This window comes from Adiantum capillus-veneris, chromosome 28 (genome assembly GCF_014529385.1).
Source record: "Adiantum capillus-veneris isolate H3 chromosome 28, ASM1452938v2, whole genome shotgun sequence".
In the NCBI taxonomy this organism is placed as follows: domain Eukaryota; kingdom Viridiplantae; phylum Streptophyta; class Polypodiopsida; order Polypodiales; family Pteridaceae; genus Adiantum; species Adiantum capillus-veneris.
This window is the reverse complement of record NC_140958.1, coordinates 105,058,696-105,202,874: the sequence shown is the minus strand read 5'-3', so window position 1 is coordinate 105,202,874 and position 144,179 is coordinate 105,058,696. Positions and strand designations below refer to the sequence as shown.

The 144,179-nt window shown below is 42.8% G+C and overlaps 2 protein-coding genes across 3 annotated transcripts; one reads left to right on the top strand and one right to left on the bottom strand.

Annotated features, from left to right (window-relative positions):
• Nucleotides 1–51,223: 51,223 nt before the first annotated feature.
• On the top strand, nt 51,224–52,805 carry LOC147421018 (uncharacterized). The gene has a single exon (XM_086504178.1). It carries the CDS (start codon nt 51,354–51,356, stop codon nt 52,569–52,571), a length of 1,218 nt encoding a protein of 405 aa, XP_086360304.1. The 5' UTR covers nt 51,224–51,353; the 3' UTR covers nt 52,572–52,805.
• Nucleotides 52,806–59,976: 7,171 nt separating this feature from the next.
• Nucleotides 59,977–122,080, bottom strand: LOC147421017 (6-phosphogluconate dehydrogenase family protein). Of its 2 annotated transcripts, none has more exons than XM_086504980.1 (10): nt 121,872–122,080; nt 112,837–112,928; nt 112,005–112,119; nt 68,017–68,167; nt 67,613–67,704; nt 67,439–67,534; nt 66,443–66,585; nt 60,614–60,698; nt 60,442–60,521; nt 59,977–60,354 (listed from the first exon to the last, which is right to left on the bottom strand). In XM_086504980.1, exons 1-10 carry the CDS (start codon nt 121,929–121,931, stop codon nt 60,243–60,245), a joined length of 1,026 nt encoding a protein of 341 aa, XP_086361106.1. In that variant the 5' UTR covers nt 121,932–122,080; the 3' UTR covers nt 59,977–60,242. The 2 variants fall into 2 exon arrangements, with proteins under 2 accessions (XP_086361106.1, XP_086361107.1); XM_086504981.1 differs by having other exon boundaries at nt 112,837–112,925.
• Nucleotides 122,081–144,179: the final 22,099 nt, after the last annotated feature.

Sequence of the window (144,179 nt, the reverse complement as noted above, 5' to 3'; positions counted from 1 at the left end):
CATCTCAATGCATGCCAGCAACAAAACTGAGACTATGACATCTCGAACCTCAAATAGATGCATAGAATTTACCAAGCCATTGCGGACTCCCCTCGTAATCATTAATGATCTACAATGTATTTGGAAAGACTGCTCTCTAAGCAATATGCACCCATAATTTTCTAACTATCTCACTGAGATTCAACTCTATCTCAACTAAGGAATATAGCGCACGTGTCATATCCTATAGGATGCACCACTGGGCAGTGAGAAGCAAACAACTCCTGCATCTACAATATCAAATGCCAAATCATCGGCTAAGTGTACACAACCAAAGCTCCCACTAGAGAAGTTTTTGAACCACTCACAATATGGTGTGATGTGAAAAGCTGCATCCTCATCTAGGAACCAATGGGGAGAAGTGTCACATCTCAAAGACATGTAAGCATAAGGAAGGCTAAATGGAAACATTACATCACCATCACTGGCATATGAAGCCACCGATCTAGCATGTGTCAAAGCCTCATCTACATCATGCATACATCTTTTTCTATTGTCTCATATGTTTGAAAGAACAATGCCTAATGTGCGCCCTGTGATCACAATGCCAACATATCATTTATCAACTACGAGACTGCCATCTCTCACGAGTCATTACTGTCAACTCTGAACTATCACACATGTCTGCTATATGGATGCCAAGAAAACCAAATTATGGTGAGAAATCCTAAGAAAATCTAGCAAAGTCTCCCTTGTAAACTAAAAAATGAATCAAGTATCAACCATAAACCGTGCCAAACTGACAACAAAGTGGGAGATCACTGGACCGCTACACAATCATGAAAACAAAGATCAATCTCATCAATATTGATGCTTGCATATGCATAAAATGGCCAAATTTTTAGGCATAAACAATGTCACTAAAACCAAGTGAGCCACATCTGGGACAAACAGCTCAATCGAGCATAAAGCACATAACATATACGCAAGTAGATATTAAACACACTCAAAATGCATCCCAAAAGAAAACTACATGTAAAGACTTGTAAAACCTAACTGCCTATGATATGTAGCTACACAAGTATATGCAACTCTTACTCCTGCAAGAGTTGTTACAAGAACACTAGATCTGTGTCCAAACTGACAAAACCTATCAAAATGGGAGTCAGACTCGACCACAAAAACAACTAGAGAGTAAACTGGAGATACACACAAAACATGGCAAGAATCTGGGAAAAGTATGGTAGAGTTTTCCATTGAAAACTGAGTAGAAACTCAAAATCATCAAAAGCATGAACAAACACTCAATGTCTACAAAGACAGATCCATAAATGGTATACATAAACTACCAGAACACTGGGAATTGAGCTCACTCTAGACAGGTGGCTCTATGGACGAGTGTACATGTCCAAAAACACCTGTGGACTTGTGAATCTATCGTGACAACCTGTAAGCTATACCTAGCTCACACTATATCCGCATATACATACATAGAATAAAATTGCACAAAACTGTGTTGAAACTACTCTCTAGAATGACCCACACATTCATACATGAGCACTACATGTGCCGCATAGTCTGCACTAGAAAAGAATGCACAATCTGTGAACAAATGCATGAAATGTCGCACACAACCTCGTTGATTGAAAAACTTATCAACAAAAAATCAAACACATAGGACAACCTGCCACTTATGGTTGTAACGCCATCCAAAAGCCACGCTCGCTTGTGAAAAATCTGCTCCAAAAAGGAGACACTACCAAGCTGAGCTGCTCTACATGGGGACTAGAGGATAGCCGATGCCGCTCTCGCGCTATCTGTCCCTAGGTAAGTCAAAGTCAAGAAGCTAGGGAAAAATTATTGGAGAAAAACCACTCCAAAATGGGTGAGGGAGGAAAGTCAATGGAGAGGCTACACCACGGGAGAGCCATAAATGCCCTCTCTTGCTCTTGTTATGTTGAATCCAAGAAGAATGCTCGATGCCATCTTCGCTTGCTAGAAAAAATCGCTTGCTAGAAAAAAGAGCGTCAATGCCATAGCTCTCGATGGTTGAAGCCGAGATGAACATGAAAAGCCGAAAAGCCATAGAGAGTGTGGTCGCTGATGCCATAGCTCTCGATGGTTGAAGCCGAGATGAACATGAAAAGCCGAAAATCCATAGAGAGTGTGGTTTCCAAAGCCAGAACCAAGCTGAGAGGCAGTCCTCTCTCTCTCTCTCTCTCTCTCTCTCTCTCTCTCTCTCTCTCTCTCTCTCTCTCTCTCTCTCTCTCTCTCTCTACACCTACATGTTGAGGTCGTCGAAGCCGTAGCTATCAATACAGAGAAGATGCCATCCAAAAGAAGATCTCTCAAGGTTCGGGATGTACTAACTCTCCGATGCGGAGAGCCGAGCCGTGAAAAAACGATGTTGATGTGGCAACCCGACATATGGAAGAACTCTCGAAGCTATCCAGACACTTATGATGCCGAATGCACGCTGGAGGAGAGCCGATGCACTCTCTCTCCCTTCTCTCTCTCTTTCTCCTGTGTATGCACACATTGCCAAAATTTGAGCTGATATGTAATTCCGGGAATGGCTTGGAGGCCACTGACGTGAAGCTCCAAGATACCTCACATACAAGCTCATGTATGTGTGGGTGCGCATGTGCACACACATGTAGTACACATACCCCAAGATTGTGCGGTCAATTTTCATTAACATCGGTGTATGTGCGTGTGTGTGCATGTGTGTGTGTGTGTGTGCACCCACAACCACACTCTTGGGAAATAGAGATCTTTGTCACTGCTTTCCAAAAAACTCCAACGTTGTCTCTTTTTTTTTCAAGGCCTTGCTTTGCTTTGCCAAAACCAATTTTCCCAAATAAAGTAACGTTTTTTTATTTCTGTAGGTCTGGTTTTTTTCTCCCCTAAAAGCTTCAAGAATCCTTTACTTTTTTTTAATATAAGGCTTTTCTCTCCAAGCTCACAAGGTTGGCTACTCACTTTCTTGCAGAGTGATTTACACGGAGTCAATTTTTATGCAGTATAGCTAAGGTAGGAAACCTTAGCTCCTCCGTAGGCCATCGTGCATGCACGGGTCGATCCACATGCTCCCTACTCTGATATGATCCAAATCTCGCGCTCTTAGCTGTGGTGCCGTTGATCTGCCTATTGTTGTGAAGCAGTCGTCATGCTAAACCTATCACAAAACTAAAGCTCTGATACCAGTTGAAAGAGTGCAGTGGTGCACGGAATGCATGTGTGCATGGTGCAGTGTAAGAGAGGTAAGAGGAAGAGAAGAGTGCACCGTGTGTGGGTGGAGCAAGCCTCCAAGAAGTGGGGATCTCCTTATTCATCTGTACATACAAGAATAAGGGTAAGTATATGGGCAACGGGCGGGCAGACATTGGACGTTTGGCCCCGAGCCAAGGCACAACGCCTTTACCCCAACAGATCTTTATGCAAAGGAGACTTTGCCAAAAAATTTGTAGAATTTCGCGTAAATTCTTAGTCTCGCTCTCTTGTATTTGCTTTTGTTAGTCATGGCTGTAACTTCTGAGAAAGAAGAAGTTTGATGGCACACACTTCACAAATATGGAAGTAGCATATGCTTGATGTCTTGGTCAATAAGGGCCTTAAAATGCCATTGAAAGATTGTAAAAAATGTGTTTACACTGATGATCGGTGGGAGGAGCTTGATGCTCGTGCTATGGCAACCATTTTTCTATATCTTGGTGAGTCCATTTTCTTTACGATTATGGACAAGACTACTTCAAAGGAATTATGTGAGTCATTACGCTCAGCTTGGGATGGCAAGAGTGCCTGAAACAAAGTTTTTCTCATGAAAAAGCTCATGCGTTTGAATATGAAAGAAGGTAGGAGTGTCAATTCACATTTGAATGAGCTCAATGGCTTGTTTATGCAACTTACATAAAAGGGGCTTGATTTCAATGATGAAATGAAAGCCTTTTTCTTGATATGTTCTTTGCTTACGTCATGGGATACTTTTAACACTGGTAACTCTGCCTCTAAGGGCAATTTTGTTTTCAGTGATGTTACTAGTGCTTTGCTCACAAAAGAGATTCGACATTAGTCTCTTGGCACTAATGTGCATGGTGATGCGGATATGGCAAGTAAAAGAAGCTAGGAAAAAAATCAAAGAAAGAGAGGTCATAGTGAAAGTTGCAGTCGTTCTCAAGATTGCAAGTATGCACGTAGCAAAAGTTATGGACATGACACAAGGAACATTGAATGCTACCATTGTCACAAGAAAAGACACATGAAAAAGGATTGTCATTTGTTGTAAAAAGAGAACGATAAAACGAAATCGAGGAGGTCAATGTTGTTGAGTCTCCACATATTGATATTGTTCTTGATTGACCACAAATACCAAATGTACTAGTCTTTACTTCTGATTTGAGTCAAGAGGCATTGTTAGATCTTGACAAATGCTATGCATAGAATTGGATATTGACTCAGGTGCTAGTTTTGATGTTACTCCTCACAAGGAGTGGTTCTCTAGCTATGCTTTCAAACATGGTTCAATTAAGCTAGGTGCTTCTCATTAGCTTGAGATATGTGGCATTGGAGATGTGAAATTTCATATGTGCAATGGTATTGAGTTCATGCTGTGAGGTGTTAAACATGTGCCAAAGCTTTGGTTTTAGTAGGACAGCTTGATGATCTTGGGTACACTATAGTGTTTGGCGATGGCTCCTAGGTTATTATAAAAGGTAACTTGGTCATGCTCAACGGCCAAAATTCTTGCTCATTATATTCCTTGTTTATCTTCTGTGAAACAAAATTCTATCTATGTAGTCAAGCTGCCATCTCCTGAGTTGTGGCATAGCCGGCTTGGTCATATGAGTCAAAAAAGGAATAAAGCAATTGCAATGTTTTGACTATATCCATGTGTTAAACTATTTTGATTTTAGTTTGTGTTGAGCATTGCATATATGAAAAATAGACTAGGCTTACCACTTTGTCATTGGATAGAAAGTCAGGGAATCCTCTAGATTTGGCTCATAGCAATCTATGTGGGCCTATGCCACATAAGTCTCTAGGGCCCCAGGGTATTATATTTTTTGACTTTCATAGCTGACTCTACTCAAAAGGTGTGGGTCTACCTCTTGAAGAGGAAAGACGAAGTTTTTCTACTTTCCAAAAGCTCCTTGCAATGGTCATTAACCAGTCATGCAAGAAATTGAAGGCTTTGTGCAATGACAATGGGAGAGAATATGTCTCCACTAAGTTTAAGAACTTTTGTATAGCAAAAGAAGAATTTGATGACAGTTTACTACATCATACACACCTGCTTAGAATGGAGGTGCTAAGCGCATGAATAGGACTTTCCATAAGAGGTTTCCATGCTAGCCTAACTGACAGAGTTTTCAAAGGGCAAACAATCCTTGCCTTGCAAATGGGTGTATGAGAATAAGTACACGGTAGAAGATCCCGAGCTTAAGTACAAGGCTGGATTGGTTGCTAAGAGTCTTAAGAAAAAGAAAGGCATGGATTTCAATTTAAAAAAAATTACTGGGTGGTTACGATGACTCCATTGTGTCTTGTGCTTAGACTAGTCGCCACTGAGGACATGGAACTTGTCTAGATGGACGTGAAGATAGCTTTCCTTCACAGGGATCTTGATGAGGATGTCTACATGCAACAACCAGAGATTTTTGAATTCAAACATGAGAAGCTTATGAGGACAAAATTGGTGTGTAGATTATGTAAGGCATTATATGGCTTAAAAACATGGCTCAATGCACTCCTAAGGGTCTGCAAGGAGATAGGAAGATCATTACTTATATACTAGGAGGTTGAATGATGGGTCCCTTCTCATCCTAAGGGTCCGCAAGGAGATAGGAAGATCATTACTTATATACTAGGAGGTTGAATGATGGGTCCCTTCTCATCCTCATACTTTATGTTGATGATTTTCTCATTGTCGAAGTATAAAAATGTGATTTCCATCTTGAAGAAGCCGCGTAGCATGCAGTTTGCTATGAAGGACTTGAGAGATGCAAGACACTTTCTTGGTATGCATATCAAGAGGGATAGAAAATGTGAAATGTTGGAGTTATCCCAAGAAATGTATATCAACAAGTTCTTGCATCGTTTTAATATGTAGGGGGGGAAGGCAACACTGAGTACCCCAATGCAAGCATATGAAAATCTTAGCAAGAATGATGCTTCCAAGTCTAATGCTGAGAAAGAAAAAATGTATGTAGTTGGCAGTCTTATGTACGCCATGGTAGCCACAAGACGAGACATTGCTTTTGCAGTGGGAGTGGGTAGAGGATTTATGGCAAATCTTGGCAGAAAGCACTGGAAAGCAATGAAATAGATCTTGAAATATACAAAAGGTACAACATACAAGTAATTATGCTTTGGGAATAATGATGCATCTATTGTGGGTTACACAGATGCAGACTATGCGGGTTGTGCAGATAGTCTAAGATCCACGTCTGGCTATGCTTTTTTATTTGTTGGACCAGCCATGTCATGGAGATCATGTCTCCAAAATTTTACGTCATCTTCCACCATTGAGGTAGAGTAGGTGGCAGTTTTTGATGATAGTAACAAAGCTATATGGTTAGCTTTCCTAGTGGGAGATCTTGGCATTACTCAGACTCTAGTGTTGCATCATGATAGGCAGAGTGCGATTATATTAGCAAAGAAGTTGTGTTTCACTACAAGTCAAAACACATAGATGTTCATTAGCATGTGATATGTGACCTATTGGCTAATAAGTGCATTGATCTAGTCAAGGTTCATACGAATGACAACCCTGCAAATGCTCTCACAAAGAGTCCACCCTCTGAGCGGTTTCACATTGCATGGAGATGATGGGTGTAGGGTGAATCCACACGGTTTCTTTAGGGTTATAGAGATGTACACACATAGGCCACTTGGGCCACGTTGGCCTTCAAGTGGGAGATTGTTAGGATTTAGGCCGAATTGAGTGTTAGAGTTGAAGGTTATGACCAAATTATAAGAATTGCATAATCCTATTTTTTGGCCAAATTTTGCACTTCTATGATTTTATTGGTGGCTTTCTTGGTGTCCAAATGAAATTTTCAAAGCGGTATGTGTAACATAAATCTAATCTTCCTTGAGTTTTGGGGCAACTAATACCCTATATAGTATAGTATGCAATGATGGTTGATGTTTTTAATTGGAGAAGAATATGAGACTTTCTAGTGTAGCAAGTATAGCTTTCTCAATATTGCTAGTTTTTTAGGCCAAATTGTGTGTATTTTGTAGGTAGTATCAATATCTTTCAAATTTGGCTAGATATAATGTTGAACCCAATTTTTTCATGTTTGTTGTATTTAGAACTTCATCATTGGCCCCAACTCTCTCTCTCTCTCTCTCTCTCTCTCTCTCTCTCATTTTTGTGCATAGCTCATGTACAATTATCCTGACAGAACATTGATACCGGCTATGGAGCTGAATACAAAGACATTGGGGAAGCCTAAGAGCCGTTGTTTGCGCTTGCAGCCTTTGAGGTTGTGTGCAACCATTATTTCCCTTTGTTGTGTGACTTGCTTCTTTTAACTGTTTTCTTGGAACCTGTTTCTCAAATCATAGATAAAGCCTGGTTCCCATGGACTGCTCTAACCACCCTTTGATGCTGCTCTTGCAACTCTCTCCTCTCTTTTGATAGAGCAAATTGTCTCATTGCAGCTTTTTGATGTAAACATTGAGGCAAGAGGGCATTGGTCAAGCTGGGTGGCAGCATACAAGGGAGAAGCACAATCAAACTTATTGTTAGGATGGAGATAACGAAGACAAATGTGGATTCAACACACGATGTGCTCAAGGTCTACAAACATTGAGAAAATCCCAACTTCCACTATAGCCCATCCACACCCTAAAACCACTCTTCTTCAAAGGAAGGTTGCCAATTTTTCTATAGCTGGTCATCACTCTAGTGCTTCCTCCTCTGGCTCACCTTGGTAGTTTGATTCTAATCTCTTGATGCTCATGGAGTTCAATGGAAGTGATGATTGCCATCTATCTCTCTTGAACTTGGATTGGGCAAAAGCCCATCTCTCCCTCTTTTTTCTCTCTTGAATTTCAGCCTAAGGCAGTCATCATCATCTTTCCCTCTTCTGCCTCTAAAGGTCATCACCTTGCGTGTGTGGAAGGCAAAGAAGGAGCTAGAAAAGGTTGGGGGTAGCCATGGCCAAATCAGAGGTGTTGAGGGTGATGAAGGGGAGAACTAAGCGAGCTCTATGAAGAGGAGTTCAAAAGGGGTAGAGTGCTCTATAGGATATGACGAGGTGCTACTGCTTTACTACTTTTAACGGAGTATTCTTTGCTAGGATATTTTTCAACCATCAAGAGCAAGTCAATCACATGTTTCCAAGAGGCACATGCACCATGTGAAAGGGGAGTGGGAGTGTGGGGAAGATGATGGGAAGGGGAGAACTTGATGGGTGTAGGGGTGAAAGAAGCCCAAGAGTGGAGTCATGGCCAGGATGAAGAAGGTCAAGAGGTGCGGGCTAATTCCTCTTAGCAAGTGATCATGTAAGTGTCCCATAGTCATGAATGTCCATGGGCGGAGTGTGTAACGTGAAGCTTCTCAATTGTTGCATATCTGGTCCCCCTTCTCGCAATAGGAGTATATAGAGTGTCCTTTCCTTTGGGTAGTGATGTGCCCTTTGGCATCTCTCTCTCTCTCTCTCTCTCTCTCTCTCTCTCTCTCTCTCTCTCTCTCTCTCTCTCTCTCACACACACACACACACACACACACACACACACACACACACATTGATATTTTTTTATTTATTGATTGGAATTATAGTGTATCACTTAACCAAGTAGCTCATCCTCTTGTATTTCCATAATTTGTCAAGCCTTGAGATCGTCGTAGCCAGCCTAGACTTAGGCTACATATGATAGCCAATCACAGTAATGATCTACTACTTGTAATCTTCAACTTTATGTACTCCCACATGCTGGCGAAGATTTCTTCTCTTCATAGCCTATAGTCTCTAGACCACTTTGACGCCTAAAAACTTCATCTAAAGTTTATTTACTAATTGTGATTAGTCATCAAGCACGACAAGCACCTCAAGCACCTTAGTCATCAAGCACGACAAGTACCTCAAGCTTAGGTCGGTTCCCACCTCAAGCTCAGCCCTAGCTTGCCTTAGGTCAAAGGACTTTTAACACTAACCATTGGAGGTCTTTAATGAAGCTAAACCTAAGGTCTTGTAAGCTCCATTAGTTAACCTTGCTCTTTGACAGACCATCTCTCATTTGGACCCCTTTACCATTGGCCCCATGTTGAGATAGATCCATAAGCACATGTCTATATTCTAACCCTTGTTCCCGTTTATTATCCCACATTAAATGATCAGTTTAATATGAGAAAATCATCTGGGTTGGTTAGATATTAGTTTTTATGACATTACCTCTCTCTTGAAATCATAGTCGTTCTCGAATATGAGGTAAAAGAGATAAAGCCATAGTCATTAGTCAATTTGTCTTAGCGGGTAGAGGATCCCTTTTTACCCTAGGACATCATTCTAAGATGGATGACTAATCCATTTGGTGCTTGGGAGACATAGCTGCCACGAGCATGTCTGCTCTTTAGTCCATTTCATCCTCCCAAGTAGAGTGACAAATTCTACATGGTGTTTGAGAGACGTCGTCATCACAAACATGATTCTTAGTATGCATACTACTTAAATTTGTGCACAATAAAGAGAGAATTAGTCTTATAAGATAAAAACACTGATCATTTAAAAGAAACATATACATTTGCTTACTCTAATGTAGCATTGTAAGCGTTGACAAGGTTCATACTATCCTTAAGCTAGATTCCTTGCATCCGTCTAGCATCTTCAACGGGATAATTTTTGAACTTAATAAGATACCTTCAGATAATCTTACCATGTCGTAGTACCTTGTCTTCATGCCGGTCCTTTTCAAATTTCAAAGCCAATCAATGAGGTGGCTTATCAACTCAAGTTGCCTAACCATTGTGTCATACACAATGCTTTTCATGTGAGCCTACTTAAGCTCTACAAAGGAGAGCCTCCAAATGAACCAATTATTGAAGACCCTCCCGAAATCGAAGACCAAGAAGAGGTGCTACAACCCGAATCTATCCTTGTAAACTACCTCACATTCTCTAGCCATGCACGATCTCTGCACACCTCAATCTAGAGGTGCATGGAGATCAGACCACCAAGTAATACTGTGGTCTTGATTGGTCTATGCATATATTTGTGTGTGCATCCAAGTCTAAAGCCCCTCACCTTAAGTGGCTAACCCTAATCAGACCATAGTATCTTTTTGCTAGTTTAGCATAATACTTTTGATGGCTCGTAGGATTTTTGCCCGTCATTTGCCTCAATCGAGCCTTAGGAAACTTAAGTAAGACCCAATCATTTTCTTTGAACGTTAAGGCCCTTCTGTGCTTGTCAGCAGTAGCTTTTTGCCTTAGTTGGGAGATGAATATAGCCTCCTTAATCTTTTGAAAAGATGCTTGCAGGTCATGACTATACTCATCGGCAGCGAAGATCTTCCCATGTACTTTAAGTAGCAAGGGACTTTTAGGTCTTCCCTTTATGATTTCAAAAGGTGCTTTTCCCATAGAAGTATGGATAGTATTATTATACGCATACTCTACAAGAGGTAAGTACCATTGTGAGCGTTGATCTACTTCTGTAACATAGATCTTTAGTATATCGAGAATTGAAAGATTGGCTATCTCACTTTGGCCATCCGTTTGTGGGTGATAGACCGAAGAGAAATTCAATCTTGTACCTAGATTTTCAAAGAGACCTTTCTAGAAATTACTGGTCATTATAGGATCTCTATCTGACACGATGGATGTTGGCAATCCATGGTGTTTGAAAATCAGGGATATGAAGAGAGTTGCCATTTGGTGTGCCTTAATAGTCTTCTTGACAGGGATAAAGTGTGCTTGCTTGCTAAACCTGTCAACTATTGTCCATATTCTCGTAGTCCCATGGATAGACTTGGGTAATCCAAAGACAAAATCCATGGATATACTCTCCCATGGAGAATTAGGGATTGGCAATGGTTGGACTAATACAGGTTGCTTCCCTCTGTCATGTTGGTCTTTTGGCATACCACACATTTTGAAACGTACTCTTGTATGTCCACTTTCATGGTAGGCCAATAAAAGTACGTCTCTACTCCTCAAAGAGTAGGTTGAATGCCTCTATGTCCCGCATAGGGAGGAGCATGGGATTAATACATAACTTTCTCACGAAGGGAGTGGGTAACACATAGCCTATTTCCATGCATGGAGAAGATAACCATCTTGCAAGGTGAATGGTTTCTCTTTCTTCCCCAAATCAAGGGCTGACATTATGTCTTTAAAGTCAGGGTCAATAGCATACTCATCTATCATAGAATATAGATCACTGTGAGTTGCTATTGACACAACATTAACTTTTGGTCGTCGTGAAAGTGCATCAGCCACTTGATTATGCTTACCAGCAATGTGAGAAATGTGGAAATTAAATTGCGAAAGAAAATTTGCCCACCTCATTTGTTTGTTGAGAAGTTTTGCTTGCGTCATGAAGTACTTGAGACTTTGATGGTCTGTTCGCAAAATGAATGGAGTCCCAATAGATAGTGCTTCCATGTGTCTAGGGCATGTAGAACAGCTAAGAGCTCTTTCTCATAAATGCCTATGACCCGTTCATCTGTATTGAGTCTTCGGCTCTCATATGCTATGACATGCCCTTCTTGAAGCAAGACTGCTCCAAGGAAATTACCACAAGCATCACATTGGACATCAAATGGCTTTGAGAGATCCAGAAGCATAAGGACTGGTTGGGAGGTAAGCTTCTCTTTGAGCTTGTCAAAGCACTTTGCTCCTTAGCAGTCCATGAATACGTTTTTCTTTGTTAAGTCATGTAATGGTCCTGCTAGTTGAGAGAAATTTTCTATGAAGCGTCTATAGTATGCACACATACCAATAAATCTTCTTAGCTCATGTAGATTCCTTAGATTAGGCCATGCTTTTATTACCTCCAACTTTGGATCCATATGGATACCATCTTGAGAGATAATATGACCTAAATATTGAATCTCTTGAAGAAAAAATTTTCTTTTCTTTTGATTGAGAAAAAGCTTATTCTCACTTAATGCTTGAAAAATCACTTGGAGATGTTGCTTGTGTTCCTCCAAGGAATTGGAGTAGATGATGATATCATCAAAGAACAGTGGTAGGGTCTAAACATTTTCTCCATTAATCAATTGAATGTAGCTGGTGCATTAGTCAAGCCAAAAGGCATGACTAGATATTCATAAAGGCCAAACGTTGTATGAAACACGGTCTTTAATATATCCTCATTCACTATCCTTATTTGATGGTAGCCACTTTTAAGGTCAATCCTAGTGAAGTAGGTAGAGCCTTGTAGCTTATCAAACAAAACTTATACCCGAGGTACGGGAAATCTATTTTTGATATTGATATGGTTTAGTCCGCCATAGTCCACACACATGCGGTATGTACCATCTTTCTTTTGCACTAAAAGGACTAGAGAACAAAAGGGAGAGGAGCTAGGCCTCACCATCCCTTTGTCTACCAATTCTTGTACTTGCCTCATGATCTCCTCTCCTTGGACCGATTGTTGTTGTTGTTTTTGGAATGGCCTTGGGAAGAGTTTTGGGCATTAAGTTTTCCCTTTGTATCACTTTTGTCTTTATTTTCCATGGGCTTGACATTCTGTTTAGCCCCTTGTTGGAAATTGATGTGTGAAGCAACCATGGTATGGTGGATTACTTCGCTAATAGAACCTGGCCGTTGAGGGTTGACATACTAGGCCATCTCTTCAGGTAATCCCGCATAGAATGTTGCTTTTTCTCAGCAAAGTCTATCTTTTGAAAGACAGTAGCCTTGAGATGTAAATTTCAAAACTTGTCCACATATATGTGGATAGACTCATGAGAGAGAAGCCTCAAACTCCACCATTTGGTGAGCACTTTGTCCTTTGCATCGCTTGCAAGAAATTGCTTCATGATGGAAACTCGTAGAGTTTTCCATGTCTTTGGGGCTTCTCCATTGCCACGAAGGCTAGCCCACCATTGATGAGCTGATTTCTGGAAGTGCATAGCTACATGGTGTAGCTTGGAGGACTCCGTGGCCCTTGTCTCCAAAGGCCACATCAAATTGTTGGACGAAGGCCAATACTTTGTTGGTAGCACCAAAGGTGCCATCATAGGTGAGAAAAGAGATACTCTTTCCTCCCTCTTTGAACTTCTTTAGCTTTTGTGACCTTCGCCATGCAGGGTAAGATTTGTGATGTCCTCCCCTCTTGTATTCTCTAGGATAATAGCCATAGCTTTCATCGGTAGAGGAGGAAGGTGAAGAAGAAGGAAAAAAGGGTGACCTCTTTCTTGCCCTTTTCTTCCTTTGTTTCCTCTCTTCCCTTTTGGTGTGACGAGGAGAAGGACTATGGGTTAACCGTTTCCTCTTGGGAGGAGTTGGTGATTGTTTAGTCCGCCTTCTTCGTGAAGCCACATCTTTGGAGGAATTTAGGGATTCATTACTTTCTTGATCTTTGGATTCCTCCTCTCGTATGGGAGGGAGTCTTCTTTTGGGGGTCTCATCAAGAGGCCTCCTAAGCTCTCTCTCCTCTTGGAGAGGAAAGGAAATCCCATAAGCACGAGGTTTTTGAGTAACTTTGGCTTGCAAAGTAGGGTTGACCATAGCTTGTTGCAACCTAGTGACAAGATAATTGACAAACATGGGGGCATCATCATTAGCCCCTTCATGTGAAAAATCAAAGTTGTGAATGTTCATTCTACTCTCTTGGTTATTGTCACCCATGTTAATTAAAATTATGTGTTTACTTAGTGTATGCTTTGGCAATTCAAAACCTTAGTTGCTACTCCTCTTAGCCTTTGAAAATAGGCACTTAAGTATCTACACCCACGGCTCAAATTGGTTAATTATAGAGAGTAGTGGAGTGAGTCTAACATAGCGAAGTTGCCGAGGGATAGCTCCTTTCGGACTTCTTATGGCTCAATAATGGTAAAGCGATAGGAAAGTCTAAAAAGACTTTTTTAAGACCAAAGCTCCCTAAGTGTGCACCATATCCCACATAGTGGGCTCAACAAAACCGATAATAGATCCCAATCCCACTTACCCTAATGTAATTAACAAAATTAACCATTAATAGGCTACTCAAGGACCTCTCTTCTTAAGCAAGAAAAGAGAAACCAAATGTTGTGATACCAACGTAGTGGAAATGGCGTATGAACTTTGAGAGTAGTAGAATTAGGAAATTAGATGAAGCACCTTTGTGAGATTACTTTGTGAGCATAGCGGGTGAACTTAATTGATGGTAGAAACATAAACATGCTACTTAGTTAACTTGACATGAACAATACTTTTGCAATAGAGAGAGTTTAGAGAACATGACAACAGTTGAGGACCGGATTCATACGGAGTCGGTCCCCCCTCCAATAGCCATTTGTATTATAGTTTCTCCCATCAAGAGAGACATGGTACAATACAATCTTTGTGTTCTTTGTGACCTAGGTGATGCAATGAATATGGAAAGCTTCATGCATCACAAGCATAACATAAACTTTGTAGAAAGAATTAACTATCCCAAGCCTCAGTCCCAAGGCCTCAAATACCTTCGAAGGTGGAGAGATCTAGCGGGGAATGAGGGTAGGGAAGAGGAAGAAGAAACATTCCATAGGAGAAATACCCCTTAGAGAGAGAGAGAGAGAGAGAGAGAGAGAGAGCTTGAAAATATCTGGATAGTTCTTGGATGAAACTAGAAGCTCATTGGACCCCTCTTTATCACAACCAATAGCATTCAAGGACACCATGTGGCTAAGCATAGGGAGAGTCTGACATGTGTCCCATGTGCCCCTTGAGAAAACCGGTGCCCTTTGGGTGAGTGGGAGGTTAAGTCAAAGACTCCCCTAACTTTGGGACTTTCCCCCTCCTTTGTAAGGTCTCTTTTTGACTCGAACACCTTACCCCCCATGCATGGGAAGCTTCTCGAGCACCTTCCTCATTAAGTTTGTAGGGTCTCTTTTTTACTCAAGCACCTGACTCCCCATGCATGGAAAGCTTCTCAAGCACCTTCCTCAATAAGTATGACAAGCACCTCAAGTACCTTACTCATCAAGCATGACAAGCACCTCAAGCACCTTAGTCATCAAGCACGACAAGCACCTCAAGCACCTTAGTCATCAAGCACAAAAAGCACCTCAAGCTTAGGTCGGGTTCTTAGCTCAAGCTCAGCCCTAGCTTGCCTAAGGTCAAAGGACTTTTAACACTAACAATTGGAGGTCTTTAATGAAGCTAACCCTAAGGTCTTTTAAGCTCCATTAGTTAACCTTGCTCTTTGACAGACCATCTTTCATTTGGACCCCTTTACCATTGGCCCCGTGTTGAGATAGATCCGTAAGCACATGTCTATATTCTAACCCTTGTTCCCATTTATTATCCCACAGTAAATGATCAGTTTAATATGAGAAAATCATTTGGGTTGGTTAGATATTAGATTTTATGACACAAGATTAAAATGATGGTGAGGTTCAATAGAGATGTGTATGAAACAAGCCTATTTGAATAGCTTAAGCACATGATCTCTCTCTCTCTCTCTCTCTCTCTCTCTCTCTCTCTCTCTCTCTCTCTCTCTCTCTCTCTCTCTCTCTCTCTCTCTATCCAGATGCATGTGCATGTATGCAATATCTATGTATTCGCATTATATGGCCTTTCATGGGGTGGAGCTCACACTACGCTCATCTACACGAGCCTGTTTTTATATTTGTTTTTTTAGGGTGTATCCAGTTGAAAAGCCCATTCTAAAGGAGACAATTGTTACCATATACATGTGGTAGTGATGCGTGTGAACACACTAGGACCACCGGGGCATTTTTTCCCTCTTTAGGAGGTTTTTTTCCCCGTGCATTGTATATACGCCCATCACTCTAGGGCTATCTATCTTTCCATTGCACACTAAGTAACACACTCTCTATAGTGTGCCTTGAGCTTCCTTCATCTTCTCCAAGCTGTGTGTGTTTCTTTGCAACCCTAATTCCAACAATTGGTATCAGAGCAGGTCACGTCCTCCCGGGCTTAGTCGCCAGCTGCTCCAGCCCATGCCTGCTCACTTTCTCCAATTTCAGTGAGCTTTGGCAAGCGTTCGCAGGTCGACAAATATTTTGGGGAAGCATGTAGAGCTTGGTCTGCTCAGAATTTTGATTTGGGCTCATTTCGGCCTCCGTTTCCACTACAGGCAGTACTGCACAGGCTATTTTGTCATTTTGTGCAGAATTTCTGTCAATGCCGTTTTCTGCATAACAGGTGCCTTATAGTCTTCTATGGTTTGTGCTATATAGCACAGGTTGTTCCTGCTCCATTTCTCCTATTTTCGGGCAGTTTTCACATCAGGTGCAGCATTTACCATGGCTGACAACAACAACACAGATGTGTTCAAGATGTTTGCTGCTGAGGACAGGTTGGATGGGGACAACTACCCTATGTGGGCTTATATGATGCAACATGTTCTTGTGTCAAAGGGTGTCTGGAACATCGTGTAGGGCATTGATGTACATCCTGGTTCTGAGGATGTAGGCGATGTTGAGGATGTTGCAGGTCTTGCTGCAAGGATTGCAGCTGTTAGAGTTGTTTTGCCTACGGCAGAACAAACTCGTTGGGATGTTAAGGATGCGCAGGCTCATGCATTGATTGCGTTGTCTGTGAAGCGCACCATTATTCCTCACATCCGTTCAGCAAAATCTGCAAAACAGGCTTGGGATATTCTAGCAGGTCTTTATGCAAGCCGCAATGAGGCTAAAATTGCTTTGCTGCGTAAAGAGCTGGAGTCGAAGATTATGCATCAGGAAGATGATATGGACACTTTCCTTGCTAGTGTCAAGGATATCAATGAGCAGCTAATTTCTGCAGGTGAAGTCATTTCAGACAGTTCCCTTGTGCAGACTGTTCTTGATGCCTTACCAGATTCCTACCAGACTTTTGCTAGTACTTGGAGACTGATGACCCAAGGAAATCCTAAAGTTGTCAAGTTTGATGCATTATGCACATTTCTGTTGCAAGAGTCACTTTCTAGAAAAAACAGGACTAGGCAGCGTGCAGTTAAACAGGCTTTTATTGCTTCTCAAAGAAAGGGTGGTAACAGTAATGCAGCCACTTCTTATGGTTCTGCTGCGAGTGGCAAAAATTATGTTCCTAATGCTTCTGCTGGCAGTACTTCGTCTGGCAATTCTGGTGATAAGGGCAAAAAGAAGATGCGTTGCCATTATTGTAAAGCCAATGATCACTTGATCAAGTCGTGTCCTAAGTTGAAGGCCAAAGAGGCTAAGAAGAAAGAGGGTGGTTCCACTGCAAATGCTGGTTCCACTACAAATGCAGCCATTGTTGACTATTCTGTGAAAGGAGACTGTGTTGCTGATGTTGATGCAGAATGGGCTTTTAGCGCATAGTGCACTTACAATCCTGCTGTCCATGATGCATGCTTGTCAGTTGCTGCAGATTCACATGTGTGGTATTTTGACAGTGGTGCTACAAAGCACATTACCTCACATCGTGAATTGTTTACCTCTCTCGAGTCTGTCCCTCATGGGAATTCAGTCACTTGTGCCAACAACGCCTCTTATCCAGTTCAGGGAGTTGGAAAGATTGTGCTCACTACTACTAATGGCAGTTCCTTCACATTTGTTGATGCACTTTATGTACCTGGGATCAAGAAGAATCTCTTATCTGTATCCGCACTTGCTAGACTTGGACTTGTAGTGAAATTTGTGGATGACAGATGTACAGTTCATGATCTCAGTTTTGGTGATGAAATTGTTGCATCTGGGCTTTTGTGCCGTGGGTTGTATAAGCTCACTCTGTATGACAAGTGTGGATAAAATTTTGCAAATGCTGTTGCAGATTCAAGGGCTATTTCAGATGCAAAACTTTGGCATGCACGTTTTGGTCATCTGAATTTTGCCAGTTTGCTGCGTTTGCAGAAATCTGATACGGTTGCTTCTTTGCCGCCTCTTGAAGCACCTGTCAAACATGTTTGTGAAGGCTGTATTTTGGGTAAGATGCAACGTTCTAAATTTCCAAAGGATGGTTCAGTTCGGGCCACATGCAGGTTGCAGCTAGTGCATAGTGATGTTTGTGGGCCCATGCAAACTCCGTCCTTGGGCAATTACCTATAGTTCGTGACTTTCATTGATGATTACTCCAGGCATGCATGGGTATTTCCGCTTAAAGCGAAGTCCGAAGTTTTTATGTGCTTCAAACAATTTCTGGCTATGGTTGAAAATGTCTCGAAATGTACTATGGGCACCCTCCGTTCCGATCGAGGGGGGGAGTATATGTCTCATGAATTTAATGCATTTCTGGCTAGTCGTGGGATAAAACACCAATGTATAGTGCCTTATACACCTCAACAAAATGGTGTTGCTGAGAGGAAAAACAGGTCATTGACGGAAATGGCATGATGTATGGTCAAAAGTCAAGCTTTGCCGCATTCTTTTTGGCTTGAGGCCATCATATGTGCCACTTATGTACTTAACAGGTGTCCTATGAAAGCTTTGCAGTCTATTACTCCATATGAAGCATGGCATGATAGAAAGCCTTCTATTGAGCACATGCGTGTTTTTGGCTGTTTGGCATATGCTTTGGTGCCACAAGTACAGCGTAGAAAATTGGATGATAAGGCTGTCAAATGTATTTTTGTTGGTTATAGTGCTGAAAGCAAAGGTTATAGGTTGTATCATCCGCAAACAAAACGTATTCTGGTTTCTCGGGATGTAGTGTTTGTGGAAGATTCTATTCAGCCCTTGCTGTCATGTACTAGAGACAGTAATGTAAGCTCACAGGACATTTATGACACTTTTTTGCCTCTTTTCAGTGGTGGAAATACGAATGTAAGTTCCAATGAGGAAAATGTACAGCCTATGGGGGTTTCTGAAAACGTTTTAGATCAGCCTATTACTGATGCAGATGTACATGATGTACTTGATGAGGAAAGGGCTGAAAATGAGTAGGCTAGAGGTATGCCAAAATGGCTGGTGCACACTTTGCGTGACAGTAAATTGGATGCACCTTTGTCTATTCGTACTCGTTCAGGCTCTCGCCATGCATCTTATGCATCAGATTGTTATGCTTTGGCTGTGTCTAGCTTACATGATGTTGAGGAGCCTTTGTCTTTTGATGAAGCACAGAATTTAGAAAATTGGATGGCTTCCATGCAATCAGAATATGATGCACTTATAGAGAATGACACATGGACTTTATGTGATTAGCCTCCTGGAAAAAAGGCCATTGGTACAAAGTGGGTTTACAAGTTGAAACTCAAACCGGATGGTGAGATCGATCGCCATACGGCTCGACCTGTTGCAAAGGGTTATGCACACCAAAAAGGCATAGATTATGAAGAGACTTTTGCTCCCACTTGTCGTATGACTACTGTGCATTCGCAGCTCATTTTGGTTGGGATGTACATCAATCAGACATTGTTAGTGCTTTCTTGAATGGTGACATATTTGAGGAAGTTTATGTAACGCAGCCTCGCGGTTTTGTCATAAAAGGCCAAGAGGACAAAGTGTGCAAATGTAACAAGGCTTTGTATGGGTTGAAGCAATCTCCTCGTGCTTGGTATGAGAAAGCTGACACTCATTTGGTCAAACAAGGCTTTCGTAACAGTCCAATAGAAAGCACATTGTATGTAAAGCGTGAGGGTGATGTACTTCTCATTGTGGTTCTTTATGTTGATGATTTGCTGATCACTGGACCAAATGAGAGACATATTGCTGAATTTAAGGCTGATTTGAATGCTACTTTCAAGATGAAAGATTTGGGGCTGTTGCATCATTATTTGGGTATACAGTTTAAGCAGTGTGATGGTGGTATTGCCTTGTGTCAGAAAAGTTACATAGAGACATTGCTATGTAAGTTTGGACTTGAGGATTGCAAACCTATTGCCACTCCCATGGAAACAGGTTTGAAGTTGAATCTACATGATGCTGGTGATCCTGCTGATGTCACTCTTTACCAAACTGTTGTTGGCTGCCTCATTTATGTATGCAACACGAGGCCGGATATTCAGTTTGCAGTCTCATAGGTCAGCAGATTTATGCATAGCCCAGGGACTAAGCATTGGCAGGCTGTCAAGAGGATTTTCCGCTACCTTAGTGTCACTTTACATCTTGGGTTGTTTTATCCCAAGGGGGGATCATTGCCGCTAGACTTACATGCTTTTTTGGACTCAGATTGGGCTGGTTGTTTTGACACGCGAGTGTCCACAAGTGGTTTTTGTTTCATGCTTGGCAGTTCATGTATATCATGGTTGAGCAAGAAGCAACCTACTGTGGCCACTTCGAGTTGTGAGGCTGAGTACAGGGCAGTCTTCACAGCTACGTTTGAGTGTGTATGGCTCAGACGCCTTATGGCTGATTTGGGTGTTGGACAGGACACTGCCAACACTATCTACACTGACAGTCAGAGCGCATTGGCAGTTGCGAGGAACCCAGTTTTTCATGCTCGCACAAAGCACATTGAGGTGCATTACCACTATGTCAGGGAGAGGCTCTCAGTAGGAGAGATCAGCTTGGCTTATGTGCCAACACAGGACAACCTTGCAGATCTTTTCACAAAGGCATTGTCTCGTGAGAAGCTTGAAGCTTTCCGCAAAGCTTTGGGCTTACTCCCCTTTGTGGACTGATCCTGTCCTCAGGGCATGGCACTTCCCTTTACTCATGTGCCAGCTCTCGTTCACCGCATCACTCCAGGGGGGATTTGTTACCATATACATGTGGTAGTGATGTGTGTGAACACACTAGGACCGCCGGGGCATTTTTTCCCTCTTTAGGAGGTTTTTTCCCCCGTGCATTGTATATATGCCCATCACTCTAGGGCTATCTATCTTTCCATTGCACACTAAGAAACACACTCTCTATAGTGTGCCTTGAGCTTCCTTCGTCTTCTCCAAGCTGTGTTTGTTTCTCTGCAACCCTAATTCCAACAACAATGTACATAAATAAAGTCTTGGCTTGGAGCTTTTTTGTTGAAAAATTGCCTTCCACATGGGCTCACTGCCACCTGCATGTTCATCAATGATTACAATTCAAGAAATTTTTTGATTGGGGTGTTCTTGCCTCTTCCTCTAGTGTAGCTACGAGATTTCCCTTGATTAGAGAAAGAGCTAGGCGTCAAGAAAGATGTAAAAGAGTTGGGAGTAGCAAGGGAATTGGGTCGTTTCAGTGAAGGGGAGTCATTTTCATCGATACAAGGCTTGAGTAAGCTAGTGATAATCTTTACACCTTTGTAATTGGCATAAGTGGTTAGTGAAATCCCAGGTTCATCAGACTTTAGTTCTTTCACGATATCCAACATTAGCCCTCGAAAGATGTTGAAAGCAATTTGAGCAATTACTATCTGTTTAGCTTGGCCACCCAACCAAGAACAAATAAGGGACATATGAAAGTCCACTGGTTTTTCAAGGAAGAGTAGGTCAAGATGGTTGAGAATAAACCAAATGGCATGGTCAAACCACATAATGCTGGATTCGCATGAAGCTTTACGGTCAAGAAACTTGCAAGCACATTTGACATAGGGTCAAAAAACATTCCAAGTGGATTCTGTGTGGAAATATGGGTTACTTTTGGCAAACTCATGTTCCCCTTTGTTTGAATGTAGAGGCCTGTATTAGAAGGTCATTTGGAATGATCGATGAGGTTGAGGTTGAAGGGGGCTTTAATGAGTTCCCCTTTGTCAAGGAACTGTCCACCTTTGAAAATTTCGAGTTTGCAGTCTTCTACAGTAGAGGTAGGGAACCAACCATCCCAAGGCTCCATTATGTACCTACAGGATAGTTATTATTCCAATGTCCGGCCAAGTGGAAATTACCATATACTTACCTTCAGTATCAGTGCATAGAAAAGACCCCTTTTTCTATACTTAGTCAACCCAAAATGGTGAGCTTTACCATGCTTAAAGCCACAGTGGTCATAATGTCAAGCTTAAGTGATAGTTCACACTCAAAAATTTAGTACACACCAAGGGTATACCCCCCATCCCAAAATCCTTTTGATAAACAATATGCGCTATCAGTTTTCTTACCACTAGATTTTTCCAAACCAAGAAACCTAACCATATATATCTCCTACTCAAAGAAAACCAATGAACAAGTTAACGCATTGCATGAAAATTCTATTTTGTAAAGCAGTCATATTTAATATGCCAAAAGCCCCAAATTTTAAGGATTACCATCATTCAAACCATATGCAGCTTTTACTGAAAGAATCCAAAACCCAGTAGAGGGGTCAGAGCTTTATTAAAAACCATTCATCTCTATGCATTGTTATGTAAAGCAAACTCATTCAGTGGGCTATATCAGGCATCTTGTGTAGGTGATCAATATATCATAGCATGGTTATGTTTGAAATTTAAATAAGAAAGAAAATCGCGTTCAGTAGATAGTGATAAACCTGGGTTTGTTGAGCCACAAGCTCCATGTTGGTGCAATAGTGATTAACAAACAGTCCTCTTTCTTAAGAAAAAACACACACCCAAAGCTAAGTGAGGGGTAGAAATCACCCTCACCTCTTTAAATAGAGGAGGGGAGACCACCATTATTCCTGGCTTGCACAGAATCATCCCAAGTATTGAGTGTAGTATGTGCCTTCTGGGAATTGACACCATGCAACCGCCCCAGTAGTGGTCCGAGTGAGTGAAGCAAAATTAACCACAATGTCTCACAGCAGGGTAGGTGAGGTTCAGTAGAGAGACCCACATTTTTTACTTGCCAGCTACTACTACTTAAGTGGCAGTTATTAGCCTATAAGGGCTCTGTCCCATGGTAGATTTTAAACATAGTGTAAACAATTGGAGCTATCTACCCAAGGTGACATTATTAGGGTTTAGTAAAGTATTTTCCAATATGCTAAAAGCTCAAAAGCAAGTGGAAAAGTGTGTGTGTGTGTGTGTGTGTGTGTGTGTGTGTGTGTGTGTGTGCGCGCGCACGTGCGTGCGTGTGTGTGTACATGCCCTGTCCCAGGCACCATACAAAATGGGTCGCCACGCCAGTCACTTTGAGAGAGAAATTTTGTGATTTTGTTAATTATGTCACTTCTCTTGGAACCATTAAGGCAAAATTTGTGGATAAGTATCTTGATATCTTCCCATGCTAAGACGTAGTTAGAAGAGGAGTATACTATCAAGTACAGGTGGCTGATGCAGGTACTAAGAGCAGATTTATGTGGTCATTTACTGCTCTTTTTTATGAATTCAATAGGCGGGATATCTAATAGGTCTCTTTTCCAAGTAAACCATTAGTCATAGCCTCCCACACATGCGTTATGAAGTGTAATTGTAAAATTAAGGAATCGTACTCAAGTAGAAAAGAAGCCAGTTGATGTATTAAACCCTTGTCCATAGGTTGGTTCAATTTTTAGGCAGTTACGGTAAATATGATTAATTTCTTCTGAGAATGTTTTATTGTTGAGGCTTAATAAGTTATCTGTGTATCTATAAGTATGTTTGAATAGTGAAAGTTTATGATAGTTGCTTTTGTCACCCATGGTTTTGAGAAACCATTCATATTCAAAAAAGGCCAAGTATAAATTACGCATCAAAGGTGAGCAGGAAAAACCCATGGGAATGCCCAGGCTTTGGTTAAAGCACTGTCCTCCAAAGAAAATAGTGCAGTTTTATCAAGGACCCAACATATATTTTTAAATAGTTTTTCCTCATCGAAGTGTAAGGGATGAGAAGATTATGTTTTCTTAATCCACCTAGGTTTTTTGGAGAGACAAATGTAGAAGAAACCATTCTTTCTAGCATGTTTAAAGGCAAGCTTAGTCATCTGTAATAGAACATTTTTCAATTCTAATTATCCTTCCAGGGGTATGTTCTCATAGCATTGAGTAATATCGGCTATGAAGAGGTGAAAATTTTGTTTAGGGAGGTTAAGAGTAACTTCTGTGGAGTTTTTTACCATCCAAAAAGGGTTATAGTGTATTTGGAGAAAGTTAGAGCAGATTTTTTGTTTAGAGGCGCAAACAAATTCAAATTCTGAAAGTACCAAGTCAAGGCAAAGGGTGATATCCTTTGTAATGTTAGTAAAAATACCATTCGTGGCATTAGATATCCATCTAAATTTATGCTTGTGTAGTTTATATGTGGGAAAAAGTACTGGAAGTTTGGTATCTTGAAGAAAATAGCCCAATTTATCTAGATGTTTTGAATTCATATTAGTGACCTCATATAGAGAGATGTTAAGTGGTGTGAATTCTTTCCCTAAAACCCGAGAGTGAGCTGCTTTCCAATCCAAGCTCTTGCATAAAAGAGTGGGACAATTTGAACTTTTATCCAGCCCTACAATAAACCAGTCCTCTGAAAGCTTTTGAAATTCAACAACCAGTTGTGGTGTGATCCGTGTGCTTTCAGTAGACAACCATTTATATGGTAAGAGCGACATTTTTTGAAAAAAACATTGCTCAATCAATTTTGCTAAGTCCAGTAGGACTGTCTTCTCCAGTCGAAGAGTACTACCAAGGTCAGTTAAATAGCTAAGTAAAGCTGATAAAGCGAGATATGGGTTTTAGGAAAAATGGGTATGTGGTTAAGTCCTTTAGCAAGGATTTTTTGGATTGTGGTATTCTTAACAAGATAAAAGCTACATGCTTGCCAAAAGTATCAAAATCTTTACAAAAAGGAAGATATTTATCACAGGCACAATCAAAAACGTTGTTGTGTCGTAAAAAATCATTACTGTAGACTAAATTCTTAATAGACTGTTGATACTTCCAATCAATAAGTACATTATCAAGTATTTCATGGTTTCCAAAAAGTAAGTCAAAACACTCATAAAAAAGTGTCTTTGGGTGTACCTAATCCAGAAGTTCATTTTGAAAAAGACAATGTTCATAAATATACTCTTTGCAAGAAGTCTTTTTGGTAAGATGCATCCTTCCACAAGGGCCAATAGCAACCTACACAGTATAAGTGATCATAAGTCAAGAAGGTGCCGGATAGGAGTGTTTCTTCCTCTTCCCCTAGTAAAGCTACAAGAATTTCCTCTATTAAAATTAGAGGAAGAGCTAGGTGTCAAAAATGAAGTGAATGAGTTGGGGGTGCCTAAAGAGTTAGGTCTTTTAAGCGAGGGGGAGTCATCATCCTCAATACATGGCTCGAGTAAACTGGTGATAATCTTAACACCTTTATAGTTTGCATAAGTAGTCGAATATTTCCCAGGTTCATGAGAATTCAGCTCTTTAAGGATATCTAGCATAAGCCCACAAAAATATTGAAAGCAATCTGAGGAATTGCTAATTGTTTAGCTTGGACACCCAACCAAAAACAAATAAGGGATAGATGAAATTCCAACGGATTCTTGGGGAAGAGCCGATCCAGATGATTGAGGGTAAACCTGATAGCATGGTCAAACCATATAATGTTGGATTCGCAGGATGCTTTAGGGTCAAGAAATTTACACGCACATTTAACATATGGTCAAAAAAAATTCCAAATAGATTCCATGTAGAAGTCGTGATTATTTTTAGCAAACTCCATGTTCCCTTTTGTCCGAATGTATAGACCAATATTGGAAGAGCATTTGGAATGGTCAATAAGGTTAAGATTGAAGGGGGCTTTAATGAGTTCACCTTTGTCTAAGAACTTTCCTCCTTTCAAAATCCCGAGTCTACAATCCTCAATTGTGGAGGCAGGAAGATTTGACAGATAGGCCCAGGTTTCATTAAGAATTGGTGCCAGAAAGGCTTTATTAGGTAATACTCAGAGCTGATGGTCCACAACAAAAGATTCAATTTCAATTTGTCTAGATGGTAGGAAGGAAAAAACCTTGGACACTTTGGTACCATTTCCAAGAGATTCGAATCACTAAGGGAACAGAGATTGTTTTGGAATTCCTTGACAGTTTCAAGTGTTGCACTATCTCTGCATACCACCGGTTTGAGGGATAGTTGGAGCACAAGGGGTACTGACAAAAGGTGGATTGAGGCCACATAATGTTTTCAAAAAGTTTGATAATTCAGCCCCAGAAGAAGAAAATAGGGCCAGCTTTTGTTGATACTGTACAGAAAGTACAAGTAATTGGGCTATTAAATGGGAAATAGTATCAACCCCATCTTTGGAGTCCTTGTCCAAGGTAGCAAGAATCTTGACCCAATCATTGCAAGACAACATGTGTAAGATAGAGAACTTTTTATGTGAGGCAAGAGCCAAATCATATATTAGTTGAGAAGCATCCAAACTGCCAAAACATCGCAAGACAAGAGAGGTAGCCACAGAGAGGGGCTCGGAAGATAGTTCCAGGCCTTGTGAGAGGGCAAGGGTCTGCAATAGACAAAATTATTGGTAATACAGGGATTACTTATGGTAATATGTAACACAACATTTGGCCCATCGAGCCAAAAAAGTTCTAGTTCTAATAGCCAAGGCTTTTTTTTTAGAATGCTCATTTAGGTAAAACCTAATTTTTTCTAAGCTCCTTGAATGCTTCTTCGGGTCGTGGTTTACTCTCATGCGAGATGTCAATTTAAAATGTTTGTGATCTTGAAAAAAAATTTACAATTAGTCATGTAGGTTGGGCCTGCAATCCTTAAATCGGCAAAGTCAGAGACTATAATGGCCGTGAGCAGGTACCCCGAACATTAGCCTATGAAGGACCACCTAACACTAGCCAACCAAAAAAGGAATTATAGGCAATGGGTCCAACTTAGAACTAACACTCAAGCTAGTTTCCAAAGCCAGCGTCCTCATTTTTCCAAAAAGAATGGAAAAACCTTATGTATAGGACATGTGAGTAGCTATGTTTACTTGAATAATAAGACATAAATGAACTTTAACATTCAAAAGACAGTGGCTTTAGAGAAAAGGAAATGATTAGTACAAAAACAACTCAAAATTAGAATTATCTATGTACATGGCATATAAGAATGAGGTCTCATTCTAGTATACAATGATAATGACTCATTGAAGAAGTACTTCCCAATTAGTAGGAGCTAGTGTAGTCATGGATAGACATTTGCTTCAAGCCGAACAAATTCCAAGGAAGAATAGAGTCCTCACATGCATCCATTCAATCAACACAACATATACGTTAGTCTTGAATGCGTGTTACATGTGTCAACGAACTATATCAGTTGTTATCCATGTCCAACTTACAACTTTTTTTTGCTTTAAACAAACGTCCAAAGTGTAAATGTATTTCTATTTTGTTAAAAAATCTTTAAAGCTTGTAAAAAAGGGCCATAACCTCTTGGAATTATGGTATTTATTATATGTACAATTTCTATATAACCCAGTCTTTAATAGACCTTAAATAGATATTTACATATGTATCATTTTGATCAAAAGGCCACCACCTCTTTTGATCCAAGTGACTTAATACCACCATTAGTTCAAAGTTATTTTTTGCCTACTTGTTAACTGAGTCAACGTCAGTTAACAGAAGCTGCTAAAGACCGAAGACATACGAATGCACATCGAGGATGAATGCAAAGAAGCAGTAAAGATTGGAGTTACACATTTTTCACGTTTTCCCAAAATGGTCACGTATTGTAAATTCTCAAATTATTTCAAGCCATTGGAATATTTTAATGTGTTACGGGCTCAATGGGAGTTCCAAGTTTTAAAGAATAGGTCACTTACTATGCTTAGGTTGCAGATTTAGTAAGTGGTGAGCCCTAAAGGCCTTGGGCGCCCGGACATTGCATATTTTTACCCTAGGTATATAAGGCAGTGTGTAAAAGAAATTAAGGTTCTCAAATCATTTGTTGAGAGCACTCTTTAGTGAGAGCTCTTGAGGTATGTGGCTATGGAGTACTTGAGCTTCTCCTTGCTCATGAGACTTGATTAACACTAATCAATGATTCATTCTCTCTCCGATGCCTCTCTCTTACTTCTTATGATTGCCTATGATGCTTAGATTAACTAGATCTTAACTAATTAGTAGTTAATCCCTCTCTAATCTTGTGTGATTGCCCTCTTTTGCTTCTCTGTATATGTAGGTTTGATTGGAGCGTGGTGCTCGATAGATCTATGTGTGTGTGCTTGCGATTAGTTTGTTGCATGATAGAATTAGTGTTGTGTGCATCTTGCAATCGTAGTGTGTGTGATTGAGTTGATAAGAGGTGAAGAGAACTGGATATGGAGATTGCCCTTCATTGCGGCTTAGCTCCTCCATAGGCCGATAAGCTCACCTCGTGGAGTTAACCATTTGTATTGCCACGATTAGCTCACTAACCGTGTGAGTGTTTCCATGCCCTCGCCGGGTAGCTCATCCCTCCGGATTGATAATTTTGTTGGTCATTGGAGCTATTGCAACGATGGGACCCCCAACATTTGGCGCCGTTGCCGGGGACAATGGCCTGCGCTAATGTAATTGTGGCATAAACGAATGCGTTCCCTCACTAATTTCACTACTAATTTCACTTGTGTGTTTATGTTTTTGTGGATTTTGAACGTGTGTGCATGATGCATTGTGTTCATAATTCCCTAATGTGTGACCATATCTTGCCAATTGTGTGTTTACACACACTAACTTCTCACTAACCCTTTGCTAATTTGACTAATTATTGCTAACTTACTAGTGTGCTATGTAGGATTGGAGCAATCGACCATCCAATTGATCTTCAACGGAAAGGTAATTAAGGTGGTATTCTCAACCTCCCTAGAATCTAAAGATGTGTAGAATTGTGTAGATATCCCACCATGATGCAATGTAATGTGATGCAATTTAATGCTATGCTATGTTGATGCAATGCAATGTTGATGTTGTGGATTGAAAATTTTGCGATTTTTCGTTTTCACGCCGTCGTAATGCCGAAATTTTTAAGAATTGGCCGCGCATGAATTTGATAAGTTTCAATTGCTAGTTGATGAATGTGTGTTGCTAAGTTGGTGCTTAATCGAGTTAATTGCATGCTTGGATGGTCAATTTCAAGTGTGTGTGCACTAAAATCAAGTATGTGTGCATTCTAATTGAGTGTGTGTATGCTAATTTTAGGTGTGTGTGCACTAATTTTCCCATGTTTGAGCACTTAGAAATCAATGTCTGCGTTATGATTTGTGAATTGTGATGATTGATGTGTGTTGTGCTCATGCCTAACTATTGATTTGTGAAGTCACATTGCAAATCCGACAAATTTAACCCTTTTGTGTGCGCACCTAAAGATTGGTAAAAACTGCCAATTTTTTAGTGTGTGTGTGTCCCTAAAAAGTGTGTAATTTGCATGGTTAACGTTTTGCTATTTCCGAGGACCGGGTTGATATTTGTGTCGTAAATCGTATTTTTGGTAAAATCTACTATTTTCGGTGTGTTTTTGCATGTTGGAAATGATCGATTGTGAATGACAATGATTTTCTAGTATTCGAATAAAAAATTGGGATTTTTTTGGCAATTTTTGGGATTTTTTGGTGATTTTTTTGGAGTTTCGGTCAATTTTTGGCCTATTTTTGGCATTTTTGGAAATAAAAAATAAAAAAGGGAAAGTTGGGTTCGGCTCCCGCCGTGCCTTGTGGCGCATAAAATTCTCCGTCAGGTAAATCTTTCCGATCTCTTGGGACAGTTTCCTTCGATGTTAAAAAATAAAATTAAAAAAAATCTTCTTCTTTTTCCTCTACTGTCCGCTCTCGTTTCATTCCGCGTGAACACACCAATGTATTTTAACCGGCTGAAATCCTAAAAATCCCAGTTAGATTTTGAGCTTGCCTTGAAGAAAACCGAGAATTTTCACAAGTCTAGTGTGATTACCGGCAAAAGCTTCGAATTTTGACCTAAAAACCAGGAGAGCTTCGAGCTTGCCCTTATTTTCCCACATGAACCTTCCCTCTCTCTCTCTAATCTCATTCTCTCTCTAACTCTCTCACTTACTCTCTCTCTCTCTCTCTCTCTCTCTCTCTCTCTCCTTATTCTCTCTCTCCTCTCTCTCCCTTTTTCTCCCTTCAACTCTCTTAACTTTTCCCCACAACGTTTGCCATCGTTGCGTGCAGGCGCCCTGCATCCACTGCCCGGGTCCCCCGCGCATGCTCTGTCCCTCTCGCGTCTTCTCCACGCGACATCTGCCTACCGAGGATCTGCCTACCCTCCACAATCAGTGCTGCCATCTCCGCACGTGCGTGTTTCAGCGTTGTCAGCATCCCATCAACGCAGCGGCGGCAGTGGGTATTGGGTAGGTTAGCAAATAATAATAATTTAAAAAACATAAAATTTATTTATTAAAAAAAACAAAGAGATTAAAAATCTCTTAGAAAATTCAAAAGAAAAAAGAAAAATTCAAACATTCAAATTAAAAATCAAAATCAAAAGAAACATTAAAAAATTCACAAGAAAGTTTTAAAATTTTCACAAAAACATTAAAAAAAAAATCATACAAAATTAAAAAACTCATAAAAATTTCAAGAAAAGAGTAAAAAACTTTTTTTAACAAAAATTCACAATTAAAAAGAAAAGCATTAAAAATTCACTAAAACAAATAAAAATATCTTAGAAAAATCTATAAAAATGAAAAATTGACAGAAAAAATCATAGTAAAAGGTTAAAAACTTATCAAAATCCAAACATTCACAAATAAATCAAAAGTGACAAAAAAATCATTAAAAATTCACAAAAAATCCAAAATTGATCCGAAAAAATCCTTAAAAATTGTAAAATTTCACAAAAAATCCAAAATTGATCAAAAATCCCAAAATATTCATAAAATCTTCTTAAAAAATTAAAAAATTCACAAAAAAATTATCAATCAAACTTTCCAAAAAAAATCATTAAAGATACCAAAAAACTAAGAAAAGTAAAAAGAAAATCGCCAAAAGAGCTAGAAAAAATCTAAAAGACTCAGAAAAATCCAGGAAGTACCTGTAAAAACCAGAAAAAGCCAGCTAGAGCCAGAAAAAATCAAAAAAGCCAGGAAGAGCCAGCAAAAGCCCGAAAAAGGCAGAACTCGCCAAAAAAAAAAACATTATCGGAGAGTCACACCAAGCAAACTGAGCAAAGCAAGCAAAAATTGAGAACAGCGATCAGGAAAAATCGAGCAAACACCGCAAATCGAGCACATCACGCAAAGTTAAGTAAAAAAACAGCCGAAAAAAGCTGAAAACGAAACTCAAAGTCGTGGGCGGCAGACAAATTTCTAAATTTGTCAAAAATCAAGTTGAAAATCGATAAATCACGCTGGATTGCAGATTAATCTGTTAAAGGTTCAGGTTTTCATCGTTTCCAAAGGTTGTAATCAATTTTGAAACTATCAAGCTAGGGTTAATCAACTCTTGCGAGTCTGAAGAGCAGTCAACTGCAAAAGTGCTTTGACTAAAACAGTTTTATCAAGCTAGGCAGGAGAAATTCTGCTAATCAACACTAGCATCTTCTAGGGGACAGTTTTTGTAGATTGATCCAACATAGACTCAAATCGAGCCGATAGTTCAAGTACAGCAGTGGCAACATATGCACAACTGCAACAGACCAGATTTTACAGCTATATGGCTACAATGGGGATAAATTTTTGTACACAGATACAGAAGGTCATAGGTATATTATGAGTAGCAAAAGCAACACTGGAGCCAAGATCCTATTGATCAGAGTAAAGCCAAATTCACAAAACTCCCAGATGTTCACAAACTTCAGTGGAGCCATGTATTGTAAGCTTAAAGATGAAGTGCAGATAGAAGTACAAAAAATCAACCCAAGTGGTTATCCAGAAACCTGCACTAGTCCGCAAAGCATCCATTTGGTGCATATGCAATCAGGGTCATTATACATGGACTACAGTGGTCAGATCTATAGTCGAGAACCAGAATTGCAAGATCCAACAAATCAACCAATAGAAGCCAATATAATTGGAGAACCAAACAAAAGACGGTACAAAGGTCAAGCTGGAGCAATCGACAGCTTGATGCTCAGTGTTTTAAAAGAATATACCGACAATTTGGCAAGCACAGAAGCAGAAGCTTCTCAGCAAGAGCTTGACATGATCAAGCCAAATAAAATACTACCAATCGTGGCATATTGCTCAGATTGTGGACGAAAAGGTGGACACTTTTCTGAAGATTGTCCAAGAAATCCAGACAACAGGGACACATCAACCACCAAGAAAAGTACAGAGCAAATTGGAAATGCGAATCTCGATGTAAGTGCATCTAACTTGTCACTTTTAATGCAATCGGATGATTCTGCATTAACATTAGAAGCACCAATGAAAGCATTGCAAGTTCAAAATCAGCATAAAGATGCACAGGCACCTGAAAAGCTTAAAATTGATTCTTTGAACAACAAATTCTTGCACGAATTTAGTCAAGGTATCGAGATATCACCAAAGGTTGAAAAGACTGTTAAATTTGCAAATGATTTTGCATCCGCTGCCACAAGTGTGCAATCATTCACGAGTCTTAAGGGACACATCAAACAGAATGATGTTAGCATTGTATGGTACACATCATTCATATGCACACTATGTAGACCAAACAGGAAAACTGTACAAAAAAGATCAACCTGTGTTTGAATGACCCACATACGAGCTCATAGAAGTGCATCCAGTGAAGATCAGAAAGGATGGTTTATTTCAGAGGAAAGAATCTATTATAGCCCATCCTCTCTAGAGTTGAAGGATATTACCCAGGTGAACCCAGAAATTTGTTCAGATCCAAACTCTCCTCCATTTGAAATCAAGATTCGATGTTGTGACCAAACGAACATATACTTTGACCAAAACAATCGTAGATATAGACGGGAGTCTAGCATCTATGATGCATTGGATCCTAAAACCACAGAAGCTCATATCATAGGAGACCCATGGGATAGACAATATCAGGGCAAAGATAATGCTATCTACAGCTTAACTTGGGGAATCATTTTTCATGTTTCACAAAGATACATAGGAAACTATGTAGAAGGTTTGCAGATGCCAAATGTCAACAGTGCTGTCCAAAGTGTACCTTCACAGTCCCAAAAGGTGAACCTAAATCAGAGCCAAACAATTTTGAACTCTTACAATAAAGCAGGCTATAGTGATCACCCTAGGAAGGGGGGAGCTGTTAATCCATCAAGCTCAGCTCTAATACCAGGAAATGCTACACCAGTTAGAAGCCCTAGAGCTTCTAGCCAACAGACCCCTTCAAGGCAGAAACCATTGAAAGATCATATGGTTGTTGGAAGTTTCCAATTGACCAAGGTTCCCTCAGAATCTACAGACAAATGCTTATATGAATATTATCAGGAACAAAAGTTTCAGCTGATCTCCACAAGTCAGAGTTAAAAGCCGACAAATCCCATAGTGTTCAAACAGTTACATGTGATCAAGCTCACTATGCATATCAAGATGCACATGGTAACGAATACCAACAAGATCATGATCTTGTACAAACCCATACGGATGGCACGACTGAAGTCAAAGGCTATCTGAGGATGATGCAAAGCCTTAAGCTGCCAGAACAGGTGACACAAAAGTCAAAGTCAATAGAAGCTAAAGTCAAGAAAGCTACACAAAGGTCACCACCAAAATCTCCTCCAAAGAGACAAATTTTTCCAGAAAGTACAGTGGATCTTTTAAGGTCAAAGGTTACTCAAATGCAGGTAGACAATGCTCAACAATTGCAAAAAAGTACAATATTACATCCAATGGAGTCAACATCGATGGAAGCAGGTGGTCAAAGCAAAGAAAATGAAGATAAAACTAAACCAAAGGACACTACCACAGCAAAAGCAGTCAATTCAGACACAGATCTGGAGAAAATCAAGTGCAATATTGTTGGTGAAAACGAAGAAAAGCTATCAAGAGAAGTAAAAGCTAGATTTTCAGTTAGACAAGAACCTCATGTCTTTTTGCACTTGGAAAATATGTGGCCAACCACAGCTGGAAGATGCTCCTAAATTTGTGAGCATATCAAGAGACAAACGAGCAGAATGCTGGGGAATCATCTCCACTACCATTGAAGTGAGTTCACAGATCATCATAGCTCAATTTCATGTGATCATGGCAAGAGATATGCCAGAAGATATCATAATGGGAATGCCAATGGCCCAGATGATGTTAGAGATACAGAATGCAAACAAGATGCAGTCATCACATAAAACAAAGGATGAAGACCAAGACTGGTCACTCGCGGACAACGGCACAAAGTCCTCAAACATAGTTAAAATGGAGACTTATATCAAAGCAGATCTTATTGAAGATGAAACATCTCCATCGAACATAGCTTCAGAAGAGCTTAAAGCAAATCAGGCAATAGCAAGTGAAAATCAAACAAAACAAAGAGCAACCACAGAAGCTACTGAGCAGAGAATTCCATCTAAGCCAGAAGTTAAGAAGAACAAAGTTGCAGAAAACCAAGAAGCAATAGGAAGTCCAAAGATCAATCACTCATTGCGAGCTAAATCAGCTGATGTAAGTCAAAGTGCAAAACAGAGTCTCAAGCCACCCTCCATAGAGACACAGCTAGATCAAGATGAGACCATGGCAAAATCAAGACAAAGATCTTCAATAGAACCAAAAATTCCAAATTCAGAGTTGCAAGAGTCACAAGAATGAAAGACAAATCGTGCAGACAAAGGTAAAGCTAAAGTGGAACTTCCACCGACTAGCAAAGAAGTTGTGACAACATATGCCTCTACATCAAAGAACCCTCAGGGATCAGCTTCTTCAAGCGATTCAAGCTTTCAAAACTTCAAGCCAATTGCTGAACCAACTAAAACATCAAAGGGGACACCCAAAAAAGCAAAGATATATCAGCCAAAGTACTCAAGAAAGCAAAGGAAAGTCAAGCAAGTGTTTGTTCCGAGCAGTTTAGTCAAAGTCAATGATCCAGTTTGGGTTAAGGACGAGAAATCAACACAGAAAGACAAACACATGGGATGGATAGCATCACAATGGAGCTTAAAGTAACAAGAGTACTATGAAGGTAATAGACAGATTTGGGTACCAAAACCGTAGGTTAGAGCATATGAAGTGACTTCAAGTCCCTCCCAAGAAAGAAGGCCCACAAGGTATCAACCTCAACAATATCCTAGGATACCTAAGAAGCAAGTATGCAACAGAACAACATTGAAATATGCTAAAGTCTACCACAATTTTCAAGAGGATACAGAACAAAGACGGATCCCAAAGAATCCTCCTCTTGGACAAGGAGTCTACACAGGTTATACAAAGATTTGGCTACCAGTCAACCACAAGCCAACTACAGCTACACCAGACCTGCATGAAGATCTCAAGAAATCAACAAGACCTAGAGCAAAGCAAAGGCAACAACGAAGATACAAAGGTTATCCAAAAAATTTGGATTCCTAAATCTTCCAATGCTCCTAGTCAAAAGCCAAATACCGATAGCCAGTAGAGGCCTACAACAACATCAAAGACTCCTATCAACAGGCCTACTTGGAGAATCAAACAAATAATGGAGTCTTCACAATCAGAGAAGGACAACCCAACCAACGAGAATGCAGATTCAAAGATGATAAAATAGGTATGGCAAAGAAACCTTCAATGCCAGCTTGGTCCTTAGTAATCCTCTTTTTGAGGATTCAAGCTTACTTTTACCTGAAGAAATGTTTGTAGTAAGCTCAAGAATGTAAAAAGTCAAGTTGCCAGGGTGCAAAAAACACTCTTTGGCATAGTCAGAGTCGGGCTGCTGAGCCATAAAATGAGCAAAGCATTAGTCCCAAAGCTTCAAGTCGGATTAAACTATGTGCTAAGAGTCGTAGTTATTAGGCTTACGCTCAAGCTGGAAGAGTTGAGCATATCTAAGTCGTGTTGCTCATGCTGGATGAGATGAGCATAAGAGTCGAAGTCTATTAACATACAATTAGTGGAGTGTCGTAGAGTCCAACACTCACGCATAGTGCACAGTAAGATGAGAGCACATATCCTCCTCATCAAAAACCATTCTTAAAGGGGTGCCAGCTTGCAAAGCCATGTCGTATGCTTTTATAGCTGCACCATCTTTCTGAATATCCCCTCAAAATCTTTCTTGCACAGCATATTGTTTCCCATGTATTTCTGTGTATGCATAAATAGGATGTCCCATCATTGGACATATGCATTAGACACTCTTTTTTGCTTCCACCTATGCACCTTGAGTGGACTACAACAGGCAAACCAATGTTCCATCATGCTACCCTTTCATATTTGCTACCTTTTTAATTCCATATCTATCAACAAATAATCCCTTTAGTACTTTATTAATATTTCCCACGCTAATAAGTACTCCAATAATGCGCTTATCCCAAAGGCACTTTTTTCCCACTGGGTTTTTTCCCTTTGGTCATCCAGGTATTAGAACCTAATATAGAACCTCATCATTCTACCTCCCTTGTACATACTTTTCATAATCAGCCTCATCATTATGCTACAACGTACAAATGCAACATCATCTCTCACACCACTGAAGATGCTACAGCAAATTGAACCTCATCAACAAATCCAACGACAAATGAAGACAATTAGCCCATCAACATCCAATCAAAACCTTCCTTGGCCTCCACGGACACCTTTCAGCAGTGCCCGAGGACGGGCACTAAAATAGGAAAGGGGGAATGTTAACTGAGTCAACGTCAGTTAACAGAAGCTGCTAAAGACCGAAGACGTACGAATGCACATCGAGATGAATGCAAAGAAGCAGTAAAGATTGGAGTTACACATTTTTCACGTTTTCCCAAAATGGTCATGTATTGTAAATTCTCGAATTATTTCAAGCCATTGTAATATTTTAATGTGTTACGGGCTCAATGGGAGTTCCAAGTTGTAAAGAATAGGTCACTTATTGTGACTAAGTTGTAGATTTAGTAAGTGGTGAGCCCTAAAGGCCTTGGGCACCCGAACATTGCATATTTTTACCCTAGGTATGTAAGGCAGTGTGTAAAAGAAATTAAGGTTCTCAAGTCATTTGTTGAGAGCACTCTTTGGTGAGAGCTCTTGAGGTGTGTGGCTATGGAGTCTTTGAGCTTCTCCTTGCTCATGAGACTTGATTAACACTAATCAATGATTCATTCTCTCTCACTATGCCTCTCTCTTACTTCTTATGATTGCCTATGATGCTTAGATTAACTAGATCTTAACTAATTAGTGGTTAATCCCTCTCTAATCTTGTGTGATTGTCCTCTTTTGCTTGTGTGTGCATGTAGGTTTGATTGGAGTGTGGTGCTCGATAGATCTATGTGTGTGCTTGCGATTAGTGTGTTGCATGATAGGATTAGTGTTGTGTGTGTCTTGCAATCGTAGTTTGTGTGATTGGGTTGATTAGAGGTGAAGAGAAGTGGATATGGAGATTGCCCTTCATTGTGGCTTAGCTCCTCCATAGGCCGATAAGCTCACCTCGTAGAGTTAACCATTTGTGTTGCCACGATTAGCTCACTAACCATGTGAGTGTTTCCATGCCCTAGCCAGGTAGCTCATCCCTCCGGATTGATAATTTTGTTGGTCATTGGAGCTATTGCAACGATGGGACCCCCAACACTACTTCTCAATCATTTACCATCAAGATTTTACACAATTTTTTCATTCTCTTACTTAGTGTGGTAAAATTTAGCCAAACAAATCTCCTAAACTAATCAAGTAAATGCGATACATCTCTTACCACTTCCATCTTTAAAACCATTAGTCAAACATAGTAACTTTGTCCTTAGCTTTAAAAACCTTATCTTTAGAAAAATCCCTCAAAAAAGAAAACATCGTTCTACACCTCAAATAGTTGTCTGTTGCTTGGCTTAAGCAAAAAAGCACTCTGCTAGGCATACCAAATCCTCTAGGTTAAGTTAGAGGAACCAAGAAATTCTAACATTTGTACAAACAAGTGTAAATAATCCATGCCTTAAGTGAAAAAAACCATGAAACCCAAACTGTTCAGTCACGGCATCTCCATCATGGTATGCAATGTGACCCAGATTATAGAGCGCACTATATCATCAATGTGACACGGTAAGTGGTACTGGGATCTATTATCGATTTTTTTGAGCCCACTATGTGGGATATGGTGCACACCTTGAAGGCTTTGGTCTTAAGAATGGGGTCTTTTTAAAATTGCGGCTTTATAATTATTGAGCCATAAGAAGTCCAAAAGGAGCTAGCCCTCAGTAATGTTGGAATTAGGGTTGCAGAGAAACACACACAGCTTGGAGAAGACGAAGGAAGCTCAAGGCACACAATAGAGAGTGTGTTACTTAGTGTGCAATGGAAAGATAGATAGCCCTAGAGTGATGGGCATATATACAATGCACGGGGAAAAAAACCTCCTAAAGAGGGAAAAAATGCCCCGGGGGTCCTAGTGTGTTCACACACATCACTACCACATGTATATGGTAACAAATCCCCCCTGGAGTGATGTGGTGAACGAGAGCTGGCACATGAGTAAAGGGAAGTGCCATGCCCTGAGGACAGGATCGGTCCACAAAGGGGAGTAAGCCCAAAGCTTTGCGGAAAGCTTCAAGCTTCTCACGAGACAATGCCTTTGTGAAAAGATCTGCAAGGTTGTCCTATGTTGGCACATAAGCCAAGATGATCTCTCCTGATGAGAGCCTCTCCCTGACATAGTGGTAATGCACCTCAATGTGCTTTGTGCGAGCATGAAAAACTGGGTTCCTCGCAATTGCCAATGCACTCTGACTGTCAGTGTAGATAGTGTTGGCAGTGTCTTGTCCAACACCCAAATCATCCATAAGGCTTCTGAGCCATACACACTCAACCGTAGCTGTGTCTCATTGATATCCTTGACACTAGCAAGGAAAGTGTCCATATCATCTTCCTCATGCATAATCTTCGACTCCATCTCTTTACGTAGCAAAGCAATTTTAGCCTCATTGCGGCTTGCATAAAGACCTGCTAGAATATCCCAAGCCTGTTTTGCTGAACGGATGTGAGGAACAATGGTGCGCTTCACAGACAACGCAATCAATGAATGAGCCTGGGCATCCTTAACATCCCAACGAGCTTGTGCTGCCGTAGGCAAAACAACTCTAACAGCTACAATCCTTGCAGCAAGACCTGCAACATCCTCAACATCGCCTACATCCTCAAAACCAGGACGTACATCAATGCCCTGCACAATGTTCCAGACACCCTTTGGCACAAGAACATGTTGCATCATATAAGCCCACTTAGGGTAGTTGTCCCCATCCAACCTGTCCTCAGCAGCAAACATCTTGAACACATCTGTGTTGTTGTTGTCAGCCATGGTAAATGATGCACTTGATGTGAAAACTGCCCGAAAATAGGAGAAACGGAGCGGGAACAACCTGTGCTATATAGCACAAACCGTAGAAGACTATAAGGCACCTATTATGCAGAAAATGGCACTGATAGAAATTTTGCACAAAATGACGAAATAGCCTGTGCAGTACTGCCTGTAGTGGAAACGGAGGTCGAAATGAGCCCAAATCAAAATTTTGAGCAGACCAAGCTCTACAAGCTTTCCCAAAATATTTGTCGACCTGCGAACGCTTGCCAAAGCTCACTGAAATTGGAGAAAGTGAGCAGGCGTGGGTTGGAGCAACTGGCGACTAAGCCCGGGAGGACGTGACCTGCTCTGATACCAATTGTTGGAATTAGGGTTGCAGAGAAACACACACAGCTTGGAGAAGACGAAGGAAACTCAAGGCACACAATAGAGAGTGTGTTACTTAGTGTGCAATGGAAAGATAGATAGCCCTAGAGTGATGGGCGTTTATACAAGGCACGGGGGGAAAACCCTCCTAAAGAGGGAAAAAATGCCCCGACGGTCCTAGTGTGTTCACACACATCACTACCACATGTATATGGTAACAAGTAATTCTATAATATTAGACCCACTCCACTACTATTAACCAATTCACCATGGATTTAGATACTTAAGTGTTGATTTTCAAAGGCTGAGAGGAGTAGCAACTAAGGTTTTGAATTGCCAAAGAATACATTAAGCAAACACTTAAATTCTATTAACATGGCTGAAAAGAGAGTAGAATGAACATTGATAGCTTTGATTTTGCACTTGAAGGTGCTAATGATGATGCCCCCATGTTTGTTAATTATCTTGTTACTAGGTTGCAGCAAGCTATGGGAAACCCTGCTTTGCAAGCCGAAGTTACTCAACAGCTTCACGCTTATGGGATTTTCCTTCCTCTCCAAGAGGAGAAAGAACTTAGGAGGCCTCTTGAAGAGACCCCCAAAAGAAGACTTTCTCCCATACGAGAGGAGGAATCCAAAGAGCAAAAAATTAATGAATCTTTAAGTTCCTCTAAAGATGTGGCTACACAAAGATGGCGATCTAGACGGTCGCAAACTCCTCCCAAGAGGAAACGTTCAACCCATAGTCCTTCTCCTCATCACTCCAAAAGAGAAGAGACAAAACAAAGGAATAGAAGGGCAAGAAAGAGGTCACCCTCTCCTCCGTCTTCTTCACCTTCCTCCTCTTCCGATGAAAACTATGGCTATTCTCCTAGAGAATACAAGAGGGGAGGACATCGCAAATCTTACCCTGCATGGCAAAGGTCACAAAATATCAAGAAGTTCGGAGAGGGAGGAAAGATTATCTCTTTTCTCACCTATGATGTCACCTTTGGTGTTTCCAACAAAGTATTGGCCTTCATCCAGCAATTTGATGCAGCCTTTGGAGATGAGGGCTTCGCAGAGTCCTCCAAGCTACACCATGTAGCTATGCACTTCCAAAAATTGGCTCGTCAATGGTGGGCTAGCCTTCGTGGCAACATCGAAGCCCCAAAGACATGGAAAACTCTACAAGTTTCCATCATGAAACAATTCCTTGCAAGAGATGCAAAGGAAAAAGTGCTCACCAAATGGTGCAGTTTGAAGATTCTCTCTCATGAGTCTATCCACAAATATGTAGACAAGTTTTTGGATTTACATCTCAAGGCTATTGTCTTACAAAAGATAGACTTCACCGACCAAAAGAAACAATTATGTGGGGGATTACCTGAAGAGATGGCCGAGTACATAAACTCTCAACGGCCTAGTTCTATCACCGAAATAATCCACCATACTATGGTTACTTCGCGCATCAATTTCCAACAAGGGGCTAGACGGAATGTCAAGCCCATGGAAAACAAAGACAAAAATGATGCAAAGCAAAAAACCAATGCCCAAATTTCTTCCCAAGGAAATTCCAACAACAACAACAACAATCGGTCCAAGGAGAAGGGAATTTACAAAGGTAAAAATAAACTCTCTTGAAGAGCTTGAAAATTTTTGCAAGGACCATAAATGTTTTAAGTGTGGGGAGCAAGGACATGGCTATCGTTCTTGCCCCAAGAAAAATGCTCACAACAATGAGACTCCTAGAGCTTCCACCATCGAAGCTCCAAAAGAGGATGCTCATTGCAAAGGATCACCTCTCTCCTATGCTTGGGGGAAGGTAAGGGAGCATGATGCCTTCATCTTGTTTGACCCTGGCTCTACTCACAACTTCATATGAATGAATTTGGCCACCAAGTTTGGCATTCAAGCTTTCGAGATTGGAGATGATGTAACTATCGATACCGCTTTCAAGGGACAGCAAGCCTCCGTTACTCCCTTGGGAAGTTGAGGCTTCATGTCCAAAGCTATGTCGACAAAGAAGAATTCTTTATCTCTCCTCTCCAACATGAGGATGCTATCCTAGGGGCACCATGGTTCAACCGCATAGCTGCCAACATGAAGTTTCCTGAAAGGAGAATCTACTTCACCTACAGAGAAAAGAACATGTATATTGATGCTAGTGAGTCTGGTCGTACTATACCACTGTAAATCCTCCTGCTTTTGATAAATTAATGAAGAGCTCCATTTTTGTGTACATAATTTTTGTCAAAGAGTGCCTCAAAGGTCCTAATGTTTCATCAAATGTAAATGGTAGGAATCAACAAGAGTTAGACTTGTCTAATTTTCTAAAAGGATTCCAAGATGTATTCATCGATGATATCCCTATAGACTTACCTCCAAAACAAGGGGATGATGACCATCAAATTGAGCTCCTACCAGGAAGCTCACCAGCTAATAAGCCTCCTTATCGAGTTTCCCAAGCTCAACAAGAGGAGATCATGAGGCAACTGTAAGAATTGGTAGACAAAGGGATGGTGAGGCCTAGCTACTCTCCCTTTTGTTCTCCGGTCCTTTTAGTGCAAAAGAAAGATGGTACATACCACCGTGTGTGTGGACTATCGAGCACTAAACTATATCACTATAAAAAATTAATTTCCCATGCCTCGGGTAGAAGATCTGTTTGATAAGCTACAAGGATCTACCTACTTCAATAGGATTGACCTTAAAAGTGGCTATCATCAAATAAGGATAGTGGATGAAGATATCCTAAAGACCATGTTTCATACAATGTTTGGTCCTTATGAATATCTAATCATTGCCTTTTTGCTCGACTATGCATCAGCTACATTCAATCGTCTAATGGAGAAAATCTTTAAACCCTACCGCAAATTCACTAGAGTGTTCTTTGATGATATCATCATCTACTCCAAGTCCTTGGCAGATTACAAGAAACATCTCCAAGTGATTTTTCAAGCATTGAGGGAGAACAAGGCTTTTCTCAACCAAAACAAAAGCGAATTTTTCCTTCAAGAGATTCAATACTTAGGTCATATTATCTCTCAAGATGGTAATAGTATGGATCCATCGAAGTTAGAGGTAATAAAAGCATGGCCTAATCCAAGGAATCTACATGAGCAAAGAATCTTTATTGGTATGTGTGCATACTATAGATGCTTCATAGCAAAATTTTCTCAAATAGCAGGACCATTACATGACTTAACAAAGAAGAGCGTTAAGTATTCATGGACTGCTAAGGAGCAAAATGCTTTCGACAAGCTCAAAGAAAAGCTTACCTCTCAACCAGGCCTCATGCTTCCGGATCTCTCAAAGCTATTTGAGGTCAAATGTGATGATTGTGGTGATTGCCTTGGATTAGTCTTGCTTCAAGAAGGGCATGCCACAACATATGAGAGCCGAAGGCTCAATACGGATGAATGGGTCTTAGGCATTTATGAGAAAGAGTTTTTAGCGGTTCTACATGCCCTAGACACATGGAAGCACTATTTATTGGGGACTCCATTCATTTTACAAACCAACCACCAAAGTCTCAAGTACTTCATGACGCAAACTAAGCTTTCCGACAAACAAATGAGGTGGGAAAATTTTCTTTCACAATTTAATCTCCATATTGCTCACATTGCTAGTAAGCACAATCAAGTGGTCGATGCACTTTCACGACGACCAAAAGTTAATGCAGTGTCTATAGCAACCCACAAAGATCTATCTTCTATGATAGATGAGTATGCTATTGACCTTGATTTTAGAGAAATAATGTCAGTCCTTGCTTTGGGGAAGAAAGAGGAACCATTCACCTTGCAGGATGGTTATCTTCTCCATGGAAACAGGCTATGTGTTACCCACTCCCTTCGTGAGAAATTCATGTATGAATCCCATGCTCCTCCCTATGCGGGGCATAGAGGTATTTCACCTACTCTCCAAGGAGTAGAAACATACTTCTATTGGCCTACCACGAAAGTGGACATACAAGAGTATGTTTCAAAAGGTGTAGTATGCCAAAAGACCAAGTATGATAGACGGAAGCAATCTGGATTACTCCAACCATTGCCTATCCCAAATTCACTGTGGGAGAGTATATCCATGGATTTCATCTTTGGATTACCCAAGTCTATCCATGGAAATACGGGAATATGAACAATAGTCGATAGGTTTAGCAAGCAAGCTCACTTTATTCCTATCAAAAAGACTATTAAGGCACACCAAATGGCAAATCTCTTCATATCTCATATTTTTAAACACCATGGATTACCAACATCCATCATGTCAAATAGAGATCCTAGAATGACCAGTAATTTCTAGAAAGGTCTCTTTGAAAATCTAGGTACAAGATTGAATTTCTTTTCGGCCTATCACCCACAAACGGATGGCCAAAGTGAGATAGCCAATCTTACAGTTCTCAATCTACCAAAGAATTATGTTACCAAAGTAGATCTGCTCACAATGGGAAAAGTATTTACAACTTGTAGAGTATGCGTACAATAATATTGTCCATAATTCTACGGGAAAAGCACCTTTTGAAATCATTGAGGGAAGACCTAAAAGTCCCTTGCTACTTAAAGTACATGGGAAGATCTTCGTTGCCGATGAGTACAGCCGTGACGTGTAAGAATCCTTTCAAAAGATTAAGAAGGCTATATCCATCTCTCAACAAAGGCAAAAAGCTATTGCTAACAAGCACAGAAGGGCCTTAACGTTCAAAGAAAACAATTGGGTCTTACTTAAGTTTCCCAAGCCTCGAATAAGGCAAAAATCCTACGGGCCATCAAAAGTATTATGCTAAACTAGCAAAAAGATACTATGGTCCTTTTTAAATCTTGAAGCCAATCAATGAGATGGCTTATCAACTCAAGTTGCCCAGCCATTGGCTCATACACAATGCTTTTCATGTGACCTACTTAAGTCCTACAAAGGAGAGCCACCAAGTGAACCAATCATTGAAGACCCTCCCAAAATCGAAGACCAAGAAGAGATGCTACAACCCGAAGCTATTCTTTGGCATGAAGACAAAGTACTATGACATGGGAAGATTATCCAACGGTATCTTATTAAATTCAAAAATTATCCTTTTGAAGATGCTAGATGGATGCAAGGAAAACAACTTAAGGATAGTATGAACCTTGTCAATTCTTACAATGCTACATTAGAGTAAGCAAATGTACAAATTTCTTTTAATTGACCAATGTTTTTGTCTTATAAGACTAGTTCTCTTTTTATTGTGCGCAAATTTAAATAGTATGCATGCTTAGAATCATGTTTGTGATGACGACGTCTCTCAAACACCAAGTAGAATGTGTCACTCTACTTGTGAGAATGAAATGGACTAAAGAGCAGACATGCTTGCGGCAACTATGTCTCCCAATCATCAAATGGATTAGTCATCCATCTTGGAAAGATGTCATAGGGTAAAAAGGGATCCTCTACCCGCTAGAAAAATTGACTAATGACTAAGACTTTATCGCTTCTACCTCATAGTCGAGGACGACTATGATTTCAAGAGAGAGGTAATGTCATAAAACCAACCAAATGATTTTCTCATATTAAAATGATCATTTAATGTGGGAGAATAAATGAGAACAAGGGTTAGAATACAGACATGTGTTTACAGATCTATCTCAACACGAGGCCAATGGTAAAGGGGTCCAAATGAGAGATGGTATGTCAAAGAGCAAGGCTAAACAATGGAGCTTAAAAGACCTTAGGGTTAGCTTCATTGAAGACCTCCAAAGGTTAGTGTTAAAAAGTCCTTTGACCTTACGTAAGCTAGAGATGTGCTTGAGGTGGGAACCCGGCCCAACCTTGAGGTGCTTGTCGTGCTTGATTACTAAGGTGCTTGAGGTGCTTGTCGTGCTTGATTACTAAGGTGCTTGAGGTGCTTGTCGTGCTTGGTAGCTAAGATGCTTGAGGTGCTTGTCGTGCTTGCTGACTAAGATGCTTGAGGTGCTTGTCGTGCTTTCCAACTAGGGAGCTTGAGGTGCTTGTGGGAACACTACCCAAGCTTGAGGTGCTTTTTTATGCTTGTTGACTAAGGTGCTTGTGTTCCACAATGTCAAATCATCCCTACAAGAGAAGGGACGAGCCCTAAAGCTAAGGGGTGAGAGAGAACGAGCGTGCACACACACACACACACACACACACACACACACACAAGATAATCCAAACCTCAAGAGGCAGTAAGGACACATGTCAAGCCCCTACTCGTGTTGCCCTCATGGTGTGCCTAAAGCCTATTGGTTGGCCTCCCAAGGGGTCCAATGATAAATTAGTTAATTTAATTAATTGTTCTTGCATTTATCAAGCCCTCTCTCTCAAAGGGGAAAGGGGAAAGGGGAACACTTGTCCCAAGACTACCCTTGTTGCTTGCTATGCATCCTGCATGTGATTGGCCACGCTTGCAAGGGTCCAACGAGCTTCAAGCATGAGCTACAAGGGGGGTCGACCAAAGCAAAAAGGGGGCTAGCTTGGGGGGTATACTCTCCCACACACACTCACACACTCTCTCATTGTGTGAAGTGCAAAGTGCAAGAGTTCCATCTCCTTCTCTAAGCTAGTAGAGAATTTGAGAGCCTACATCAACACTCTTGACTATGGAATGCAAATCCAACCAAGAGCCATGCTTCAATGCTTAAGCTTGCCATCTTCTCCATCTTCATTACTATGCTACTATGTATGCTAGCAAGAAGAGTGATGATAAGCTAGGAACTACTTCTTTCTCCTATGGAATGTTTCTTCTTCCTCTTCCCTACCCTCATTGCCCGCTAGCTCTCTCCACCTTTGAAGGTGTTTGAGGCCTTGGGACTGAGGCTTGGGATACTTAATGCTTTTTGCAAAGTTTATGTTGTGCTTGTGATGCATGAAGCTTTCCATCTTCATTGCATCACCTAGGTCACAAGGAACACAAAGATTGTATTGTACCAAGTCTCTCTTGATGGGAGAATCTATAATACAAATTCCTAATGGAGGGGGGACCGGCCCCATATAAATATGGTCCTCAATTGTTGTCATGTTCTCTAAACTCTTTCTCTTGCAAAAGTATTGTTCATCCCACCCTAACTAAGTACTATGTTTATGTTGCTACCATCAATTAAGTTCACCCTCTATGCTCTCAAAGTAATCTCACAAAAGTGCTTTCTCTAATTTTCCTAATTCCGCTACTCTCAAAGTTCATATGCCATTTCCATTACACAGTAGAAAGGAAATGATGTATTTTTTAGTCGAAAAAAAACTCTCCCCCCCTCCCCCGACAAAGACCAAGAAAGATTTATGTACTTCAAATGATTATAATCACAATTATCTCTCTCTCTCTCTCTCTCTCTCTCTCTCTCTCTCTCTCCCAACAAAGACCAAGAAATCGTTATGTACTTCAAAAAATTATAATCATAATTCTCTCTCATTCTCTCTCTCTCTCTCTCTCTCTCTCTCCCCATCTGTGTGTGTGTGTACGCGTGCGCACGCGCGCATATGTAGTCTACTCTCTTCCTCTTGCAACAATAGGAAAAACTCACAATGAGAAGAGAGAGAGAGAGAGAGAGAGAGAGAGAGAGAGAGAGAGTAGCACCATTTTGTTGAGGTGTACAAGGCACTATATATTGGTGTTTTATCCCAGGACCAGCCAGAAATGCATCAAAGTTTTTTGACGTATACTCCCCCCCTTGATAAGTGGATACATTTTCAATCAATAGAAAAAAAAAAATTGAAGCACATAAAAAAGGAGAAGTGTGAAGGATAAGTGCAATGAGTATGATCTTTCCTACTTTCCTAACTAGATAAGAGCCATTGTTGGCACAAGTGACATGATTCCCATTGGGACAACATCAATAGAATTGAATAAGTCACAATGAGATGTATTGTTCTTTGTAGCACCACTATCAAAATACCACACATACTAGTGTACTATGGTTAACCAAGACGCCAAAAGATTTATGCATTAGTTTAAATCTTGAAGTATACGATAGAGATGTCCATCAAAACTTGTCATAAATTAAGTTACAGTGCACGATAGAGAGGTTTCTTAGATGTGGTTACTTGGGAGTAGTAACTTGAACGTAACATTTCCACTTGAGTACTAGGTCTTGATTTTATGAGTCGTCGAATGGATCTTCGAGGTCTCTTGGTATTGTTCCTCTCTCCTTCTTTCCATTTATCGCTAATTTCAAGACTCGTTAGATGAGATCTCTTGGTATTGTTCCTACAACTTTAAAACTTCTCTTCTCTCTTCTTCTCTTGGTTTATCTCTAATCCTTTTATATTTCTCAAATAACTCAAAAAGATAGATATTATAAGAAGTTTTACTTGGGCTATGGTCATGCGAGGCTAAGTTTTTTGCAAGTGCAGCTAACCAACCATAACAGAAGACAGATTTCATCGGCTTCATTGTGTAACTATGCCTAAAAAGGCAATTATGCTTTTCCACTACCGGTCAGCTCCAGTTTTCTCTCTCCTATCTGCGCCTTTCTTTTCCTCTCTCTACCTACTGCTCTCAGTGACGCTCTCTGCACATGTCAAAAATTGTCGAGGCCTAATTAGGCTCTTTACACACCACCCATCAGTGCTTGGCCCCTTCCCAATGTAAGGGCACTTAAAACAAAATTTGTCTAGGCAATAAGAACAGCCAGTGTTACACACCAAGATTTTGGGCAGTGACTTTGGAACAGCCAACATTTTTCAGTGCATCAGTGAAAAATAGAGGAGAACATTGCTACCATGAAACAAAGCATGATTGCAACAAGAGCAAGATGCCATGTACAAGGCTCGACCACAAGCACATAGCAAGGCATGACCAAGGCACCGTCTCAAGCGAGAAACAAGGCGCATGAATTCTTCACAGTCTCAAAGAAAATGAACTAAACAGCCAACGAACATAACTGAGTTTTTAAATTTTCAAACAACTAGCAAGCATGAAGTTGAATTCTCCAATAAACACCCAATAAGCATAAATAGGTTCCAATGGCACTTGCAAGCCTTAACTCAAACCATGATCTGAATCAACAATCTTATTATCATCAAAAAATTTCTCAACAACAATCATATTCTCTAACACAACAATCATATTATCATTGAAAGATAAGTACCAATATTGCATCTTGAGAAACCATGACCTACAATATCGATACATCGAACAACGACACATGCTAACAATAAGATCTACTCGCTCTCAAAACTGTTATCAACAGAGTCGTCATCTCCAAAAACTAATCTGGCATTTCTCCTCTCTCTCTCTCTCTCTCTCTCTCTCTCTCTCTCTCTCTCTCTCTCTCTCTCTCTTTTTGGAACATCACTTTTTGATAGATTGTCTCGTCTGCATCCTCTACTAGCATTTAGATCATCGATAGATGCACTACTTGTGTCTTATGCCCCCTCTATTGCTTGAGAGGATTTAGACTCACTCGAGCATGTAACTTCCGCAAGAGCTTCATTTAGCCTACTACGTACAACTGGATCCAAAGATGTGGCCTCAAGCAAAGCTTGTGCCCATCGCAAATCATGTTGTGCTTCGCAAACCCAAAGGTCATTGGAAAATGTATCTCCATGTATAATGCACATGTTGTGAAGGACCAAACATGTGCGCACCATCTTTGGGACATTCTGTACGCGCATATCACACAGTTTTAATAGAGTTCTGAAGTGAGCTTTCAACATTCCAAAAGCACGCTCCATTGGCCTTCTGAAGCTAGACTAAGTGTAATTCCAATACTACTGCTCAGGTGACAACCGTTCTTTGCTACCTTTGAATGACGGAAGCATCAAAAAGGTGCAGGATAGGCACAATCACCAAGTAGACAATAGCTTCCTTGGGATCCGAATTTGTATTTCTGACCTAGATGGGTGCGTTGAAATACATTCCAATCGTGCATCGAGCCTACCCACCCGATGTCATAATTCCAAATAACTCAATCTGCGACAACTGTCATCTGTAGAATGATGGAGTGGAAACCTTTCCTGTTGAAGTGATCCTCGTGGTTGTAGACAATGATGGACACATGAATGCCATCCACAACACCAATGACATATGGAATACCTTGGATTGCCTCAAAACCCATCGCCAAGCTTCACATTCTTTCTTCGATTGGCCACTTGATAAAAGGATCATGCAATCTGGAAGTAGACATTGTTGCATCACAAAACTCAATAACAATCTTTGGACTGCAAATGTTGATATTTGATATAAATCTGCAATTACTTGTTAGTTCGCTCCCGAAGCGAGACGATGTAGAGCTTCACAGACCCGCTCTTCAACTGGTATTGCCTTGCGGTAGTTGGTGTAAGTCGCTTCAAATGTGGAGCAATTCATGCTGTCAAGAACTCGTAGGTGCCCCTACTTAGCCGGAGGTTGCTCTTGAACATAATGTCTGAGTAGTTGCGTAACAAACACTACTCCATAAATGTACCTGGTCTTGAATAGGCCTAGCATGCCCTATTTTCATGCCACCTTCTCAAGCCGCTCTTCCTGGAATGACTCGAGCCATGCATAGACTTAGGAAATGAATTTGATGGTCGTATTCATAAGCACCCTCGTCGATGTCATTTTCAAGCTCCAAGGACATTATGGCTGTAATAATTATGATGATAATGCAGACAATAATCACAACTTTATCCTCCATAACCTGAAAGAGGCAAAAACCATAACAAAGTAAGCAAGGTAGTAAACATCCGCCAACAACTAATAAACCACAACCAACAACCAATACACATCAGCCAGAAACATTCAAATTATTACCTAAAATTTTTAGCCAGTTCAAGAGCCGACAACCAATGAGTTGATAGTGGCCATGTTCTTAAAAAGACATCAGCCTTCGTAACTTTGTGATCTGCATCTAGCTGTCTTTGACAATGTGCCATGAGCCTGACAGTGTTTTCCATATCAACCAAAGAGTCTTCAATTTTCCTATCCTTTTGATGGCAAGCCTCTCTTGCTATTGTAGTGGCCAATGGTTCCTTCGTAACCAAAGATGGTGTCTCCTCTCCTGCATCTTCGATGGCAAGTCCGTTTGAAGGTGCAATTGACTCATGTATATCTATATTAGTAGTACCTCCGAGTGCGGAATCATGGGACTCGCTTACCACATTCGCTCGACTGTGCATGTACTCATCCACTATGTCAAACCAGTCACAAATTATTTTACTGAAATGGAGTTATGGGCCTTGTCTTTCTTGTAAGCGTTATACACACGTTCCCATTTCTTCTTGCAAGCCTAGCCATCTTTAATCGCAGTCATGGAACAAAGATGCAAGTTGTGTAGACCAAAGGTCCACACCTTGTATTAAAGGTTTTCCAAACTCATCATGCATAGCTCCACGAATGTAGATAAGCTGTACCACCCAAGCATCCTTCCAAATTCGACCCGCAGAAATATCTCAAAAAGGCATTTCCCGAAGATCCCAATCAGACATACGATCACCATCAAGTAAGGGCAAAACTGGCAAAAAGTCAAGCAACATACTTTGAAGTTCTCTCCAAAACTGACGGTAATGCGTACCCAATCCAAAATGGCGAGCGACAAAGGGAAACTCAAAAGTATATCCAGTCTTATCGACTACATCCTCAACCACACGAATACCACGGTCGGAGAGAAAGTAAGCATGGCGAGGGGAGCGATCGACCAAAGTAAGAGAAAATGCTGGGCTCCAACGGAGGCTCTCCAAACGAATTGAATCACCTTCGTGCCGAAGATTCCATGAAAGATGAATCGTAACCTCTTTCCACGGAAACACTAAACTGGAAGCAAGAGGATATACCCTTCCAGCTTGCCGCACACACTCACACACTTTTCAGTACTCTCTCTCTCTCACACACACGCGCGCACACCGGTCTCTTGGGCTTGTTCCTGCGACGTCTCTCTCTCTCGCTCGCTCGCGCGCTCGCTCGCTCGCTCTCTAAGCTCACGCGTATGGTGGCGGGGAAGCAAACAGTGACGAACAGATTACTCCGCAGCAAGTGGCGCAAACCCTTTCTACGATTCAGTGTCCCTGGAGCTCAACCAGGCGCTACATGGGTCCTTCCATTGCGCGCTTTCTGTTCATCTGCAGGGAAATTAACTGGCTCTATTTTAGACCTCTGCGACAAGGGCAGGGCCGAGGAAGCTTTCATTCTTCTCAACACGATGAATGTCAAGGAATCAGCATGTAAGCTAGATATCTACTTCAAGGTCTTGGACTCTTTGGTTACTGCTGGCGACGTGTCGCATGCTTTCCAGCTCTTCCAACAAATGAAAGCCAAGTTCCCTTCGAAACATGAGTTGTATGTCTCCATGCTCAGATTGCTTTGCAAGGGCGGACTCATTGACGATGCTTGCCAACATCTTGCCGGTATGGGTCGCTTGGGATATGCCCCTGATGCGAGGGTTGTCAATGATCTTGTCAATGAATTCTGCAAGGCCGGAAAATGGAAGGCTTGCCATCAAGTTTTAGCCAAATTGTGTGATGTAGGATTTACACCCGCTCTGTTCACATTTAATGCGTTCTTCGGTTTTCTATGCAGAGCAGGGCTGATGCACCAGGCATGCAAGCTGCTTGATGATATTGTCAAGGTAGGACTCACCCTTGATGTGTATACATATAGCATTATGATACGCACCCTCTGCAAGGCTGATAAAGTTGATGAAGCATATAAACTACTGAAAGCTATGCGCAACAGAAAATGTCAGCCTGATGTGGTTTGTTATAGTACTGTACTGCATGGGTATGTGAGATTGGGCAAACAAGAATCAGCTATGAAGATAATGGATGAGATGCGTCGAAACGATTGCTCGCCAGATGTGGTGACATATAACTCTCTTATCAGCATGTTCTCTAAGGTTGGTGATACAACTAAAGCTTACGAAATTTGGGGTCAAATGAGGGCAAGTGGCTGTGTTCCCGACAAAATCTCCTACACAGCTTTGCTGGATGGGTTTTGCCGTCGAAATAAGGCAGAGGAATGCTTGAAGCTGGTATTGGAGATGTTGAAGAAGAGGCTTATGCCTACTGCACCCTTGCAAAGGAAGTTGCAACAGTGCCTTGAAAGGCATGGTGTCAATGCTGATATGCAGGAGGCTTTGCAGGAGATAAGAAGGTATGGGGTTGATTTGCTGGTACCTAGTTCGATGTGGCACAAGCAGGAGGTTTAATTGGTGAATGCTCAGTGTTTTTTGGATGCTGAGACAAGGATGACACGGATACTTTTGAACGGTTTTTGCAGGGGATAAAGGAGCATGGAGTTTGATTTTAGTGTTTCTTCTGTTACCTAATACCTGGTTTTGTTCGGGAGCAAGATCATGCATTTTTCGTGGTCGGAGTTAGTGAAAACAGAATAGTTGTCAAAAAATGCAACATATTCCAAGAAAACATCAGTCCCTTCCGTACACATCTCTAGAGAAGAGGTTGACCTAAAACAATGCCTTTCTGTGCCTTGCGAAGAGTTTTTGGGAAAGACTAGTTTCGAAATCTCACTCCTGTAAAAACCAATAGGATTGCGTGCAAACATTCGCATATGCTGCCCACTATGGTGGCCTTGTACCTATCTGTCAAAGTCCGAGGTCTGCGGGAGAGCATCTGCACCGCCCATTTAGATACCTTTCTACCTCGTAATTATCCACTGGTCGCCATGCAGCAGTCGCCCGGATTCCAGAGAATGGTCAGCAAGGGATCATTCCCTAGTCGTTTTTGTGCCATCCACACAACTATTATCAAGCAGTCCATCACTACGAGGCTCTTGGGTTCTCTTTCTTTCTATTGTTGGTGCTATTGGCAACCATATTTGCAATCTGTTTGGATGCCTAAACCTGCTGGCACAATTAGTGAAGTATCCTAGAGACTTCGAATCACACAGTACTTGAAATAGCAGAAGTGGAAAAAGCTTCAAATTGACTCAATGACCTGCTTAAGCAGGGGTGGAATTCCTTGTTGGAGAAGATTGGTTCCTTGCTTCCTAGGGTTATTTGTTTATGTTTTAAAGAAGAAAGGCACTTGGAGCATAAGCAAAATCAAACATATGATTGTGTGTATGTGTGTGTGTTGCTCTCATGATTTTCAAATTTTATAAGTTTACACTCTTGCTTCAAATAGTAGGTATTAGAGTGAGATGCTCAAGTTCGAAGTGTCCAATTTTTTTGGACGACTTAATTAGCTTTTGCGCTCTGGTTCTTTTGGATTGAAAATTTACTTTTTTGTGGCAAACTCATAGTCATGTAGTAGCTATACAACCTAAAACCAAGTTAATCCAATAAATACTATTAGATTTTGATAATTAACCCTTAGAATAGATCCAATAGATACTAGTATATTTTAATAATGAACCCTTAGAATAATTGTTGAATGTAGCCATCAAAATATTCTCATTGCTCTATCAATTAAGGAATTCTAGGTCAGACTCGCGGCCATGTAGTAGCTATACAACCTAAAACCAAGTTAATCCAATAAATTCTATTAGATTTTGATAATGAACCCTTAGAATAGATCCAATAGATACTAGTAGATTTTAATAATGAACCCTTAGAATAATTGTTGAATGTAGCCATCAAAATATTTTCATCGCTCTATCAAGTAAGGAATTCTAGGTCAGACTTTAGTAAGATTAGATACCATCAAAAGGACAATTACACCACAACTGAACTAGCAACAACTAAGCATACCTTATTTGTATCAAATGCACAAAGAAAAATTGGCATACCTTCCTCAAATAAAATTTTCCTTTATATTGTCATTAAACAGCTTTACGACATAAAACCGATTTCTCTTCCTACAAGTAGGATCAAAATACCTAACTAATTATCATTTTCAAATTTTCATGGACTTTTTTCAAAATGAGAAGTAACTTGAGTTTATATTAATTGTAAGTAACAAGGCTACGTATGACAATGGAGATCACTTCATTGGTCAAATCTGTGAATCAAGCCTTGCATGCACTCACTCAGTCAGATTAGAATCTTAATCTCATCTCAATGTGTCTGCGCGTATGCGGGCGGGGGGGGGGGGGGGTATGATATAATGATATTACTTATCCACAAAGAACACTTTTATATGTTTAGGATAATGACTCCCGACCTCAAGACAATGAGTACAAAGCTTCTTTTGTGTTTTAAAATTTTGTACTTCAAATAAAAAATGACAGGTGTTGTCTAGTCTGTTTGTATATCAAGAACTTCAAATTATAGAAGTAGATATTTATGATCATCTTTAATGTCAAACAATAGCTACCCTAAGTGAGTTTAAGAAAAATAGACCTCTCAATATAAACCAAACAATCAAGGGATTAATTTTGGATCTATTTAATAAGTGTCATTGAGCCTATCGGTTATCCATGCCAAATTTACAAACACTTAGACTAAAAACTATTATAAGCAGTACATATCTTTTGTGACCTGAAGTATTAGGTATAAAATCTACTTCATTTACGATAAGCCATCAAAAGGCATTGACTCCCTCTTAATATATGTTGAGTTCCAACAATTTTTAAAGTATTTCTTTAACAATTTTTTTAAACATATAGACCCACAAAAACACATCACAACAATTAGAAAGTTAAACATATTCACCTATCAACTTACCCACAACACTCATATTCTTGTCCAAGAACAACATACTTTATGTGTTCAAAACCCATAACACTCACCTGTCATATTCACCTGTCAAAACCCACAACACTCATATTCTTGTCCAAGAACAACATACTTCATGTGCTTAAAACCCATAACACTCACCTATCATATTCACCTGTCAAAACCCACAACACTCATATTCTTGTCCGAGAACAACATACTTCATGTGTTCAAAACCCATAACAGTCACATTCTTGTCCAAAACTCATTTTCGCATGCCGAAACCCACAACACTCTTATTCTTGTCTGAACAATATATTTCATTTGTTCAAAACTTGTAAGTTGAGAATGCTTCTTGACTTGATGTGCATGTATGTATGACAATTACATTTACATGTCTCTATGTGTACATGCCATTACTACATGGGTGTTACACAAGTGTAAAATATATGTATGTACGTATATGTGTGCATGCGCACTCTTTCTCGAGCACCATACTCAATGAGGTGCTAAAATAGCATATTGTGCATGCAAACAAGCGAGTATGGGTCCACTACCTCATCAACACGATGAGTATGTAAACAGGCATGATGTAAGGTTAGTGGTTATTATAATAACAACCTTAGTGAGAGTGTTGCTTAGTTCTTTCCAAAACTTGTGTAAGAACTATGATTCTATTGTACTAAAGTTTCAAAGCTTTGTGAGCCAATTTTTGAATATGTTTTATCACATGTTTCCAATTAAAAGAAATCTTTCTTGAGCGAAAAATCGGTAACTTCTACATTTTAAAACTAGTCATGCCACAAAAAAAAAAAAAACTGTGTAGAAATTCCATATAGAAGATTCCACACCACCTAACACATGCCAACATCCCTATATGTTAAAGTCTACTCGTGAGCTATTATCATGACTCAAGAAACATAAGATATCCTTGGGATTTTATTCGTTTTTAATATAATAATATAACTTGTTGTAAAAGAACACTGTTTTGGATATATGTTAAGAGTGTATCCAAGACACATCTCGACCGCAAGATAGTGAGTACAAAACTTCTTTTGCATTTTAAAGTTTTGTGCTTCAAAGTAAAAATAGTAGTTGCATTCCAGTTTTACTTTATATCAAAAATTTAAATTACAAAAGTAGGTGTCCTTGGTCTTTATCTTCAATATCGAACAATAGTTACCTTAAGCACGTTTGCAAAATGATAGAATTCTCACCTGCATCCATGTTTTAAAAAAATCGAATCAAGTGATTGGTTTGGAATGGATGCATATTGAGGTTTCAACACTTTTTTAAAGTATTCTTTGCATTTCATACTTTTTGGTCATATAGATCCATGAAAACATATTCAAACAATAAGCAAGTTAACAATATCCGTCCATTAAACCCACAACCCTCACTTATCCAACAAGCCTTTGAATTTAGAATGTTTCAAATCGAATGACACATATATACGACATTATGTTTGCGTGCGTGTTTGTGTAGGCATACCATTATTGCATGGGTGTTAAACAAATGTTAACTATATGTATGACAATGTGTGTGCATGTGTGCGCGCGCATGCGCACGAGAGAGAGAGAGAGAGAGAGAGAGAGAGAGAGAGAGAGAGAGAGTAGTCCATGATGTGAAGAAATTGTAAGTGCAACAAAGGTAATCTATGCACTAGTCTCTCTCTCTCTCTCTCTCTCTCTCTCTCTCTCTCTCTCTCACACACACACACACACACACACACACACACACACACACGTGTGCGCGCGTTTAATGGCAATTTACATTCTTTCAATCAATAAAGAGACTACAAATCGGAGATGGCGTGGCAAAGTTATTGCAATGTCCAATATTGTAATCTTTCTTCATCTATCCCTTTTCAGAAGTATATGCAGTAGCATCATATGGAATTCACATCAACACCTAAAAAGAAATCCAAAATAGGTGCTCCTTTTTTGGAACAATCAAGCATAATTTTTTTCAATTTTCAGATTCCTTACCTTTTGCTTGGGCAATTTTTCAAGCCAAAGTGATATTTCACAATATACAAGTGTGGTAATATGAGTAGCAAGGCAAGGTCACTAAATGAAGATTGATACAAGAAAAGTATCCTTAAATTGGAGGTGATAAAGTTGACTTCAATTTGTAGCATCGGCTCTCAAAAAGGTTTAACTTCAGCTAGGGTTTATGCTGATGCTTAATTAATAATTTACCCCAAACCAACAAAATTATGATTGGTCCTAAAATTATACACAAATCTAGACCAAGTAGCTAATGAGAAATTAGAATATTCTTACTGGCACGATGCCCAACCATGAAATGTGAAAGACAGTGAACCACGACAACCTTGTTTGTCAACATCGCTAGGCTTTGGGTCAATTTACAAGGGATTTGTTAAAAAACATGGCTTTTATGAGATGATTCATACTTGTTGGAACATGAGAAAATCGTGTACTCTCCAAATTGTCCAAAGCATCTAGAATCTGATCAGTCGGAACAGTATGCATATGGCCGAAGCGCCAATTAAAGCACTCCAAAAAGCCAAAAATATCGACCAAAAGGTATCCCAAGGAAACGAGTGTGAAGACAAGTAGAGAGGTAATCCACAAACCGCTACGTATGAGAACAAAACCACAGTAAATGTGGAATATTCTCAATGCCAACACCACAACAAACACATCGCGAGGAGGCCAACCCTCTATATCAAAGAAATTTGCCTTTTGGGAGAACATCGATGATACATCTTTACATAAGTAGGCGCACTTTCAAGGGAAGCTTAGCATGCCACGCTCTCATAACTTTGATGCACCACCATGCAGTAGCTTTATTCATATTCCATATGCTTATTATAGTGATCCTCCCAAGAAGCTGATTACAAATTCATATTCTCTTTATTCATATTCCATATGCTATTATAGTGATCCTCTATCCAAGAAGATGACTACAAATTGCGATACACCTTTTTCGCAGATAAAGATAGGATCGAAGAATCAATATATTGCCAATCAGCAAGTCGATCCTCAAGGACAAGCAACGGAATGGAAAATATGGAATCAACCATATCCTTAATGATTTGCCATGTGTTTATAATGCATTCCAAAAACAAAAGTAACAAGAACATGTTGAAATAAAATTACATGCTCAACGGTGTTGACAACATCTAAGATCCAATCAATGCCTTTTCAGGAGAGAAAACATGTCTAACTAGGAGATCGTTGGACAAGAGTCTAATAAAAAACCAGACTCCAATGCAAGCTCCCAAGTCTAAATGAATTGCCAGTTACATCATCGCGACCGTGCCACAATAAATGCTTCGTTACTTGTTTCCAATCAGCTACAAGATTAGAAACAAAAGGGCAGCTAAAAATCATGGCTTCAAATTTTTCAAAAACCACATCCCAATATGAGGGCTGCCAATGACTAACTGCATCAGAAAACAAAAAAACAAACATCAATGTCCAAGGCTTGTTTTGTTCCACAAATACTAATAACAATGTGGCCTTCCTTGCAATGACATGAGAATACAAATGTAATATATTTAGACCTCCACAATTCTTTGAAGTACATAGCTTATCCATAGTAAGTAGTCGCAAGCCCTTTTTGTGAGAGCAAGTAGACCAAAAATGATCCAAAATTCGAGACATAAGAGCACGAAGGCGACGAGGCAACCAATGCAACATTGGTAGAAAGAACTACATGTCTGCCATCAAGATAGACTACACTATTTTGAGTCGTGTATGTGACAACTAGGTAGACAATTTCCAATATTGCAATTTAGATCTAGTTTTATTCTCAACTCAACCCAAACATTTTGGTTGTTTACCGATCAAGCCAACACGTAACCGAGATGCCGCACAATCTGATCCAGCTTCACTATCTCACTTGGCCGTAAAATAGTGTCAATCTATCTGTTGCAATGGCAAACGTTTAGATTTTCAAAAATTAACATGCAAACCAATGGCAAATCCATAAAAATGGAAGGCTTCCATGATACATCTAACACCATCATGTTGATTTTTGGGCCATAACATGGAGTCATCCGCATACGCTAGCACCACAAAATGATTGCCAGATGGTAGTTCCAACCCATGTAGATGACTAGATGCCATCAAGGAGTCCACATAAAGCAATAGAGGATGAGTGGCAATAGCATATAGCCTGGCACTTAAAGGACATCCTTGCTTGACAGAACGACCAAGATTGCATAAATGAGTAAGCTCACCATCAATTATTATGGAGGATTAACTATGTTCATAAAGAAAGTAGACCACACAACGCATTTTGAAACCAAAGCCTAAGGTCTCCATGATTTGTGCAATGAAGTCCCACTGAACAGAGTCAAATGCTTTCTCTATATCAACCTACATGATAAGCACATTTTGCATACAAACAAATGATCTTTAAAGCGTGTAGCAATCATTTTGGACATTTGTTTGTATATGATCGGCATAAGCGTAATCGGACGCTGATGGGAAAAAGATTCACATAGTGCTTGCTTAGGCAACAATTTCACCAAGCTTTCTTTCCACGATTATGACAAAGATTGTGTAGTCCATGCATAATTCATCATGAAAAGAAGAGGTTGTTTCAAGGACCCCCAAAAGCGAAGGAAAAACTCAACAGTAAGACCATCTCATTTCCAATGACCCAAATGCAACAAGCTGTTAACACTTCAGCTTCAATAAAGTCGGGCCTCAAGCATATCTGCATCGTCTACTATCAGTATAGGATGTACATACGACAACAACAATTGCTTGGCTTGCAATACCTCCTGCAAAGTAGCCGCAAGAGCCACAAAAACCCGCTGAAAATGATCTACCATGCGCACACACAAGATCTGCCCTGACATCCATGACAAGAGAACAACTAAAATGAAGAAGGGTCACTCAACAAAATAAGTCACTGCTTCAGGATACCACCCAACATAAAGCATACACATGCATGCAACCATGCAACATTCTTCCTAGGAAGGAAAATCACACCTTACAATACCACAGTACAAATGACGAATCACGATAACCTCTTGCTTCATTGGCTGTAATGGCCTTGTTGTGCCCTTATAATAGGATTTTTGCTTCATAAAGCGGCAACGCAATTCGAAGGTACATGGAATAAGAAAAAAAAAACCTACCTGTAGTATGCAAACCGCAACCTACCTCCGACTGACATGTGAAATGCATGCCAGACTCCATAGCTATGAACAGGGTACCATTCTGTTTAGATTTATCTTTGTTGTCTATTATGCACATAATTGTTGTTGACATTAATTGTATGTCAAGACCCTTTGCCCTTATGGGGCACATCCTCCGAGAATCCCTTGTATGTGAGCTGAAAAATGCTTGAGAAGTCTTTATTGCCATTCCCATTTTCACATAATTGAGTGTACCTGCACATTAATGCAGCTGTAGTTGATTCTGTTGGAAGAAACCATAGTTGTCAGAAACAAACGCTCTGCGTTTAGACCATCACCCACATATTATATACTTGTCGGGCCAATGGGGTCAAAGCTTGGTTTTCATCAGCGGCAGCTACAGCAAGCCCCAGATCCTTCTTCTGAATGCACAGGAAAATCAACCAGCTATTTAAGCTACCTTCTTGTAGTAATAAACTCATGGTCAACTTGTACAAAATCAAATCAGTATTACCATTAATTGGCAAGAGAATCCCCCAGTATAGCCTCTTGATGCAGGAACACCTTCCATGACTCCCGGTACTGGGTTATACGTGTCGCTACCAGCAAAAAATTTAAAAGGACAAACATCAAATGATGCAATTGTAGAGACTCGGGTAGACTGTGAAACCACAATCAACCTCACAGTTACATGCAAATCCATACTTTATTGGTGATTATTAAGTAAAGTGTAACTCACAATTAATGACTGAGTTGCCTTTAACTAGAGAGAGAGAGAGAGAGAGAGAGAGAGAGAGAGAGAGAGAGTGCTTAGGACGGCCTATACCCGAGCTGTGGAAGTAGCAGGAGGCAATGACCAATGCTTACGAGATTGCAAACATCCACAAACCCTAAGAGAAATTTCTTGGGCCTCCATCAAGCTTTTGCAGGACAAAAATGCCCTAGAAATGACCTTGGAAATGCAATTTCTATACCAAAAATTTGGCAAAAACGAGAAGAAACGCCAGGAAGGTAGGAGTGTGCCAACCTGCTGACATGGGAGTGATGCCAGCAGATGTAGAGCCAGAGCAACGTGCTGCGACTAGTAAAATGCCGCACAATTTGCGCTGCAAATCACGGGCTGTACAGACAGTGATGTACACTGGGGAATTGCTTTCCCGCATCTATTATTTTGGAGAAATGATTTTAAGTGCCTTTAAACACTTTGTACGTAGCATATGCCAAGGCCACACGGGAAGGGGGGGATGGGCGCTAGGAACATGGGGACACCAACCGCAGGTCTGGGACGAAGGGGAACAGCAGGGGAACAAACAAACAGTCTAGCAAGAGAAGCGTCTCATGGATGGCAGGCTGTTGGGACGATGGGAAAACATCAAAAGTATAAGGTGTTTGGACAATTTTGGGCCAATTTTTGGGCTCCCTTGGCAAGAGCGTGAGAGAAACATTGTGGTCATCATGTATGTCATAGTTACCCGGAATGGGAAATCGGAATGGGGAACGGGGAACGGGGAACGGGTATGAAAGGTCATTCCCTGTTACGGACACTCACGTCTGAAACACGGAACGGGGATTTGAAACTGGAAGTTGGAATGGGAACGGGTAATGCAGACCTGAAATGGCCATTCCCTGTAACTCCCCCCATTTCAACACACTCATATGCCTTCTTGAAATCAATGTAGGCCGTTGGTTTCCCATCCTTATGACGGAGTTTCACAATTTCCTTCAAGAACAGCGCCTAGTGCAGTACTATGTCATATGCCTTCTTGAAATCAATGTAGGCCACATAAGTTGGTTTCCCATCCTTATGATGGAGTTTCACAATTTCCTTCAGACATGCAACTTGCCCTATGCATTCCTCATTAGTACAGAATCCTGCTTGGCCGGGATTGAAGAAGTTTCTTTTTTCAAGTATCTTAGTGGTGTGCCTAATCACGATGGTGGTGAGGATTTTTATGGCAACCGAGATTAAAGCGATCCCGCGATAGTTATCAGTGTTGGTCAAATCACCCTTTTTGGGGATTGTCAAGTATCTTAGTGATCCGCCTAAGCACGACAGTCGTGAGGATTTTTATGGCGACCGAGATTAAAGCGATCTCGCAATAGTTATAAGTGTTGGTCAAATCACCCTTTTTGGGGATTGACACAATCACTGCGTCACCGGCCGGGATATCTCCAGTGTCATAAATACCCTCAATCATGTACAAGTATGCCTTGCCCATTTCTGTTTGTGGCTTACACGGATCCGCTCTTAGACCCCTATCTTTCACAAGCAGCTTAAAGAATTCGGGTGGTAAACCATCTCCACCCGCTGCCTTGTGCCTCTGCAATCGCCGACAGGCCTCCCGTACTTCATACCAGTTCAACGGGTCACATACCTCAGACATACCAAGCCAGATACGCACGTGTTTGTCATACCACGCAAGCGGATCCTTGCTGGTACCGTCCGTATCGGCAAATACCTTCGAGTAGTGACCCTCCCATACTTGTAATTGCCTCTTTGGTTCCGTCACTAGCTCCCCATTTGCGTTCAAAGGTTGATTGGCAATCCCTTGCCCCTTCCCAACTATTTTATTGAGGTGGGTAAAGAATTTCTTCATTTGTCCCTCCCTCAAGAGCTCATTCCCTTTTTCCACGAAGCGCTGGAAGGATCTTTTATTAAATATTACTGTCTCGGACAATGGCCTTGTACGTAATGCTATTGCCTTGCACTCTCTAACCGATTGCCGGCCAGCCCTAGTGTTTGCAGACTTGTTCCTCACCTTATTCTAGGCTTTCCAGCGTGCATTAATGAGTCTCAAAGCCCGAGGTTCCAATCGACAACCTGACCTTGGCCTCGACGGGGGCTTCGTGGCAATAGCTCCAGCCTCTTTGGCTATAGAAATAGCAACGGAAACAAACTTGTCATAGAATTGTTGGGTCGCACGCCCGTCCTCATGCTCGAGGTGAAGCAGAGTGTTCCATCGATTGTCATCGAGAAACAGCCTGCAGTTCACTTCCATCTTACATGAATCCAATTTGGGTACGCACGGCATAGTAGCTTTGGCTGCTACTCTCGAGTCCACACAGTGCAGGTGGCACACTAGTCACCAATGATCTGACAAGTCTATCCCCCTCTGTACTGAATTGTTGAGAAGTTGTCTCGCGGCCTCCTTTAATTACCAAATCTTGAACTGCCTATTCCAAAGCACACACAACTACATAAAACCCTTTCCCAACTGATGTAAACTATTGCACCTTGTTCCTATTGTTGAACATTGCATAGCCCAATGACGTAATCCTTGTGTTGTCATTTCTTTTCCCATGAAGTACAACAATTTAGCTTTTGTACAACAAGCTTACAAACTCTGGAGAGCAATTTTACGATGCCGGAATATCAAGAGTTCCAACTTGGACGAAAGGAGAAGCCAACTCCTTGATCAAAAGAACCGAAAGGAGAAGCCAACTCCTTAACAAAAAAAAGGGCAAACTGATTGTCCCTTGAAATATCCCTCGGAATGACCCTCGGAAATTTTGAGCTAACTTGAATTGTTTTGCAGATATGCTGTAATCGCGGACAATTACTTTCTTTCAAGAAGGGGGGATGTCACAAACTGCTGACGTGTCAAGTCACTGAAGAGCAAAGCCAACCTTCAAAATCACGGCCGAGGGGCCTAAACCCTAAGAAGAACAAGCAACGGCAAAAGAAGAAGTCCTACCAACTTATGGGACCTCGTTCGATGCCCAAGTGACATAAAGGCATATAAGTAAAGCAGGATCCACACACACACAAAAGGATTTGCGTTGGTCTGATGACGTGGCAATTGTACGGAAAATCCGGATTTTGCGCTGACATGATGACGTCGCAGACTGTACGGATTTCCGCGTTTTGCATTGACTGCTAATGTGGCAGTTGTACGGATTTTTGTGATTTACGCTGGCAGCTTTTGGGTATCGCTTTTGGACCAGATGCTTTTGAGTTTGAAGGCTTTTTCATGTAAATTGCTTTTGGGCCTAGGGCCTTTAAATATGAGGCCATGGGCTCATTCTCGGGCATGCTTCTGGACGAAGGTGCAGAGGATGGAGTACCGGCTTGTACTTTGATGATGCAATATAAAGAAATCCCGAAAGGGGTGCCAAAGTTTGGGGCAAATACTCTCTCGGGTGGAATCTGCCACTCCGTGTCGCGTGTCGTCTCTCTCTCTCAGTTTAGTTGTTATTAAAGTGCTAAAATTTTGTTAAAACTGCTCTTTCCTATTGGCAAGTGGTGCCCGTCTTGTGACAGGCACTCTAAGAATCCTCCATGTTGTGGCACAGTCTGTACTCATGAGAAGGTGGTATAGCTCAAGCTCCTATCTCCTCGAAGACCCATTTAAGGTGTGCGATGGCCTTCATTTGTTGTCTAGCCTCGCTCTCCATGATCTCCCCCAATGCTTGCTGAGCCTATAGATGTCTATTAGGTCTCTGCACTCCCCATCGTACCATTGGGGCATCGTCCCAGGAGGTGGTCGGCCGGCCGCTGTGAGTGGTGTGTGGGAAGCAGCTGAGGGCTGAAGTGTGTAGGACAGTTGAGAGCTGGCTAGTGAGTGTAGCTAATGGTGTACCTAGATCAAGAGTGTATATCCCCTCATCTACGTGGGATGAGTAAATTCTAGCTAGCTTAAGTGTGAAATGTATGGTGGTGTGTGGTGTATATGTAGGTGGTGTGTAGGAGATAGGTGAACCAATGAAGTAGAGAGTGAGATATGCATGGTCAGCCCCAATAGGTAGTGGTGGTATGGTGAAGGATGTGAGCAAGTTGGCTGCCTCGCAAAAACCGATGATGTAATCCATTGTTTTGTCTCCTCTTGGTAGTGATGGTGATATACATGTCAAGCCCCGGATGCTGGCCATTGCGCCATCCTGTTCTAAATAACAAGACGATGTTGTGATCCTAGACAGAGCAATTGTCGTCCATATGGTGTGGGTGTGGTGATATCTGTGGAGGTCCTCTTTGCCCCTAGTGCTCCTTGGTTAGAGAAGAAGAAGAAGAAGAAGAAGAAGAAGAGTATTTTAACGTCGTAGGAAACTATCCCAAGAGACCTTAAAGAGAGAGAGAGAGGGGGGGGGGGGGGGGGGGGGGGGGGGGGGGGGGGGGTCGCGCATGTTGCCCTCACGATGGCGCTTGTCACACATGCTGCCCCACACCTGCTGCTAGCGTACGGACGCTGCTACACGATTCTTTGCTTGGTTCCGTCACGTCCCAGCCTATCACAAGGCAACCTTTGCTGCGACAGTTTTGGAGAGAGGAATTAAATGGAACGGTATTGAAGCAAAGGCATGTTGCCCATATCAGCTAGAGGTAGATGTTATATAATCATTGTTTGCTGACAATCTATCCAAGTGGGATGAAGCTAAGGCTACAAAGCAGGTTATTAATAGAGATGTTGCTCAATTTGTGTAAAGGTGTCACCTATACAGCTCATTGCCCATCATGCTTCTTTGGCGACCTCCCTAAAGCTTTCTTTCAACAAAATTTGTAAAAGCTCACTACGTAGTAACCAACTGCTATCTTTCAACCCTTTTTCACAAAATTGATTGGCATAAATATCCATCAATTCACATGGTTTACATAGCCAGACTCCTTTGAAGAATGTGCATTCAACAGAGGAAATGCACCACATGAAGCCATTACTTCTCGATTATCTACAAGTAGATGAATGTACTTGAGATTGTACAGTATCGGTGTTATGTGAGAAAAGGTGATGACCATGGTATGATAAGAGGAGGCGCACAAGAAATGGGAGAGACTAAAACCTCCTCAAGAAGGAACGTTTTCGAAGGGAGGACGGCACTCAAATGGACCCTTTCTGAAAGAAATTTTATCTACAAAAGATCGTACATACGCATCTTCTGCACAATTGTAGGCAGGTGGCAGTCAAGCCCTTAGGACATCATGTTTTGGTTCCGACGACTTTGGGTCTCTAGGAACTTCCAGAGAAAATCTGAGGGTAGAGCAGTAACGTACTATTTGATACTTCTGAATGACCATGAGCTCAGCATATCTTGGCAGACTCATAGCGCTTTCAAGAAGTAACCAAGTAAGAGGCCAACTTTGACTCATTCACATGGCTTTGGCAGATGTTATTTATGGTCCAAGGAAATCAAAAGATGAACCTTGAGTATTGAGTCCAAATGAAAGGTCTCTCATTAGGGATCTAGTGTAACTTTACATGGGAATTTTCCCGAGTCTTATGCTTCTAGATGGTGCTATTTGGCTTTTGCATAATCTACTGTATGCTTCTTTTATGATCTTGTATAATCATATACATCCATTTAGCACAAGAAGAGAGAACCAGGGGGGGAGGGAAGATGGATGGGATTTTACCTACTCCAACATCGGGCTGAAGATATGTTGAAAATTTTGGAGAGAGCATGGGCACTTACACCGAGTTGTTGTCCAAGAGATATGGCTTCAGATATTCCAGCCATACTCACTGCTAAAGCCAAATTGTTGCATATCTTGGCTGCCTGTAGCAAAAGCATCTTTGCATTAAAAAAAGAAGGGCCATGATCCTTTCTGGAGAACAATAATCGCATTCCCCCAAGAGCTTGACAATTCTTTGGGCTAATACACTGTAGACACCAGCATAGATTGTAACACACTCTGCAAGCAGCTGCAAGCAGTGATCCAAAATGTACCTTCATAAGTTCAGAATAGTCTGAACTCACGAATTATAAGAGGGAATAAAGCACTCATAAAACTATAAAAGCAAGGGACACCAAAAAAAAAGAAAAAACAAAAACAAACAAACAAACAAACTAAATCACTTTGTTTGCTACGAAACAAAACTAGATAAAACAAAACATTATTAACTTAAAAATGTGTTTAGAAAAGGCATGCGTAAAATAAGTTGACGCGACTTACTTGGCTTAAAACAAATGAACCTAGTTTCATTGCAAAGTAAAACCTCTTTTCCTTGCTGTTTTTAAAAAAAGGGCTGTCCTCTCTCTCCTCCCTGACAAGGAGTGTCCAATAGCCATTTCACTGCTGAAAGTCAGGATGGAGTATTGAGAGGCTCGTTGCTTAAATGTATCCAAAACATAAGCCTTAATGGTCAGCTATCAACTGAGCTTGGGAGACATGACACATGTCCAGCCCATAGTAAAATCAAAGTCTAGAACTGGCTATGGGACTTGGTGGGACCCTAAAAGCCATAGACATGTTTGTCATCTAAGCAACATTCTGCATATCCAAGATGGATATAAAACTGAGCTCCGTTTATTTACTACCAAACAGGAAAATATGCATGTACAACAAACCATCATTTACAAGACCAAATATGCATGCCACCTGCACAATCAGATCAGTCTATACACTTACAGCACCATTGCCGGAGCCTCCACAATACAAAACATTCTTGCCCATGCAATCAAGCAGAGGCTTCGCTGCTTTGCAACCATTCTCAATGCCACCCACCTAAAATAAGAGAGAATCAGGAAGACTCCTCCATCAAACAGAAATGCTAGGAAGCTTAGAAAGATATTATGAAAAAACCATAAGTGTGAGGGTTCCAGCTTGAGCCCCAAGCACTCCCCCAGAAACAGGTGAATCAAGCACAATTGGATGATGAAAACCTTCAAGATGTCCTGAATAAAAACAGAAGGAACTACTTGTCATCTGCAAGTGCCTTCATGTATGTGTTCATGCCTACATAGTTTAGCTTCGTAAAATGATTTAAGTACCCAGAGAGAGAGAGAGAGAGAGAGAGAGAGAGAGAGAGAGAGAGATTGTCCAGCAAAAATGTGAAAAGACAGAAAACGCCTAGGAGATCGAAATTCATGATCAAAATAATTAAAATACATAATGACTCCCATAATATGGACATTCAAGACAAAAATTCTGAATTTCATATTATAATCGTAAGAAAATAAGCAGATTCAAGTAAAGACAGCACGTACGAGAACTTTCCAAAAGAGAGCACTGCTCGCCAACGCTAGCAATTTTATGACAGGTTTTGGGATCCACTGTAGAAGCATCGATCAGTAAAAACGGTCGAATACTGTCTTTTCTTGACAGCAACCCATTGTTTCCCAAATACACATCCAAGACCTGCAGAGTTTCCCATGCAACCTTTTTATAAAATGATATCTTACATTTCATGCAAAAACTCTTGCCACAAACCCTCCAAATACGTAACCGAAATTCTCATTAAATCAGGTGGCAGTTTACATAGTCAGGACAGGCTAGTTAATTGGAAGCACACCAATGGGTAGGCATTCAAAGCACTGCAGTTTTGGAAATAGCTTCCACCAATTGCATAACTGTGAAAGCAGCAGTTCGTATGGTGCAATGAGGCACAAAGCAGCACTTCGTATGTTGTAATGAGGCACAAAGGTATTTGTGGGTATTAACCATGGCAGGAACACTCTTCAAGCTAGAATAGATAAAAGATAAGGTACATCTTCTTTCTGAAACTGGAAACAGCTTTAACTGGAGCTTCAGGATAGAAGTGACAGAAGTTCAAATCTTGAAACTAAAATACTGTTACAACCACATTAGCACATTGTCCACTGCATACTAAACAGATAACAAACAAGCATCGATCGAAATGTGACATAAGAGCCACTGAGGCAACGTGACTCCCACATAGGCTCACTCAATGATCCACCACATCTCCCCCAAAATATTCAAACGGATGCTAGACCGCTGTTAGAAAACAAGTGCCCACCTTGCAGACCCAATGTATACACCAGCCAATATGCTAAATGTCTCAACATGATTCTGAGTCCTGCTCTACATGCCTGAACTGAACTTCTAGCACCTTAAAGCACAGGGCACACATATGAGAAGGGAATATCTGCAGAATCAGATTCATATTAACATGTCACAAGGAGCTGGTGAAAGCCAACGGAATGCTCCTCAAAAGAAATGAATCCAATCCCTGGCATCTCTATTAAAGCTTCTTTTTGCAGCTTAGGAAACCTCACTGATAATAAATCTGAGCTGGCCTGCTGTAGAAGGAGAAATGTGTCGTGCTCCGAGCTGTAATATTTTTAGCTAAGACTATAAATGAATAACAATGATTTTTGTGCACACAGAATTGATTTATAAATATCTTGGTACCAATTAATAATTTTTTTAAAGACATGTAAGTTTTCCGGAGCAATGTGCCAACTGGGAAATTACGGACAGTATGATAAGTTGAACAATAGCCGGATGAACGCGTCAGGACAAACACATGCATAAGATGGTGTCCCCAGTTTTGTTCAAAAAGTCACGATTTCATATTTTTACACTGGTGACTGACCGCCCAAGAAAGTGGCCGGCCGGACACAGTATAAATACGTCTCGGTGGGACAGTAGATTGAGTCTGGAGGGCGTGGAAACAGCAAAGTCAAACATGCTCCAGATTGGCCAGAAATCTACCTTTTAATACTAGTTTTAAACCTAAGGTTTAAAACCTTAAAAAAATAAGTGGCCTGACCAATATGAAAGGGGTCAAATTTTATAACATTAAAATAAGACTAAAAAACAGAATGTGGCATGAGATTTTCCAGCGTAGAAGTTTTAAAATACTCTTCTTCTTCTTCTTCTTCTTCTTCTCTCTCTCATGCAACGCCATCCAGCAAAATTCACACATGCTTGGTCATAAGTAACTATAACGCTACCTATTTGGGAGGCTTTGGCAGAATACACACACAGAGTCCCTCTCTAAGCTCTCAAATCCAGCTCTCTCTCTCTCTCTCTCTCTCTCTCTCTCTCAATGCTCCCACCCTCTTGGAGGCAGTGTAGAGCCTAAGAAGAGCACACTTGGAGGTGGAGTGCAGCCAGAAAATGCTTGTGTGCGTCCCTTTGTGGATAGCCGCACTCAGTCACGTGCTCTGTTGGCTGTCCACACAGCTATTCAGTACTCTTAACGAGTTCCAGACGCTAAATTTCAGTAAAGGCGAGCTCGCTTCGGCACCCTGTAAGCAGGCAGATAACAGAAGTCATCTCTCTCACATAGAGGAATACAGAACAAGACTGAGATAGCCGTTCCGGCTACAGGTACATAAAATTTCAGCCACCGTGCTATCGAATAGCATGCATTCCTTGCATCAGAATAGTTATGGGATGGAGAATAGTGCAAGCTGCTCCAATTCATGTGATTGTAAGAATCAATTGATAAATTAATAGAAAATCTCCAGAAGGGGGGACCAGCCCATCCTCATCTTCTGGTCCACAGTGTCGTGTCTCTTGAATTCATCCTGTGTGAATTTTAAACAATGTAATTGAATAGCTCGAAAGTTATTTAAGTGCACACCTCCGTTTCTGTGATAGTGGTATCAAAGCAAGGTCCTCTTTGTTCCTTTTATATATGGAGAGACAGTTCTTACCAGAAACATAACCATCTGTGACGAGACAAGAAAAAGAGCTTGAGTGCCTCACGAACAAATGGCATAATTAGAAGTTGCTCTTGCTCAACCAGAGGTGCAGAAGGTACTTAAGACCCTTGAAAAAGGAAAAGCAAAGATGGTGGAAGTGCCACCTCAGAATCCCCCACAATAGATTCGGGATATACTTGAGCTCCAACACAGCCTCATAGGGATCCTTGTGACGGATTTTAGGGTGAGGATTTCTGTGTAGAGGTCATAGACGCATTGGTCCAATGCGTTTGTTTGGCCTGCCCAAACTCACTCTCCCTAGGAAGGTGGTCTGTCACAAGGTTATGGCAACCACTAACCTTAGTTGTTGGTTTCTTTCCCTTGATTTTTATTTTATTTTTGGGACCCTCGGCCGGACATTGTGTGGCTAGTGTGAAACAACTGATGGCCAAGAGTTTCACCTGCAGTCCGGAAGGGCAAGTGGCCACGAGATGATCGGGCCAGTCAGCACTGGAATCGAGCGGCTTGATGCAACCAAGAATAAATAATAGTAGCATCCATCTTACCATCATACTTATTGAAAGTCAACTTTTCTGTGAGGGGTTGTTGGAGTCCGAATCTCGGCTTGCGCCACTTGATGAACTACCGACATCTTTGGCTAGCTCGGACTTCGAGGTGAGAACCTATCGGATCAACTCTTGCATGCGTAGTTCTCTCTGTGCTGAAAGCGCGAGGCAGAAGGTACCGGTAAGTGCACGTCGCGATGTAGTGCAAGATTGGGGCAAGAAGCAAGAGGCACAGAACAGCAAAGAGCTAGCGCTAGAGATCAAAGCAGAGAGAGAGAGAGAGAGAGAGAGAGAGAGAGAGAGAGAGAGAGCTCACGTTTTTGGGGAAAACTCAATAAGTGAGTTTTGGGTTTTCCCACTTTTATTATAAGTGACTTTAAAAAAATGTGTCCAGTTCAATGTGAACCTGGACTGTCACGTGACACATCCCGACCCTATGTGTCCGTGGACAAGCCACACCATAGCAGGGTGCCCGTCAGTTCAGTCAAGTTTAGATTAGCAGTGATATGGCACTTTTGTGAGTCTATTCGTAGACAGTGCATGCCCAGTCACTTAGCATAGATGCATATCCTCCGGTTGCACACAGCATGATCGTCGGAATTCCCATCAGAATCCATTAGCATCAGTTAGGGGAATTTTCCAGTGCATTTAGCCTATTTTCCTATTTATTGGGATTTTCACTTATTATTTTTAAGTGACTTTCCAACAAAAGTAGATAGGGCAATTTTGCTAAGTTAATATATAAGCAAACCCAAGTTAGCACTTTCTGGCAAAAGAGAAGCAGGAGCACCTTGCTCAACAGGCAACTTCTAAGCAAGACCAACCCCCGCGACTACTCTGGCGTTTTCTCCACAGAAGACCTAGCGTTTTTGCATCAGATCAGCCTTGGCGATTTGTGCACAGCAGATCAGCCCTGGCGTCATCACGAAACAGCAGATTAGCCTAGCATTTTTGCATTTGCAGAACCCCGGCGACAGAAGAACCAATTTCAGCCCCTGGCGTTTTTGGATTTCAGCAGCAAATTAAGACCGGGATTATTCACCTAAAGTGTAGCAGATTCAGCCCGTAAAGACCATCAATTTCCAACCCTAAGACACCTCATTTTTCAGCCAAGAAAACGCAGCCAAAACAGTCATTTTCAGCCACCGAAACAATCCCGAAATTCAGCAATTAGAAGATCTCAGATTTCAGCCATCGTCGTCATCGTCATCGTCATCGTCATCGTCATCGTCATCGTCATCGTCGTCGTCTCGTCATCGTCATCGTCGTCGTCACCGTCGTCGTCATCGGCATAGACCAAGTTGCATAGTCCATTGCATACGCGTTGTACACCTTTGTGCAATCAAAGAATAGACCACTCTCGCCGACAAGAGTGGGGCCTTCAGAGGAGGGTTTTACAACCTCTCGGTGTCGTATCTCTTCTCTCTCCTTCTCTCAGTCTCATTCACTTGCACGCACAATATCCACTCACTTTGTTCGTAACCACAGCACTCTACAAGACGGAAAGCTCTCTCTTTCCCTAAGAACAAAAAAGAACCTTGAGCAATAAAGATCACTAATCTTGAGAAAATACAACATTCATTCCGCTGCACCTTACATTGGTGTCAAAGCTTTGGAGGTGTTCTGCATTACTCAAGGAAAGAACCACAAGAATTTTTTTTGCTTGTTGTGATCGCACGAACCCAAGTTTACTTGGGCGTGGCGATTCCTAATCGTGTTTTGTTGAAGAGTGACAGGAATCCCAAGAAAGAAGGGCTTGTCCAGCCTCCCCTTGTGTCTCTTTTCACTCATTGAGAGCGGACCGTGCACTTAGCGGCCGGCCAATCGACGTGAGGTGGGAAAAAGCAACCTTGGTATGAGCGCAAGGCCGCCAAGGGGTGCGCCCACAGAAAAGGGTAGAACTCGGGTGAAGAGAAGATCCTTCTCAACGCGATTTGCAAGCGAAAGAAAACCTCAAGATCCTCAAGAACCCAAGTTCCTCGTGAACTTCAGAACCCAAGAACCCACAAGAACCCATGATTGCAGGATAATCATCACTCGAAGCGAAATGGATACTTCGCTTGGAGGTCATGAGCATGAGAGAGGCGAGGAAGAATTTTCCCCACCAGGAGGTTTTTCCGACCCTCCCCCTTTCCCATCTACGACAAAGATTGCACTAACTTCTATGGAGGCTTTGCAACAATTTTTTCTGAAACAGAAGTTAGAACGAGAAGCAAGAAATGCAGAAAGAGAGCGTGTACACGAAGAAAGAATGGCAACCATAAAGCATGAGTACAAAGAAAGGAAAGCCGCCTTGTTGCAACTCTTTTCTCAAGTGCCGACACCGTTGCACGAAATTCGGGAAAAGGAGACTCTCTCCGTTTCTTCTTCTCCAAAGCATGACACACAGGATTTGCATGATTGTGTGAAGCATGATGATGATTTGATTGATAGTGATTTGCATGATGATTTGAAGCACAATGATAAGCATGATGATTTGGATGCCAATGATTTGCATAATGATTTGGATGACAATGACAAGCATGATGATTTGCATGATCAAGATGTGATTTCGCACAAGCATGATGATTTGCATGATCAAGATGTGATTTATCACAAGCATGATGAGTTGCATGAAGACGATGTGATTGTTCACAAGGATGATGTGTTAGTGGATGCTTTTCCTAGCGAAGCTAACCTCGTTGTAGAATCGATCAATCACCAAGAATCGATCTTGGCTTTCGAGTCGAGGTCCACAGACCCCCCACAAGACGATTCAATAGATCCCGAAGAAGCGATCTTGGCTCTCGAGCCTTGGTCCAAAGAACCATCACAGGAAGTATTATGTGTTCGCATGATTGATACGCACGCATTGTTCGAAGTGTTTCGTTCGTGAAGGTTTCCTGTATTTTAGTCAGCATCGTTATGTGATCCCTTGTCCTAGGCATGACATACTGTATGTTGAGCACGTTTCTCTCATGGATGAGCACGAATGTATGCAGGTTGTTCATGAAAAGTTGAAAAGTCTGTATGTCAGGAAGTCACATTCTATGTTTCTTCCGTGGCATGACACAGTTTCCACACGGGCACATGATAGTGTGAGCACCAAGCATGGGCATTTCCATTGTGAATTGCCACAGTTGATTGATTTCGATCAAACAGAAAAGATTCGACCTCATTGTTTGCATGTGTTTGATGAACGGTTTGTCACTCCGTCTCTATGTTCATCTACATTGCATACACAGTCTTTAGAGAAGACAAGATTTTTTTCCTTCACTTTACATGGAATGGGTATGTTCATGGTTTTGTGTTGGAGATTGTTTCAGGAATTTTCAGCCATGGAGATTCTTGAAGACGAAAGAAGCAGGATTCTAGACGCAGTTGAAGCAAGGACGGAGATTCAGAAGACTTTGTGTCACTTTCCGCGCGGCCCAAAGAAGCAAGCGTTGCGGACCTTTATGAAGTTCAAGTACCGCTCGACCCACACAGCAGAGTGGGCCGGCGAAGAGTTCCTTCCAGGATTCCGAATGCTGTTGGCGATCTCCCTCGACGCCATACAATTCGGTACCAGTACCTCACTTTGAAAAGGAGGGGATGTCACGTGACACATCCCAACCCTATGTGTCCGTGGACAAGCCACACCATAGCAGGGTGCCCGTCAGTTCAGTCAAGTTTAGATTAGCAGTGATATGGCACTTTTGTGAGTCTATTCGTAGACCGTGCATGCCCAGTCACTTAGCATAGATGCGGTTGCACACATCATGATCATCGGAATTCCCATCAGAATCCATTAGCATCAGTTAGGCGAATTTTCCAGTGCATTTAACCTATTTTCCTATTTATTGGGATTTTCACCTATTATTTTTAAGTGACTTTCCAACAAAAGTAGGTAGGGCAATTTTGCTAAGTTAATATATAAGCAAACCCAAGTTAGCACTTTCTGGCAGAAGAGGCAGCAGGAGCACCTTGCTCAACAGGCAACTTCTCAGCAAGACCAACCCCCGCGACTACTCTGGCGTTTTCTCCACAGAAGACCTAGCGTTTTTGCATCAGATCAGCCTTGGCGATTTGTGCACAGCAGATCAGCCCCGGCGTCATCACAACACAGCACATTAGCCTAGCGTTTTTGCATTTGCAGAACCCCGGTGACAGAAGAACCAATTTCAGCCCCTGGCGTTTTTGGATTTCAGCAGCAAATTAAGACCGGCATTATTCACCTAAAGTGTAGCAGATTCAGCCCGTAAAGACCATCAATTTTCAACCCTAAGAAACCTCATTTTTCAGCCAAAAAAACGCAGCCAAAACAGTCATTTTCAGCCACCAAAACAGTCCCAAAATTCAGCGATTAGAAGATCTCAGATTTCAGCCATCGTCGTCATCGTCGTCGTCGTCGTCGTCATCGTCGTCGTCGTCACCGTCGTCGTCATCGGCATAGACCAAGTTGCATAGTCCATTGCATACGCGTTGTACACCTTTGTGCAATCAAAGAATAGACCACTCTCGCCGACGAGAGTGGGGCCTTCGGAGGAGGGTTTTACAACCACTCGGTGTCGTATCTCTTCTCTCTCCTTCTCTCAGTCTCATTCACTTGCACACACAATATCCACTCACTTTGTTCATGACCACAGCACTCTACAAGACGGAAAGCTCTTGTTAACCCTCACGGCACACGGACACCCATCGCCTACGATGGACGCGTATTATGTATTTGGTAGAGTCAGGTACCGGGCTTGTCGGACCAATAGGGAAAGGTAGAGTGATCGCCGATGAGAGGCGCACTTTAACTTGGACATTCAAGGGATTAGTTGGTTAAGCATGGGCGCCCAAGTGTGAATGGGGTGAGCTCCTATAAAAGCCAACTAAACCTAATTTTTACTCATTCTCTCATTTGTGCAATTGAAGAGTGCTCTTGCTCCATCTCCATCTTCTTCTTCTTCTTCACCTCCTTGTGTGTGTGTGTGAGAGAGAGAGAGAGGGAGAGTGTGTGTGCGATCGAGCATTACGAAGGCACGACGGCGGCGAAGCGGTTGAGCGCGGCACGACTGCAGCTTCTTCTTCATCGCGGCGAGGAATCCACCACAAAGGCGAGCGTAGAGCGGTGAGTGACACACCCTTTGTTTTCTTGAGCTTGCTAGTTTAAGCTTGTTGTGTGCTTGGAGCCGTTTGTGGCTCGCACACGGTGTATTGGCAAGTCCCTTGCTTCGACAGTGCGGCAAGGAGCGCACATTTTTGGCGCCGCTGCCGGGGATATGCCTTACACTAAGCTCGGTTAGCACTTTACGCTTCCTTGTGGTGCAATTTCTATCATAGGAAAGGCAGGGAAGGAGTGTGTGGAGATTTCTGTTTTTTGCGTTTTCTGCAATTGCTGTCAAGTTCCAATTTCTGCTATTGTCTGCGTTTTTCAATTTCCGCAATTTCTGCATTTTCAAGTTCGGCGTTTTCAAATTCTGCAATTTTCTGCATTTCTGTCAATTTGCTGCAATTTCTGCGTTTTTTCTGCATTTTCTGTCAATTTCTGCAGTTTTCTGCATTTCTGTCAATTTGCTGCAATTTCTGCGTTTTTTCTGCATTTTCTGCAATTTCTGCATTTTTTTCAATTTCTGCGTTTTTCTGCATCAAAAAAAAAATCAAAAAGAAAAAAAAAATTTGAAAAAAAAAGTTTTTTGAGAAAAAAAAAAAAAAAAAAATTTAAAAGGAAAAAAATTCGGAAATTAAAAACGCGAGCGAGCGGGCGGCGAAATTTTTTCGAAAATAAAAAACGTGTCTCTTAAAACGGACGGGTTGGTTTGTATAAAAGATAGATCGGGATCGGGATCATTTTCCCAAGCCCAAGCCCAAGCCCAAGCCCAAGCCCAAGCCCAGGCCCAGGCCTCAGTCCTCAGTCTTATGATATATACTAGACTCACTCTTATATATATACCCTACTCCCTCAAGAGAGAATGAGGACATGTGGGACAAGTCCTCCACTCTCCTCCTTTCTCTTCCCACTTGCACCCTTAGACTTTCTAGTTTGGGCCTAGTTCCCTACTGGAAATTGACAGTTTTAGGGATTCCGAGGGCATAGAGTGACCAAACGGAGGGCTGTAAAGCACGGCACGACCCTCTGACCGATACGCTCGTTTTGAGCTATCACACGGCCCATTCCACGACACGCTCTAAAAAATCTAGCAAAAAAACAAACAAAAAACACGCTAAAAACTAGTCACAAGGCCTCCTAGAGCAGCTTTTTGACACCTTAGGGTATCAAAAGCACATGCACTTACGCTCTGGGCGGGTGCTAGAACACGAGCATATTGAGGGTGCCTCTGTTCATACGGACACCCATTACCCATCCACGATAAGCTCTAGACCCTCAGCGGGGACACAAGGTAGCACCACCCAAGACCCTAAAATAGCCGCTAGTGATTCCTCCTCCGACTCAGAAATCATGGAAGCATACCCTAACCAAAACACTGAGAGAGAAGGCCATGCACCTCCCGAAGCTCCACAGCCTAGTACTAGTATGTTTAGCCGTTTCATGGAAACATTAGGTAGAGCTACTCGCTCGGAACCTGATGCAGATGAAGCACGCGAAGGGGGTGGGGAAGTGGACTCTCCTTTCACATCGCACGTGGACCCCACACCCCCAAAGAGTGTCCATGTGGATATCCTACCAACTTCTTACCAAGAAGGCCCTGTTGAGCTGCCTCCTTCAGAAGTTCCCTCTAGAGTACCGTTGGTGACAAGTAAAACCACGGGGAGCAACATTGCTTCTACCTCACAAGAAACCGTTAACACGTCGACTCTAGAAGGATTGTTCATTAATGATCATTGGACATACGACCTCCACACTGAGGTGTTGACGGATCTACACTCTGGCCACGCCTACCATGTAGGATGGATAGAGATTGTACAATCCACCTCTAGTGCCACGAGCATCGAAGATCAACAGAAAATGATCTGTAATGTTATCCATGGCATTATTCAATCAGAAAGGCAAAACCGAGGGGTAAATATACTCTCAACTAGCCCCATGAGATTTCTGGATACGAGCAAGGCTCAACAGCCTACTCTATCTCAAATGGAGACTCCTCTAATGAGCCCCATGGACCCATCTTACGTCATTTCACCTGGGGTCTCTATGCAATCTGAGCCTCCGAGCGAAAACTTTAGCTTCCCTAACTTGGCTCAACCCTCTATCAAGGAAAACACAGTGCTCACTCCAGGGATAAGCCTGACAGAGAATGTACCGATGACATCTACGGTTAGCGCAGTGCCACTACCTAGTGTCGTAGTACCTAATATGGGACCTCGACCATATGTGCCTCTAGCCCCTTATGCACACATGGCCCCCACACCTCCAATTGTACCACTTGCTTATGCTCCTCGAGTGCCGCTCCCTAGCTCTTATCCGAGTGGACCTATGCCCGGTTATGTTCCATATCCTGCATCATCCACACATATGCCAAGACCGGTACCCGTCCCTCTCCCACATATGATTCCAAGAGTACCTCCACCGGCCCTGCCTCCTCACATAGGTGACTTGGCAGCGTTTGCTCAAACCATAGGTCGATCTATCGCGGAAAATATGCGTCACGCATCTGATAGAGAGCCTAGAAGTAAGGCAGTACAAATTGCCAAACTCACGCAAAAATTCAATGGGGACGAAGATGCTAGAAAACACATTGAAGTGTTTGAACAAGTATGTGATTCCTTAGGGGAACGCAACGAACTACATAAGTGCAATGCCTTAAGCTTGACATTAAGTGGGAAGGCTGGAGATTGGTATAGGACCCTAAGGGTGGACGAGAAAACAATCTACCCTACCCTTCGAAGGTTGTTTCTAAAGGAGTACATACGAGAAGGTGTGCTTTGGGGTGTAGCATCTCAGCTACAGAAGGCCGAACGTAAGGAAGGAGAGTCAGTAAGGGACTTCATTAGTCGTCTAAAGCACTTAAACTCTCGCTGCCCTGTAAATGAGCGCTTCAACAATAACCAACTGCTTGATCGATTCATTCGAGGGTTGAGGAATGAAGGAATCTATAATGGACTAGTGATTAGAGGTATCACAACCTGGGAAGATGTCACTGCCAATGCAATCGAACTAGAGGACAACTTGATGATAGCAGGCATGAGGGTGTCTACTGACACGAGATCCACTAGCTCACAAGCCATTGAGTATGAACCCATGACTGCAAAGCCCATTGCCAATGAGCCAAAGGTATTTGAGACATTCTTGACAGACCTCACCAAGGCAATCCAAGAGTCTCTTAAGGATAATCGACCCCCTCAAAATAGTCACATGTATCCAAGAAGGGAGCAACAATGGTGTTCCATTTGCTTAGGTCCACATAGCACTAGTGAGTGCCCTACGTTTAGAGTAAAATTTAATGGAACTTGCAACGCATGTGGTAGGTATGGTCACCAAGCTAAGGATTGTTTAATGATCAAACGTATGATGGCAAATAGACCACCTGTAGCCTGGACGGATGCACCTCGAGCTCCTGTATTGATGCCTACTCCACCTGTTGAGCAACTACCGCAACACATGGTCCCTAGATCTCAAAATGTTGTACAAGCTACACCGTTACCACCTCCTGTGCTAGGACCGCAGCCCCCGCATCCAAGAGTCGCCCCTATGAACCAAGTGGGTTGCGAGCCATCAAATGCTTATGCAGATGGCTGTGAGGAGGAAATAGACACTAGTATTGCCTACGGACTTGATACATTGGAAGAATGTCCTATATACTACATGGAAGATTGTTGGGGACAAGTCAAGCCGGTTTATCAAGCTGCTGCTCTCGCATCCAGAGGTCAAAATATCAACACCCAGGCTAGGAGGCCACCTCTTCAATGCTACGAGTGTGGTGGACCACATCGAGTAGCGGAGTGCCCTATTAGGCTGCAAAAGAATGCTGCACAGATGCAAATAAATCAAGGGAGCACGTCTGCAATGCCAATACTCACATGTAATCGTTGTGGCATAGATCACTTGATTGCCCAATGCCCCTATAACCCAAATGCGCCTAAAATCACACCCCTGAATTTGGTCGAAATTGCTAGTGTGACATCGCCAATGCCACCCGTTGCACCTGCTTATGCGATTACACGGTCCATGCTTCAAGGGCCAGGACATATCCTCGAAGAGAGAGATACCGCGTCAATTATCCAAGCAAAGAAAAGGAAGACACGAAGGAAGAAGTCGCAGAATACGGAAAATTCAAAGCCAAGTTCCAAAACAAACATAGGAACAGGAGATGACCCCGTGTATATGAATGACCTCGAGGATGATTCAGATTCAGTCGAGACAATGGAGACTAGAACCAATACCACAAAGGGAAAGACCGACAAAGAAAACCGTAACATGGAACCAAATGAAAACCGAATGAGAGAAAACCATAAAGAGCCTCTGAAAACACCACAAGTGTTTCCAAATCCAATCCAAGACCCCCAAGATAAACCGCAGGGGCAAAAAGGGAAGAATCGTAAAAAGAAGATTGGGACGTACCCAAACCCTGTAGACGAGATTAAGCAGGTGAAACATCTAAGAGGTTTAGTGGAGGAGACTCAAAGGAAACTAGAACCAGAACCCATGCATGTAAAAATTCATGACACAGTGTTTCCCACGCAAGTTCATCCACCCCACATGAACCATAGACCGTTAGCCATATCTAGTATCATCCAAGAAGGGAGTGAGGACAGGACATCAGAAAGTGAGCATACACCCTTCTTGTTGGAAAGGATGTTTAACGAAGGAATACCTGATCCCATTGAGGAATATGAGATTCCATCCTCACCAGTTCCTAGTCAAGGACCTACACCCTGCAAAACGCCAATGAATGTTGCCAAACTAGTGGACTTCATGTCTTCTGAGGTCCGAACCACGATCATAGCAAAGCTATATGGAGATCCTGAGTTATTCCTTGCACTTCGAGCATTCCTTAACGGAGAGCTACGAACGGGATTACCGCAGTTTGCGCAACCAAATAGGCCTGACTCGATTATGATTGATGAGGAAAATCATGTGCAATCACTTGACTTAGATGGACACGAGTCTGTGATCGAGGTACCCATTAACGAATTAGGGCAGTATTTTGAAGGCGACGAGTCTAATGCGACCCTACCCATCACTACCAAGGGATTAACTATAAAGGGAATTCTTGATGGTGGTGCGGGAGTTAGCATCGTTACAAAAGATTGTTGGGAATCCATGGGAAAACCCCGCCTCAGTGTTACTAACATTGTGGTAAAGATGGCAAATGGTACCATAGCCAAACCTATGGGGATGCTCAAGGATCTTAAGATCAAAGTTCTAGGACACAAGGTACGACATACGTTCATTGTAATGGATTTCTCTAAACACCTTATGTCATATGAAATGATTTTAGGACGACCATTCATGAGGGAAGCACAAATGGTTCACGATTGGTCTAAAAATCATGTCTATTTGCAATTCCAAGACTCTGTCCTTAGAGTGGATTTGGTGACTGGTAAGGTACACCCCTTAGGGAGTAAAACCATTATTGATCATCGCTCTGACACCACAGTTCACTCGGCCCCACTACAATATTGTTACACTTGTAAGAAGGATACAGACATTGGCCAAGATTCTCCTTACATGGATGTGTTACCGGGTATGACGGAATCAGACAATGTGGATTGGGTCCACCTAGCATCAACCATAGACACTTGGGGAAATAGGGGGACGACCTGGGTAACACCTGAGGGGGATGAAATTCCTGTACCCTTAAATATGCTACAAGCAATGCATATCGCTTTCGACAAGACTCATCCTAATGTAACGAAGAAAACATACAAGTGGGTCCCTAAAGCTTCTTTAGCGACCATAGCTAGTGCTAAAAAACAGAAGCCTTGTAAGAAACGTACCACTCGCTCCAAGAAAAGTAAGAAAATGTTGCGATGGATCCCTAAACGACTATTGGAAGCCCAAGGCTACTATCAAGGAAATGATCAAATCTGGGTGCCAAAACGTAGATTGTGCTCTTACCTATCACCTGACCCAAGTGAGCCCAATCCCGTAGTTCCAAAACGAATCAATGATCATGGAAAGAAAAAAATCACAGAATGCTACACACCTGCTCCCGAGCTAGTTTGGGTACCAAAGAAAGAACGATTTGTTCCACTTAGCTCAGGAAGGGGGGAGTCCCATGAAGCTTCTAGCTCCTCATGTAATACATCCATAGAGGTAAAAGCTTCTACACAGCCTCCATCTATAGTAGTGGACCTCAATGAAGCTACAAAAGAATCCACACCTCCCAGTGTTCAAGAATCACCTAATGAACCACTTCAAGTTCGATCCTGGGAGAGTACCTTACCACCCTTGCAACTTGACAAGGCACCTAGGGTAATAGCAAACTACTGGCAAAAATCCTCACCTATTACCAACTGGAACAATTGGTTTCAAAGGGTGACAAGCTCATTTCAAACGGTATGATCTACCCAAGGAAGGGGGGAGTGTTTGCTGACAGTCATCATTCATTTGTTTCCCTCTCAACCTTTTTCCCTGACCTCTCAATTCCAATCTTAGGGAATGTACATATAAAGCTTTATACTCACAAAAAAAAAAAAAAAAGAGCAAGAGCAATTAGCAAACGAGTATGCACAATAAAAGTCAAAACATTGACTCAGACCTACACATGTCACATTTGGTACAGTGAACCAGAAACCTATGCCATAAAACACCTTTGATCCTCATCACTTGAGTGATGGAGGGTAGGTAAGATTAGTACGATAGAGTGTTTCTGTTTTAGAGTTGAGTGATTAGAAAAGTTCTCTTTTCCCACTAATGTGCCTCCTGGAGGTATTCCTTTTGTTTCCTAGTGTGTACAGGAGCGTGTTGCTATTGATAGGATTTGGACCTTCATGGAACCTTTCTCTCGTTCACACTTCAAATCAAGCGCGACCATCAACACAAACAGGTGTTTCTTGTCCATTAGCATTGCCCTTATCTTTTTTGCATCCATGTTTGTCTGCTTTGATTGTGATTGGTAGCATACTATTCAGCGCATTGGCTTAGTATCCAACATTTAATTCAATGCAATCTTTTGTCATAATCACTTGTTTAGGTGTAAAAATCAAGCAGTCCGACTAAGCTAGTTTGACCAAGCTAGGTATTAGAAATCTTCTCTTAATACCATGGGGAATGCCTTCCTAATAAGCAATGGTTACTTAGGTTCTTAATCCGATTTAGGCAGCATTGTATGAAATGTACTAGGGCTTTCTAGTGGGCTTAACCCTATCGACCTTTAGCTTAAGTATTATAAAGGGAGTTTACTAATGTGATGAGCCTGGGGAGGGTAACAGTGTTATATGGCCCCCCAAAGTTACAAAATTAAAATGATGAAAATGAACAAACAAAAAATCAAAGTGCCACAATGTAAAATTTTAAGCTTGAAGAGAAATCTCAGCTTGATTTGGTACTTCACTCACATGTATTGCCTATGGTACTAGAGCCCTAGAGGTTCCCAGTGTGGGCGCTTTTCCTTGAAAAGCAAAAAACCCAAGGCATACAAAATAAGCACACACATCATAATTGAATCACTGTGAAAAGACCTTGGGGGGTCAAAGAAAAAGTAATCAGCCAGGCGATGATTTCATGAGAAATTCCTTTTATGGTAGCTTAACGACAAGGTTTTCTAGATATAGCCTCTAGTCAGCCCTTGAACATGAATACTTGGCTCTCGCGATTAAACAACTTAATTGACCACAGAAAGTTAAGAATCTTACCCATGGTATTAATATTCGATCTCTAGTGCTTTTCGACCGTCAAATTAGTGACCCCAGACTTGTTTAATTTTCTACCTTTACATCTATTTATGCATTTGATTACATTGCAATTTAATGTTCATTGCTAACAAATTGTTTGAAATTCTTTGACCAATCAATGTGTCTACCTAAAACTGCATATACTTTTTAAGAGAATGCAATTACTGTGCCAATGTTGTTTGATTTTGCAGTGACTGAAGAAGGCTAAGGACATTCATCTCAAATGCTCTTCCACCTCGACGAACCAGCTTCAACTCAATAGCTTCCGAGGACGGAATCTACATCAGGAAGGGGGGCATGTTAACCCTCACGGCACACGGACACCCATCGCCTACGATGGACGCGTATTATGTATTTGGTAGAGTCAGGTACCGGGCTTGTCGGACCAATAGGGAAAGGTAGAGTGATCGCCGATGAGAGGCGCACTTTAACTTGGACATTCAAGGGATTAGTTGGTTAAGCATGGGCGCCCAAGTGTGAATGGGGTGAGCTCCTATAAAAGCCAACTAAACCTAATTTTTACTCATTCTCTCATTTGTGCAATTGAAGAGTGCTCTTGCTCCATCTCCATCTTCTTCTTCTTCTTCACCTCCTTGTGTGTGTGTGTGAGAGAGAGAGAGAGGGAGAGTGTGTGTGCGATCGAGCATTACGAAGGCACGACGGCGGCGAAGCGGTTGAGCGCGGCACGACTGCAGCTTCTTCTTCATCGCGGCGAGGAATCCACCACAAAGGCGAGCGTAGAGCGGTGAGTGACACACCCTTTGTTTTCTTGAGCTTGCTAGTTTAAGCTTGTTGTGTGCTTGGAGCCGTTTGTGGCTCGCACACGGTGTATTGGCAAGTCCCTTGCTTCGACAGTGCGGCAAGGAGCGCACAGCTCTCTCTTTCCCTAAGAACAAAAAGAAACCTTGAGCAATAAAGATCACTAATCTTGAGAAAATACAACATTCATTCCGCTGCACCTTACATGGACAAAGTATAAAAATGTACCAAAAGGGGTTATTTAGGCCTTTAACCAAACAACCTCCCACTTAAAGGCATAAATGACGCCTTTAAGTTAACCAACTCCCACCAGCTGTATGCAATGCTCATGTTGAGCCTTAGCAAGACTCTTGGTGAGAACATCTGTGAGAACATCTGCAGGGTTATCCTATGTATGGATCTTAGTCAAGGTGACTAAACCATCCTCCAATTCCTGACATATGAAGTGGCCCAGCACATCTATGTGTTTGGTATACGCAGGAAACATGGCATTTTTTACTAAATGGACAGCACTCTGGCTATCACAACCCAACACGGGTGTATGAGTTCTTTTGCAAGTCTGTCTAACCAAATGGCCTACTTTGAAGCCTCTGTGGCTGAAATATATTCAGCCTCAGTAGTACTCAATGCCACAATTTTTTGCAACCTAGAATACTAAGAGACTGCACCACCAGCAATGGCAAATACATATCTACTGGTAGATTTCCTGGTTGTCACCTCCCATGTCTGCATCACAATATCCCTACAGCTTTAAGTCACTTTTTCCATAACAAATACACTTTGATTGTGTACCTTTCAAATATCGCAAAATGCATTTGACAGCTTCCCAATGCGCTTTGCCAGGATTCGACATGTATCGACTAACAACTCCCACTGCATAAGCAATGTCGCGACAAGTGGCAACCATAGCATACATAAGAGAACCACAAGCTGATGCATAGGGGATTCCCTTCATTGCTTTCAATGCCAACTCATCCTTTGAGCAATCTGCTTTGCCAAGCTTAGTATATGGAGGTAAAGGTACTCCAAGAGGCTTGGCATCAGCTATATTAAACCTGTCAAGTACTTTTGCAATGTACCTTTCTTGAGATAAAAACAATAATTTCAGCTTTCTATCTCTTTTAATACGCATGCCCAAAATATGCTCTGCATCACCCAAATCCTTCATAGCAAATATTGAATTTAGCTTACGTTTCAGAGCATCAAGACTAATCTTATGTTTCCCAACAAGCAGCATGTCATCAACATCGAGAACAAGTATGATGGGACTACCATCTTCATCCCTTCTCGTATACAAACAATGATCTGCATGGCTGCGTTTAAAGCCTTGAGACAGCATAAAAGTGTCAAACTTCTTATACCACTGTCCTAATGATTGTCTCAGACCATACAGAGCCCTTTTCAGTTTTCATATAAGTTCCTCACGTGTTGGAACTACAAAACCTTCAGGTTGTTTCATGTATATGTCCTCTTCAATGTCACCATGCAAAAACACTGTCTTTACATCCATTTGATTCAATTCCAAATCAAGCACCGCAACGAGAGCAAAAAGGACATGTAAAGTTGTAAGCTTTACAACAGGAGAAAAGATTTCTTGAAAATCAATTCCTTCTTTCTGTGCATATCCTTTTGCAACCAATCTTGCCTTGTACATCCACAATCTTAATCTTGTACACCCATTTGTTAGAAAGAGCCTTTCTCCCTTTAGGCAATGGCACAAGATCCCAAGTATCATTTGCATACAAGCATTTCATTTCCTCTTGCATTGCAAGCTCACACTTACTGCTTGACTCACATGATTTGGCCTCTTTATATGTAAGAGGCTCGCCCTCATCTGTCAACATTACATGATCCAAAGAGGGATTAAATCTCTGCGGTTGCCTTCTCAAACGAGTTGACCTGCGTACCCAATGATCTACATTCTCAGGCAACGGTTCTACATCATAAGGCAACTCATTTTCAGCTCTATCATGCTGCTGAAAATCATTTTCAACCAATTCAGGTGGCTGTCCATCCTCATTAGGAGCATAAAAATCATGTCCTACCTCTTCTAGCTCAAGGTTAACCATCAATTTCATCTTGCGGTAATGCATCATGAGACTCTTTTTCAACATCAATGGGTGGCAGGAAGGCTGAAATCTGACTGTTTTCTTGTCAGCATCAGATTTTGTAGCATTCTTAAGCAATTTTGTATCATTGAGCACTGCATCTCGACTGCGTATTACCTTTCTAAACTGTGGTAACCGCACTCTATAGCCCATTTCACCTTCTTCCCCATAACCTAAGAAGACTCCTTTAATGGACTTCATATCAAGCTTTGTTCTCAAGTAATTGCGTACATGAACAAAAGCTTCGCAGCCAAATACTCTCAAATGATCATAAGAGACATATTTGCCAGACCAAACCTCCTCTGGAATGTCATTTTTCAGCGTACTATTAGGAGAGCGATTGCAAACATGAACTGCAATTTTCAATGCCTCCCCCCAAAACTCTTGGGAAAGATTAGCGGTGGACAACATGCAACGCACTCTCTCGCATAAAGTACGATTATACCTCTCATCTACACCATTAGAAGACGGATTATAAGGGGCTGTCAACTCCCTTTTAATCCCACTTTCATCACAAAAACGCTGAAATTCAGCAGATACATACTCTCCTCCATTATCAGATCTGAGACATTTAATCTTAGCACTCTTTTGAGTAGTGACAAAAGCATAAAACTTCTTTAAAGCATTGAAAGTCTCACTCTTACTTTTCAACAAATGCACCAATCCTTTCCTAGTACAATCATCAACGAATGTAACAAAATACAATGCACCACCAAAAGACTTAACAAGCATAGTGCATACATCGGAGTGAATAAGATCAAGAGGATTAGCTTTGCGAGAGACACCAGAGTAATAAGAAAATTTCTTTTGCTTTCCATAAAGACAATCGTTACAAAAATCCAAGTTTTTGCCTTTTACATCAATCCTCTTCAAAGAGGAAAGCACATCAATACCCTTTTGGCTCATATGGCCAAGTCTCTTATACCACAATTCCGTGTGTGAAGCAACTTCAGCAACAACAAGAAACTTGTCAAGCAAAGCTTTGCATCGAAGATAGTACAAAGTACCTCTTTTAGACCCTTTTGCAACAAGCATAGAGCCCTTAAGCAACTTCCATGAACCCCCAGCAAAGATGGTAGTATAACCATGTGCATCTAACTGGCCAACAGATAGCAAACTTTTCTTAATACCTGGTACAAACCTGACATCATTCAACACAAGCTCTTGACCATTGTTAAGAGCCAAACGCATGGTACCCTTTCCCTCAATATTACAAGCAAAATTATCACCAAGGTATACCTTGCCATAATTGCCTGCAGCATATGTAGCAAAACACTCCAAAGATGGAGTCACATGGAATGAAGCACTAGAATCCACTATCCATGACTGGGATAGGCCATCATTAGCACTGAGCAATGCATCAATAACATCTTTCTTCGAGATAAGCATGTCTTCTGCATTAACTATCACCAAATCTGAGGGGCATGAAGCCGCAACCAAGATTTCCTCAACGTCTGACAACTCCTCAATGACCACACTAGAGAATACATTTGCGTTCTCAGCATCCCTGGAGGAATCACCTGCTGATTTTTTCCCTTTTTTCTCATCTTTCTTCTTCTTATCTTGCGTTTCCTTCTTCCTTTCCTCCTCTTTCTTGAAATACCTGCAATCGGGTTTCTTGTGACCCTTTCTACCACATTGATAACAAGTGACATCCTTATCTTTTGTTTTACTCTTACTTCTATTTTGAATCCTATTGCCCGCATCACGCTTTTGATTTCTACCTCTTGCATTGTAGGCAGAATTGCCACCTTCCCCACTCGACTTGCATCTAATCTCTTCATTGAGAATAGACCCTCTCACACCGTCATAAGTGAGGGTGGGACTGTTGCTCAAGGAGACAACCAAACTTTCCAAAGTATCTCGCAATGTCATAAGCAAGAAAATAGCTTTTAGCTTATCATCGAATTGTTGAAGCCCACTGTCCTGCAATTGACTCAACACACCTGTAAAAGGACTCAAATGCTCAGAAGCTGACTTCGAGTCATCAAGCTACATAGTCACCAACTTTCGCATCAAATGCACCCCGTTCACAGGCGTGGTGTTTTCATAATTGGACTTTAGCTTTTGCCATATTGCATAAGCAAAGTCCAAACGCTTGATGTCCGTCAAAATGTCATCATTGATAGCCATTTTGATGTTGGCCATAGTCTTCTTATTTAACCTGGCCCACTCTTCGTGAGACAAACCTGGTGGCTTATTCTGTTCCAATGCATCTTCATAATCCTTCAAGAGAAGGATACCTTGCATGCGTTCTTGCCAAAGATCGAAGCCTTGACCATCGAACTGTTTGATTTCCATCAAACTTTTAGTGTCAGATGCGGAAGAGGAAGAACCCATCTTAATTCAACCACAAGTGTGTATACAAGGGAGATGCAATAGGCTGAAAATTTCAACAAATAGTAGCAACCACAAGACTTTGCATACAAAGAGCCACAGTTTCTTTACATCAAACAGTCCAAATCTGAAATTTCAGCTGAAATGTGCAATTTCAAGCACCTGTACTCCGCTTTTCACTCAATTTGTCGTGACAAACATCAACACATGTGATCCAACAACTTTGGTACACCTGCGTACTGCTGTTTTGACCTATAATAACTTGTAAATCACCTGTTTTGACCTAAAAACAGCCTGTTTTGGGTTGTTTTGGCAGTTTCAGTGACCTTTTCGACCCCGGAAGCAAGGGGCTTCGTGATGGAAGCGAAATTGATCGCGTGAGAGCAATTTTACTCGCTATCCAGCACACTACGCAGGGCTGTTTTAAAACCCTAGGACTCTGATAACAATTGAAAGCACGAAGCAGAAGGTACTGGTAAGTGCGCGTCGCGATGTAGTGCAAGATTGGGGCAAGAAGCAGAAGGCACACAGCAGCAGAGAGCTAGCGCTAGAGATCAAAGTAGGGAGAGAGAGAGAGCTCACGTTTTCGGGGAAAACTCAATAAGTGAGTTTTGGGTAAGTGACTTTAAAAAAATGTGTCCAGGTTCAATGTAAACCTGAATGTGAACCTGGACAAAGTATAAAAATGTACAAAAAGGGTTTATTTAGACCTTTAACCCAGCATGTGCCTCACGCTCTGCCTGTCTTTCTTCGGCCACTAAGCGCGCTTGCTCACGCTCACACTCCATGGCTTCCTGTCGTGCTGCTTTTCTTTCTTTTCGTTCGTCGGCCGCCCAGCATGCTTCATTATCCAAGGTTTCCTGTCTGATTTGGCGGTCACGCTCCTCGGATTTTTGTCAATCTGCTTTTCTTTCTTTTCGTTCCTCGGCCACCAAGCGCGCTTCGCGGTCCAAGGTTTCCTATCTGTTTTGGCGGTCACGTTCCACAGCAACGCGATTCGCTTCTTGTTGTGCCATCGCAACGCGATTTGCTTCTTCTTGTTGTGCCATCATGTCCATCATCGACTTGACTAAAGCCTCCATAGGAGTTGGTGCAATCCGTGGCGTAGATGGGGACGGGGGAGGGTCAAAAAAACCTCCTGGTGGGAAAAATTCTTCTTCGCCACTGCCAAGCTCATCACCTCCATTGGAAGTATCCATTCCGCTTTGGATAATGACCATACACTGAAGTTGTAGGCTCTTAAGTTCACGAGGAACTTGGGTTCTTGTGGGTCTTGGTTCTTGGGTTCTTGAGGTTCTTGAGGGTCTTGAGGTTCTTAAGTTTGATCTTTAGCTTGTAATATGTGTTAGAGAAGGATCTTCTCTTCACCCGAGCGATACTCTTCCCTACGGGCGCACCCCTTGGCGGCCTTGCGCTCACACCAAGGTTGCTTTTTCCCACCTCACGTTGATTGGCCGGCCGTTAAGTGCACGGTCCGCTCACAATGAGTGAGAAGAGAGCAAGGGGAGGCTGGACAAGCCCTTCTTTCTTGGGTTTCTTGTCACTCTTCAAAAACACGAATAGGAATCGACACCCCCAAGAGGACTTGGGTTACGTGCGACCGCAACAAGCAAAAAAATTTATGTGGTTCTTGTGGTTCTTTCCTTGAGTGATACAGAACACTGCCAATGCTCTGATACCAATGTAAGGTGTAACGGAAGTGAATGTTGAACTTTGCTCAAGATGAGTGCGCCAAACTATGCTCAAGGTTCCTTTTACTTACGGAAGGGAGAGCCTTCCGTGCCTTTAATAAGAGAGTGCAAGTGATCACAAACAAAGTGGATAAACACTGTAAATGAAGGTGCTGAGACTGAGAGATAGAGAGAGAAGAATACGACACCAGACAAGTTGTTAAACCCTCCTCCGAAGGCTCTTCTCTCGATGGCGAGAGAAGTCTGTGCTATTGATTGCACAATCTGGTACAAGATGCTGATGCAAACTTGTCAGGCTATGATGCAATGTGTGGAGACGACGATGACGATGAGTACGGCGGCGACAACGTATCTGCTGGAAACGTTGGATTTGCTGCACGCCTTCAAGGTTCTTGCTTGAGAGAGAGAGAGAGAGAGAGAGAGAGAGATGCCTGCTGCATCGTCACTTGCCTCTGCACTTCCTGCTCTTCTGCCAGATTGCACGCGCTAGGTTTTCTTTTATATTGCCTTGGCTCATTTGCCCTACCCAGTTCCCAACAAAAGTCACTTAAAAATAATAAGAGAAAAATGGCTAAAATAGGGAAAATAGGTTTAATGCATTGGAAAATGCTCCTGATGGATTCTGATGGTAATGTTGATGATCATGCTCTGTGCAACCAGAGGATATGCATTTACTCTAAGTGCCTGGGTATGCATGGTTTGCGAACTGACTCACAAAAGTGCCAGAAAACTTCCTAAGCTAGGCTAACTGAACCCTTGTCCTGAAGTAGCTTGTCCACATGCACATAGGGTTAGGTGTGCACGTGACACTGTTTGCTGTTGCCGACCCCACGTCTGGGACCTCACGACCAAGCCAATAAATCCATAAATGGGAAATAAGGGGAGAAATGGCCTAGAGGGTCCTGGGAAGGCAAAACGGCATGCCAAGGGGGAACAAGAGCCTACATGGAACTGAACCAAAACAAGAGCTAAACATGGCTAGACACGACCCGACATGAGAGACCTACCTCACACTGACCGGGCATAACCACAACCCAACCCTGACTCCCTAAACTGCTCCTGGGAGATACCAGAGCTACCACCGGACAGCATAATCAACTCTAACACCCCCTCTTAGATCCTGGATGAAAAACGAGTCCAAGGAACTGGAGTGAGCAATCTGCAACTGTAAAGAGAGAGTTTCGTGGACGAGGATATCTGCTACAAAACTTTGGGGTCGAATCAATACACTGCGCTGTATCATCCAACCACTACCCCCGAAAGACGTCCGGGAAGTATACTGTTGTCCGTTGAAAGTGAATCCAGCTCTATCAAGAATCTCCTCAAGCCAACCGACTCACAAGTCGCACAACCAACATTTGCAGAAGGTACTGCTGCTGACCGCTCCAAGAGTAAGCATCCGAACTGAGGGTAAAAAAACATAGAAGTTTGGTATCCGGATCATTTCCCAACTCTAAAGTACTCCACCCCCTCAAGGGAAAGATATACCAACTGAACTGTGCAATCAATATCCACCAATGCACAACATAACTCCAATACTCAAAGGAAGATTAAAGGAACCGGCTCGAGGAACAAGCCCGTGAAAGACGTTGGGGCTGATTTGTAACATGCCAGAAAACTGGGCACAAGACTGCAAGGGAAGAACCTGCTCTACTAGCCAGCCATGGCCAAATCTTCACACCCGAGGAAGGGCTGCCCCCAAGGTTGGAGCTCTCCAAAGGGATGTATGGAAGAGGCATCCAAATGTTGCTGATTGGGGGAGTAGGAACTAGATGTCCCCACCAACAGTCGACATTACGTGCAAACTTGTCATCCAAAGGATCTCAACAAATTTGTTGTCGATCATCGAGAAAAAAACCTGCCCACTGATGGTTGCAAACCTGTCCCAGAATTGTTGCTGACAAGCTCACTAGAAGTCGTGAACTGTCCCACAACTGGTATTGACAAGCTCACAAAAGGGCAAAGAAGTGCCAATTTTGTAGGGCCACACTATCACTAGGGAAAGGAGAGAACATGGAGAAAGGAAGGCTCCACACTCCAACAAAACCTCCTCGAACTATTGTCATTTGTTGGCTAAGGGTCTGGCACCACATGCTCCACCTCTAAACCTCATCCAGGGAATTCGGATGATCAAACAAGAAGTGGTTATGGCAATAAAAGTATCCCCCTCTACCTGTCAAAGCCAACTCCAACACATGCACTGTAACATGCATCGGAACTGCTGCATACTGGATAAACAAGAGTCTACTGAAGCCGGAACTAGAACTTCCATCCTTGGATAGAAAATGAAAAATCATGGGACATCCTCTGCTGCAATAAGGGAAGAAATCCCCCTCTGTCATCCTCTATCCGCAATCTGGTACAAAAGTGCAACTGAATCATCAACCTGCTACCCATCGGATAGATAGCTCCGTCGACAATTCCAAGAAAGATGTGCATTTGCAAAAGGCAAAGAAAATCTGCCAATCCATCTCCTCGAAGAAAACAAAGACATAGAAACCTCATCCAAAAGTGTTGAAGAAGATCCTACTGCTGTCCAAACACTTCTCTCTAAAGAAGAAGCTGGAAGGAAGCTTTTGAAAAGCTTAAGCACCTTCTTACCCATGGACCAATCCTCATTGTACCTCATCTACAAAAACCATTTGAAGGAGTGTGATTGTCACGTGCACATCTAACCCTATTGTGTACATGGACAAGCTACTTCATGACATGGGTTCAGTTCAATTAGTTTAGGAAGTGTTCTGGCACTTTTGTGAGTCTGTTCGTAGACCGTGCATGTCCAGGCACTTAGAGTAGATGCATATCCTATGGTTGCACACAGCATGACCATCACATTTCCATCAAAACCCATCAGGAGCATTTTTACAGTGCATAGACCTATTTTCCCTATTTTTGATATTTTTCGCTTATTATTTTTAAGTGACTTTTGTTGGAACTAGGTAAGACAAATTCAGTAGCCAAGTATATAAGAAAACCTACTGCTAGCACTTTCTGGCAGAAGAGGCAATAGGGACTTGACATCCAACAATGCACCTTCTCAGCAAGGACCCCCCCCCACCCTCCCCCCCGGGGCAAGAGACTCAGCGTTTTCAGCCAAGAACAGCCAGCGTTTTCTTCAGTTTGCAGATCAGCCTAGCGTTTTGCAACTTGCAGCAGCCTAGCGACAGTAGAACAACAGATCAGCCCTAGCGTTAGCAGAACAGCCCAGATCAGCCTCGGCAATTTGCAGATTCATCGCGACAAGATCACCAATAGCATCAACGTTTTCAGTTTTCAGCATCAAAACTCCGCAGTAGAACCCCCAAACCTCGCCAGATCTCACCTTCCCGCAACAGATCCTCGCCGCACGGTCAAATCCAACGTAGTTGCAGTTTCAGCCCGGAAAACACAAATTTCAGCATCTACGTTTTCAGCACGTTGTCGTTGCATCGTCGCCATTGACATCATCACCAGCATAGAGTCAAAATTCAGTAGATAAAGATTTGCAGATTTCAGCCCTTAGCGTTTTCAGATTTCAGCCCATCTCGTCGTCGTCGTCGACATCGTCGGCAAGTCAAACCATTGTAGAGATTTGTGCAATCAATAGTAGACCGCTCTCGCCATAGAGAGTGGGGCCTTCGGAGGAGGGTTTGACAACATTCTGGTGTCGTATTCTTCTCTCTCTATCTCTCAGTCTCAGTACCTTCATTCACAGTGTTCACCACTTTGTTTGTGTCCATTGCACTCTCTCACTAAAGGAACGGAAGGCTCTCCCTTCTGTAAGTAAAAGGAACCCTTGAGCACAGTTCGGAGCACTCACCTTGAGCAAAGTTCAACATTCACTTCCGCCGCACCTTACATTGGTATCAGAGCTTTGGCAATGTTCTGTATCACTCAAAGAAAGAACCACAAGAAATTTTTTTTACTTGTTGCAGTCACACGTAACCCAAGTCTACTTGGGCATAAAAAAACACGCGCGCGCTCGCTGCTGCTGTGCACTCTCCCTGCGCCATCGCAATCGCCACCCAACCCCCCCCCCCGTGCTGCCCGCTGCCCTCCCTCGCGCTGCCCTCAACCCCCGCTGCCCCCCACTCGCCTGTCCCCTTCCGCCTGCCCCCCCTCGCGCTGCCCTGTCCCAACCCGTCCACCCGCCCTCAGCCCCTGCTGCCGCCGCACGCCCTCAGCCCCAGCTTTTTTGCCGCTGACCCGCTTGCCCCAGCCCGCTTTATCCCCCCCCCCCCCCGACTCGGCCCGTTCGCCCGTCAGTTTTGGGCCCTCCCCCTCGGTTACTCCCTACAGATTTGGCACTTTCGGCATTTGTTTCAACTCCTTGGAGCAGTGTTGGCGCGCCCTTTTGCAGCACCCTCCCGTCGTCCTCTTCTTACGCCACAGCAGTAGACACAGATGGAGACTCTAGCTTCGCCACAAAGGGACTCACCAGAAGCCCCCTCGCCCAACCCCGCTGAGCCCACCATTCGACTTGCTCTCTCGCCTACAGAGCAAGCGAGCCTTGCCGCCGAGGTAGAGCGATTGCAGCGACCTCGGTCATCTGCAAGATTCTCGGCACCCGACGTAGCAGAGGAGAGCTGCGAGACCTTCTCCAGGCCCGCCTTCTCGTAGAGGTGGGAAAGATTTTGGATGTCCATATTCTCGGACGGGCTTACTATCAGATCGAGTTTGAGTCCTCCGAGATGGCGTCCAAGGTCATAGCTATGAGTCTACTGGCCATCCGAGCCTCATGTGCCCACTTTCGACAGTGGCGACATGGTTTTGACCCAGCTTCGGATGTTCTAGTAGAGGAGGCAGACATCCCCATCTCAGTCTGTTTTCCGGGTTTACGGAGGGAGTACCTACCACTTCTTTCCAGGATCGGTTCCTCCATTGGGACCGTCCTGGAGACACCTCGCGCAGCAGCATCAGTAGCTGCCAAGGCGGCTGGCATTCCCTCAGTTCGAGTTTTGGTCAGAGATACCCACACGCTCCCGAAGGTTATCCTTTTACCTCGGGTGAGTGGGGGTTGGTTTCGACAGAGTGTGGAGTTCTCGGGCCTCCCGAACCAGTGCTTCATTTGCCGACAGATGGGCCATCTAGCGAGGGCCTGTCCACGGAGGAGGCCGCGACCTGCACCACAGCCTCAGTCCCAGCCTGCCAGGGCTGGCCCGCAGCCACAGCCAGCGGCACAACGTACAGATGCAGAGCCACCCTCCGAGGCTGGGGCTCCAGCGGAGGAGGGGTGGCAGCAGGCCCGTGGCCGCCGACGCCAGGGGCCACAGCGTCAGCTTGGCACTCAGAGTGGCCCTCAGGTGCCTACTCAGCAGCAGTGGGTTCCCATGGGGAACCGTTTTGGCCCTCTCGAGCAGGAGGAGATCCCTGCGCCAACCTCCACCTCCGCTTCTCCCTCGACAGCCGCTCCCCCCCCAGAGTCCCCCCCCTTTGCCTCATCCTCCCCGCCTTCTGCTCCCGTCGCCTCTCCACCTCGCCCCTCTACCTCTATCGCCCCATCCCGCCCCTCTTCTCCTCCACTCTCCCCAGCTCCCTCTCCCCCCCCTCCTGCTCCAGTTCCTCAGTCGGCTCAGGAGACTGATCCCTCTCCGACGGCTAGGAGATCTCTTTGCAGCGCCTTTGCCACGAGTCGCCTAGCGCGAGAGGGTCAGCCCTTCTTGCGGCCCCCTCTGCAGATTCAGATATCCTCCCTTGCAACCATCCCTCGTGGGCTGACGAGCATTGACATCAGACGCCGCTGGGACTTCTTCGACTACGGGTTCACTCGTTTTCTCGGCGATTCCGCAGCAGACCATGAGGCAGCCTGTTTCAAGGTCCATGTTTTGTTCCTCGCCACTAGGGGGACAGAGGCCTTGGACTCGGCAATTGTTTCTCCTTCCCCATCTGTGGTAGGGCCGAGACAGAGTGGTCCCTTGACTCACTGGTGGGATGGTTGCATACACAGGTCTTAGAGTTCTCTCACCACATGGGAGAACTTGGAGTTATAGATATGCTGCAGACTTTGTGGCCATTGGCCAAGTTTGCGGTGACACCCCCAGACTCAGCAAGATGTAGGCACATTGTGGTGTACTTCTTTGCTGATACGCAGAGTTTGCCTTGCTATGTATACATTCATGAGGACTCCTGGACAGAGGAGGTTGCGTTACGTACGGCTCGCTCTGCTTGGGCTTGGGCTAGGCACTCACTACAGTCACACCTATCTAGAGGACGCTCGGATGCGGATTACTCCCCATCCAAGCCTGCCTCGAAGATAGCCCGTCTTGCTGCTGCGGCAGCATCTGTTCTCTCTCGCTCCCCATGAGGATCGTCTCATGGAACGTGTAGGGACTAGGTGGGCCCCAGTTTCAGCGACAGCGGGGCCGATTGTGCCAGGAGCTTCAGCGTTGCCTTGTGGGAGGAGAGATTGATCTCCTTATGCTTCAGGAGCACCATCTGTGTGAGAGCCGCATTCGGCGTTGTGGTCAGATTTTGCGTGGACGTTATGATACCTTTTGGTCAGCTGCTTTTGGATCTGGAGGCATCCAGGGAGGGGTATGTATGACTATTGCGGACTCACTGCAGCAAGCCATTGTGGGCAGAGGGATTATTGTGCCAGGCAGGGCTCAGTGGATTACTATGCAGGTTCAGGGTGGCCTTGTGGGCTTCCTGAACATCTATGCACCCAATGTGGCGAGTGCTCGTGCAGAGTTTTGGTCACAGATTGTTGAGTCTTTGCCGCAGGCTGATCATTGGTGTATAGGAGGGGACTTCAACATGTTGGAGGACCCTTCTGACAGGATTGGTGGCAGCCATGCTACTGTGCATGGAGTCGAGTTGGCAGCTTGGGAGAGGTTTTGTAAGACTTTGAGGGTCTCGGATACATGGCAGCACTCTGGTTTTGTGAGGCTCCTAGGCAGTCTTGCCTTCTCTAGATCGGACCGCAGAGTGGGAGGAGTGAATCTATCGCGGATAGATCGCTTCTACACTAGTGACCACTTCAGTGACATGGGGGGTTCAGTGGGCATCCTGGCAGGGACTTCCTTCTCGGACCATGCACCAGTGATCCTCACAGTGGCAGACAGGCAGAGAAGTGGGAGCACGATGCTCCGCATCCCAGAGAGGGTCTTGTTGGACTCATCACTCAGAGAGAGGGTAGAGGCTCTCTAGACAGAGGGCATGGACAGACAGGATTCACCTTCAGACAGAGTGGCCTCACGCCTAGCTCAGCTTAGCCACTTTTTCCTTCAGGAGTCTCTGGCTCGCCGGGCTGCAGCGAGAGAGGCGGAGCAGCGTCTCAGACGGGGCATTGCTTCACTACAAAGGATGCAGGAGCAACATCTAGACAATCCATGGTTGGAGGATCAGTTATAGCATGCTCAACAGGAGCTTGCTAGCACAGAGGAGAGGCGTCATGAGTTTGCCTTCCACCAACAGGCATCTCAGTGGACTCAGGTGGGTGACAGAGTGACTGGTGCTTTTTTTGAGACAGTGGGGCCTCGGCACTCGCATGCCAAGGTCAGTCAGTTGAGGAGGCCCGATGGGTCAGTTGCTTGTGAGCCCGAGGATATGCGTGCAGTCGCTACTGACTTTTACCGTGAGTTACTGTCGGCTGAGCCTCAGTCAGAGCAGCAGGATGCATGCAGGGAGCAGGTTTGGGCACAGATGCCATGTCTTGTGACAGAGGAGATGCGCCAGAGGCTAGAGATGCCACTTCAGCTTGAGGAGCTGCACACAGCTCTGAGGGCCCTCCCTCGTGGTAGCTGTCCAGGAGAGGATGGGTTGACTCCTAGCTTCTTCTTGGAGTACTGGGACCTGCTTGGCCCAGATCTTTGTAGTGCTTTTCAGTACATTTTGCACATAGGAGTGATGCCTGACAGCATGAGTGAGGGCTTGATCTACCTCATTCCCAAGGAGGGTGGCTCCTTGGATGAGATTCAATAGTGGCGCCTCATCACCATCCTCAACTCAGCCTACAAAATTCTTGCCAAGGCTCTGAGTTTGAGGATTCAACCACTTTTAGAGAGCCTTATACATGGGACTCAGACAGGTTTTGTCAAGGAACGCAGTATCCTTGACAACATCTTTACTTTTTTGGAGGCTTCTGCCCTGGCACGGCTCCGTGGTGAGGACCTTGTGATTCTTCTTCTCGATTTTGAGAAGGCCTACGACCGAGTTGACTGGGACTTTCTAGAGGGCACTCTTCGCAGGATGGGCTTCTCAGATGCTTGGATCAGAGGGGTGTCAGCTTTGTACAGATAGGCTCACAGTCAGGTGCTTTTGGCAGGGGGGAGAGGTGAGCGCTTCATGCTCACACGCTCGGTCAGACAGGGCTGTCCTCTTGCCCCCTTTCTCTTTCTATTCTATGCAGAGGCGATGAGCAGATTTTTGGTGTCACAGCAGGTTGGTCTTCGGGGCTAAGCACTCCCTATTCGGGGAGAGGAGCTATTGGACGCTGAGTTTGCCGATGACTCAGCCTTGTACTTAGATGGCCAGGAGGCCAATCTTCACAGATGTGAGCAGGCTCTGGAGACCTTCTGTTGTGCATCGGGCGCACTGATCAACTGGAGAAAGATAGTGGCTTTCTCGGTTGGTAGTGCTCCTATGCCAGATTGGATGCCGGGAGAGGGTTTCAAGTGGATTCCCCCAAGGACTGCAGTTCGATACTTGGGTTGTCAAGTTGGTTTGGACTTGTCTCCCGAGCAGCAGATTGCTCCTCTTCTCCTGTCCATCAGGAGAAAGCTGTTACATTGGAGCTCAGCACATCTGTCGCTGGCTGGTAGAGTAGTAGTTGCCAACCAGGTGCTGTTGGCGACTATGTGGTACATCACTTCCTGCTGGATCTTCTCGAGTTCTTGTATCAGCCAGGTAGAGAGGCTGATCAGGAACTTACTTTGGTCAGGACGTGACACTCAGATGGCCCGAGCCAAGGTGGCTTGGTCGGTCATCACGCTTCCTTGTTCTCAGGGAGGGCTTGGGATCATTGATCCAGCACAACAGAGCAGAGCCCTTCTAGGGAAGTTCATAGTCAGAGGACTTCTTCCAGGTGAGGAGCCCTGGAAGGAGTTCTTGTTGTAGAGGCTTCGTGACAGGGTGCCTCAATCAGGAGGCCCTTGGCAAGCTTCGACCAGATGGATCTTTACAGAGATGCGCCGAGTTGGTTTGAGCAGGAGACTGGAGGACCGCTTCGCTGTGAGTTTGCTTCGTTCTTGGGAGCTCTTACGGCGTGGCCTGGAGCAACGACAACCGATGTGCACGGAGGAGCGCCTACGGCAGCCCCTCGTCTGGAACCCCATGGTTAGCACTCAGAGAGGCCACTTGGTTGGTAGTCGACCTCATGTTTCCTGGGGTCCAATGGCAGCAGGTCCAGCGCGCTCTCTAGGTGACTGGCTAGAGTTCACAGGTTTGTCAGAGGAGGTACAGGGTTTCCAACTGCAGGGCATGAGAGGGGTGCAGAGCATGTGTCAGGACATCTCCGAGTCAATTCCAGCTGAGTGGCACCCCGGTGGATGGGAGCCTTCACACGACTGGAGGTTCTCATTTCAGTCAGGGCCTGCTCAGAGACTATCCCAACCCTGTTCTTCGAGCTTTAGGATGGGGGACGATTACAGCGAGTTGCAGTAGAGGCCCGCAAGTAGCAAAGTGCTGTTTTCAGAGGATCCGAGTTGTGGGCATCTGTGGAGGACTTGCAAGTCCAAAGCATTGTAGAGATTTGTGCAATCAATAGTAGACTGCTCTGGCCATAGAGAGTGGGGCCTTCGGAGGAGGGTTTGACAACATTCTGGTGTCGCATTCTTCTCTCTCTATCTCTCAGTCTCAGTACCTTCATTCACAGTGTTCACCACTTTGTTTGTGTCCATTGCACTCTCTCACTAAAGGAACGGAAGGCTCTCCCTTCCGTTAGTTAAAGGAACCCTTGAGCACAGTTCGGAGAACTCATCTTGAGCAAAGTTCAACATTCACTTCCATTGCACCTTACAGTGATGCTTCAAGTGATTGCATTGGTTCAGCTCTTAATCAAGAAGGCCACGTAGACCTATCGCATCTATTTCTCAGATAAGTTGCATTGGGAGAGAAAATATCGAGGGCTCTGATGATCGATTTGCTCCAGAAAGGTAATGCTTCCAAACTGAGAGAGCATGTATCACTCCCATGAGTTATGGAAGCATGAAGCTCCGCATCACGAAATCGTCTTCAGTCATAAGCTATGGATCTGCAAGTTGGCTCCGTTCTTTAGTAGCTTGACACGTCAGCAGTATGTGACAAAGTCCAATTCTTGATGTATGCTCGTTATAGTGTTTACGTGAGGCCGTCGAGAAAGAGCATGTGCAACTACATTTTTATCTAGAAGTGTGTAAAATTTGGAAGTGAAACATAAAGAGAAAATTCGGCCGAGGAGCCTAAACCCAAAGTGAAGAAGCAGAAGCAGCAAAAGAAGTTTTACCAACTTGCCAAGTGTTGCCAAGTGGCGTATTTTTAAAGAGAAGTTCCCGCCAACTTATGGGACCCCGTCTGATGGGGCTCAAGTGACACAAAGAATAAATAAAGTTGACCACACACACACACACAAAGATAGCACAAAAGCTAATGACGTGGCAGTTGTACGAACATACTGAAATTTGCGCTGGATTGCTGACATGGTGGACAGTACGGAATATCGGAATTTGCGCTGGCTGTTCTGACGTGGCACCTGTATGGATTTTCGCAATTTGTATTGGCAACCTTTTATGCCAGCTTTTGGGGCCAGATGCTTTTAAGTTTGAAGATTTTTATGTAACTGCTTTTCATAGGCCAAGGGCCTTTAAATATGTGCAAAGGGCTCAATCTTTGGCACTCTTCCGGGTGAAGGTGCAGAGGCGAGTACTGGCATTGTGTTGAGTTCAAGAAATATAAAGAAATACAGAAAGGGGCGCCAAGGTTTGGGGCCAGTGCGCTCTCGGGGTGGAACTCCGCCACTCCCCGTCTCGTGTGTCGTCTATCTCTTTCAGTTTAGTTGTTATTTGAGAGTGCTTAAAAGTGTTCAGTCTGTTCTTTTCCATTGGCACATGGTGCCCGTCACGTGATAGAATCTCTCACTAAGATGTATCCTAATTCTTGACGATTCCAACTTTGGTAAAAAAATGGCAATGATTACAAACTGGTAATGAAATTTTTCCTTACTCTATCAAGGATTGGTAACTTTATTTTGATCAAGCTCTTTGTGTGGCACATCCACTTGGAACAAAAGTGATGGATGAAGCACATGCTTCTCCTTACGAGGGACATAGCGATATAATGTCCACAACACAGACATTAGAAAGATATGTCTACTAGCCAACACTATGGGCTGACATAGATAAATACGTTAGAATTTGTGTAGCATGCCAGAAAGCTAAGTATGATTGCATAAAACTCTTGGCTTGCTTCAACTCCCACCGGTACCCTAAGTACACTGGGAAAGTATTGCCATGGACTTTATAATAAATTTGCCACGAACTCCGAATGGAAACGATGCAATCTAGACTATTATTGACGAATTTAGTAAGCAAACCCATTTCATAGGTCATGAGGTGAGGAGTTCAACTATTCCAAACCATCAAAGCTGATCACATGGCAAAGATCTTTGTGACACAGATTTTCAGATACCATGGAATGCCCAAAACGATCATAATGATCGCGATTAGCCAATGACTAGTAATTTTTTAAGAACACTTTTTACTAATTTAGGAGCTAAGCAGAATTTTTCCTCAGCTTATCATCCTCAAGGCTCAGACCGATGGACAAAGCGAATTCACTAAATCTACAATCCTAAACATCTTGAAGCGCTATGTTTCATGGGAGAAGTTTTTACCTCTAGCAAAATTTGCCTATAATAAAAGTCTACATTCCTTTACGGGAAAAGCTCCTTTTGAGGTTATTTATGGCAAACCACATCTTCCCCCAATCCTTCTCACCAAGGATAAGATAGATATTTGTAGCTGATGAATTTGTTCGAGATCTAGATACCGCTTACACTCAGGTAAAACGTGCCATCATTAGATCTCAAGAGAAGCATAAGAAAGCAGCAAATAAACATCCTTGAGAACTCAAACTAGTTGAAGGACAATTTGTTCTTCTAAATTTTGACAAAGCTAAACTTAAGAAGCAGGCCAATCAAAAAGGGAAGATTGTAAAACTTTCCAGCAAATATTATGGTCCATTTAAAATTAGAGATCACATTAATGAAGTCACATTTCAAAAAGATCGTCCACAGACTTGGAAAATCCATAATGCTTTTCATATGAATCTGCTATGGCCTTTTGTTGGCAAGTCTCGTGTAGAACCAATCAGTAAAGGCCCTCCTAAAGTAGACGAAACTAAAGAGATTCTTCTTCCAAAACAAATTATACATCGTTAGGAGCGACAATTTAAATATGGAATGATTCATCGTTAAGTACTCAGTTAAGTTCAATAAAAACTTCTCTCTAGATGCTCAATGGATAATAGAATCAGAATTGAAAGATTATCCAGACATCTTGCACAATCATCATGAACCCCTAAACTTGAGGACAAATGTTTAAGCCATACGGATTTGATATTTTTAGCTCATACTATAAATGAATAAAAATGATTTTTGTGCATACAAAACTAAATTATGAGTTTCTTGGTAACAATTAATAATTTAGAAGATGAGTAAGTTTTCTGATGCAATCTTGAAAATTTATCAGTGTCCGGATAGTACGGTAAGTAAAAGAGTAGCCGGATGCATAACGCGTTAGAACAAACACATGAATAAGATGGTGTCCCCAATTTTGTTCAAAAAATCATGATTTAGTATTTTTATTGTGGCCATCCAAGAAAGTGGTTGCTCCCGTCCTCTTGGAGGAAGTGCAAAGGCTAAGAAGCGCACTCGGAGGTGGAGGGCAACCAACAGATGCTTGTGTGCGTCCCTTCGTGGATAGCCACACTCAGTCAAGTGCTTTGTGGGCTGTCCAGACAGTTGTTCAGCTCTCTAACTAGTTCCTGACACTGAATTTCAGCAACGACAACCTCGCTTCGGCACCCCGTAAGCAAGTAGACAACATAAGTGATCACTCTCGCACAAAGGAATACAGAACAAGATAGTGATAGCCGTTTCCAGCTACAAGTACATAAAATTTCAGCCACTATGCTATCAAATAGCATGCATTTCTTGCATCAGAATAGTTCCGCGATGGAGAACAGTGCAAGCTACTCCGGTTCATGTGTTTGTAACAATCAGTTGATAGATTAATAGAAAATCTCCAGAAGGGGAGGGACCAAGCCATCTTCTGGTCCAAGTGTCATGTCTCTTGAATTACCTTTAGTATCCTGAGTGGATTTTAAATAGTGTAATTGAATAGCTCGAAAGTTGTTCAAGTGCTCGCTTCCATTTCTGTGACACATGCTATGTGGTCTTTGGTAGACGTCTTTGAGTGCATTGTGCATGAAACCTCACTAAGACATAACATGGTATAACAACAAATATGACAACTGAATCAAAATGGCTGAGTGAAATAACAACTGAACTGAACTGAATAGAAAATGCAAAATGACAACATGAACTCGAAAAACAATAGCCTAAACTGAAATGTGAACCACTGTAGACTCCATGACTTTTGTACTACTGTACTCTCAGTGTATACATGTGACTGTTAGGCAGTGCTCACAGCTCCTGATTAGTTGGATACAGAGGGGGTGCACACGCTCAGTAGTGCATGGGCATGTGCTAGTGTTGTGCACAGAGCTAGACTCGACAGCTGGACTCGATATAACCAATAATCCACTAAAGCTAGCTACCACATATATACAATGACAAAGATCTGTGAGAAAAATATCTCCTCCGATAAGATTAGTGGTCTATGATGGATGACACAGCCATGATGACCAACTGACCACCACTCATCTTCGCAGCTGTACACTAGCCAGTGGGTCAGCCCACTGGTCTAGACGGGTAGCCAGTGGGTCAGCCAATTGAAATAGATTCGAAAGTAGCCTAAGCCAAAGGCAAATGGGGCCGTGGGGCGGGGGGGGGGGGGGGGGGGGGGGGGGATATATGAAATGAAATGTTACATTAAACGTCTTCAAAAGGCCAAAATGACCTATGAGACCAAACTGGTACAATCCTGATGAATCTGATACGATGTCAGGGTAGAAAATAAAATGAAGTGAAATTAGATAAAGACTAAATGGCTACTACCATGAAACTAAGCATCAGAGAGAGAGAGAGAGAGAAATGAAATGAAATGAAATGAAATGTTATATTAACGTCTTCAAAAGGCCATAATGACCTATGAGACCCGAAAGTTACAAAGTGGTGGATCTGATACAAAGTCAGAGTAACAAAATAGCCTAATAACAGTACAAAACAAAGATATCTACTATGGGGGCCTAAGTTGGTCAATATGAGCCAAGCATAAGACTAAGCGGGAAATTTGGGTGGCTTGTTGGGATGGCTGAATCACAAGAGATCTAGCATCGGTCGTTGGCGAATCTCATCAATTTCCTCCATGGTTAGTAGTCTGACCGGGCGTCGTGCATGCCTGGCCAGTGTGCTCCGAATTTTTTGTCGTAGAACCCGTCGATGTTGTGTAGTTCTTCACAGTCGTGGGCGCCTGGATTTCCCTAGTTCAATCGCTCGGTCAATCAGTGTGCCTCTCGTGTGAGACGAGGGGGAGCTCTGTTGTGGGAGTGGCTCTTGTGGCCGTCCCGTGTCTGCTTTGAAGAAGTCTGTGATCCATCTTTGAGACTGGCTAGCCTCGCCATTCATCAGGCTATCTCTGTGTCTGCGCAGCTCGAGTAAGAACAAACCCAGACATCTCTGATCTTCGTATCCCATGACTCTTGAGAGTGGTCCAAAACCCTCTCTGAACAGGCAGTGGAAGCGACCTCGTATCTCGTAGTAGACGGGGCAGCGGCATGTATAGTGTAGCTCTGTCTCAGGTTCTGTGTTACACAAGGGGCATGTCCTGTCCTCTGCTGGTACTCCGCTGTACCTCCCAGTCTCAATCCGCAACTGGTGAGAAGATGTGTGTAACTGGCCAATAGCACATCGTATCCCATGAGACAAGTGGGACCTGGGTATCCATGTATCTGGGTCTCGCCACAAAACCATCTTCCGTAAGCTGGAGAAGGTGGTCTCTGTAGAAAGCCATCTTCGTGCCCAACTCCTATGCTGGTTGTATCCATGTCCTCCTAGTGTCCAGCTGGGTTAGGTCTTGGCGGATGAGCTTGGTGATCTCTGATTGTGTAAGAGTGAGAGGTGGTGCATCCAGTGAGTAATGGAATGGTGGCAGCCTGTCTATGCTGAACCCATGTGCTCGAAACCATGATGTCATCTCCCCATACCAGCATGTTGTATCTCCTTGTATGGCTAACTGTCGAGAGGATTCAAGTGCTATGCGAGCATATCTGTCTCTAGGAAGTTCCCATGTGCGGTTTATGAAGGAGACCGATCTAGTGAGCGCCTCCACCACAAGTGGGGGGGCCGCTAGCTCTGCTCGGATAATGGCACGTGGTACTGATGCCTTGGCTCTAATGAGCCGCGAGATCATAGAGACGAGAGGTTTCTCCATGTTCCCCCATCCGTCTGAGCGACCCGGCCTCCCGTGGTGATCCAGTGAAGGTCCCCATATCTCTGTTCCATAGAGCAGTGCTGAAGCCACCAAGGTGTCAAAGAGCCAGAGCTTCATCCGGGGCTCCTAAAACTGAACCTGCGAACACATCCTCTCCAATCTACCCAATGCTGCGTGGGCTCTAGTAAGTCTGGTCTCTGCTGCTCTTCTGAGTGAGAATGTAGGTCCGCTAAAAACCACTCCAAGGTAAGTGTAAGCGTCTGTGTACTCCACAGTCTCCTGGCCGTATGTGAATGTAGGTGCTGACCTCCTGATCCACTGTGGGGTGGTGTTAAACACCATAACCTTGGTTTTACCCAGGTTGACAGACAAACCACTTTCGTGTGTAAACGTGTGCAAAGCATCCAATTGACGTTGCATTCCCTTTGGGGATTCGGAGATCAACACTATGTCATCAGCATATAACAAAAGTGGAATCCATGTCCCTGCCAACTGAGCACCTTTATCCCCATCGCTGTCAATGTAATCAGAAACCTCATCCACATACATACCGAAGAGGGTAGGAGAGAGCGGGCAGCCCTGCTTCACCCCAATAGTGGAGTGAACCGGTGTAGAAAGTCCCTCCGGGGTGCGTACATGCCCTACTACTGATCTGTACAATGCCATGATTCCCCAAATGAGTTATGTGGGTACTCCCATTTCCTGTAGTCTGCGCATCAATCTAGCTCTGGGTACCGTGTCGAAAGCTTTGCGGAAGTCCACAAAGCTACAATAAATCCGTCTCCTATGAGATCTGCCTTCCTCGATGATGGCCCTGAGTGTTAGGATATGGTCAAGAGTGGAGAAGCCTCTCCTGAATCCTGCCTGCCCAGTTGCACGTATTCCTTCCCTCTCTGCCCATCTACTCAGCTGTTGCTCAAGAATGGATGCATACAACCGTGCCAGTGTGTGCCCAATCATAATAGTGCGATAATTCCCAGGCTCCATGGGGTCTCCTGTTTTGAAGATAGGTACGATCGTAGATAGGCTCCAAGTGTCCGGTAGGCCCTCACACATGGCCCGGTTAAACATAACTGCTAGGAGCTCTGCTAGTAGGTCTTTGGCATGCATGAAATGCTCTGCGACTAGGCCATCATGATCATATGCTCTCCTAGTCTTCATCCTGTCAATAGCTTTCTTCACCATCTCAACGGTGAAAAAGCCACATGCATGTGGGCATGGATCGGGGGGGTTGGGGAGGGGCGGCTGTCTAGGTACTGTGTACAAAGATGATGCGTACTGACCCCATGTCTCTGTGGAGGAAATAGCCGGGGGGGGAGGGGGGGGGACTGCTCATGAAAGAGCCGCCACGCCTCACGCGAGTCCTGACTCAAGAATAGTTGATATAGATCCTGCTCGAGTCGAGCCAAAAAAGCCCTCTTCTTTCGCCGCACCAAGCGTCGGAAGTCAATTTGTGACTGTCTGTGAGTGACGTCCCCCAACAGCACCTCCCTCTGGAGTCTGGCTCTAGTCTGGCGGCACTCCTCGTCATATCAGCTGTTCTGAGGCATGCTCCCCGATCGGCGGCTCTGCTCAGGTTGGGTGTGTGGGTAGGCTTCTGCTGCTGCCTCATGTAGTGCCTGTGTCAGTATAGTAGTTAGCTCCTCCAGAGGTCGCCCCGGGTCCTCAGTGCATAGGCGTTTGTAGATTCCGTCCATGTATACAGAATCCGTCTCCCGTGTGAATGTGTAGCGAGTAGGAGCTACTACTCGTGGCCTGTGTGCCACACTGAACTGGAAGGAGATGGTCATTGACACCAGAGCATGATCCATTGCCACCCCGACCGGTCTGGGCCCAACTGTGAGATCCTGGATACTGGAGATGAGATTCGGCTGTGCCATGACATAGTCCACTGTGCTGGCTCCATGTCTGTGTGGGAAGCATGTAAATCCTCCCGTTGCAGGAAATCTCTGTAGGCCGTTCAAGATGGCCAATCCATGTGCAGTGCCCATGTCTATCAGGTGTCGCCCATACTCAGTATATTCCATATCGTGTGATATTCTGGAAAGGCCCGTCTCTTCAACATCTAGTTCTCTTAGCATCTCCTTTGAAGTATCATAAAACACTGCCTGGTGATGGGCAGTCCTAGCATTGAAGTCCCCTAGGATGATAATGTCACCGTCCCTAGAGAACTCCCATATGTCATCATCCAAAATAGAGAAAGGGGACTGTCCTCTTGGTGATGCATAAACTGATGTACTCGGGGGAAAGTAGCAAATAGCTACATAGAGGTATCTGCATGTCTCTGCTTTCAGTCTCACCCACATGTACCTAACCTGCTCGTCCCTGCAGGCTATATGTATCAGTGGCTGCAGATCCTCTCTAAATAACACTGCCACTCCTCCCGAGCCCCTCCCTCTGTGCTCTGAGCGTGTCTCCTATCTATAGGCTGTCTCCCACCTGTATCCGCTGATGTGAGGCATGGATTGCCCAGGGGCGTGGTGTGTCTCAGAGTAAAAGATGATGTCTCTTCCAGTAAAGCTATCCTCAAAAGTCCCCCACATCAAGACGCATAGATCCATTGCAGTTCCAGGCAGCTACTTTGAGTGTGGTCCCATAAGTCTCGCACCGTCATGTGGAGCGTCGCTCTAGTATCACCACTTTCCCGTCTCGGCAAAAAGCGATCTTGCCTTTTCCCCTTGCCGCTCTAATCTCCGGCATTACTTCCTGCATATGAGCAATCTGCGAGAGGGTGAGATCATCCCCGAGAAAGATGCCACTCTCTTTGAGAGTTGGTCTTTTCTTCAGGAATGACTTCTTTGCTTCCATGGAGGGAAAACGGAGGATGAGTGCTCTTTCTTTTGAGGTTTCTCCACTGATTCCATTTTTCTTTATGTTGCCCACTCTCCATGCCCTTGTGTGCGTCGGCTCAGGAATCCCCATCAAGGTTGTGAGTTCTTTTACTTCTTCGTCCACATTGCCTTTGTCTTTAAGACCGCAAATTCTCACATGTAAAGTGCGCACCCTTCTCCTCTGCTCCTCCTCTAGTGTCTGATTGATGATGTTGTTGGGTGTGGACGTGGGCGTTATCTCCTTGCCTTTTCCTTTCTTGGCCACCTTGATCCATTGCTCGGCTTCGTCCGCCTACTGTTGAGTTTTGGTAAGAACATCCACCCAAGAAGTCGTCATTTCTTTGAAGTTTGTGTTGCTCTTCTCCCTCTTTGATGGCCCGTACTTGTTCCTTGATCGTGTTGATTTCGTCGATTACTGAGGGTTGCAGTTCGCCCTCCTCCAGTGCGTTTCTTGATCGTGCTTCGACGAGATCTTTCTTGAGTGACGCGATCTCTTCCTCTTGGGCCGTCACTCAGTCTTCCAACGTGCTTATCTTGCTCTCTTGGATCAGCACGCGTCCTTCGAGTATGTTTATTGTGCCCCAGAGATTGCGGTTCAACTTGGTAACGGTCTCCGTCATTTCCTCTTTGCTTTTTTGAATGGCATCCTCCAGGGGGTCGGCTTTATCGTTCATCTTCCTCATGCTTGATCGCCGTCTGCAAGGGAGTTAGATGACGCGTGCACCCCCCCTAGCAGCGGGTGCGGCAACTGAGCGAGTGGAGGGGTCGTCCGCAAGGGGGGTCACTAGGTGTGCGTGTGCACCCACATTAGCGACGGGCGCAGCGGGTGGTGGAGCGTGAGGCGGTAGGGGCCCGGGCGGGGGGGGGGGGGGGGGGGGGGGGGGGGGGGGGTGTTAAGGTATGGTAGAGAGAGTTGGGGAGGGGGCAAGGCGGGGTTCAAGAGGGGGGGGGGGGGGGGGGGGGGGGGGGGGGGGGGTGGGGAGGGGGGAGAGAGAGAGAGAGAGAGAGAAATGAAATGAAATGAAATGAAATGTTATATTAACGTCTTCAAAAGGCCAAAATGACCTATGAGACCAATCAGTTACAAAATAGTGAATCTAATACCATGTCTGGGTACAAAAGAACTAGAAAAGAACTAGAAGTGGAACAAAATACTACTACTACTACTACAATCTAAAACTACGTGGGTGTAGCAGCTGATACAATAGGTACCCGGTAAACTGGATGTAACAGTGTGTGAAACAAAGATGGAAGAAATGGTGAGGATCCATCCTCATCTGCACTCTGGATGTCGAGAGAGTATGGCTCGAATCTTCTGTTGTAGTCTCCGTCGATGCTGTGTAGCTCCTCTCCTCAGTCGCGGTCGTCTGTATCTCTGTAGCTCCAATGCTCGGTCGATGAGAGTGCCAGTAGTGGTCGAATGAGTGTGGGACGAGCTCTGCAGTGGTGGCTGCTCCTCTGGCTGTCCCATATCTAGTGAAAAGAAATCTGTAATGTGTCTCTGGGACTGCCTCTCTCTAGCTCTCCCCAGTAAAGTGTCTCTATACCTGTGTAACTCAAGTAGATATAGTCCAAGACATCTCTGATCCTCATAACTCATGACCCTAGATAGAGGACCAAAACCCTCTCTGAATAAGCAGTGGAAACGCCCCCGTATCTCATAGAACACTGTGCAATGACATATGTAGTGCAACTCTGTCTCTGGCTCTCTCTGGCATAATCGGCATATCCTGCTGTCTGCTGGTATCCCTCTGAATCTACCAGTCTCAATCTCGAGCTGATGTGAGGATGTGCGTATCTGACCAATGGCACAACGCAAACCATGAGACATATGTGTGTCCATGTAGCTGGGTCGAATCACAAACCCATCTCCTGTGAGGTGGAGAAGATGCTCTCTATAGAAAGCCATCTTTGTGCTCAACTCCTGAGGCGGCTCTATCCATGTCCTCCTGGTGTCGAGCTGGATCAGGTCCTGACGAATGAGTCTAGTGATCTCCACCCGTGTAAGAGACAGCGAGGGTGCCTGAAGAGAATACTGGAAAGGGGGCAACCTGTCCATGGTGAAGCCATGCGTCTGAAACCATGAAGTCATCTGTGCATACCAGCATGAAGTGTCCCCCTGTAGAGCTAACTGTCTGGAAGACTCAAGGGCCAATCTAGCATATCTGTCTCTAGAGAGAGAGAGAGAGAGAGAGAGAGAAAATGGAAAAAACGTGATAGGGTGCGGGCGAGAGAGAGAGAGAGAGAGAGAGAGGGGGGGGGGGGGGGACCGGGGAGGGGCGGCGGGGGGGGAACAGCGCGTGGGGTAGGGGAGGGAGAGAGAGAGAGAGAGAGAGAGAGAGAGAGAGAGAGAGAGAGAGAGAGAGAGAGAGACGATAGACTTAAAAGGACTTAAAAAAGACTTAAAATGAAGAAGCGATAGACTTAAAAAATGGGGGGGTGTGGGGGTTTAAAAAGTTAGTACGTGAAAAAAAAATATAATAATAATAAACAACGCGACAGGGAGAGAAAGAGACCCCGCGATAGACTCCGCGCGATAGAGAGAGAGAGAGAGACATCGCAGGCAGGGGGGGGGGGGGGGGGGGGGGGGGGGGGGCAGGTGCGGGTGCAGCGCGTGAGCAGAGGGTGGGGGTGCAAGGGGCAGCACGAGAGCGGGGGGTGGGTGCAGGGGCAACGCGCGAGCAGAGGGCGGTGGTGCAGGGTCAGCGCGCGAGCGGGGGGGGGGGCAGGTGCAGAGGCAACAGGAGAGCAGGGGCGGGGGTGCAAGGACTGCGCACGAGGAGGGGGGGGGGGCAGGGGGGGGGGAGCAGGGGCGGGGGGAGGGAGAGAGAGAGAGAGAGAGAGAGAGAGAGAGAGAGAGAGAGAGAGAGAGAAATGAAATGAAATGAAATGTTATGTTAACGTCTCCAAAAGGCCAAAGTGACCTATGAGACCAGAAAGTTACAATGTGGTGGATCTGATACAAAGTCAGAGTAACAAAATAACAACATAACAAAATAAAAATACTAGAGAGAGAGAGAGAGAGAGAGAGAGATACTGAATTAGTCGAGGGAAGCATTGTAATCACAGCATCAGTCAGTTCAGCTACTTCTGAAGGTGATTTGGCAGCAGTCGCACCTTTTTCTGCGAAGGCTCTTACATTGACATCATTTCTGACCCAGGAAAAAAAAAAACATCATATCATCTGCCAGACTGATCAACAAAAGTGAACTCAGTAGAAAAAGCTTCTATGTTTTGCATTATGGTTTGGATAAGCATAGAAACATTGAAGCGTGTTTTCCTTTTTGCAAGAAAGAGAAAGCCATTGGAGAAACCTTAATCACTTCTTAAACATGTTTCTACTATGAACTTACAAAACTTCGAGTACCAGGCTCCTGTTTTTCAGCTGATTGATGTGGAACCCTAGAGGCAAGACTATGGGGAGAAAATAACTAAACGCTGTCAATCTATCAACCCTCTGCTCCTTGACCCAAATTCCAATATGTGAAGAAAGTCCCAAACTTGAAGTAAAATGCTTTATTGTGCAATGGAAAACTAACCTTGCCCAGATTCCATTCTTGAACTACATCTACACAATCATATGAATCACTTATCTGCTGAACAAGCAGTCCTAGCACAAAGTGGTCAGGAATTTCTAAAGCTGCTAGAAATCCCCTAGGAAGAAGATATGAGATGCGCTACAACTTTTAACAGGTATTCTTAACTTGACTGGTGTACTAAGTTGGGCCTTTCTACATTCTTGCAGGTCCAAGACCTGCGCTGCACATCTTATGCATCAATGAGCTATTTGAAACCAAAGTACAATCTCCAAGGCACAGACTTGAAATGTCGAATAAAACAGGAATGAAGTTAAAAGTTTACAAACTTGCATGTCATGAACAACCAGTTGAAAACCCCCCTTCATAAGATTGCTCGCCATGTGAGAACCCATATTTCCAAGACCTATGAAGCCAATTCGCTGCTACAAATATAAAAATTGATATTGTCAATGTCACTTGAATGAAATATGAAAGCAGAAAATCCAACAAACATGTTTCTAAACGAGCACAAAAGTCATCAAATTGTCATTACTGATAGATGCATCTAATCATAGTGCTAGACAGAACAACCATCAGAGTTGTCGCTACTAATTGACACATATTATCAGGGAAATTGTGAGAGTGAGGCTGTTTTGCGCTCACAACCTGGGGTAGGGCACGGTGTGTGCACATGCACGTGTATGTGTGTGTGCAAGCATGTAGCTAATGCATTGGGAAGAGCATGGGGTCTATGAGAGCCTCTTTATTTGCTACGAGATTATGAAGGTGATTAACATTTTGACAAATAGATGCACGCCATGTGTGCAAGAATGGTGGGTGTATAAAGAGGTGTAAGAGTGGTCAAAGATGCAATTTTCCCCCCCCAAAAAAAAGGGTGGACAACTTTATGATTTTCGGCCTTCCTTAATATGATCTCCAATTTGAGCGGAGATTATATAGATCTGTAATCTACACATCGAACTCTTCGCGTAGACATGTTACATGATATGGTTTTGCCCGCTAGATTTTAAATTTCATTTTTGGGGGAAAATTTAAATTCAAATAAACAGGTAGCATTATCATAGCAATCCTCAGGAGTCCTCAAAGGTGAAAACTTACGGATGCAAGGACTCTTGGTCATTCAATGTCTTGTTGTATGAACGATATGTTCAAGGTTGTGGGCTGATTTGGAGTACCCTCTTCATCTCCACCAGTTCTAGCTTTTCCACATGCCCAAGCACTCCTCGGATCCAATGGAGACATGTAAGGTGCAGCGGAAGTGAATGTTGAACTTTGCTCAAGATGAGTGCTCCGAACTGTGCTCAAAGGGTTCCTTTTACTTACGGAAGGGAGAGCCTTCTGTGCCTTTAGTGAGAGAGTGAATGGACACAAACAAAGTGATGAACACTGTGAATGAAGGTGCTGAGATTGAGAGATAGAGAGAGAAGAATACGACACCAGAATGTTGTCAAAACCCTCCTCTGAAGGCCCCACTCTCTATGGCGACAACGGTCTACTATTGATTGCACAAATCTCTACAATGCTTGGACTTGCCGACAATGTCGACGACGAGGAGACGGGCTCAAATCTGAATATGCTAATGGTTGAAATCTGTAAATCTTTATCTGCTGAATTCTGACTCTATGTCGGTGACGACAACGATGCAACGACGACGCATTGAAAACGCAGATGCTGAAATCTGTGTTTTCCAAGCTGAATCTGCAAACTACGCTAGATCTGACCGTGCGGCGAGGATCTGCTACGGGAAGGTGAGATCTGCGAAGTTCGGGACTTGTTCTGCTGTGTTTGACTGCTAGAAACTGAAAACGCTAGTTCTAGGGCTCAATCTGTCGCGATGGAATTGCAAAACGCTGAATGTCCTGCTGCTCCAAAAACGCTAGGGCTGAATTCTGTTGTCGTTGTGGATCCTGCTAACGCTATGGCTGATCTGCTATCTGCGGGAAAAACTACTAACGCTAGGGCTGATCTGAGGTCGTACTATCGCCGGGCTGTTGCAATGCAAAAACGTTGGCTGATCTGGAAGCAAAACGCTAGGTCAATGCTGATGTAGAAAACGCTAGGCCTGCTGTCTGTGGGGTCTTGCTGAGAAGGTGCCTGTTGAGCAAGTACTCTTGCTGCCTCTTCTGCCAGAAAGTGCTAGCTCTGGTTTCCTTATATATTATCTTATGCAAATTGCCCTACCTAGTTCCCAACAAAAGTCACTCAAAAATAATAAGTGAAAAATGTCAAAAATAGGAAAAATAGGTCTATGCTTTGTACAAATGCTTCTGATGGGTTCTGATGGAAATCTGATAATCATGCTTTGTGCAGCCAAAGGATATGCATCTAATCTAAGTGTCTGGACATGCATGGTCTGTGAACAGACTCACAAAAGTGCCAGATCACTTCCTATTCTAGACTGACTTAACTGAACTAAACCTTGGTCATGTTGTAGCTTGTCCACGGACACATAGGGTTGGATGTGTCATGTGACATCCCCTCCTTTTCAAAGTGAGGTACTGGTACCGAACTGTATGGCGTCGAGGGAGATCGCCAATAATATCCGGAATCCTGGAAAGGACTCTTCGCCGGCCCACTCTGATGCGTGGGTCATGTGATACTTGAACTTCATAAAGGTCTGCAACGCTTGCTTCTTTGGGCTGCGCCGAAAGCGACACAAAGTCTTTTGAGTCTCCTTCGATGCTTCCACTTCTTCTATGGACGTAGGTCCACCTTCTTCAAGAATCTCTGCGACTGAAAATTCATGAAACCACTTCCAACACAAAAACATAAACATACCCATTCCATGTAAAGTGATAGGAAAAATACTATTCCTTCGAAAAAACCATGCATGCAATGCAAATGAACAAAGTGACGGAATGCCAAACCGTTCATCAAACACACGCAAACAATGGGGACGAATCTTGACTTTCTCATCTAAATCAATCAATTGTGGCAAAACACAATGGAAATGCCTATGCTTGATGCTCAATCCTTCTTGTGCTCTTTCGGATACTGTGTCATGCCAAGGAAGAGACATGTAATGTAAATTCCTTGAATGCAAACATTTCATCATTTTATAAGTAATCCGCATACATCCGTGCTCATCATACAATATGGCATGCCTATGAAAAGGGATCACATAAAGACGCTGACTAAAATACAAGAAACGATCACGAATGAAACAATCGAACAATACGTGCTGACTAATCATTCGTACACCTAGTACTTCCTATGGGGGTTCTTTGGACCTAGGCTCGAGAGCCAAGATCGGTTTTTCGTGATTGGTCGAATCTTCCTGTGGGGGTTCTTTGGACCTCGACTCGAGAGCCAAGATCATTACTTCGTGATTGATCGAATCTGCAACGAGGTTAGCTTCACTAGAGAAAGTACACGAACACATCATCCTTGTGAACAATTACATCATCTTCATGCAAATCATCATGCTTGTGAGAAATCACATCTTGATCATCGTGCAAATCATTATGCTTGTCCTTATCATCCAAATCATCATGCTCATCGTTATCATGCAATTCATGTGGGTCGTGCTTGGGAGAAGAAGAGACAAAGAGAGTCTCTTTTCCCGATTCTGTGCAAACTGCGCTTGCACAATAGAAAAAAGTCGCCACAACTCTTTCATGTGTTGGTCGCCCTTCTCTTGTCTTACTTTGTTGATTGGCCGCAGCGGCGAACTGCACGGTCCGCTCTCAATGAGTGAAAAGAGGCACAAGGGGAGGCTGGACAAGCCCTTCTTTCTTGGATTTCCTGTCACTCTTCAAAAACACGATTAGGAATCGACACGTCCAAGAGGTCTTGGGTTACGCGCGATCGTAACAAGCAAAACAAATTATGTATTTCTTCCCTTAAGTGATATAGAACACTGCCAAAGCTCTGATACCAATGTAAGGTGCAGCGGAAGTGAATGTTGTACTTTGCTCAAGATGAGTGCTCCAAACTGTGCTTAAGGGTTCCTTTTACTTACGGAAGGGAGAGCCTTCCGTTCCTTTAGTGAGAGAGTGCAATGGACACAAACAAAGTGATGAACACTGTGAATGACGGTGCTGAGACTGAGAGATAGAGAGAGAAGAATACGACACCAGAATGTTGTCAAAACCCTCCTCCGAAGGCCCCACTCTCTATGACGAGAGCGGTCTACTATTGATTGCACAAATCTCTACAATGCTTGGTCTTGCCGACCATGTCGACGACGATGAGGACGACGACGAGACGGGCTGAAATCTGAATATGCTAATGGCTGAAATCTGCAAATCTTTATCTGCTGAATTCTGGCTCTATGTCGGTGACGACGGCGATGACGCGACGACGCGCTGAAAACGCAAATGCTGAAATTTGCGTTTTCCGGGCTGAATCTGCAAGCTGCGTTGGTCTGACCGTGTGGCGAGGATCTGCTGTGGGAAGGTGAGATCTGCGAGGTTTGGGACTTGTTCTGCTGTGTTGGACTGCTACAAACTGAAAATGCTGGTTCTAGGGCTGAATCTGTCACGATGGAATTGCAAAACACTGAATGTTTTGCTGCTCCAAAAACGCTAGGACTCAATTGTGTTGTCGTTGTGGATCCTGCTAACGCTAGGGCTGATCTGCTATCTACGAGGAAACTACTAACGCTAGGGCTGATCTGAGGTCGTACTGTCGCCAGGCTGCTGCAATGCAAAAACGCTGGCTGATCTGGAAGCAAAACGCTAGGTCAATGCTAATGTAGAAAACGCTAGGCCTGTTGTCTGTGGGGTCTTGCTAAGAAGGTGTCTGTTGAGCAAGTACTCTTGCTGCCTCTTCTGCCAAAAAGTGCTAGCTCTGGTTTCCTTATATATTATCTTATGCAAATTGCCCTACCTAGTTCCCAACAAAAGTCACTTAAAAATAATAAGTGAAAAATGTCAAAAATAGGGAAAATAGGTCTATGCACTGTAAAAATGTTTCTGATGGGTTTTGATGGAAATCTGATGATCATGCTTTGTGCAACCAGAGGATATGCATCTAATCTAAGTGTCTGGACATGCACGGTCTGCGAACAGACTCACAAAAGTGCCAGATCACTTCCTATTCTCTACTGACTTGACTGAACTGAACCGTGGTCATGCTGTAGCTTGTCCACGGACACATAGGGTTGGATGTGTCACGTGACAAGACAAGTGAGGAATCAAAGAAGGATCCAACCATTGAGGATGATGTGTGTCATGATACCAGAAGCAGTGATGGTTAGGAAAATTGGTCGAAGCTTTACGCCAGAATTGCAAATAAGCCAATCAAGGGCCTTACCATTCCAACTTTTCCAACGAACCAGCAATTGATTGATAACAATTATGCTATCTAGCATCCGACCATTTTGACTTATACAAGCTTCGAGGCTTTGACACCGAGGACTTCAAGAGGGGGGTGGATGTGATTGGGGAGTGGTATCTTGAAAGTGTCTCAACGGTCAAAAAACCATCGAAAACCAATCACATCAAGCTAATGCAGGATGCGAAGATGATCCGGAATCAACTCGCTTTCCTCTATGATCGAGTTTTTTGAATGAAGCGAATAGCTTTGGAGGTACACTTGAGGACCTAGGATGCAAAGCACGTCTCGTAAGGGACCACATCAACAAGGTGCAAGAGCTCCAATAGGAGATACATATCAGAGAGAAGTTTGGGTGTGGCAATTGAACTCGCTTCCTATGGCCTCTACCCCTTCAGATGCCTCCCTTGGATACGGGGACAGCAAGCTAAATTTCAGTTCTCTCGTGTTTCTTAGCAAGAGCAGACCAGCCGCCCCTTGGGGTGCACCTCGCCATCGGCAACAGCTCCCTTTGCACCGACTTTGGTGTTCCAGGTTCCTCGGTCAAACAACCCCTGTCTCTCTGCTGCATGTTGACAACCAAAGAGGCTGCCTCCCACGAGGTACGGGCCAGTCCTTAGCAGATCAGGAATCATATTGGGAACCATTTTTCAATTGCAGATAGGCATTGAATCTAGCCTTTGGACATACGTCTACACCATATCTACGATCGGTCAGACAATGACAACGGCGATACAGTAATTGCTTTCAAGCTATACACTCTTCTTTCTTTGTTTCAGCCTTCCAACGGCTATGTAGGCAGAGATTTTACCCATTTCAGACCTTTGCAGCACTCTGGTACAATCAAGGAGTGGATAGGCATGCTGATATTTTTTGCTAGATAGCAGCATTTTCAGCCCCTTGCAAGCGTTTTTTTGGGTGACAACAATCTCAAAGTTTGCCACTTCGCCTCTCCTACAATTACCCGCTGACAAGACACCATCTGGTGGTGGTTCACGCGGTCCATCGGTGATTGCTGCAGCTTGTGGTATCCTCAACATCGGCTTGATCATTTCTTTTGCGCATGATCTACGAGGGACCATTCATTCCAGTTTGACATCGACAATTGGGACTTTAGTGGGGATACGACCTTTTATTTAATCCGTACATACCATACGAATGGAATTTACAAGAAATACAGCCGTTCTCACGGCATATGGGAACATCCACTTCCCAGAGAAGATGCTACCATCAACCGTTGGTGGACAGAGACTTCTATTGGACCTTGCCACGACACATACATTGCCTTGGAGGAGAATTCTCTTGGCCTTACAGAGTGGATCCTCGATCTCTTCTCGGTCATAACAAATCATTGATTTCACGATTGAAGTGAGGCTTCAATGCTTTGGACTTCCTTGGGGAGTTTACTCGCCGGATGCGGGGATCATAAGGTTGTGACTGCTTGGTCGGCAGTACAATTGCTCTCCTTCTCTCCTAATCATTTGGATTCTTACCTTCGGAGTTGTCTACACTCACCCTCAATAACCTTACAAGATACACATAGCTCGACCTGGGCAGATGTGATCTCTTAGCTTGGCAGGAGGATAGTCACCTTTGCCTTCAAGTCTTATAACATTCTCAACCTGGACAAACCTGATGTTTAGCTTGGCAAGAGGATAGTCACTTTAATTGACGCTAGAGGATTGGAGGCAGGGGATATAGGCATTTTGGCGCACACATCTTGGTCCTCTTCTATGAGCATGACCACAACTGAGACCACACAATCTCGCTTACCCCTCGTCTCGGAGGATGACTACGGCTCAGACACCCTGGTTTGACATCCCTCTTCTCAGAGGATGACCATAGCTGATTGCTTAGTCGGGCACTCCCTTGACTTGGAAGACACTCTACCTACCAATAAGACACCATCCAGTGGTGGTCCATATAGTCCATGGGTGACTCCTGCAACATACGATCGAGTCTTGCGGTGCAGACTTCACAAACTGCTGACCGCATCTGCCCTCCCTAGAGTTTTTTGTGGATTGGCTGCGTGGCCATGATGGACTGCCGGTGCTTCCTCTTTTCTTCAATGAGTGGCCATAGAGCTATGGCAGGATTGGACATTTGTCGGCCTTTCGGCACTCCTTACGATCGTTGAGTCTATGACAGGAGTTGTTTTTATATACGGTTTGGAACATCTTTCTTGGAGCAATATACACTTAGCAACGACGGAGTCCAACAATTCCTTATACTCCTTGTGCTGGCATCTACTTAGAAATTTCTTGGTAACTAGAGTTCCCCAGACTACTGTTCCGCAACAAACATCTTAATTCGAGGCCTCACATCTTCAACATCTTTCTTGGAGCAATATACACTTACCAACGACGGAGTCCAGCAATTCCTTATACTCCTTGCACTGGCATCTACTTAGAGATTTCTTGGTAACTAGAGTTCCCTAGACTACTGTTGCGCAGCAAACATCTTAATTCGAAGCCTCACATCTTCAACTTCTTGTTCATAGTTACACCACTCTGCTGCTACTTCTATGGTTATGACATACTTGTATTGCCTGGTGTGCACCTAAGCTGGCCACCCACATGCATTGCATCTAAGAAGCATCTAGTTTTGGCCAGGCAACCTTTGCTGGCCCGACCTTTTCTGGTCCATGTCACTATTTTTTTGCCTCGGCGTCCTATTACAAGTATTATTTTTCTATCGTGTAGGGGGCTTGTCACAAACTGCTGACGTGTCAAGCCACTAAAGATTGGGGTTTCCTGGACCCAACCCTAGCCAGCTTGCAAATCCCGGCCGAGTGGCCTAAACCTAAGAGAAGAAGCAGCACAAGAAGTTTTACCAACTTACAAAGTCTTGCCGCGTGACCTAATTTTTAGAACAAGTTCCCACCAACTTATGGGGCCCCGTCTGATGGGGGACCCAAGTGCCCAAGTCATTAAAATAAAGCACGAACCCTCACATACACAATTAACTTGCGTAAATTGTTGATGACGTGGCAATTGTACGGACGCTCGTGTATTACGTTGATGACATGGCAAGTTGCAACTGTACGGATTTCCAAGAAACACGCTGGTAGCTTTGGTCGTTAGCTTTTGGGGCGAGATGCTTGAAGCTTTTCATGTATACCGCTTTTCATGGGCCTAGGGCCTTTAAATATGTGCCATGGGGTCATTCTCTCGCACGCTCCCGCATGGAGGTGCAGAGCATGGAGTACCGGCTTGAACTGAGTTGAAGCAATATAAAGAAATATTGAAAGGGGCGCCAAGGTTTGGGGCTAGTGCTCTCTTGGGGTGGAACTCCACCACTCCGTGACTCGTGTTTTGCATCTCTTTCAAGTTCAATTGTTTTGAAGTGCTAAAAGTCTATTCAATCTACTCTTTTCCATTGGCACGTGGTGCCCTCCCGTTACAGTGCTTCTTCTTCTTCTTCTTCTCTCTCTCTCTTTCTTGCTTCCGCCGTGATGTAAGCTAGACACAAAAGTGATCAGCTTCTCCATCTCGTCCTTCCTCTCCTATTTAGTTTGCTTGAGGTAGTGAAGTTGGTTCAAGTCGCGCAAACTTTGGTATTTCTCGATCTTTCCATTGAACACTCACCAGAAGTGATACCATAGCTACTTCACAACCAAACTGATCCTTCCTATGAACCACCATGGCTGCCAAGCATCAAGAGCGGAATGGGAACAAATTCTACATCCACCTCCGTGTCTGATCCTCAACAAAAACTACCAAAGGCCATGCACATGTTGTGATATGACAATTGTTGCTCTTGGCAAAGCGACAACGGAAGAAACCAACAATGACCGAATAGATTTGGAGGCACTTCATGCTTATTTGAGTTCTCGTTATCCTCTTGTTCCCCAACTAGCCACCAACATATACCTCCTTCTCATGAATCCATCCTTTCCCATAATCCCCTCCATCCTTCTTCGCAACAGAGTTCAGCTAGTCGACAGAAAATGGTGATATTGTAGCACAAACAAAGAGTGCCGTATGCAAGGAAACAGCTAATTGGTGCCACATCCCTAACAATGTCAAGTGAGGCTTCCAAACGCCTTTTAAACAGCTCCGCAAAAACCTCAAAGGAGGTGGACGCACCTGGAAAACAGAGCCAGCACTTGAAAAGAATCTTCTGCTAGTCATTATTGCCCGAAGCATTCTAGCAGCTGTGCGCTTGGTTGACCTGTGTGTGTGTGTGTGTGTGTGTGTGAGAGAGAGAGAGAGAGAGAGAGGAGAGAGACGGGTATATGTGTGCACTGTGTGTGTGCGCCGCGCGCGCACGATTTTCCGCACTAAGTTTACTGTTTTGCTTTGACTATATTTTTGGCTCTTCCTCTCAATTAGAAGGAATCTATTAGAGATTCCATCTGATCTTAACTCCGGATTTCCACTTCTAAGGGTGGGTTCAGACTAGGCAGCGGAAGAAAACTGCGAAGGGGCGTCGATGCTCCATGGCGAAAGTTGATTGGTTGAAGTTGAGGCACTCTTCCGTCGGGCCCTCCATTTTTCTTCCGACCCCCCCCCCCCCCCCCCCCCCCCCCCCCCTCGGAAGACTTGATGGCCTCTCTTAGCCCCCTTTGCTTTTTCATTGTTCCGCCTCCACATTGTTCACACTAGGCGGCGGCAGATTTGCGAAGACGTCTCTCTTCCACCGGCTCAGTCTGAACCCAGCCTAAGAATTAAACTGGATTGCAATTCTACAGCTGCGTATCGAGCCTTCAACGTTGGCTCCCAGATTAGGCTATCTACGTTGACCACCACGCCAGCAAGAGTTGCTTGCTCCGTATTGTGAACGATAAACCTTTTTAAAATAATAGTGATCGCCCTCGCCCATCACAACCTACCATCCGTCGGGTAGCTCACGCCTCTACAGTGCTTTTTTCCCGCCTCAACGATCGTTGTTTGCCAGGCATGACAAGTCCTTGTGCTTTCGTGACCTACCAAGCGTCACCACTCCTACCCTGGCCCCCTTCTCTCTTTTCAATTGCCAAGGGATCCTCGTAGATTATGAGTGATAAAAGAGTGTGACCCACCTATTGGGACCTAGGTGTTTCTAGTAGAAAAAGATGTACATGTATAGATAATGGGCATTGATTACATACAGACATACTTGTATATTACAAATTCCTCCACCTAAATCACTGGAATACGTTGAAATTAGCTAGGAAAGAATATCAAAGCATATTTTCAAAGTAAAATGGAGAAGAAAAAGCTTTTATGAGAGCATTTCGAAGCTTTATTTTCAGTGTGAAAAGTCATATGAAGCCCAAACAAAAAAAACAAGCAAAGAGTCAGTAATTCTCCAAGGAACAGACGTCAAATTTAAAGCATGATTACTACTACTACTAACGATAACAGTTGGCATTGTTGGCACTATTTAGTTGGGGAGAAGGGTAAGAGTGAATAAATTACCGGTGGTTATTTATTGAAAGAGTTGGATAGTACTGTATTTGGTAGAGTGAATATTGTTGGGTATTTATTGAAAGAGGTGGAAAGTATGATTCATGGAATGGTGAAGTTACCTCCTCTAGAAGTAAAGGAGATTTAAAAAAAAAAGTTGAGATACCTACAACTTGAAATTACAATTCGCACACCCTACTCCATGAGGTGGAGCATCCCAGCCGAATAAGGTAAGGCCAACCCATCATATCGATTTGGGGAGTCTTCATGATAGGCCCAAGGAATGAGGGTAGGGAAGAGGAAGAAGAATCATTCATAGGAGAAAGAAATAGTTCCTCACTTATCATCACTCTTCTTGCTTAGCATACATAATAGCATAGTAATGAAGATGAAGAAGATAGCAAGCTTAAGCATTGAAGCATGGCTCTTGGTTGGATTTGCATTTCATAGCCAAGAGTGTTGGTGTAGGCTCTCAACTTCTCAACAAGCTCGGAGAAGGAGATGGAGCTCTTGCACTTTGCACCTCACACAATGAGTGTGTGTGTGTGTGTGTGTGTGGGAGAGTATACCCCCCAAGCTAGCCCCTAGCTTCCTTGGTCAGCAAGCACGACAAGCACCTCAAGCTTGGGCCGGGTTCCCACCTCAAGCACAGCCCTAGCTTGCCTAAGTTCAAAGGACTTTTAACACTAACCTTTGGAGATCTTTAATGAAGCTAACCCTAAGGTCTTTAAGCTTCATTAGCTAGCATTTCTCTTTGAAAGACCATCTCTCATTTGGACCCCTTTAACTTTGGCCCCATGTTGAGATAGATCCATAAGCAAATGTCTATATTCTAACCATTGTTCCCGTTTATTCTCCCACATTAAATGATCATTTTTATATAAGAAAATCATTTGGGTTGGTTAGATATTAGATTTTATGACATTACTTCTCTCTTGAAATCATAGTCGCCATCAACTATGAGGTAGAAAAGATAAAGCCTCAGTCATTAGTCGGTGTTTCTTAGCGGGTAGAGGATCCCTTTTTACCCTATGACATCATTCCAAGATGGATGACCAATCCATTTGGTGCTTGGGAGACGTAGTTGCCGCAAGCATGTCTGCTCTTTAGTCCATTTCATTTTCCCAAAGTAGCGTGACAAATTCTACTTGGTGTTTGAGAGACGTCGTCATCACAAACATGATTCTAAGCATGCATACTATTTAAATTTGTGCACAATAAAAAGAGAATAAGTCTTATAAGACAGAAACATTGATCATTTAAAAGAACATTTACATTTGATTACTCTAATGTTGCATTGTAAGCATTGACAAGGTTCATACAATCTTTAAGCTGTATTCCTTGCATCCATCTAGCATCTTCAAAAGAATAATTTTTGAACTTAATAAGATACCGTCTAATAATCTTACCATGTCGTAGTACCTTGTCTTCATGCCGAAGGATAGCTTCAGATTGTAGCACCTCTTCTTGGTCTTCGATTTTTGGAGGGTCTTCAATTATTGGTTCTCTTGGTGGCTCTCCTTTGTAGGGCTTAAGTAGGCTCACATGAAAAGCATTGTGTATGAGCCAATGGTTGGGCAACTTGAGTTGATAAGCCATCTCATTGATTGGCTTCAAGATTTGAAAAGTACCATAGTATCTTTTTGCTAATTTAGTATAATACTTTTGATGGCCCGTAGGATTTTTGCCTGTCATTTGCCTCAATCGAGCCTTGAGAAACTTAAATAAAACCCAATCATTTTCTTTAAATGTTAAGGCTGAAGAGAAATTCAATCTTGTGCCTAGATTTTCAAAGAGACCTTTCTACAAATTACTGGTCATTCTAGGATCTCTATCTGACACGATGGATGTTGGCAATCCATGGTGTTTGAAAATTTGAGATATGAAGAGAGTTGCCATTTTCTGTGCCTTAATAGTCTTTTTGACATGAATAAAATGTGCTTTCTTGCTAAACCTGTTGACCATTGTCCATATTCCCATACTCCCATGCATAGACTTGGGTAATCCAAAGATAAAATCCATGGATTTACTCTCCCATGGTAAATTAGGGATTAGCAGGGGCTGGAGTAATCCAGGTTGCTTCTCTCTATCATACTTGGTCTTTTGGCATACCACACATTTTGAAACATACTCTTGTATGTCCACTTTCATGGTAGGCCAATAGAAGTATGTCTCTACTCCTCGAAAAGTAGGTTGAATGCCTCTATGCCCCGCATAAAAAGGAGCATGGGATTCATACATAACTTTCTCAAGAAGGGAGTGGGTAACACATAGCCTATTGCCATGGAGAAGATAACGATCCTGCAAGGTGAATGGTTCTTCTTTCTTCCCCAAAGCAAGGGTTGACATTATGTCTCTAAAGTCAGGGTCAGTAGCATACGTATCTATCATAGAAGATAGACCATTGTGAGTTGTTATCGACACCGCATTGACTCTTGGTCGTCATGAAAGTGCATCAGCCACTTGATTGTGCTTACCAGCAACGTGAGAAATATGAAAATAAAATTGCGAAAGAAAATTCGCCCACCTCATTTTTTTGTCGGAAAGCTTGGTTTGCTTCGTGAAGTACTTGAGGCTTTGGTGGTCCGTTCGCAAAATAAATGGAGTCCCCAATAGATAGTGTTTCCATGTGTCTAGGGCATGTAGAACAGCTAAAAGCTCTTTTTCATATATGCCCAAGATTCGTTCATCGGCATTGAGCCTTTGGCTCTCATATGCTATGGCATGCCCTTCTTGAAGCAAGAATGTTCCAAGGCAATCCCCACAAGCATCACATTGGACCTCAAATGGCTTTGAGAGACCCAAAATTATAAGGAATGGTTGGGAGGTAAGCTTCTCTTTGAGCTTGTCAAAAGCATTTTTCTCTTTAGCAGTCCATGAGTACTTAACGTTCTTCTTTGTTAAGTCATGTAATGGTCCTGCTATTTGAGAGAATTTTGATATGAAGCGTCTATAGTATGCACACATACCAATAAATCTTCTTAGCTCATGTAGATTACTCGATTAGGCCATGCTTATATTACCTCCAACTTTGATGGATCCATACAAATACCATCTTGAGGAGATAAATGACCTAAGTATTAAATCTTTTGAAGGAAAGATTCAGTCTTCTTTTGATTGATTAAAAGCTTGTTCTCCCTCAAAGCTTGAAAAATTACCTGGAGGTGTTGCTTGTGTTCCTCCAAGGACTTGGAGTAGATGATCATATCATCAAAGAACACTCCATTGAACTTGTGGTAGGGTCTAAGTATTTTTCTCCATCAAACGATTGAATGTGGCCAATGCATTAGTCAAGCCAAAAGGCATGACTACATATTCATAAAGACCAAACATTGTACGGAACAGGGTCTTTAGGATATCTTCATTCACTATCCTTATTTGATGATAGCCACTTTTAAGGTCAATCCTACTAAAGTAGGTTGAACCTTGTAGCATATCAAACAGATCTTCTACTCGCGGTACGAGAAATCTGTTTTTGATAGTGATATGGTTTAGCGCCCGATAGTCCACACACATGCGTTACGTACCATCTTTCTTTTGCACTGAAAGGACTGGAGAACAAAAGGGAGAGGAGCTAGGCCTCACCATCCCTTTGTCTACCAATTATTGTACTTGCCTCATGATCTCCTCTGTCACCATATACATGTGGTAGTGATGTGTGTGAACACACTAGGACCACCGGGGCATTTTTTCCCTCTTTAGGAGGTTTTTCCCCCGAGCATTGTATATATGCCCATCACTCTAGGGCTATCTATCTTTCCATTGCATAGTAAGTAACACACTCTCTATTGTGTGCCTTGAGCTTCCTTCGTCTTCTCCAAGCTGTGTGTGTTTCTCTTCAACCCTAATTCCAACAATTGGTATGAGAGCAGGTTACGTCCTCCCGGGCTTAGTCGCCAGCTACTCCAGCACATGCCTGCTCGCTTTCTCCGATTTCAGTGAGCTTTGGCAAGCGTTCGCAGGTCGACAAAAATTTGGGAGTCTGCTCAAATTTTTGATTCGGGCTCATTTCGGCCTCCGCTTTCACTACAGGCAATAGTTGCCTCATGATCTCCTTTGTTACCATATACATGTGGTAGTGATGTGTGTGAACACACTAGGACCGCCGGGGCATTTTTTCCCTCTTTAGGAGGTTTTTTCCCCAGAGCTTTGTATATACGCCCATCACTCTAAGGCTATCTATCTTTCCATTGCATACTAAGTAACACACTCTCTATTGTGTGCCTTGAGCTTTCTTTCTCTTCTCCAAGCTGTGTGCGTTTCTCTGCAACCATAATTCCAACAATTGGTATCAAAGCAGGTTATGTCCTCCCGGGCTTAGTTGCCAGTTGCTCCAGCACACGCCTGCTCACTTTCTCCGATTTTAGTGAGCTTTGGCAAGCGTTCACAGGTCGACAAAAATTTTGGGAAAGCTCGTAGAGCTGAGTCTGCTCAGATTTTTGATTCAGGCTCATTTCACCCTCCATTTCCACTACAATACTGCACAGGCTATTTCGTCATTTTGTGCATAATTTTTATCAGTGTTGTTTTCTGCATAACAGTTGCCTCATAGTCTTCTATGGTTTGTGCTATATAGCACGTGTTGTTCCCGCTCCGTTTCTCCTATTTTCTAGCAATTTTCACATCACGTGCAGCATTTGCCATGGCTGACAACAACACAGATGTGTTCAAGATGTTTGCTGCTCAGGATAGGTTGGATGGGGACAACTACCCTATGTGGGCTTATATGATGCAACATGTTCTTGTGTCAAAGGGCGTCTGGAACATTGTGCAGGGCATTGATGCACGTCCTGGTTCTGAGGATGTATGCGATGTTGAGGATGTTGCAGGTCTTGCTGCAAGGATTGCTGCTATTAGAGTTGTTTTGCCTACGGCAGAACAAGCTCGTTGGGATGTAAAGGATGCGCAGGCCCATGCATTGATTGCGTTGTCTATGAAGCGCACCATTGTTCCTCACATTCGTTCAGCAAAATCTGCAAAACAGGCTTGGGATATTCTAGCAGGTCTTTATGAAGTCGCAATGAGGCTAAAATTGCTTTGCTGCATAAAGAGCTGGAGTCGAAGATTATGCATGAGGAAGATGATATGGACACTTTCCTTGCTAGTGTCAAGGATATCAATGAGCAGCTTATTTCTGTAGGTGAAGTCATTTCAGAAGGTTCCCTTGTGCAGACTGTTCTTGATGCCTTACCAGATTCCTACCAAACTTTTGCTAGTACTTGACTAATGACCCAAGGAAATCCTGAAGTTGTCAAGTTTGATGCATTATGCACATTGCTGTTTCAAGAGTCACTTTCCAGAAAAAATAGAACTAGGCAGCGTGCAGTTGAACAGGCTTTTATTGCTTCTCAAAGAAAGGGTGGTAATAGTAATGCAGCCACTTCTTATGGTTCTGCTGCGAGTGGCAAAAATTCTGTTCCTAATGCTTTTGCTGGCAACAATTCATTTGGAAATTCTGTGATAAGGGCAAAAAGAAGATGCGTTGCCATTATTGTAAAGCTAATGATCACTTGATCAAGTCGTGTCCTAAGTTGAAGTCCAAAGAGGCTAAGAAGAAAGATGGTGGTTCCACTGCAAATGCTGGTTCCACTACAAATGCAGCCATTGTTGAGTCTTCTGTGAAAGGAGACTGTGTTGCTGATGTTGATGCAGAATGGGCTTTTAGTGAAGAGTGCATGTACAATCCTACTGTCCATGATGCATGCTTGTCATTCACATGTGTGGTATTTCGATAGTGGTGCTACAAAGCACATTACCTCACATCGTGAATTGTTTACCGCTCTCGAGTCTATCCCTCATGGGAATTCAGTCACTTGTGCCAACAATGCCTCTTATCCGGTTCAAAGAGTTGAAAAGATTGTGCTTACTACACACTTGTTGATGCACTTTATGTACCTGGGATCAAGAAGAATCTCTTGTCTGTATCCGCACTTGCTAGACTTGGACTTGTAGTCAAATTTGTGGATGACAGATGTACAGTTCATGATCTCAGTTTTGGTGATGAAATTGTTGCATCTGGCCTTTTGTGCCATGGGCTGTATAAGCTCACTTTGTATGACAAGTGTGGAAAAAATTTTGCAAATGTTGTTGCAGATTCAAGGGCTATTTCAAATGCAAAACTTTGGCATGCACGTTTTGGTCATCTAAATTTTGCCAGTTTGCTGCATTTGCAGAAATCTGATATGGTTGCTTCTTTGTCGCCTCTTGAAGCACCTGTCAAACATGTTTGTGAAGGCTGTATTTTGGGTAAGATGCGGCGTTCTAAGTTTCCAAAGGATGGTTCACTTCGGGCCACATGCAGGTTGCAACTTGTGCATAGTGATGTTTGCGGACCCATGCAAACTCCGTCCTTGGGCAATTACCTGTACTTCGTGACTTTCATTGATGATTACTCCAGGCATGCATGGGTATTTTTGCTTAAAGCGAAGTCCAAAGTTTTTATGTGTTTCAAACAATTTCTGGCTATTGCTGAAAATGTCTCCAATTGTACTATGGGCACCCTCCGTTCCGATTGGGGGGGGGAGTATATGTCTCATGAATTTAATGCATTTCTGGCTAGTCGTGGGATAAAACACCAATGTACAGTGCCTTATACACCTCAGCAAAATGGTGTTGCTGAGAGGAAAAACATGTCACTGATAGAAATGGCACGATGTATGGTCAAAAGTCAAGCTTTACCGCATTCTTTTTGGCTTGAGGCCATCATGTGCGCCACTTATGTACTAAACAGGTGTCCTACGAAAGATTTGCAGTCTATTACTCCATATGAATCATGGCATGATAGAAAGCCTTCTATTGAGCACATGCGTGTTTTTGGCTGTTTGGCATATGCTTTGGTGCCACAAACAAAATGCAGAAAATTGGATGATAAGGCTGTCAAATGTATTCTTGTTGGTTATAATGCTGAAAGCAAAGTTTACAGGTTATATCATCCGCAAACAAAGCGTATTCTAGTTTCATGGGATGTAGTGTTTGTGGAAGATTATGTTCAGCCCTTGCTGTCATGTACTAGAGACAGTAATGTAAGCTCACAGGACATTTATGAAACTTTGGTACCTCTTTTTAGTGGTGGAAATACGAATGTAAGTTCCAATGAGGCAAATGTACAGCCTATGGGGGTTTTGGAAAATGTTACATATCAATCAATTATTGATGCAGATGTACATGATGTACTTGATGAGGAAAGGGCTGAAAATGAGTAGGCTAGAGGTATGCCAAAATGGCTGGTGCACACTTTGCGTGACAGTAAATCGGATGCACCTTTGTCTAGTCGTACTCGTTTAGGCTCTTGCCATGCATCTTATGCATCAGATTGTTATGCTTTGGCTGTGTCTAGCTTACATGATGTTGAGGAGCCTCTGTCTTTTGATGAAGCACATAATTTAGAAAATTGGATGGCTACCATGCAATCAGAATATGATGCACTTATAGAAAATGACACATGGACTTTATGTGATTTGCCTCCTTGCAAAAAGGCCATTGGTACGAAGTGGGTTTACAAGTTGAAACGCAAGCCAGATGGTGAGATTCGATCGCCATAAGGCTCGACTTGTTGCAAAGGGTTATGCACAGCAAAAAGGCATAGATTATGAAGAGACTTTTGCTCCCACTTGTCGTATGACTACTGTGCATATTCTATGTGCATTGGCAGCTCATTTTGGTTGGGATGTACATCAATCAGACATTGTTACTGCTTTCTTGAATGGTGACATATTTGAGGAAGTTTATGTAATGCAGCCTCGCAACAAAGTGTGCAGATGTAAGAAGGCTTTGTATGGGTTGAAGCAATATCCTCGTGCTTGGTATGAGAAAGCTGACACTATTTGGTTAACGAGGCTTTCATAACAGTCCAACAGAAAGCACATTGTATGTAAAGCGTAAGGGTGATGTACTTTTCATTGTGGTTCTTTATGTCGATGATTTGCTGATCACTGGACCAAATGAGAGACATATTGCTGAATTTAAGGCTGATTTGAATGCTACTTTTAAGATGAAAGATTTGGGGATGTTGCATCATTACTTGGGTATACAGTTTAAGTAGTGTGATGGTGGTATTGCCTTGTGTCAGAAAAGTTACATAGAGACATTGCTATGTAAGTTTGGACTTGAGGATTGCAAACCTATTGCCACTCCCATGGAAGCAGGTTTAAAGTTGATTCTACATGATGCTGGCGATCCTGCTGATGTCACTCTTTACCAAATTGTTGTTGGCTGCCTCATTTATGTATGCAACACGAGGCCAGATATTCAGTTTGCAGTCTCACAGGTCAGCAAATTTACGCATAGCCCAGGGTCTAAGCATTGGCAGGCTGTCAAGAGGATTTTCCACTACCTTAGTGGCACTTTACATCTTGGCTTATTTTATCCCAAGGGGGGATCATTGCCGCCAGACTTACATGCTTTTTCGGACTCAGATTGGGCTGGTTGTTTTGACACGTGAGTGTCCACAAGTGGTTTTTGTTTCATGCTTAGCAGTTCATGTATATCATGGTTGAGCAAGAAGCAACCTACTGTTGCCACTTCGAGTTGTGAGGCTGAGTACAGGGCATTCTTCACAACTACGGTTGAGTGTGTATGGCTCAGACGCCTTATGGCTGATTTGGGTGTTGGACAGGACACTGCCAACACTATCTACACTGCCAATCAGAGTGCATTGGCAGTTGAGGTGCATTACCACTATGTCAGAGAGAGGCTCTCAGTAGGAGAGATCAGCTTGGCTTATGTGCAAAAACAGGACAACCTTGCAGATCTTTTCACAAAGGCATTGTCTCGTGAGAATCTTGAAGCTTTCCACAAAGCTTTGGGCTTACTCCCCTTTGTGGACTGATCATGTCCTCAGGGCATGGCACTTCCCTTTTCTCATGTGCCAGCTCTTGTTCACCGCATCACTCCACGGGGGATTTGTTACCATATACATGTGGTAGTGATGTGTGTGAACACACTAGGACCTCCGGGGCATTTTTTCCCTCTTTAGGAGGTTTTTCCCCTGAGCATTGTATATACGCCCATCACTCTAGGGCTATCTATCTTTCCATTGCATACTAAGTAACACACTCTCTATTGTGTGCCTTGAGCTTCCGTCGTCTTCTCCAAGCTGTGTGTGTTTCTCTGCAACCCTAATTCCAACATCCTCTTATTGAGATTGGGAAACTCGCTAAGGAGGCTTGTTAGGTGGTGAGCTTCCTGGTAGCAACTCATTTCAATGGTCATCATCCCCTCGTTTTGGAGGTAAGTTCATAGGGATATCATCGATAAAAACATATTGGAATCCATTTAGAAAATTAGACAAGTCTAACTCTTCTTGATTCCTACCATTTACATTTGATGAAATATTAGGACCTTTTAGGGACTCTTTGACAAAAACTATGTACGCAGAAACTGAGCTTTTCATTGATTTGTCAAAATCAGGAGAATTCACAAGTGGTATAGTACGATCGGACTCACTAGCATCTATATACATGCTCTTTTCCCTATAGGTGAGTTAGATTCTCCTTTCAAGGAACTTCATGTTGGCAGCCATGCGATTGAACCATGATTCCCCTAGGATAACATCCTCATGTTGGAGAGGAGAGATGAAAAATTCTTCTTTGTTGACGTAGCTTTTAACATGAAGCCTCAACTTCCCAATCAAGGGAGTAATGGAGGCTTGCTATCCCTTGAAATCTCCATCGGCAGTTACAATATCTCCCATCATGAAAGCTTGAATGCCCAACTTAGTGGCCAACTCTGTTGATATGGAAACAGAGTAGAGCCAGGGTCAAACAAGATGAAGGCATCATGCTCCCTTACCTTTCCCCAAGCATAGGAGAGAGGTGATCCTTTGCAATGAGCGTTCTCTTTTGGAGCTTCGATCGTGGAATCTCTAGGAGTCTCATTGCGGGCATTTCTCTTGGGGCAAGAACAATAGCCATGTCCTTGATCCCCACACTTTAAACATTTTTTGTCCTTATGAAAAGATTCAAGCTCTTCAGGAGAGAGTTTATTTTTACCTTTGTAAACTCCTTTCTCCTTGGACCGATTGTTTTTGTTGTTGTTGTTGTTGTTGCTATTGGAATTGCCTTGGGAAGAATTTTATGCATTGTTTTTCCCCTTCTACATCACTTTTGTCTTTGCTTTCCATGGGCTTGGCATTCCTTCTAGCCCCTTGTTGGAAATTGATGCGCAAAGAAACCATAGAGTGGTGGATTACTTCAAACCAAGCCCTTGGGAGTTGACATACTCGGCCATCTCTTCAAGTAATCCCACACAGAATTGTTGCTTTTGCTGGCGAAGTCTATCTTTTGAAAGACAGTAGCCTTGAGATGTAAATCTCAAAACTTGTCCACATATTGACTCATGAGAGAGAAGCTTCAAACTCCGCCATTTAGTAAGCACTTTGTCTTTTGCATCGCTTACAAGGAATTTCTTGATGATGGAAACTCGTAGAGTTTTCCATGTCTTTGGGCTTCTCCGTTGCCACGAAGGCTAGCCCACCATTGACGAGTAGATTTCTAGAAGTGCATAGCTACATGGCGTAGCTTGGAGGACTTCGTGAAGCCCTCATCCCCAAAGGCCGCATCAAATTGCTGAATGAAGGCCAATACTTTGTCGGTATCACCAAAGGTGCCATCATAGGTGAGAAAATAGATACTCTTTCCTCCCTCTTTGAACTTCTTGAGACTTTGGGACCCTCGTCATGTAGGGTAAGATTTGTGATGTCCTCTCCTCTTGTATTCTCTAGGAGAATAGTTGTTGCTTTCCTCGGAAGATGAGGAAGGTGAAGAAGAAGGAGAAGAGGATGACCTCTTTCTTGTATTTTTCTTCCTTTGTTTCCTCTCTTCCCTTTTGGAGTGACAAGGAGATGGACTATGGATTGACCGTTTCCTTTCGGGAGGAGTTGGCAACCGTCTAGACCATCGTCTTCATGGGGCCACATCTTCAAAGGAACTTAGGGACTCGCTTTATTTCTCGTTCTTTGGATTCCTCCTCTCTTATGGGAGAGAGTCTTCTTTTGGGAGTCTCATCAAGAGGCCTCCTAAGCTCTCTCTCCTCTTGGAGAGGAAGGAAAATTCCATGTTGTTGAGTAACTTCGGCTTGCAAAAAGTAGGGTTGCCCATAGCTTGCTACAACCTAGTAACAAGGTAATTAACAAACATGGGGGCATCATCATTAGCACCTTCATGTGCAAAATCAACCTTATCAATGTTCATTCTACTCTCTTCGTTATTGTCAGCCATGCTAATTAAACTCATGTATAAATACTTTGTGCTTTGGTACCCTCAAAAACCTTAGTCACTACTCTTCTTTATCTTTGAAAATTAGTACTCAAGCAGTCACACCCATCGTTTAGACACTGTTGATTGCAAAGACTAGTGGAGAGGGTCTAACATTTCTCGGTTGATTATGGTTCCTATTGAGCTTTCTTGTAGCTCAATAATGGTTAAGCCAAAGGAAAGCCTCGAGTGACTCCATTATTAGGACTATAGTTCCCAACAGTGTATCTCAAACTAAGTCCCTCTCAACTAGGATAATAGATCCCTGTCTTACTTACCCTATTGCAATGAACATATCCAACCTTTCATGGACAACTTAAGGACCTCTCTTCTTAAGCAAGAAAAGAGAAACCAATAGCTCTAATACCAATGTAGTGGAAATGGCCTATGAACTTTGAGAATAGCGGAATTAAGAGAATTAGAATGAGCATTTTTGTGAGACTACTTTGAGAACATAGAGGGTGAACTTAATTAGCGATAGCAACACAACCATTATACTTAATTAACTTGGCATGAACAATACTTTTGCAAGAGAGAGATTTAGAGAACATGACAACAATTGAGGATTTATGTGGAGCCGGTCCCCCGTCCAATAGGCTTTGTTATTATAGATTCTCCCATCAAGAGAGACTTGGTACAATACAATCTTTGTGTTCCTTGCGACCTAGGTGATGCAATGAAGATGGAAAACTTCATGCATCACGAGCATAACATAAACTTTGTAAAAGCATTAACCATCCTCGGCCTCAGTCCCAAGGCCTCAAATACCTTCAAAGGTGGAGAGAGCTAGCGGGGAATGAGGGTAGGGGAGAGGAATTAGAAGAATCGTTCATAGGAGAAAGAACTATTTCCTCACTTATCATCACTCTTCTTGCTTAGCATACATAATAGCATAGTAATGAAGATGAAGAAGATGGCAAGCTTAAGTATTGAAGCATGGCTCTTGGTTGGATTTGCATTCCATTTCCAAGAGTGTTGGTGTAGGCTCTCAACTTCTCAACAAGGTTGGAGAAGGAGATGGAGCTCTTGCACTTTGCAACTCACACAACGAGAGAGAGAGAGAGAGAGAGAGAGAGAGAGAGAGAGAGAGAGAGAGAGAGAGAGAGTGTGTGTGTGTGTGTGTGTGTGTGTGTGGGAGAGCATGACAAGCACCTCAAGCACCTTAGTCAACAAGCACGACAAGCACCTCAATCTTGGGCTGGGTTCCCACCTCAAGCACACCCCTAGCTTTCCTAAGGTCAAAGGACTTTTAACAGCAACCTTTGTAGGTCTTTAATGAAGTTAACCCTAAGGTATTTAAGCTCCATTAGCTAGCATTTCTCTTTGTCAGACCATCTCTCATTTGGACCCCTTTAACTTTGGCCCGTATTGAGATAGATCCATAAGCACATGCCTATATTCTAACCCTTGTTCCCGTTTATTCTCCCACAATAAAGGATCAAATTAATATGAGAAAATCATTTGGGTTGGTTAGATATTAGATTTTATGACATGGTTTTTGGGAAAATATGTAGAGAGAAAGGTGGATAGTACTAGATAGTTTGAACTTGTGGCATCAACATCAACATTGAAATCTATGAAGAGCGTCATTGGTGATCAAGTGGGAAGTGATGAATTTTTTTTTACAAACATTGAAAGAGGTTTGCAAATGGTACAGAAGGTTTTCGATATAAATTTACTATTGTGAATGTTTTCAATTTATCAATTTGCTAGATTCTTTGGTATGAGTTCTAACTAATTGGTTGAAATTGGTATTATGTTGTTGAGGTTTTATGTAGTTTAGTTTCCTCGTTAACCAATTTATTGTATTTCTTTTTTGAAGATAAAATTCAGTGATTGTACTATAAAGAGGGTTTGAAGAGTACGTTGGAGGATGAGGTTCCATTTTTCTCGTGAGGAAAGGTGATATATATCTTCCAAGACCTGGTGTAGTTAGTTTGGGTCACATGAGTAAGTTCTTAGAGAAGGTATAAACAAGTTGGGTCACACCTGCAAGAAACTGTAGTGTATGTTAAGTCCATGAGAGCATGTTGCGTTTGGGTTGAAAGCTAGGGTGCTCAAGCGCAGTGGATAGTTCAGGTTGCTACTTGTTGAATGGAAAATTAGATTTTCATGAAAGTATTATACGGTTCTTTCCAAATTGAAATCAATGATGAATTTTGGATGGGTGTCCAATGTGGATGTATTGATAAGTTATACAATTGTTTGTGCTCATATCTTGTTCTTGGGCCCATGGTTTTATTCTCAAATTGGATCCAAAACATGTGTGTTTTAAGGTTCTCATTGACTACTTTAATATGCCACCGGCTCTAACATCAATGTTGCCTCCACAAATATCTACAATAAGTCTAGGTTTAAGGTGGAAGATTGTGTTAAGACTTGTGGGTAATTAACTTTGTGTCATTTGATACTTGTATATTTTAATGCAATTTTTTTTATAAATATATTGTGCATGAAACTTTACTGTCGTGCAAGTCTTTATCTTTATTGGCGTAGAAATGATGAGATCCAAAGTTTGGATGAGATCTTGGGCAAGGCAATTTGCATTTAAGAATGGAATGTCATTAGTAGTGTGATTTGTAACGCATATTCAATTTAGTATATGTATAAATGTTTTTTTTTTCCATACTCACAATTGTGAATGGAGATGTTATATTGACTAAAAAAAGAATATACAATTAACCTTAAGCACTACATGTGCCTTGAGGGGGCATTTGTACAAATATGCACCAGGAGATAGACAAAGAGATGCTAAGTGTCACCATCCAAGAAGCCAATGCAACTAAGTGCATGTTTCCATTCTTTGGCATTAGCGACTACCCTGTTCTTTGAACCTACAACAAAAATGAGCTAAATGCTCTCACTCATAATAGCATTAAATTAAGCCACAACATATTTTTCCTCAAAGACACAACGGTTCCTAGCATTCTAAATCTCTTTCAGGTAATAGTATCTGCTGATTTGGGTGCAAAATAGAATGGCTTGGTTTTGCAATCTATGCCCTTCTAGGATCAGATCCTTTTTATAGAAGATAATCTTTCGCACCCGTTTGCAATCTTTTGCAGGCAGCAGACCCGGAGTGGTAGGGCAACATTTGAATAGGTTGAGGGGATCCTTGGAAGCTGTTTTGCAACAAGTGCAAGTGTCAAGGCCAATCCCTCTAGCACAAATATTTTTCCCAGTTGGGATGGATCCCCAAAGCACGGATGGATCCCCAAAGCACCTTCCATGTAAACATCTTTATGGGGTTTGGCCATTTTTATCTCCTAGATAACACTGACACTCTTCTGCCATCACCTTTCTGAGAAACTTTTCCTACCAGATCTTGATGACTGGAGTGAACCAGTCTGCTTTGTATATCAGCTTGTTATAGGTATCTTAGGTCTTGGAGAGTGTAAATACTCTCTGTTTTGGCCAATGCCAAGCTTTCCAATCTACCATTGACTTAGTCCTAGGCATAGGATTGTAGGATAGAATTTCCAAGACTCTACTGTTCAAAGCCCTTTCATAGAGGACTCAAATTATGTTGAATTACTAATTGCCTCACTTCTTTCCACCAAAGCTTTTTATCATCCTAAAGATTTGAAAGGTTGATGATCCCTTTGTTACTCACCTTTCATGCAACTTCCCTCAAAAAAGGGTTCAAGGATCCCCTTCCAAGTTTGGAAAGCCAGGGGTACTAGTATAGGATGGAGCTTGAAGTATCTTATAGTCTCCCTCCATTCCAGAGCCAATGCTTTATCATGCACTTTAGCCTCTTTCCATATGCCTCCTTGAGTCACAGGCTTCGCTTTGGTTATAATGTCTCCGGCTACCATGACTGCCCATTATTGCCTTTGATTAGTGAATGAGACAACTAGTTTGGCATGCATGGCTTGTGCATGCAGCATAGGGCCTAGAATCCCAATGTCCCCTTGGTTCTTGGGTCGCACCACCCATTTCCATTTCCCACATTGCCTAGGAGTCGTGTCTTTAGTATTGTTCTTCCAAAAGAACCATCTGATAATAGGTTTCAAAAATTCTTTCCAATTGCATTTGTCAATCTTTAGAATCGGAGACATGAATGAGATGTATGAGATCATGAAGGCGTTCATCACAGTGACTCTGCTATGGAAAGGGAGGAGTGTGTAGTCCCACATTTTCATTTTACTAGCGATCTTGTTTAAGACCCATTTGAATCTTTAGTTGTTCAAGATGTCCACCCTAAGTGAATCATCGAGATGTCTGAACATAGTGCCTTGACTGATAACCTCCTTTCAGAGAGAGAAATCAATGTTGATTTCTCGATTGATTTCTCTCTCAACATTGATTTCTCTCTCTTGCACTTCAAGCCAGAAGCAGTAGCAAATAATCGAAATATCTCGAGAGATCTTCTCACGATTTGTGCGTTGGCTTTTATAAAGGGAAATGAATCATCTGCAAGAAATTGTTTTCCCCCTGGTAGAGAAAGACCTTTGAATTCCCCTTTTGTTGCACTATCCTCAAGCGAGCTTACTAGAGGGTTGGTGTGAGACACCTGCAAGGAGACACTTGCAAAGAGAAGTGGCGCAAGGGGGCAGCCTTGCTTGATAGAACTTTTAACTTCAAAGGTTCCCACAATCTTGTAGTTGGAGAGGAGTTCGCATTAGCTTCCCTCTTCAAGCGTATGAACTATTGTGCACTTTCTGGGGTCCAAATCCCAATGCCTTCATGACATCAGTAATTTAGGACCATGAGATTCTATCATAAGCCTTATCCACATCAAGCTGAAGTAGGATACATTCTTGCTTGGTGAAATTAGCATACTCAATGCCGACCATCGCTGTCAAAATGTTGTCATGAATAGATTATCCTTTGATGATCAAACATGTTGATGGGAGTGATCACTTTGTCCAAGATTTTTGGTTGTTCCTCCATTGTTAGAAGTTGCTTTGCCCGTATGTGCCATGAGAAATGCTTTTAATTACGTTTAATTTGTATACTTTTATGGTTGTAAACGAAACTAGTTCGTGTACTATTAGTGGATGAGTGAATATTTTTCCTATACATGTTTTACTTATTAAGAACAAGTCAACCAAGTCCCATGGTAAAATTCACTATTTTAGGCATTATATCTTCAAATAACAAACATTCCTAAGAGTATGGTATATAAATGCCTTCAAAATAGGTTGTGTTTGGCTGCATCATGGGTTGGGTTGTACTGTCTAAAAAAAGACCTTGGTTATTATTTACTTTGGAAAACTTGGGCAATGTCAACATGATTACAAACAGAGCCTTTTGATTAGGATTGGGGGTGCTAAACTTGTAGTGGAGAAAAAAATAGCTCGTGTAAAGTTTTTTATTGCCACATGTTCTCTTTGTTGTACTTAGGTTCATTAGCAATATTTAAACCAGGCCACATCTATTCTAGACTTCTTGCAAAGAAACGAGTCCCAAGAGCTTCAAGAAAATGCCATCCAGTGCCAACCAGGAGTAGAGAAGACTACATTACTCAATCGTATATAGTAAGAAGTTTCATCAACAACACTGCACAAGCCTTTGTACGGACTGATGTAGTTTTCAATTTGCAATCAATCTACACGTTAGAATCCAACATCTTATGGTATCTTGTTGGTCAATTGAAGGGATTTCCATTCAATGTTCCTGGGAAAGTAGAGGTGAACAAGCATTTTCAACAGCTAAAAGTTCAAAGAAAGCTTGTGTTTTTTGTGATTGAAAACGTTATGGAGGAGATGGACATAAGGGAGCTCCTACAAAGCTAGTAGGGGAAAGTAGAGTGAACTTGTGGGTTGTGATATGAAGGAGAAGGCATCATGCTAGTGTAAGATTATTTGGTGTGGTTTTATAATTGTCTTCCTATCTTTTGTAATTGTCAATTGTGTTTGTGTTGTTTTGAACACCCACATTAGAGTTAGATTTTATCGCTTTGATAAGGATGCAATCAAATTTTATCACACATCAATTGCAGAAGCTTGCTACACATTGCATATTCAAAACTCGTTGTATGTTAGAATTTGCATCCCATAGGTTTTCTAGAATAGGGTTGAAATTGCTCATGTAAACATTCTTGATTTCTCTCCTTAAAAGGAATGCTTGGAAAGCTTCTTTTGAGGAAATAGCTTAATTGTACTCTTCATAAGTAATTTGGAGTGAGCGTACCCAGCTGCCAGAAGAAATGTTTTATAGTCTATTGAGTGTTTGTTTTTGGCATGGAAGCTTCAAAATCAATTTATTAAAGAGGCTCTAGTATGACTCATGTGCGCAATGTGTAGGTGAAAGTACATAGCTTGAACAAGTCAAAAAGACAAACACTAAGGCAAAATGAGGGAAGAAAATCCCTCACCATATATAGTGGTTGGAAGTAGTAGAAACTAGCATCCACCTGCATGCATTTTCTAAATCATGACCAACAATTGCCAGAAACTCTAGCATTAGATGTCAACCACTCGGGATAGTGTGATAGAAAGTCCACCAAAGCACATATGGGATAGTAAGAAGAGCCATGTGTTAGTATATGATAGAACCTAAACACTCAGATAACAAATTCAAGGTCAAAATGTATTATTACCATGTTAATTTAGAAGTAGTACGAAGTTACCATATGGTGATGGGATTGAGAGGATGAGAACCAATAGCCCATTAGGTGTAGGAAGTGGTACTCAAGTCAGATAGGCTGACCATTGAGGTCATAACATGCAAAGGAAAGAGAGAGGAAAATCCCAGAAGGATGACCTCCTAGATGCACAGTGGGAGAGAGAGTTCGACTAGTTTCTTTAGTAGCAATTAATGTGATGCCTCAAAGTCCAAGGCAAGCCAAAGTGGCACAAACTACCCATAGTTAGAGGCAAATTCCCACAGTAGTTAGCAAAAGTACTCCAAAGTGTTTATTGATTTCATTAGTAAAGAGGGGAGGGTGCCCATAGGTGATAACACTAAACTTTTTTTATGCGAAGCAAGGTAGCCAAAAGAGAAAAGAAGCATTCCCTAGTTTTAACCAACGTTTGAGAACCATTGTCAACTAAATAGATGTAGGCAAAAAGGCAAGCAACACATATTTAAAAATACATTGAGGGGGAAATTCCACAAAGATATTTATCTCCAAGATAGGGGGAGATAGTGATTTCTTAAGAAGCAAATAGGCTTGAGCTAGGTTATTGTGGTACCAATCCTTACAAGGTGAGGGGTGAAATATATAGTGGGAGATAAAGCGTTATATAGACTAATAGACAATATTTAGGAGAACACTGAAACCATAGAGTCATTATCAATGGTAAATTCAACAAATAAACCCACATTATCAAAAGTAAACTCAATAGATATATCCACATTGTCAAAAGAAGGAAACAATTAGCATATTCTCTCTTTGAAAATTATGACAAGTCAATGAATCCAATGCATAGTACAAAGAAACCTCACTTAAGGACTATTATGGTATTAGTCCTCACGTGTTGAAGGAGGTAATGCACTATTAGATACTTTAGAGAGGTTTAATCTCTATATCAAAGGCATTTTATTATAATAAAACCATGTCCTAGTTAAGCCAAAGTACCATGATCCATTTCATCTAGGAAAATTTGATTAGGTAAGGCCTCTATATTGACAAGATAATTATACACTAATTTTATCAAGACAATTAATTTGGAGCTTAATAGGGATATACTAGAAAAGGTCGTTCTTAAGCTTTGTGAAAGATTCCAATAATGTAGGTTAGGGTAACAGAATGACCACTAATTGTACAACAATAAAGGGGTGTGTGTGTGTGTGTGTGTGTGTGTGTGCGCACGCGCACATGCGCGCGCCTACACGCGTGCAATCCTTTCTAACGGCATCACTTGAGCTTGTAAACACACTCATTGGATTTTATTAGCCTAATTAAGGATTTCTATGATTTGTGTGAGAAGGATTCTCATGTACTAGGCTTATCTCTGAGTCTTGAGTCTCGACACTCTTTAAGTTTCTTTTGTGCTCTTTTGTTTGAGAAGTTGTTGTGTGATTGAACTTTAAAATTGGTAGGAAAACCTTAGTGGTGACAATCAAGTTGAATTCTTGCCACAAAAGGTATTGATAGCATATTATTTTTTGGTGCATTTCTATTCCTAAGAGCCAACAAAGATCGAGCAAACCCTACACCTGCATTGTAATAAGGGCAAGCATTCACCTTGGCATCTGGCCGCTTTATAGCTCAGTAAGCATTTTGGACTACGATACCTATGTTTTAGCACACTTTTTTGTCTTTTCACATTGGGGGGGGATCAAGGAAGCCTTCCACGTTGAGTAGCTCTGCACACAAGCTTGGTCATGCCTATCATCATCATCAATTGACTTTAAATAGCATAACCTTTTCAAAGGATTCTTGAAGTTTTAATTAGCAATGGGGACTCAAGAGTCAATGTATACAAATCTTCACAACACCTTGGTCAGCCAATTCAACAATTTAAACAAGAAGTTCCAAGATTTCAAGTTTTTTTGCTATTAATATTTTTGGCCTTTCCCAAGATGCTTCATTTTCTTTACAAAAAGGCGATTCACACACAAATAACAACTGATGTGTGAGAATAAAGGCTTTTCAAATGTTGAGACTCAAAATGTCTCCATAAGCAAACAACTTTTCACTTAAAATTTACAAAATTTATACAACATATCCACACTCATATATTGAGCACAAAATGTAATCATTTCAAAAAAAACTTTGAGCATTCTTCAAAGGTATTATTGTCAACTTGAGGAACCAAAGAAGCTCACACCATGCACATCCATTTCAAAGATCAAGAAAGATGCATGAGGTCATACAAGAAAGAGGAAAGCAATGACCATGTCTTAATGATGGAAAATGAGATTCTTTCAAGACATATTTTTTGTGCTTTGTTTTTCTCTTATAAAAGAATCATTTTTAGGAGAACCTAGGTGAGCTTGGTCTCTACCATATTTATATTCTGTGTGGGCCATTAGGACATTTTGGAGGCCTTTTATAGGGCATTTTGTTAAAGCCACTTTATACTTCTTTTTTTTCATTTTCTCCCTGTCCGGGTGTCAAATTTCAGGCAAGTAGACATCCATTTTTTGGGTTTTTTGGTGTTTTGGATGCATTAGTGGTGTCAAAAGCTTCAAATTAAACCACTACTCACAATTATATGATTTATTTTTCAGTTTATTAATGCCCAAAGCCATATTGAATTAGCAAAACCCACCTTAATTGAATGAAAAGGTGATCGTTTTAAGAATTAAAGGAGGTTTGGTTCACTTTTTAGAGTGTCTAGTGGTCCTTTTTGACATTTTCAATAAGTGCGACTGCATTTTAAGAATTTTTTCTAGAGAGAGAAACATAATTGCTTACAAGGCCCTCTAAATAACCTCCAAAATGTTATAATCAATTCTTTTCTTTTGGATTGGAGGGCTTTTTTGCGCAAATTGGAGCTATTTTCTTTTGGATTAGAGTCGTTTTCTCCTAGATTGGAGGTTCTTCTCTTGAATAGGTTCTTCTCTTGAATTGGATTCATTCTTTTTTCTCTTGGATTGAAGCTTTTTTATGTGGATTACATGTTGTTGTTATAGCGCAAAACACAAGGCCATATAATGAGATAGAGAAGAGAGAGAGCCCAAATACTACATGAATAGAGACATGCTCTTATTGAGAGCTTGAATCCTTTGTGTGCTCAAATTTTTGGTGCCCTAGCTCTTTGTGCTAATAATAAGGCCACAAGCTCGATTAATTTGTGTGTGTGTGTGTGTGTGTGTGTGTGTGTGTGTGTGTGTGTGTTATTTGTGGTGGGAGGTA

Excerpts from the sequence above, each read along its gene's own strand:
- LOC147421018 (XM_086504178.1), top strand. The coding sequence starts at position 51,354 with ATGGTGGCGGGGAAGCAAACAGTGACGAACAGATTACTCCGCAGCAAG.
- LOC147421017 (XM_086504980.1), bottom strand. The coding sequence starts at position 121,931 with ATGCTTCGGGCAATAATGACTAGCAGAAGATTCTTTTCAAGTGCTGGC. Across the intron at positions 112,929-121,871 it reads GTGCTGGCTCTGTTTTCCAG|CAGCGAATTGGCTTCATAGG; the intron begins GTGCGTCCACCT and ends TTATATTTGTAG. Across the intron at positions 60,355-60,441 it reads GCCCGACAAGTATATAATAT|GTACACTCAATTATGTGAAA; the intron begins GTGGGTGATGGT and ends ATTAATGTGCAG.